Source organism: Pseudochaenichthys georgianus, chromosome 24, assembly GCF_902827115.2.
Source record: "Pseudochaenichthys georgianus chromosome 24, fPseGeo1.2, whole genome shotgun sequence".
Classification (NCBI taxonomy): Eukaryota; Metazoa; Chordata; class Actinopteri; order Perciformes; family Channichthyidae; genus Pseudochaenichthys; species Pseudochaenichthys georgianus.
The window spans coordinates 27,724,769-27,868,947 of record NC_047526.1 but is presented as its reverse complement, the minus strand read 5'-3'; the positions used below and the strand labels follow the sequence as shown (position 1 = coordinate 27,868,947).

The 144,179-nt window shown below is 42.6% G+C and overlaps 1 protein-coding gene across 2 annotated transcripts; it reads left to right on the top strand.

Moving 5' to 3' along the window:
• Nucleotides 1-28,279: 28,279 nt before the first annotated feature.
• fut8b (fucosyltransferase 8b (alpha (1,6) fucosyltransferase)) lies at nt 28,280-131,406 on the top strand. Of its 2 annotated transcripts, none has more exons than XM_034076273.2 (10): nt 28,280-28,505; nt 79,239-79,846; nt 99,411-99,532; nt 100,488-100,650; nt 109,453-109,567; nt 114,351-114,588; nt 121,478-121,724; nt 127,659-127,835; nt 128,732-128,882; nt 130,227-131,406. In XM_034076273.2, exons 2-10 carry the CDS (start codon nt 79,644-79,646, stop codon nt 130,563-130,565), a joined length of 1,755 nt encoding a protein of 584 aa, XP_033932164.1. In that variant the 5' UTR covers nt 28,280-28,505; nt 79,239-79,643; the 3' UTR covers nt 130,566-131,406. The 2 variants fall into 2 exon arrangements, with proteins under 2 accessions (XP_033932164.1, XP_033932165.1); XM_034076274.2 differs by lacking the exon at nt 28,280-28,505 and adding an exon at nt 28,541-28,630.
• Nucleotides 131,407-144,179: the final 12,773 nt, after the last annotated feature.

Genomic DNA, 144,179 nt, shown 5'->3' with positions numbered 1-144,179 from the left:
TCGGGCTCGAACAAATAAGGACGTAATGGTCCATCGTCTGGCTCAATATTCTCACCATCGTCGCTTACTGAACCGGATTCAGATTCAGTTCCTAAAACTACATTTTCGCAGGAAAGCCGAGAGGATGTTTCTGACTCGCTATCATCACTGGATACCTCGTACAATCCTTCTTCTTTGTCTGGTATATTTGCCCTTCCACGTTCATTCTGCATAGACGCCATGGTTTGTTATTGTTTCGTCTTCCTGAGTTTTCCTCACTTCCGGTTTGGCTGACTCGATCATTTCGTTTCTAAAAAAGTTCGGGGAAGCTGCAATAAAGTGCTTCTAACATGCGTAAGGCAATTATTATATTTTTTTAATCAGGTGTGATTGTTTTGGTACGTAATTATGCTTGTATATAAGTTAAAACGAAACTATTTGGGGTTCAATTTCCACTATCCCTTTAAGAGTAACCCTTGAAATGAAGCCGATTCGGTTTACAAGTGACATACAGCCAATGGTGGAGGAAATATTCAGATGTTTTACTAACTAATTCTACAGTGTCAAATTAGTAAAAGCACTTCCTTGAGAATGGTACAATTATTAAAGTATTATCAAAAAATGTAAGGTATTAGGAGTAAAATGTTCTCAACCCACTGATCGTTTGACGAAGACATACAGAAAATATAAGGTTGGATGGTCCGACCTATACAAAATTAATTCCTATTTTAAAACATTTTCAGTAGTTATGTGTGTTAAAATCTGAGAAACATAGTAACCAAAGCTGAAGTAAAAAGTACAGTGAGTAGTGGACTGTATAAGTATAAAGAGACACAGAAAGAAAATACTTAATTAAAAACCTGCATACCACTGTAATAATGTTGGCGGTCTCTGTCAGCCGATGCTTAACCAAGGGGTTTGCTTTTAATATGGCCCCATTTTGGTTCTGTACTGTTTTAAAACCGTTACCCCTTCTCCTCCTATAGTTTGGACAGAAGGGCGGGACAGTCTCATTTACAGATAAGTCCTCCATTTCAGCAGTCAGACAGCCCCATGGATTTATCACAGCCCAGCTGAGTTAATTTACTGATTTTAGAGCCCTAGTTGGGCCATAGATTCTATCTTGCACACTTCAGTCAGATACAGGATTAATGAGCCAGAAAGACTAACATATTCAATTTAACAAACCCCTCTGCTCCTGCACTGTGGAATAGTTTGGCCATTAAAATGCTTTTTTATTAGATTAGAAGTGTATATTGTACTTTTATAATCCACGTCCAGAGGATGTTTAGGATCTACAGTTTGATAGATATACGAAGATGATTTGAGGTCTCGCCAGGAGAATGTGGACTGTATATGGGGCAGCTTCCATGTAAAGTTAGCGTGGGTGAAAACATTATTTCCGGTATCGAAGTTTTCATAATAAAACCGGAAGTATTCCCCACACTGTCAAATGATTACACAGTGATATCTCCATTACTCAGCCACTAAAAATCAGTTTATCCTTGTTAATTACACAATATTGATTGGTTTAAATTGTGTACAATGCTTTTGTGTTTTTAACCTTCGATTTGGAGAAACAAATTGTTTTTTCGGAGTTTAGACACTACAGAGTTTCCGAAGACACTACACTACCCAGAATCCCCAGCTATCGTTTGGGACTACAACATCCGCCTTGCTTTACAAACCCCGTGATTATCCCTCAAGCTCTGTGATTGGATGTTGGAGTGGCAGTGCGACAAGGTTACGCCGAGTGGACTTGGACGGGTCCAGCCCAGCCCTCCCCCCCCCCCCCCCCCCCAGAATTACACATGCTGGCTATTGTGTGTTTTGCAACATGTTCTATGGCACGTCTCTACTGGGAATTGTAGTTTTAAAAGACGTTTTCGTATTTCCCACAATTAGAAGTTGCCAGTATTAAACTGTATACATCCCTGGAGGTTTAGGGGATACGAAACACATTGGTGTTATCAAATTTAAAACATATAATTAATACATGGGTGAAAATTGCTTGTGTCCATAATGGGCAGCATTAATATACCCACATGACAGCTAAGGTCAGAAGAGCTTTATTTAACAGCTGGTCTTATGTCTGTGACCCCTCCTGTTGTTAATTGATAAGCCTGAAACATGCACTTGTCAAGGTTCAGATGCACATTTAGCAAATATGGCAGTAGCCATCGATCATCTTAAGATAAGATACTTTATTGATCCCAAATTGGGAAATGTTTTTGTTACAGCAGCATGTACTACTTTGTTCTACTCCACTACAATTCAGAGGTTAACCTGGTATTTTTACTCTACTACATTTATTTTTGTTACTTTGCAGATTCTGATTAATGATGTGAAATATAAACAACCCTTAAATCAGACTTTAGTTACACCTGAGTAAAATTCAGCCTTATCAGTTTGTCTGTTTTGCACATCCTCCTGTTAATATCTTTGGACGTCCTGCACTAAACTGTTATTGTAGAGATCACTACAGTATCTTCTAGATATTTTCCATTCTATATTTCTATCATTGACCCCTAATTTGTATGTAGGCTACTCTTAACATTTAAATGTTTTCATCAAATATAACTTATTCAACAACTAAATTCAATAACGTGCTTTAACCACTAGGACCACTAGGTGCGGTTTAGACCAGTGGTCTAGTTAATAAAACATAATAATATCGTACATAATATGACTATTCACTTTATTGTGAGTTTAAAACAGAACGGTAAAGGAAAATACAGTTTCAGTCTCTCGATGTGAAGCTTATGCATTGTACCATGAATCTGTATAGACCTGTAACAGTCAACTGCATGAGGAGTTGGAAAGGTAGTTCAGAAAATCAGTAATATCTTTAAAAACTACACAAAAGTCCCTTTCTATCAGCTGTGCACCGTTATGGTGTAAATACAGACTATCTACTAATCAAAATATCAAATATAAAAGTCAGCTGAATTAGAGTTGATACTGCAAGGAGACGTATTGTGTGAAAAGAAATGGAAGATGTTGTTTAATTGTTGATATATTTATGGTCCACGTCACGTATTCAGTTTTGGCGGCATCTCTTCCAGTTTGTCAAAAGGTCTTCTGATCAGGGCTCTATAAATACATATCTAGGGCAGATATGTAATATATAATGCAGCCGAACCGTGTATTGCAATGCCGTTATGTGATGACTTCCAAAGAGAAAAGCAAGAACACTCGGAATAAAGTATTATTATTATTTTTTTTAAATGTTTTCCGATTTCATATCACATAAACACCATTTCCCGACGTGCATTGCGGCGTGATTTTAGCCTATCAAAACCTCTGAAAAAAGAAATGTGTCTCTCAGAATCGAAAGAGAAAAACCTATGGGAAAAACACAAAAGCATTGTACACAATTTAAACCAATTAATGTCGTATAATTAACTAGGATAAACTGATGTTTTTTAGTGGATGAGTAGTGCAGAAATCACTGTTAAATCATTTGATCATTGGTTTTTTCTTATGAAAACGTCGAGACCGGAAATACTGTTTTCAACCCGTAACTTTACATGGAAGTTTGCCGCATACACGTTCTCCTGACGAAACCTCAAATCGTCTTCGTAATATCTATCAAACTATAGATCCTACATATCGACTGGACGTGGATTCTAGAAGTACAATATATACTTCTCGCTAGAAATCTAATCATAAAGCGTTGTAATGGCCAAACTATCCTTAATTTAGGATTTTACAGAGAGGGTTATTTGTGAATAAACAACCCTCTGTAACGTTTGCATTCAACGGGAGCACTGGAGGCCGACCATTTTAAAACGTAATTATAGGACGTATTAAGCGCTTGAACAAACGACATATTTGGTCCAGGGTTTCCGCTAGGATTTTTTCTCGCCGGTCAGAATTTATTTTACCGGACTAATTTGAAACTTACCGGTCATATTTCAATAATAATAATAAGAGTTGTGTAGCAGAGTTTCCGTTAGCAGGTAATTACCGGACTATGAGCAGATATGCTTCAGTTTAAAACTCAGTTCACGGGGCTCATTTTTATATTGCTTCAGTTTATAATCGTAACAGATCGAAAAATTCTGATTCATTTTTCAATAAATGATTCCACAAACAACAAACAACATAATTATTACATTCAAACAAACTACTTGTAGTAGATAACGTACATTATTCAAAAGTTTACATTACATTTGAATAATAACACGGGAGAAACGGATCCTCTCTTTTCCCCTCTCTCTCTCTCTCTCTCTCTCTCTCTCTCTCTCTCTCTCTCCCTCTCTCTCTCTCTCTCTCTCTCTCCCTCCCTCTCTCTCCTGACAGCCCGTCAGTTTCTCAAGCAGCTCCTGCAGCTCGCTAAACAGAGGGCGGGGCTTCAGGTGATTCTGCAGAGCTGCGTGTCTCGGTCAGACTCAGCAGCTGATCTGATCTCTCTCTCTCGTCCGGTTACACTTCACTCGCGTTTATGTCCATATCGATCAGATCCAGCTCTCCTGATCGGCCTTTATAGAGAGCACCGATCAAACTATTAAGAGTGAATATCGGCCGATAATGATCGGCGGCCGATTGATCGGAGCCTCCTTAATTATTACCAGACATGTTGACCGTCAGGTTTCGAATTTACCGGTTTTTAATAAATTTTACCAGCTAAAAACCGGTAATTACCGGCTAACGGAAACCCTGATTTGGTCGTAATAAGGGCTTAAACAATCGACCCATTTGGTCGTATGAGTTGGAGGACTTGTTGATAAAAAAACACACTACTTAGAACTGTTTCTCAACATTTTCTATAAATATATCTTCTGAAATAACCCCATTACCTAATGAATTGGGTTATTTGGCCCAAAATATTGTGATGCTTGTTTGTGACATACTTTTCTGTATGATAATGAGGATGAATGCGTTTCTGCATACTGGCTGATGTAAAGGAGAATAAGATGATGATTAACTTGAAACCGACATAATGAATGAAACAATGAAGAGTACAAATACTGACACTAATTGTGTGTAAATCAAAGGAGACAGAGAAGCCAGTAACATGTTAGACTAATGGAGGCCATTTTGTGTCTAAGTAATCCTCACAAGACAGCAGCTCATTTCCATGTCAGAGCAACATAAAGCCTCACGAGGAAACAAACAATATGGAAAGCTGAAAAGCAACCATAGCAACCATTTATCTCAGTATATTATAACTGATGGTCCAAATTAGTTACAAAGCTTCAATTCATGCTTATGTTTAGCTAATTTCCCAGTTAATTATCATTCCAATTCACTCTACAAACGCATTCCAATTTGTCTCTCCTTTTAGGGGATTCATTTGGGATTTTTTTTGAAGCCCTGCTCATTGCGGATATGCATCTCGAAGAACACAGATGCCGCGTTGTTTGCCGAGAGCCTCAGACCCCCCCCAGATGAGCTCTTCTCCCTAGCAAGAGGAAATGCCATGCCTCTGTGCAGAATATGGACATTTCCCCCCACTAATGATATAGAAACACACCACTAAGCAATTCTGCTGGGGACGGATTGGGTCTCATTTGGCAAGAATTTGTTTATACTGTATGTATGCAGCTCTATGAGTCCAACAGTGTTCGTATGTGACTTTAAAGTGCCAGTGATAATGAGGCTGGAATCAGAAAAAAAAACCCAATGCTGTGTGATGTCTCAGGGGGGGGGTTAATGAATGTGCAAAATGTCTGCACATGGCCTCATAAAAAGCAGAAGTGAGTCAAATTTAAAGAATAACCGAGTCTAATGCACCTCATCTGCCTTTGATTGTGGTTTCTCTGTTTGTGCATTGTAATTATTTTTGTTGAAGCACCGTAGAGAGCCGGCTGACCACAACCTTGCCTTGGGGACACGCCGGCAGAATAATGATAAAGAACAGGAGGAAAATTGAGGCCAGCCTCTCCTGTCTCAGGGCTTTCATTCAACAAGAGGCAGACAGCAGAATGCATGTGTATCCTTCAGTGAAACCTACATTAAATGTAAGTAGATGAGAGCAGACCCCTGATACTCTAAGGACTTTGTTTCAGAGCGAAGGCAGGAAGGAGGAGAATTTAATATGGCTGAAAGTAGCGTTTGTGTTGGCACTGTTGCATGTCTCTATGAGGGAAGCTAGGCCAAACTGAAGCAGTGGAGTGAGCTCTGGGGATAAGATGAAGGATTAAGGGGAATGGAAGAGAAGTTTCAAAAAAGGGAGAGAGAGCCTACACCGCATAGAGAAGGAGGTGAGCGGGAAATGAAGATGAAGTGAGGCAGAGAGGAAAAGGGAAACTGTCTCGTTTGTGTTGAGATGGAGGATGAATGTTTGAGGCTATAGCTTTTAAAAACTCAAGTAAAGCCAGCTGGCTCGTGGCTGCAATGGAAAATGGAAAAGGGGGCTTTGAGTGGTGAGCCCAGTGGCCAGTGGAGCGAGGCGGGGTCCGCGAAGGCCAGGCAGCGGGGCAGCCTTCCTTTGTGAGCGAGAACTCATTTACAATGGTTAAGGCAGGGTGAGCTGCACTTAGCCAGGCCAATACTGGACTGCAGCTTTGAACTGCAGTCTTAAAGTGGACTCCAATCCATCATGTGCCTGTATTGAAACGCTGGGTATTCACAATGCACAATTATTCATAATTTTCCTATATAGTCACGATTTTTAGCAACCTTTACTTTTCACCAGCTCAATGCATGCCTTATATACAGAAGCACACTTTGCCTTAGCAGCAGGGGGTGGAGATGCAGAGGAGATGAGCCTGCTGGGCGGTGAGATGAGTAAGAAGATGCTGCACTCACAGTAAACAACAATCCTGTGTGCAATAATGACTGAAGAATCCTGCTGTGGCCTTCATGCCCACTCCTCTCCACCTTTAATGTTAACACCTTTTATCAAAGTCAGGCAGAGGCAGGAGATGCATCTGCTTGTGAGTCAAAGATTAACCTGTTGACTCTAAGCCAGTGCTCGACAACCTTTTTGGCATGTGATCCCTTGAATAATTAGATCAGCTTTTTTAGGAAAAACACTGATTGTCTTTTTCTGAGAGTGAAGTTAGCATAGCTTAGCATAAAGACTGGAGGTAGGGGGGGAACTGCTAGCTTGGTTCTGTCTAAAGTCTTGTCATTACAGTGACATTCCCATCTTTGGTGCCACTGTTCTTGTGCGCTGACATACATCTAATCATATCTGGAAACTTAATATTTAGCCTTAGATGATGGGCCGAATCATTGGGAAGACCAATGAAAAGTTTCCTCTTAGAAAATAGAGGACGTTTCGAACTGAATTGATTGTAAAGTGACCATGAAAAAAAGTTTGGACTTCCGTGTCTGATATCTCCACCGCACTAGGCAGATGATTCATAAGTGACCAAGCCGTATCATCAAACTTCGATTATATTCCTCACACTAAATGTGTTCGCTTATTTGTATTAACTTGAAATAAAGAGTGATGTGAACACAACATACTAATGTGCCGTCATGCAGAAGTCCTTTCACTCAATGTGAGCCGAAAGCTTGCAGTGGAAAAGGCATTACTATATATAGCTACCTGAAAAGGAAAAAACTAGGGATGCACGATAATTATCGGCCCGATAATTATCGGTCCGATATTAGGAATTATGATGTCATCCCGATAAACCCGATACCAGTATTAATAGCCCCGATAATATACAATATATTTTTTGGGTAAAAAAAAAGAAAAAAATACTGCGGTGTGGGTGGATTGGGATGAGGGGTGCTTGTTTTTCACTCGGCTCCTCCCGTTTTGCCAGTACTGTGGTATTAGTGGTTTAGGAAGAGGGGAGTTCTTCACAAATCCAGCGCTCCCTAATACTTCGAACCTGATCAGTCACCTGAAACATCGCCATCGCTACGATGGTGTGTTAATAGCGTACGAAGACAATAATACAATACAAAGTGTGTGTGTGTGTGTGTGTGTGTGTGTGTGTGTGTGTGTGTGTGTGTGTGTGTGTGTGTGTGTGTGTGTGTGTGTGTGTGTGTGTGTGTGTGTGTGTGTGCGTGCGTGCGTGTCTGCGCGCGCGTTGGAGCTATGTGCAACTCAAGGCATATGCTCGAACCGGAGCTGCCTGGACGCTGCAATCATGTTGCTGAGTGTGCTGACTTTTCGTACAATGTCCCACTGTCTGACTTCCTGCATCAAGTCAAGTGCTCGGCGCAGTTGTGGCGAAATGTCGCTCCTCTGTTTTCATTTAAACAGCTCCTTATATCCGTTAGCGCAGCTAGCTAGCACCAGATGCTAACAACAACAATGCACGTAAGGTCTCTCTCTCGCTCGCTCGGGCCACACATACACACACCCTCCCAGTCCTCCAGATGGCCAGTCGGTGCCTGCCGGTGAGCGTGGAAGTGTGGTCTGCCACAAGCGGGCGGCAGGAGCGGGGCTGCCAGCATCAGCTTGTAGATGGTATTTTAAACTCGATGCGCTCTGAAACTACGGGACGGCCAAGGTAAAAAAATACACATGCGTTAATCGCGTTAAAATAATTAGTGGCGTAATTATTTTTTTTATTATCGGTATCGGTCTTGAGAAGCAGGAAGTTATCGGTATCGGTATCGGTTTCAAAAAACCAATATCGTGCATCCCTAGAAAAAACATTTGAACCTACTTCACCTTTCTTACCATTGTCTTCACTCTGAACAATCTCTCCCAGCATCAGAAACTTGTAAGGGAGAACCCAAGCAGCATTTCACAGCTCTTAAAGCCTCCACATGGTACAATACAGTTTTTCAGGAGGCGAGAGTCGCTGTAGCCTACAGCTGTAACCACTTAGCGACAATCCATCACTTTAAGAACTCTAAAACTCAAAAGAACTGAGCACATTTTCGAAAAACTGGAACTATTCCCTTAAAATATAGCAATTTCTACTTGTGACCCAATGACAGACTATGAGTTATCCAAAATATGTTCCACTTTGTTTTTATCTTTTAGACACATGTGAAGGTAAAGTTATCCAGTGCTATAGACAAGAAAATAAGCAAAAGATGCACATGTAATTGTTTTTGTGTAGCTTAAATTTTTTTCAAGATTCCTGTGCTATTAATCATGTCGCTATCCCTCTCAGTTTTATACCGCGGTTCCTTGGGGCATCCCGACCACCTGGCAGGGAAACACTGCTTCACAGCATAAACCTGTCAGGTATCTGCTCTTAAAAAATTGTTTTGCCATAATGAGAAATCACTCCCTTAGGAGGAAAAACGGTTTATTCTTGGGGCAGGAACACAGCATAATCCACGCCAAAAACACCTCCTCGGGGTATATTCAATGTTTGAATATATTTGGCAAGTGTGTATTCCAACCATCCCACTTCCCTGATAGCTGAGAAGAAAAGTTAGCAAGTTGAAACAGAAGCGAGGCATTTCTCTGTCATAGCCGTCCAAATATTTCTTACACGTTTTTTTGTTGTCTTCTTGGCAGCAGGGACTCTTCTCACTGGGGTCTGCAAATATAGAGCAGGGCAGGCTTCATGGGATGAACGGGTGCTGAGCCAACCCGATATCACGGCAAGACGTGAACATGTGACGATTTACCATGCTGGGAGACGTAAAGATGTCACGATTTCATCCCTTCAAACGTGACAGTTACACGGTATTGTTAACCCATGTTAACCATTGGAGAAATAACCGCATATGCCAAGCAAATGCTACCCCGACGGTCGGTTGTTATTGTCAATATTAATATAATAATGATTTATTTTTTAATAGTCACACTCGATTACGCCAATGTTCTTGTTACCCCAGCTGGTCGACACCTCTTTTAGCAGAAACAAAGGCTACATTAATGTATTAAATCGATGTTAATCCATGCGTGTGGATGTGGAATTAACGGACGTGACGTTGTGCGATTGAGTTGCCAGGCAACAGCTTTGGTTCATGTTAATTTACAAACTCTTCAACTACAACCGTAGTTATATTTAAAAACATGTTGGAAGGTCTCACGAAATACTTTAATGCAAATTAAAATGTAAATGTGAAGGAATGTGTGTCTAACAAAATACATCCGTGATAAATGAAACCGGAAACTGACGTAGGCAAGATCCTCAGCTCGATGATTGGATGGTTTAGCCGCAATGCATGCTGGGATTTGGGGTTTATGTGATGTGAAATCTGAAAACGTTTTTTAAAAACAAAATAAAACTTTATTCCGAGTGTGCTTGCTTTTCTCTTTGAAAGTCATCACATAACAGCATTGTAATACATGGTTCGGCTGCATTAAGTATTACATATCTGCCGTAGTTCTCTATGTATAGAGCCCTGCTGAGAAGACTTCTAGACAAGCAGGAAGAACTGCCGCCAAAACTGAAAACGTGACGTGGATCATAAATATATAAGCAATTAAACAACATCTTACATTTCTTTTCACACAATACGTCTCCTTGCAGTATCAACACTAATTCGGCTGACTTTTATATTTGATCCAATTGGTAGATAGGCTGCATTTACACCATAACGGTGCAGAGCTGATAGAAAGGGACACCTGGTGGGTAAATCACGTTATTGCATTTTATTATTTATTATTAGATATTAATAGGAGGATGTGCAAAACAGACAAACTAATAAGTCTTAATTCAAACATTAAAGAGTACTTTAGGTTAAGGTCTTCTTTTGAATAAGAAAAAAGCTTTGGGGGTATAGAAGAAGAATATGGAGGGATGAAACCCTCTTCAATGGTCACACATGCAGAGCACACAGCACACACAGTGACATTTGTATCTACAGATACATACTGTATTAAGCCTGACAAAGTACTTAATATAATTGCTTTCCTGCAACGTTAACTATGTTCAAGCACTTATTTGTTTATTATTAAACTGATATTATACTGTATTATACTCTTATAACATGTATGTAGATGGTATAAGAAATGTGCAGAATGACAGTTTAATGGTGGAGGTATACACACAATATTGATAGATGTCTTGTAATGCACTGTTGAGGAACCTTCGACCCAAGTTTTTCATTCATTGCATAACTACACCGTGTGTATAATATGTCAATAAACCTTAGCTTAGAAAATCTTGAAAGGGGTGTGGAAACTAGTCATTATATACAGTCTGTTGTGACAACACAGTTTTTAATTAACTATTAGTAGAGAATAACGAGTAATGAATATAGGGATCCTATTAATCCTATTAATATCTAATAATAAATAATCAAATTCAATAACGTGCTTTAACCACCAGGTGTCCCTTTCTATCAGCTCTGCACCGTTATGGTGTAAATACAGCCTATCTACCAATTGGATCAAATATAAAAGTCAGCCGAATTAGTGTTGATACTGCAAGGAGACGTATTGTGTGAAAAGAAATGTAAGATGTTGTTTAATTGCTTATATATTTATGATCCACGTCACGTTTTCAGTTTTGGCGGCAGTTCTTCCTGCTTGTCTAGAAGTCTTCTCAGCAGGGCTCTATACATAGAGAACTACGGCAGATATGTAATATTTAATGCAGTCAAACCGTGTATTACAATGCTGTTATGTGATGACTTTCAAAGAGAAAAGCAAGCACACTCGGAATAAAGTTTTATTTTGTTTTTAAAAAACATTTTCAGATTTCACATCACATAAACCCCAAATCCCAGCATGCATTGCGGCTAAACCATCCAATCATCGAGCTGAGGATCTTGCCTAGTCAGTTTCCGGTTTCATTTATCACCGATGTATTTTGTTAGACACACATTCCTTCACATTTACATTTTAATTTGCATTAAAGTATTTCGTGAGGCCTTCTAACATGTTTTTAAATATAACTACGGTTGTAGTTGAAGAGTTTGTAAATTAACATGAACTGAAGCTGTTGCCTGGCAACTCAATCGCACAACGTCACATCCGTTAATTCCACATCCACACGCATGGATTAACATCGATTTAATACATTAATGTAGCCTTTGTTTCTGCTAAAAGAGGTGTCGACCAGCTGGGGCAACAAGAAAATTGGCGTAATCGAGTGTGAATATTAAAAAATAAATCATTATTATATTAATATTGACAATAACAACCGACCGTCGGGGTAGCATTTGCTTGGCATTTCCGGTTATTTCTCCAATGGTTAACATGGGTTAACAATACCGTGTAACTGTCACGTTTGAAGGGACGAAATCGTGACATCTTCACGTCTCCCAGCATGGTAAATCGTCACATGTTCACGTCTTGCCGTGATATCGGGTTGGCTGAGCAGAGTTACAGGAGCTGTGTATGAACGTGAACATCCACAGAGAGGGCGGGAATCAGTGGGTTTGGCTGGAATTAAGAGCCTGTTCAAGTTGAGAGATGGGGCTAACCTCACCGTTACCCATAAATCCCAAAAGCTCTCATTATTAAGTGAATTCATCTTGTCATAGACCGGGACGTGACTCAATTTACGCTCCAGATTTCCATCCAGTTTTATTGAGTGTTCTCCCTCCTCAGTCTGAGGGAGGAGACGCCCTTGCCAAAAAAGAGGCTGGCGCGATGACGGCCACCATTGACATCTTTACAGCTTAATCCTCCACTGACTTTGCATACGCTTACACCACACAAACTCTCACTTTGTGCTGAGTCACGGTAATCACCAGGGATACCTTTTGTTATGGGGGAGAGGATGTGTCAAATATGTGAGTTTATCATCTTAACTCATGGTTCCTTTACGTTTGGTATAAAAGAAAACACAACGAGATGACAGCAGCAAGTTGCTTTGATCATTTAAATGTCACGCTGTTGTTAGCTTTCCTTGCTTACACACTGAAATGAAAGTCCAGACACACAGTCACCCGTGTATCTCCGTGTTGCTGTGGGGGGGCTTGTCATTATTCTGCTTCGAGGCTGCTTTAACATAACAGTGGGAGAGGAGCCCTGTCTTCAATCTCGCTAGTTCGGAGACTGAAGCCAGCACGGCCACCGTTGCATCCATGCCTGTCACTCTGGGTGTGTTGTCATTAACGGAAGGCAGATAGCAGGGAGGAACCAAACAGGAAGTCACTCAGCCGCCCATTTGGCATCTGTCCCTCTCTTTCTCCCCTCCCTCTCCTCTGAAACCATTCGGCGTGTTTGTCTTTGATGGTGTGGACTTTGTGTGTGTTAAGGTTGCTGAATGGTCCGTGTGATAAGCTGGGGGAGGGTTTATTCATGAGTGGGTTTATCCTTGGGCCTGCCTGTGTACTGCGCTAGAAGAAAATCGAATGCAGTTTAGTTGATTTTCTATTCAGACCCAGCTGGCCATTGGGCTAACTCATTTGGTGTGATGAATTATGTGGCCAGGTTAAAGAAATGTTTTTTTTCTAGTGAAAATGTGAGTAAACGACATGGAGTTTTAACATCTCTTTTTCCAACCTCACCAACTACTGATTACTAGAAAAGTGTGAGAGCGAGGATGTTGATTTCTATTGTTTATTAATTGGCCATACACCAGTGGTGGAAGAAGTATTAGATGTTATACTTAATTTAAAGTAACAATATCACAGTATAGAAATATTCTGTTACAAGCAAACATCCTGTATTCAAAATTGTACTTAGTAACAAAAGTATTAACATCACAAAGTACTTAAGTACCAAATCTGGCTGTTTTTGGAATCATGTATATTATTATATCACTGGTTTATAATTATTGTTGCATTAACGTATCCATCTTTTTAATTTTGCTGCTGGTAAAGGATTAGATAACATCAATAACGTTTTATACTGCCAAGTATATCTACCCATAATAGACAATCATCATTTATAAGTTGATTCAATGTTTGTATTAATATATAAACCTGCAAAAGTAACTATTTACTAAGGTCAGATAAATGTAGGCAGTAAAAAGTACACACTATTTGCTGCCAAAACTTTAAGAGTTAAAGTATAAAGAAGCATGACACGGGAATACTGTAAGTAAGTACATGTACCTCAAACATTTACTAAAGTAGAATCCATTTGTACATTTATTTAGTTACTTTCCACCACTGCCATACACCAATCACTATCTTTTTTACAAAGAGAAAAAAATATATATTGTTGCCTTTTAATCCTGGTCCAATCATGTTCGCTCTGATGTTGTATAACCCTAACACATAAGTATGAAGTAATACAACCTGACAGGAAACTCAGCTGTGGTGACGTCATCCTGCGTCATGTGCTCATCAACAGGACCAACGTGGGAAACCAGTTTCTGGTGACTAACAGCTATCAGGTGATGTTCGGAGTATTGACTCACAGGTAGAGACAGGACCAGGCGTCTTGTATGTAGGTTTCGTTCTGAGTGCTTTGTCACACACTTTGTATTGGACTTTTTGAACACAGAGAAGGAAAACACTCACAACGGATTACGGCCTTGACCGTGTGATTGGTCAGGGAAAATCCCAACGCTCACTTCCAGATACACATACTCTCCTATGTTGTTTACCTAATGATTTACACAAATACACGACGTAGCTTATACAGAACAATAATTATTAGATTGCCTCTTTAACGGTTCGTGGTCAACGGATGGATTTCTTGCATTTCTGGCTTTTGAAATCATGCAAAACAATTACACAGACTAGCGTTTGATCTATTTTCTTTCACAGCACAAAAAAACACACCAAAGTCTCGGAAACGATCCGAAACCTTCCTTTTCAAGTGGTACCAGTCCAGTTCTTTTGTCGACATCAGGTTTACATCAACAGCTTTCGCACCATCCCAAACTAACCTCACTAACCTAGAGCTAGTTCAATTTTTAAGTGTCTTATTTTAATTCCTCTGGCTCTTCAGTTCCTCAAAGTAGTTGCTTGAAACATGCTACTGGCTTGTCTTTCTGCACTACAAACAGCTTTTGTGTTGTCAAAGTGATGAAGATATATCCTTCGGTTGCTAGTGCTTCTTGTTTATTTTTGTATCGTACATACTCCGCTCTGCATCAGCCAAACAGCTCGCTGCACCCTCGCTGCGAAGGGGACCCAAGTTCCCATCAGCAAAAACACGTGGGTTTGCTATCCTGGCTCCAAGATGGTGGAATGAGCTCCCCATTGACATCAGGACAGCAGATAGCTTACACACCTTCCGGCGCAGACTGAAAACTCATCTCTTTCGACTCCACCTCGAGCAATAGAACTATTAACAAAGCACTTATATACTAATAAAGGACTGGCTTACCTAAAGCCAGTTGAGTAGCACTTGAAATGTTTTTGCTCTATGAAACCTGATGTACTTATGTGATTCTGTTTTCTTCAAGTTTGTATTTTGTTGGTCGAACGCACTTACTGTAAGTCGCTTTGGATAAAAGCGTCAGCTAAATGCAATGTAATGTAATATGGGTGTGGAAAAATGCTTTGTGTGCTTCTCTTTATGTTTCCACTGCATTTTTAAATACTTTGCAGGAGATTAAAATTCCTATCCTTCCTCCACACCTTCTTTATTGAACACAGGGCATTTTAAAGTTATTGAAAACATAATCATACTTTGCTTTGTAATTTGCTCATACAGTGTCCTGGACAGGTATGCAGTCAAAGCTGATACCTGCCACACACACACACAGTGCACACAATATAAACGATATCTCTCCAAACATTCACTGTCGCTGCACCTCCCATTTACAGCAAGAGATTTCCCAGATAACCCACTATCTCACAAATTAGAATAGTCACTCAGCCGGCTCCTCTTCAGCACATTTTTTAACAGCTGCAGATTTGTGACAGTTGCAACCACCAGGATTCAATTTAAATCTCTACTTGACATGCTGAGAGTGAGATGGTGCTTTTTATAGAGGTGACGAGGATTTTTACACCACGGCAAGTGTTTAGTACAGTAGCTGAGTGCCCCTATATACACAGCTTGACCTTGTGTGCTTGTTTTATAAGGCAGTAAATGAGATGGCATTTTAAAACTGAGTGCAGCTACTGATGAGTTTCATAGTTTCACATCTTTAAATTCTTACTTAGTCTAAATGTCAGACACTGCCACAGATGGAAGAGTTTCTGACAGTAAACACAGGTACTGCCATCAACCATGAACTGGTACAGGTATATCGATTGTGACGCAGTTGCCTGTTTTACTGCCGGTGGAGAGCTCTTGGAATCCTTGGAATCATAAACCTTGAAATCTCTCGACTTAGTTCAAAATACTGAACATTGTTTACCTTGAGGTGTGATGCAGTGCGCAACACAATCATACACTATATGTACTCTGCAGTACAGAAACAGCCTTGTGACTCAGTGGCTTTTATGAGAAATAGAGGTGCGAATGACACACCAAATGAAATTGGAAAAGCTAGGAAGTGTGGATTGAAAATGAACAAATGGGAACTGGGCACCCGCCACAAGTCAGTAAATTAAATGAACCCTCATAAATGTTTGACTGACTTTTCACTTACTAAACTCTTGAAGGGGGGAGCCATTTGTGTGATTGAGACATTTTTAATGGAGCCCTATTATGATTTTTAAGTGTTCCCTTTCCTGTAGTGTGTTATAGGTTGGATAAGCTTGAAACGCCTCCATTGGACTCCTTTGTTTAATTCCGTTACATATTGACATCACTATAGCACTAGCGCTTCAATTGGCTAGCAACGCATTGTACATCATAAGCTAAGGGGCGGGACATCTTCTCAGCGGTTGACCAATCACAACAGAGCCAGCTAGCAAACCAATGATCGCAGACTGGATTCTGGTTTCAGACAGAGGGTGAAAACAGGTGCGGCAGAACAGGCAGTATGAGAAAAATAAAGTAGAGACAAAAAATACACTTATGAAGCATACTAGGGCCCCTTTAACTGACACGTGGTATATTGTTAATTATCCTTAATCAAACTGTCTGAAAACCTTTTAAAATGATCATCCAAATCTAGGACAAAATTGTCTCTCTTAAATGCTTGATTTGTCTCAACCAAACTGCCAAAAGCTTTTGCTAAAATGAATGTTTTATCTTCTCAATGTGAAAATGTGCTGCTTTTCTTTAATACATATGAGAATAAACCAAATGTGTTTTGCGTTGGAATGTGTTAGGCGAACAAATCAACAAATGTGAAGGTGTCATCTTGGCCTTTGGAAACAATAATGGGTATTTTTCAATATTAACCTTGCATTTGACATTGAATGTCAAAATAGTCGTTGGTTGAATAGTTTAGTCAGGTGTATTCATGGTGACATTTGGGACAAATTCCTACATGATTTGAAGGATGATGGTAAAGAGGATAATAATGAGAGTGGACTCAGATAAAGGCATGGACACAGAGAGACTGCAGGGAGATCTATGTTGATGGTTTAGTGACACCTGCTGGAGGAACAGGGCCTCCTGTCACTGGAACATAAATCTAATTTTGACCAAACTTAAGGTGTCAGACAGTCAATTTAAACCCAAGGCCATTTTCATATGCCAGCAGCAGTGATGGGAACATTACATACAAACAACGAAGTTAACAGGGGTCACATAGTGCACATAATAAAACAACAGAGTGTAATCCATGCACAAAGTATGGCAACACACGCAATATACATATAAAGACCTACACATTTAGATGGTGCCGTGGCCTGCTGGATTTTAGTGATACAGAGCCGTGAGACACGGCGTAACACTGCCATCTACTGTTGGAGTAATAAAATACTAAAGGTAAATGTAACGGAGTACTTAGGCCTACTTTTATAGAGTTTGCTTACACATATAAAAGTATTTGGTTGTACTTAAGGTGAACATGATTCTTATATATTTTGATGGTGATTTAACAGCTGTAATATCAATGGATGAATAATGTGTGATGTAATGTAATTTCGTTGATAATATCATTTAAGGAGGCTGTGGGCACCATTACGTGATTTAAAAAGACTGGCCGTTTCTCAATCTTGAGGATACTGCCTTCCAAGCCAATATTTCAAGGATGCCACGTCATCAAGTGACGCAGCAGGACCGTTCCAATGTCCAGTATACTTGGAATTCCACCGAGGCCGCGTCCTTGGTTTGGGGGAAATTTCGAGGCTGCACATGGATAGACTTCACGTCCTTAAAATCCCCACAATGCTTTGCGCACGGACCAATTTCAAAAACCCTTGCGGAGAATGGCTGATCCGACGCAGCACACACTTAAGTGTAAGTATGTAGTGGCGTAGAACATGTGTTGGTAAATATGTTACTTTATTACATTTGTTATCAACAAAAATGTGTTCCGTGAAAGTAAAGCAAGTTCATAATTAGATAGACATCGTGAGGTATTTATTTTTGGTACAGTTTATGTTGAAACCGTTAGAGAGAGTGGCAAACGTGATAAGCCTGTTCCATTCTTCTTCATTTTCCGAAGCCGTGGCTTGGAAGCATACTTGCTTCGTTTCTGAAGGAAGTGACTTGGAAGTACGCAACTACCAAGCCAGCATCCTCGAGATTGAGAAACGGCCACTGATTCAGACGGCCCTGCAACCCTTATGTTAGAAGTTCAGATTGTTGTTTTATAAAGGTAACCAAAGACCTGCCTTCACATGTTGTATCAACATTGTAACAACATCTGATTTCTTATACAAATAAACAATTGTATTACCAAGAAGTGTTTGTGAATACAAGTTTGTGATATAAAATACAGAGTAAAAGCCAAGATACGCACTTTAAAAAAAGGAAAAGTGTAGAGAGTGACAATGAAGATGTATACAAGTAATACACAGGGGCGCCGTAAGGGGGTGAAAAGTTAGGACGATTCTAAGGGCCCGTGACTGACAGGGGCGCCAAAATGTTTAGAACATTAAGACAACAAATGGAAGTAACTTTTCATCAATCCTCAATAATTGACATTAATAGATTATATTGATAAATTACTCACTAAACTTACGATTCATTTAACTTATTTTCTTCCCAAAGCCTCTGTACACCCCCTTCTATTTACATGTAATGATTTGGTCCTGCCTCCAAACGTGTTGTGGCACCGGCACTTGCAGAGAGTGAAAGCATGTGATGCTAGTACTTAGCCTACATACGTGTGTTGTATCATGTTTCAACGACCAACAAAGTCAGGCTCTAAGAAGAGAAAGGAGAGAAAGACAAGAGAGAGGGACTAAAGGGCGACAGTATGTCACCCAGTTTTTCACAAGAAAAGGTGTGTGTGGTCCATGAGTGGTGGAAATTAGTCTGTTAGCTAATGTTTATGTGTTTACTAAGCTGACATTAAGTACTGTTAATATCTTTACAGAAAATTCAGAGGTCTTTCATTTCACTGCTCTTTTAGCTGACATTTAAAAAGGTATGGTAGGTAATTCACTTCAGAAACACTTGTTATATTCCATGGAATGCTCTTAACATCCCGATAGCAATGAATATATTAAATGATTTTACAATAAATACATACAAACATGTCATCTGTGGAAGCCGTAGCGCTGTAAAAAGCACGACCAATCATCTGAGCTGGCCTGGCTAAAATAACTGGATGGCCTACCTGCCTGTCAGCCTTCCATCTGTGCACAAACTTATCTCGTGCCCTCATTGGTCATGTGCGCGTTCGTTGGAGGAGGGGCTCTCTAAGAAACTCTGAAGGAAGGGGCAGATTTTTTTAGGTTGTGTACTTTCAAATTTTAGCACACTCGAGCTGGTTTCTCCATTCTTACCTCCCTACCTTTAATAAATGCAGGCACATTTTTAGCGCCTATTCATACTAAATCAGTTGTCCCTCCCCCTGGTGCCAGGACCAACAGATCCATCTTTAGGCTCAGCAGCCCTGTCCCCCCATAAGGCTGAACCTGAACCAGCTTTTCTCCCAACTGAAGGAGGTGAGCAGCATTGTGTTGAATGACATGTCACTTAACATATCTGAAGGGAGACTGGAATGGAATACAAAATATATATATATATATGACAAAAAGCTAACATCTAATTTAAATTATACATTTCAAACAAAGTATTTTCCCACACAGCCAATGATCTATATAAAACAAAAAACTGCTTTTATTCTATTTAGGATGATGGACAGTTTGAAGCATTGAGTGATCAGTCAGTATTAGGTAAACAAAATGTTAATCACCGACATTTTGGTTATGATATTAATACTAATGTTATTATATTAAAGCAGGGCCGTATACGGACCGCTAGACCATTTGGTACGGCCCTCGAGGTAATTTATAAACAAAGTGGCCTGTGCCTGGTGGTGGGGCCCAATGTGATATATTTTCATGGGGCCCAAAATCCCTGGCGGCGCCCCTGGTAATACATAAGAAATTGGATTTTAGGTTGGGACTTAGAAAATGTCACAGTCAAACCATACTCATTGCAACAAGGAATATCTGATCCAGACAGGCTCCAGACCCAGATCAGAAGACAGATGACGGATAAATAGACTCATGACATCCTCAGGTTAGGATTTGGCAGCGTAAAGGCAGGAGATTCTCCTTTGAGACAAAAGGTTTCTGATTCAATCTCAACCAACCATCCCTGAACAGAATGACAAACTGTGACACCAATTACCAGCTACTTACAGGGCTATCATAACATAATCGACACGGGCAATTCACAGCTTAATGCATTGGACCCCAATGACTCTCAAATTACTTCCACCGAATGACTCTCATGTGACGGTAATGAGATGCTCACCGACCCCAGAGGGGGAAATCCCCGGGACTCCCATTGTGAAAAAAAGTATAAAGAAAAAAATTCTCACCTGCAGAAGCATTGAATTTAAATGTATTTAATACATATAATATTTCTATATGTGTCCTTTAATTCTACTTTATCTTATATATAATAATATAATATATAATAATACACTCACTGTGCTTCGTCCATTTATTAGTATTTTTAATATAATTTTTCAAACTTGTGTTTATCTTAGTCTCAAGTACTTACACTAAACAAGTGTCAAATTGGTGGGTGATGATTACATGTTTTCTTTCCATCATATTTAATCAGAGTTAGGATTTATTACATTTTATTTAGCAGATAATCATGTTGGTTATTTTTTTTTTTTAAACAGCGCTTTAAAGAAATGATTTAATACGCTCTAACAAGCAAGTTGTCCTATAAACGGTTTCCTCCCCAAGGATCACATGCTACAAATGACCATGAAATGTGGCATGCAATTCTTAACTTGCACAAAACGCAACTGAACCCAAATGCCATGGAAAAAGATAATTGCCATATCAATAATAGAGTAATCGTAATGCCTGGGGAAATGGCCTTTTTAGACACTAAAGGGAATATTTTGTGTATTATTGCAATCCCCAATTAATGGCACGACATCCTTGATGATAGTGTATGTAATTTACAGATGTGATACTGCTAGATCAATAGAAATAAATGCACATAAAAAACAATGTGGGGTACATGATGTGCAATGAACTGTGCTCCACTATTGTAGGCTTTGCATCAAACATATTAGACAAATAAAACAACAAATGTGTCATATACTTACATTTAAACCAACTCATCAATGATTGGACTGCAGAGTTGTGTAAGAAAAGCAATGTAATCATATCCTAATACAAAGTTAATGTAAAGTAACAGTGAGTTATTTGCCATGCCCTATATGGCTGATTTTACGCAGGCAAAGCGTTAAGCCTCTGAATGTCAATACAGGATTTAATCAGCCGCAATGAAACATCAAAGTGGAAACAGCCAATGCACACCAGTGAATCATTACCATACATCTGCCTCTGATAAATCATAACTAATGCTCAATTTTCCATCCAAATCCATCAGCTTCACTTATACAACCTGGTAGCTGCAATTATTCACACACTGAAACTAAATAAAAACCACTGCTTACAAACTGATCGGCAAAGCGTTGATGACACACAATCAACAGTGTTGCACTGCTCATTAAACCAGCAATAAACTTGAAATATGCAATTACAAAACAAGCAAGCTGTGTTACCTTGAAGCAGCTGTTCAGATGAATTGAGTACATTTATTATAGTATTAGTTCACCCTCGAGGCAACATGTCCCACCTTTCCCCTAAGCCTCTTTACAAATATCTGTTCCCCCATCTTCCTCAGTGTTTGTGTTCATTTGTTTTTCATGTTAACAAGTCAGTCGACATCGCTTTTGGTTATTCTGTAATTCAATTGCGCTGCTTGCCTTCCATCTAAAATGAAACAACCTCCATGCTCATTATCTGTCTCTGTGTGTGCAGCAGTGCTACCCTGTGGCACTAATAGGAAACGCACAGTGGTGTTCAAAAAGCAAGCATTCATCCCCTTCTAAATGCTGCTACTTTATAACATACAGCGATTTAGCCACTCTTGCTCACACTTCACATTCCTTATCGAGAACTCTTGTCCTCAAACCCAGAGTTAAACCATTAACAGCAGGCACTACTATTTCTATGCACATAATTAATCAAATCATATTATAAATCTTCTGCTATTGCTTAAACATATAATAGGTACTCCCCGACCCGTCAATATTGCATGTTGAATTGGTTTTATTTGTGCTAAGCTCATGCCAAAGTTCATTAAAACTTTTAATAACAAACCACCGCGAACAGATCCTTATTATATTTTCATATCAAGACTTTTGGATTGTGTATTCCAGTTGCTTTTCTTATTACATTTTCACAGCTCACTCACCAGTATTTGTATTCAAATAAACTCAGTTTGGCTGGCATCATTTATTTACGGTGTTGCTACTGAGGCCAGACCAGTCAGACTTCCACTGCTGAAATTGTTCTCTAAATAATGCAGGCAAGGCTGAATCAACTATCAGCAATATGGTGTGTATAGTATCCATCATGTCATACTGTAATTCTCTATTAAATAATGCAATGAGATAAGTCAATGACACCATCACTCTTTACTGTGTAATACTATACACAGAAAACAATAATACTGAAAATGTAAAAATAGATTGTGTCATATCTCAATAAAAATCTATCGAAGCCAGGAAGTGGTGCTAATTTTGATAAGCTTCAAAAGTAATGTAGACATTAAAAGTACATCATTGATGTTATAGTTCACCTCAGTGCAGGTGACCCAATAACAATCAATCTTACAATATTAACATTCTTAATATTATAATCTTCAACCTTGGAGTAATAACCCAACTCCATGAGCAGTTGTTTTTTCAAGAGTTGAAGCTAACAACAGCCTGGGTCGCTAACCATGTTACGTGAATTAATACGATTTTCCAATCCCCAAGATGCTCCACCACAAAGCTCCCATGCCAGAATTGAAATAGGGATGTTGCCGTCATGAATGTAAGATCTTATACTGCATTAAACAGTCTATTTCTTCATTAAAACGTTTTAAATGTCTCACATGTCATGATATTTGGGAGCACAGAATACATTGTAACAAGTGATACATTCCTTCTCAAGTGTTACAAATTAATATGGTAATGAGATTCTAATGATACTCTAATGAGATTTTAATTATCATGTTCCATTTTGTTTCTGTCATAGCATGAGATGCATTTCGTGAAGCATGAAAAGTGACTCTTACCCCTGAAATGCATTTGTGCGAGCCTGCTTACAGTCTCTGATTTTTTTTTTTTTTTGGTGCTGCATATCCTCCATGCTGCTTCTGTTTGTTCCCCTCCAGCTCTCCTTCAGGTGAATACAGTTCACAGGTTCTTCTTTTGGAAACTCTTCCTCAGTGTCTCAATCTGTAAAGGTCAGCAAAGAGAAGAAGGTCAGCAGAGATCGACCTGCCACACGGCGCTGATGAGACTATCACAGCTGAGTGATAACATTCTTTCTTGTGTGCTTGTGAGGGTTGTGAACTTGTGAGTGCACATGTTTCTCTGTAGCAGTGCACGTACAGTTGGTGTTCTGCATACATGTGTGCCAGCGACAAATATAAATGAACTCTTGAACCATGAGTCATTTATGTAAGGGGTTAAGCATGCTTGATGAAACCAAACTGAAAGGTCTTCTGAGTCATATTTCCTCTTTTAACTGACTCTTACAAAGAAAATGATTCAGGCTGATTCATCCCATCCTCTCCCCTCTCAGAGACACTGCACTGTGGCCCCTGCACCACATGAAGGCGCTACTGCATCAGCCGTAAGAGACTGCTACGTGAGACGGAAAATATGTGTGTACCAAATATAGGAGGTGGTTGTTATTGTGATTCAGCTCCTCGCCGCGGAGTGAGACCTCTCAGAGGCATGCTGGATATTTTTTTCAAAGATGGATGGGGGGAAACAACAACAACAACAAATGAAAAGCCTTTGGGTATTATGAATTTGATTTAGTGGTTCAATTCTCAAGTGAGTCTGAAAAAGGAGATGGAAAAACATCCACATGCAGTAGTTCACGGAGAGTGATTTGCATGTTCAAGGGCAACAAATTACTACCTGAAAGCCTGTTTACTGTTTCACAGCACACTCAAACACACCGTCCTTGGCTTCTCTTTTTGTTGTGCTTGAAAACATACTTGGCCCTAACTGGTCAATGTATGATGTTTAAAAAGGTGTTTAGTCACATTCAAAGAAAGCTACTGCAACACAATGTCTTAAACTAGAGTGAAAAGACACCAACAAGCAATTGGTGAACATCTTTGTTGAGTCGTTTTCAAGTTTAATGAACATTTCTGCTGTATCAAGTTGAGTACATCAAATGAATGCCATGCAGTCTGAACCATAACTGTGTATTACTGACTAAGCAGGGGCCTATACTGCGAACCTGGTTCAACCTAACCTGGATATGTTTGAGTTAGCCGGTTGGCCTAATCCAAAACATACGCACTCTCGCTAAACTGTCCTACGACGCTGGTTATCAAGTGGATCGCTCAAGCCAGCCGTGTCCTATCTAGTTAGGTGCGCGTTCACATGAAAGGGGTGGCATTTGGAGCATTCGACCAATCACAAACATGGAAGCGTACTGACAGCGCAGCGTCATACTTCCTGAATGAAAAGTGAACTTTAATACTAGTCAAAAATGAAGAAGTTAAACTTTAAACATCCATGACTTAAACACTTTATCCAGGATAAAAGCCACATAGCTGCACCTGCAAGGTGAATACAGCTGGTAAAAGAACAAGTGTTTGAATGCGTACATTAACAGGTTTATGATATCACTGCCCCGTCTAAAACACGATCTGACTTCAATTACATTTGTCTCGAGTGTTTCGTCAACTTATGTGTTGCTTAAAATAATACTTCTGCATACAGTATGTGACACTGTGAGTGTTGCACGGCCAGATACGGCTCAGCTGACTCAGATAAGGAGATATATGATACATTATGAAGTGATATGCCGCGGACTGTACTTAATGTACTCTGATCCGGTTACTTATGTTGTGGCCGATATTTAAGTAAGCTTTCTTAACGCTAATGTTATAATAGTCAGATTGCTCTGAAGATGGGAGGTGATATTCTATTAATGTTCACGTTCACACAGTCGGTGATTTTTGCCGGCCGTCTTTCCTGCGACGGCAGTTTTTCTGTATTTCCTTTCCCCTGTAATATGACTTGATCGCTTTAAACTCCGCACACTGAGCTCTGATTGGTCAGCAGGCGGTGCTTTCACTGAGTTGAGCTCTTAGCCTGCAACCTAACCTGGTCCCGACCAGGTTAGCTGCTTAGCATATATTACCATGGAGATCTAGCCTGCTAAAAAGAGAACCAGCTTCGGATGACCGGAAAGCCGGAGTTTTCCCTGAATTTAGCCGGCTAAGCGAAAATCCTGCTTCGCAGTATACCCCCCAGGTCTCCAGGGGAAAGCCGGAGTTTCCCCTGAATTTAGCCGGCTAAGCGAAAATCCTGCTTCGTAGTATACCCCCCTGGACCAGGGGGGTCCTACGAAGCTGGTTCTCTTTTTAGCAGGCTAGATCTCCATGGTAACTTATGCTAAGCAGCTAACCTGGTCGGGACCAGGTTAGGTTGCAGGCTAAGAGCTCAACTCAGTGAAAGCACCGCCTGCTGACCAATCAGAGCTCAGTGTGCGGAGTTTAAAGCGATCAAGTCATATTACAGGAGAAAGGAAATACAGAAAAACTGCCGTCGCACCGACTGTGTGAACGTGAACATTAATAGAATATCACCTCCCATCTTCAGAGCAATCTGACTATTATAACATTAGCGTTAAGAAAGCTTACTTAAATATCGGCCACAACATAAGTAACCGGATCAGAGTACATTAGCCTACAGTCCGCGGCATATCACTTCATAATGTATCATATATCTCCTTATCTGAGTCAGCTGAGCCGTATCTGGCCGTGCAACACTCACAGTGTCACATACTGTATGCAGAAGTATTATTTTAAGCAACACATTAAGTTGACGAAACACTCGAGACAAATGCAATTGAAGTCAGATCGTCTTTTAGACGGGGCAGTGATATCATAAACCTGTTCAAACACGCATTTTCTTTTGCCAGCTGTATTCACCTTGCAGGTGCAGCTCTGAGGCTTTTATCCTGGATAAAGTGTTTAAGTCATGGATGTTTAAAGTTTAACTTCTTCATTTTTGACTAGTATTAAAGTTCACTTTTCATTCAGGAAGTATGACGCTGCGCTGTCAGTGCGCTTCTCCATGTTTGTGATTGGTCGAATGCTCCAGATACCACCCCTTTCATGTGAACGCGCATCTAACTAGATAGGACACGGCTGGCTTGAGCGATCCACTTGATAACCAGCGTCGACGGTCGTAGTACCGTTTAGAGCGCGTATGTTTTGGATTAGGCCAACCGGCTAACTCAAACATATCCAGGTTAGGTTGAACCAGCTTCGTAGCATAGGCCCCAGGAAGACTGCTGAGCTTGATTACATCCGGCGTTTACCGCAGTGATTTATCGCTGTGTATCTGATGACTCCTCCAGAAGCCCTGTCCACTCAGGTAGTGTGTGATTTACAAACATAAATAGAATGAGCTTTGCAACAACATCTTTTACAGAATATTAATAAATAATACAAAAAGCTGACATTTGCAGAGCAGTAAATATAATTTTGTAAACATAAAAGAAAAACTGGTATTCATCCCATAAGTTATACTTTAATTCTGCTGGAAACAGAAATTCACTGCTGTAATTACAAACACAGTGTAGTTGACATCCGGTATGTTTCTGCCATATGTTTTTTCAAATCTTGTAATTGATCTTACAGCAAGTATATAATGTGGCAGGAACGTTTTATTTTTTACTTTTCAATATTCTGTGAATGGTGGTTCTGACTTTTCTTTTGTCTTTGACGCCCACAGTTCAATAAATGGCAGGCTTTGAAATGAGACACTCTCATTATGAAAGCACTTTCAGTTTCAGTCTGATTTTACCTCACACATATTTTCCACTTGAGACAACGTGGCAATGATGTGCGTTCCCTGGTCACTTGCTCTAACTGTTGTATCCCCAAGTCCACATAATGTGAATGTATGAGAACATTTTCGTCCAAACAATTAGATTACACCAAGATAGATGTTGAAACCTTTCTGACTGACAGCTCAATGTAAAATGTTGACATCATAATTTGGAAAATCTGTCTAATCTGAGCATCTGAGTGATGACACAGCCTATTGTAAATCCCCAGTCTCATCGACAGGGTAAAAAAATACTGCTTCATCCGTATCACTATATTCCCAACTGCCCGAGTTTACCAAAACACGATTAAAAAACATTGGATATCAAAGATATTTGGTTTCCCTTATCACTCAAGTGAGAAATATTCAATGTATGATTAATATATTGATAAAAAGTGGATTAACAGCCAGAAAACTTGAGTGTTGGAGCTGAGTGCTGCTCTTGGGAAATGAAAAGTAACATATTCGGTCTCGATATGAGTGAGGACTCAAGGCACTTTGGTACATAAGATCCAAGAGACTCAGCCATGCGATGCTGTGCCAGTGAAGGTCAAGCAGGGTGTCACCCTTCAGGGGGGGGGGGCTGTACCCACCATCACCCTGGTGGCACAGGGTTCGTCTGTCTTTCAGCCCGACTGCAGTACAGCAACCTGACACTGGTGTGCGCACTGCAGCTTCCACTCCATCCCACTCCCACCAGGAGTCAAGGCAGGCAGTAACAGACAGGAAATCAGAGCACCGTGCCTTCAAAATAAATTACCCAAAGGTTACATTTATTTGAAATATGGATGCAAGTTTATTTGTATATCCATATAACACAAAATGTTTCATATTATAGATGTTTAATGGGAATTCATTTGAATTTATGTAGAAATTTCAACAAAAAATTGGCAAAAAAGTTGCATAAATTACCTATTATTTATTATTTTGTAGCTATTAAATAACTCAAACACAAAGGTTGAAGTCGTCAAATATACCTCACAACCATTCATAAAAAAGCTCACTACTTAAATTAAGCTCAACCAAACAAAACAAAAACATTTCATATTAAGTTTAAATTCAGATGATTTGATAAAAAGACAATATGAAATCAAAAATATAATTATACCACAATCAACTGTGGCAAAAACACAAACCAAATTAGTTGTTGACAACAGAAACATTGTTGCGAGTTGCACACATCGTATTCATTTGAAAAGGTGTGACCGGATATTAAGTTTCCCCCCTCTCTGGTTTGCGTTGACACCGGCCGTCCAGCAGATCCCCACAGAGCAGCCTGCCGTATTCACAGATCCCAGCTCTCCCAGTTCCTGTTTCCGCCGCAGCCTTTTACCCAATTTTCTGGAGCAACACATCTGTGCTGCCGCTGCGTCAGACCCGGTGTCCGCAGCCCCGGTCGGATGCCGCTGGAAGCCGGTGTATCATGTCAAGGTAGGTGATGATAACCCTGCTGCATGGTGGAAATGTACGAGCTACGGAGGCTCAGATTCCCCCACTACATCCCGGCCTGTTGACTGCGTCGCTGCTGAGATGACGGTGACCAAATAGCGGTCACGGTAGGAAGGAATTTCTGGTCCCGTTATGTTAGCGCCGTTACTCGGATGTTATTGCTGTGCATCAGGGGGGTGTTCAGTTGCTTCTTCGATACAATATATCCACTCAAACCACCCCGCGTTTATCCTTTGTTGCTTTATTCGCGCTGTGAAAAAGCAAGTGTGTATGTTCAAAACAATTTACAATGTATCCGTGGAAAGACAACGGTAGTCAGTCGGAAACGTCTTCTAAGAACCGCAGCATTACCTGAACCTTGCAGTGTGAATGCATTTAGTGTTGGTTTAACTTGGCGGCCGTTATTTAAAGGCTAAATGCATCAACAGTGCTAGAGGCGTGTAGCCTATATGCTAACTGTCTGTTTGACGTGGGCACATATTAGTTTCTCGCCGTTAAATGAAAAGCTAATGCATTTGTCCTCCACTACTGCACACCACGTATAAATAAAGACACTTGACATAGGGAGGTGTCCATGACAAGTGTATGTGTCCTTTAATGTGTTTTATGTATGGCGAGTAGACAAAGCAGTTGCCTGTGTTTCAGCCTCGGTGCTCTGCTAGGATCAGAAATGCTTTGTAATAATCACCACAACCAGGCGTGTGTTTGTATTTAGTATCTGGAGGTGTGGTTAATGTGTAATAATAATAATAATAAAGGCCCTTGATGTGTGATTAAGTTGGTAAAACGGTGGTCCAAGCTTCACCTTCATCACATGAGGGCAGTTAGAGGGAGCAGGGAGTTGGGTCTCTGCTTTCCATCCCCTCTTTAGCACACACACTTTACAAAGCTTATGAGAAAATACATGGCAGCATAACAGGCGGTGTGTGTGCTCCTGTGTTCAGTGTAGCTCAACTGATGAAGTCTGGCGTCAGTGCTGGTAAGGCTCGTGGTTCAACTCCCAGCAGGAGTGCCATTAGATTAAAGATGTATGCCTTCGTGATGTACAAGTGCCTCCAAAACTCACATTGTGAACTCTCAGTATATGATGGGGGGGGGTGCAATGTTGTCATGAGCTCAGACTTGCAGCATGTATGTTGCTTATATGATGGATTAAAGGGAAATTAAATTGCTTTCACATGCCATCGATTTGTGATGACGAATGGCTTTTTGAGTCTTTTCGCTGTAGTATTTAATATCACTTAATGTCAGCAGGTGATATTACAGGTGATATTTCAACTTTTATTTTCTTGACAGCATATTGTCTGACGATAAATTATTAGCTCATAGGGTGGCAATTATCTTTTGAGTTTCGATCCATTTACAGCCAATATGCATTGTGTTCTCATTTGCATTGTAGTCGCTGACAAGGGAGAAACCCAGCACCCATGGACAACCGATGCATCATTAATGTTATCTAATACAGCCAGCCTGGGTTACTGGAAGCAGATTGATTGACTTAGTAGCCCTTTCCCATTCATGAATAAGTAAACAGCCATATATATTGCGGTGATATCGGTCCATGCCATGGGCGGGGGGATCTTGGATTTGAGAAGAATGTGCTGCTTTAGATACACCTCCGTTTGAATACGTACCGTTTCAAACGGTCAGAGACTAATTATTCTACATAAAGCAGAGTGACTCAAGCTTGGGCAACAATTTGCTTTCACCTGGGTGAATAGGCATAGCCACGGGTGGACCCATGTATATCGGCCAAGTGCAAAAAAAGACATTAGAGCAGTTCATTTCAGGCTGTGCAATTCTGATGAAGCACTTAAATTAAAGTGATAGCACTCAAACTCACCCCAGAAATGCACTTGGCAGGTTTGAGGTTTTTGTGTGCAGAAGGACCAGATTGTGTTGTTTCTGCTCGGTGAGTTGATTGCATTGGACACGTGTTGTGTTCGCTTCCATGTCGCTCCTGAAACACATGATACTGCATCTATAATAAAGGAGATGTGCTTTCTAGACCCCCACTTTCTCACTTGAGCTGCTTTCTCATTTCCCTCCCTCTGCCCTTTGTGCTCCCACCTTCCATGCCTCATGCCACTGTCTGTCTTCATTTTGGACTAATGAGTTCATTAAACATATTAGTGTTGCTCTGCCAAAGAGGTTAGATGCGGTGCAGTGAGCAAAAATGGGCGGTGACTCATTTCCTAGTTTTATCTGTATTTAACACCGTGCACATTTGTCACATGGCAAGCTCCATTTCTCTGTTTGGTTTAGCGCAGCAAGCCACTGCCAAGAGGAGTTTTATTTGAAATAGCTTGGATTTGTTTTTCATTTGAATTCTGTCTGAAATACCAGCCTGTCACCTGCACAGCAAGTGCCTCCGTTTGCATTCTAATTTCAAGGCTCAGTGTTTTGGCTCACTGTAAAGTGTGTGTGTATGCTTGATAGTGTCTTCACTGTGCTGTTCATACAGCCCCTTTTTGTCCCAGATATATCAATTGTTTTCAGAAAACGTCAAAGGAATAAGAAGAGGAGGCTGAACAGAGCTATGAAGGAAACAAACAACATATTTTGAAGACATGTTCTCAGACTGGGGGCCCCAAACACAAAGAGCATTGAAGTGAAGAGGCTATGCAAGACATGGCAATGCTTGTAGCGAGCGGCAGTAACAATGCTAAGAAAAAGAGCGGCTCATCTGGAAGCATTGTCTTGTTAGTATTGTTAATCTCTGTGCAGCGTATTTCTGCAGCCCTATTCAGGACATTGTAGTGTAAATAGAGCAGAATGTGTTGAATGGAAGCTTTAGCAATCTGCTTTGAGGAAGATTGAAATTATATATGGATAGACGCACGCCCAACCAAGACAAGAAATATAAACGGTGGATTGCATTTGTCATGTGAGAATGACATAACCTCTAGGCTTTGAAGCCACTATTAAAGAGAAGAGAACATAATCATTAACCTCTTAAGATGATAATGCCCTTTGGGAGAATCTTAGTGACTTTGTGCTTCAGAGTAGGTACTTTAGAGCTAACCTGCTGCGTGCAATGAGCCTGAACATACCTGTAGTCTATGGTCTCTCATAGGCTTGCAGCACGCTGTCTCTAAAGGGCACAGTCTGTAGGAAAAAGGCCTTTCTGCCATCACTCTTCTCCTGCTCTCATCCTTCCGCAGGGCCATTATTATCTGTATTGTAAGACAGAGTGTCTGTCTAGTGATCGTAGGAGCCAATCACAGGGCGAGTGTGGGGCAGGTTTCCATGGAGCTGGGCTGGGAGGCTGCTGAAGCTCAGCTTGAGCTGCATAGCCTGATCCAGGTTGATAGCATTCTCCGGCAGCAGAAACAGAAAGGCCCCCGAAGGCCTTCCCTGCTGTATGCCAGTCCACATGTCTCGCTGCTTGTCTACCTGCTCTGCATCTAGATACTCTGCTGAATGTTTAAAGGCAGTTTGGAAGAAGGGGAGCCATGTGACATCAGATTGGATTTGTGTAGAGACTGGATCTAGATCACATAATGCCTTAGTCTCAGCTTTCTGGGTGGTTGGAGGATTTGTGAGAATAAATTGGGTTTGGGTTACAGGGTAGTCAAAGATCCTGACCTGGACTCTCCCTCAAAGAGCTCTGTCTGGCCCTGCAGGGAGGCCGCCCAGCCGGCAATGCACTCCCAGAGAGGATGTGTAGCTGTGCGTGTGTGCGCTCGTTTGTGTGCTTGCTTTTGCTGTATCTCGGGGAGTTATTGCTGCTGCAGCCTGAGTTGGGAAGTGGGTCTTACGACATTTCTTTTCGGCTCATCGGAGCCGTCCAGAAATAGGCATGTACCCATCCACATGTAGCGCTTACATTTCCCTTCCCCTTTTTTTCTCATTTCAACTCAATAGCACTTCACTGTCCCTCGTTGCAAACCCGCCTGTGTTTCTTTGCATTAATTTGTGTCTATATATGTATGTATATCTTTGTGTCTTTATACTGCATATGCTACTTTGTTTCTGTATCTCTGGGAATGCTCAGCCCAAGAACAAGGAGAATGAAGCTTGTGGTGCCTCCTCTGTGTGAGGAACTTTATTCACATGGGTATGACACACACTGAGAATGTGTAGCTCATCAGAAGCTGTTGAGGGACTCACTGTGGGACACAAACAAACCCCCTCTTCCTGTTAACCACCCTTCCACAATCCCCTGATGCCGAGTGCCTATGGCCCATCAAACAGCCTTGTCAGCCCCTCTGAGTCCCCGGGCTCAGGCCAGGATCAGAGCGGGCTGGAGGGATTCAGGGATGCCGCTAAAAATGCTCAGCCACATGACAAGATCCCATACTGTCGAGGTCTTACACACCCCACAGCATCACACTTAAAACAGGATCTTAACCTACTTCGTCTCTTAAGGGCTCTTTCTAGCATTGGAGCCATGGTGGAAGTACACACTGTCATAGTGGCGACTATACGGATGGAAGGGACAGAGAGTCGGAGGGTAGAAGAGGCAGATGGGTATGGAAGGGGAAATTAGGAGAGAAGAGAGAGGTAGTAATTGGGACAGCTGCGCAGCTTGAGGCGTAAGCAGTCAGATCCCCCACCTCACTCCGAACCCCTCCAGCCCCCCCCACACACACACGCGCTAGACATTCCAAAAAGTGAGCCAAAGAACCATATGCTGGCCATTAAGTTCACAGTGACAATAGTCCAAATTAATTCTGCATCCAGAAAACAGAATGTGCACACACACACACACGCACGCACACGCACACAGAGAGGAATAGAAAAAGGACTATGAGCTCATCTGACAGAATGGGTGCATTTCCCACACTCGGGTAGAAAGGTTGTGTGACAGGTTTGACTCGGCATTGTGGATATTATTCCGTTTTCACTGGAAGCCCAAATTCCCACTCCACCTCTATCCACACACAAGGCCTCTTGAAAGGCCTCCATTTAGCCCGTGGTTTTCCCATCCATCAGTACCAGCCAGTATTGGGCGGCCTGTGTGTGACCTCCCCACAGGCCCAGCGAGGGTTCAGGCCCTTGGAAAGTGGGACCTGGACCACGATGAAAGGCGTGCATTATCTTTCTCACAGGCAGGGGGCTATTCATGTCACCAGTGCCAGGCCTGCTTCCTGGAGGGTTTGTTTATATAATGGAGGGGGGGGTTGATGATTTTGGCGGTACACCTTTGATACACATTTATCTCTGTGAACTCCATTGCGAGGTCAGCATGTGAGGTCGGCTGCGGATTTATTTAGCTTAGCACTAAGTTCCCCTATATCTCTGCCAAGTTCAGAGGAGGTGAGATGGTTTATGTGCATGTGTCCATCTCCGTAGCCATCAAAGAGTTCATTGTATGTGTATGTGTGGAATGTGCAGTGTGTGTTACCGATTGTTGGCGGTGTACTGAGGGGATTGTGAGGGATCGCGGAGGATTGGCCTGATTGGATTTCCGTTGCAGGAGTCCCGTCACCTGGCTCAGCATGGCCCGCTGCAACCCAGCAGGGTGGCAATCAGACACTGTGCATTTACAGAACAACCTGCATGTAAGCACTGCCGGCACACATGCGTCAAGTCAATTTTGTTCTTCTACGCCTAGCCCAACATCACCAATATATTCCCCAGTTTTCTAAGAGTTGTTGAAAAGCACTCTGGGAAATATCGGAAATCACTAACCAAAGTCAAATTTAGAGGAGGAAGGTTGAAAGGAAGCGGGTACAACAAAACCGTTATTATAACAATCACAGAATATCTCCTGGAGTGCATTGTTCATCCCGTATTGATGCTTTTCAAAAAGTATCTGAGGGTGGATTATTCTCTTGAGTGCGTTTCTCACAACTCATTGTCAGGCCGAGGTGGATTTAATTGAGCACATCAGCGAAGGATCAGGGTCGTATTATAGCCAGATAACTGTGAATGGCGTGTTCATTAGTAATCATGTAGCATTTGAGCTTCATATATCCGGTCATTACATAGACAGCATTGTTTCGGGGGGAAATCATGATGCGTTTTCTTTATTATCCTACGATGATGAGATGTAATACAATATGTCGGTTGTGCGAACTGATGGATGACCCGAGTGCTAAAGGCAGGTTCAACCGTGATCCTTGCACGATGACTTGACATTTTTCCATATCGCTGCAATTTGCTTACTCTACGGCGGAAGAGGCGACCACGGAACGCTAGATCTGCCAAATGTGGACAAAGCATCACATCGGCAATATTTTGGCAGTGCATTTGAAGTATAGATTTAAGGATGCATTAACTTAATAGATGTGACTTGAAACAATTCCAGGAGCCTCCCATTAAGATGATTGTGGGAATATCTCCCGTTGGACCACTCGGTGATGTTCACTCTCGTGTTGCTTCATGCCACGTCTCAGTATTGAGCAGTCCCCTGTGACAGAAGTCTCAATCCCAATGTTTCAGTTTTTGATTGAGTTGTAAAACAGATGTATGATTCTAACGCCGCAGGCTTTGCATTATAGATGTTGCATTCTTCTGTACCGCAGTATCAATACACATGTTCTTGTACGATGCAGACGGAAGTTGTTTGTAGGTACAATGCATTATATGCTTCTCATGTGATATATTTTTGCTTTCAAAACAAACCCACACCTCACCGGTTGCCGGGGGTTTCCATCACAAATGGGCTGATTGATTTTTCAGTTCCATATCACAACATGAGTAATAGCAGAAGTGGAAATGCCTGGTGCACTCTTGTGTAAACCGTAACGATAGAGTTGAGGGTGAATTGAACTGTACATGTTCCGTGGGTAACGGTGTGTTGCGGAAGAATTGTTTCCCAAATAATGTCTGAGGAGCTGACGTCTTCCTGTGTTTTATCTGCTTTTGGGGCACTGCACAACAACCTCAACCATCTGTCGAGCGGATTACAATCTCTCTCAGCACAGAGCTAGTGACTGATACAGGAGAGGGTTAAGAGTTATCTAGTGTCGCTGAAGCATCAGTCAGAAAGAGCCTATCTATGGTTTAGCTGGTTGCATGGGGGGGGGGGGGGGGGGGTGTGATTGTACCAGCATGAGCCTGAGCCTCAAGAGTTTGAAGAATCAGTCTGAGGGGAAGGAGGATAGTGTGGTCTTTTATCAGTTTGGGATGTGCGAGTTTGTTTTGGAGACGGCTTCCCTTTGATGCTTCTTGGTCCACAGAATGGGGATATAAACACAATGCTCTTTAATACCGATACAAGGCAAGACTGTGACGGGCCTTTTGTACGAGACCAAATCCTGCGCTTAGCTCTCAGAAGGGATGTAAGCGAAAATGAGACTTTTCAATAATGTTTTTTTAGTTTGACCCTTGGGATTTAAAACATGCATACAACGTTCCAAACCGTTTTGAAAAAATTTAATTAATTCCATCAAACAAACGGTAGAATAATGGAATCCATAAAAATGAACAACTTGTATTTAATAGGAGGACACATATTGCAGCACTATGCTGTTCATCTCAGCCAAGAACAGAGACATTTCTGGCTGAGTCCTTCTCACATCTTGTCATGGAGACAAGCCAGAGCCAGAGCCAGAGCCCAGCCATAGCTCCCAGTAAGAGTAATAAACGAGCTTCATCAGCACAATGGTTGGGATTCATTAGCATTTTATCGAATCGAGATTTAGTATCCAATCCACTTATCAAATCTGAACTCGTCCAAATCCCCCATCATGTAACTAAACGAATAAATAACGAGGGGCAATAAATGGTTCATTTGAGATCGTTTAGCATCGGAGTGAACTGGCAACCGGATCCAAAATGCAACCTATAGCTATAGGAGCACAAACCTAATCAACATGTTTTCTATTTTGCATCCTGCTGCCTCTACACGCACTCTGAAGTCCCTCAACCCCCCTATAGTATGTATCAGAGTGACAGCACTGGCATTCACCAATGGCAAAGCCTTTGGCAAACCAGCATGAGACCATTTGCATCTGACATGCCCGTCATGTAGCCCCAGGGGTGTTGCATCACACAGTGTCACCACCCCTCATTCCTCTCTTTTCACGTTGTCTTTGTAGTGTACCAGCCTCCACCACAAGCCCCATGCTCCTCATTGCCAGTGCCATCAATGCAGAGGGGACTTTAATGGGCCTGCTTGGCAGATGCATTCCTCAGTTTTAGCTGTGGTCTGGGAAAGCAATAACAACATGCCAGTCAGATATAAGAGCCCCTAATAGGACTCATTGAGATGACACAGCAGTCCAAGACCTATTATGCTGTTGGAGATGCGCACAGAAGGGAAGAGGAAGGGAGGAAGAGAGCAAGTGGCTGACCACATGCCAAAGAAAAATCATGAAACATTCCTTAAGGAAACAGCAGGGAAGTGTGCCGGAAAACTGGATTGACAGGATGTAGGTACTCTGAACCATGAAGGCATGTATACTTTCTGTCTGTCTGGGAGCTAGTTTTGAAGAAGATGAAGGAGACACTCGTGTGATGCCAGCCGCACTACCAGCTTTTCAAATATGCATCTGTAAAATAGCTGTGTGACATGCCGCTCCAGAAACGGAAAGCAGCCTCCCATAGCCTGGTTTGTTCTTTTCTTTGATCTTCTGACAACAGCAAGGAATTGAAGTTGGCACATCAACTCATCGAAGAGCTTTAAACACTCGTCGAGGGCTCTGGCTTCCTACTTTGATTTATGGAGTAAATGAAGGATTATTAATTATAGATGAATGTAATGTTATGGTTGTCCTTCAACTCTTGATGCTTGAACAAAACTAAAAGTGCAACCACCTGAACTGCCGTGCTGTCACATTAGAGGAGGAATGAGGCAAACACCAACCCGGCATACTTACTCATCATTGTATTCACAGCATGTTGATAGTCATAATTGTGCCCTATATGTTCTGTAGGAAACATAACAAAACTATTTGACAGTTTATTAAATGTTCTAGTACTTGTACTTTTGCCATAAAGTGGGGAAGTCTTTAGTGCGTGGAGTTGGACAAGCTAAGGTCAAGTTGTGATGGTCACGCTTCATCTCTACCCTTCTTTTTGAAAACTGACCCATCCACTTGGTTGAAATAACAAAAAGCCTTCTGCACTGTTTTTCTCCTTTTCCTTCACAGCAGCCTCACCGCCCTCTTTGCTCCCCTCTGGCAATTGGCGTCCTAATTGACACACTCTTTAGCCATGTTTATCACCGTGGCAACGTTGCCCTGCAGATAATCATTGTCTTGTGGATTAGCATAACAACAGAGGCTTTGCTTTAATTCCACTAACACTGGACCAAGCTCCTTTGTGGCGGCTGACCTGCCGGGCTTGTCTTAACTGGGATTAGAAGCCCTGGCTGGGATGTGCATCTCCATCACTGAGGCCGATACGATGCGCTTCTCGATATAGGGCTGCTCGATTATGGCAAAAATCATAATCTCGATTATTTGGGTCAATAATTGATATCACGATTATTAAAAACGATTATCCATTTACTTTGAAAACATCCATTTATTGAAAAAAGAAATGTTTTTAACAGTTGATTACCCTGAACTTTAAGTATAATTCAACTGAAAAACCAAAAAATAAATAAATAATAATAATCGTTTTATTTCGATTACGCTGTTTTTGTAATCGTTGCAAGCCAAAATCGTAATGGCGATTAAAATACAATTAATTGAGCAGCCCTATCTCGATACGCTGCCAACGATACGATACATTAACGATACCTTTGAAACACCAGGCGATGCGATACGATACACCCCTGTTGCGATACAGTTCGATATGATTTGATTCAACATTATGCGATACGATGCGATTCAACACGATGCAAAATAATGATAATTCAATATGGTACGACAGAGGATTTTTGTTTTATTCCTTATATGCAGCAAATCATACATTAACAACAAAGTGCTTTACATATTTGGTTCTCTCTACTAGCATGCTGTTTATTTTTTACCTTAAAAAAACAAAACACTTGGACCTTTCACAAACTGGCCTTTTGACAAGTGTAGTAGTGTTCTCTGTCTCCAGAGTACAGTACAATTTTATAAAACCTCACAGTTAAACAATGTAAGGATGCATTGCCCATGATTAACAATGTGCAAATAACAGCTACCATAGTGCAATGCCCAATCAGCTGCCAGCCTGATGTGCTTAACTCTCATTCAGAGGCTAACTCACCAGTGAACAGAAAGCAGTGGTTTCTATATGACCAATAAAGAAAATAACCTTTCACAAACAGGTTTAACTGCTTACAGTAAGGAAGACATGTAAACTATTATTGGCCGTCACAGGCTGCTGTATACTAAACACCACTCTCTGACAGAACACCTAACTGAGTGATTGAACTAATATGTCTAACTTTCAGGTTTCTCTTTTCAGCCGCAGACCCCATGTCGCCTCTTTATGTGCGTCGCTACGTTCCTCGTACTACTTGTGTACTTTAAAGCGGCACGGCATCGTTTACAATTTGCAATCGATTTTTCAAGTTGTCCGTCTTTCTTGAAAATCCGAAGTGTTGCCAAACGTTTGATTTGTAGGTATTTTTCGGTGCGCTGTGTTTCTCTTTCTCCTCGACTTCCGTGTGTGTTGATAACTGAGACTCTCGGCCTCCGTAGTGCGAAGCAAAGATCAAAGGTCGTCTCTGCTGAGTGCTGACAGGATGAGGGGATTTTATATGAATGAATCGTTTTTTTACCGATGCAAAGACGCTACAATCGATGCATCGCGAGTTCAACCCAAACTGTAGCCGATGTGCACTCTTTCAACCGGTACACTCGCATCTTCAACGTTTATGCCGATGCAAATCGGTGCATCTTAACATCCCTACTGGGGACCAGGCCCCCACCAGGCCCCCACCAGGCCCCCACCAGGCCCCCACCAGGCCCCACCAGGCCCCACCAGGCCCCCACCAGGCCCCCACCAGGCCCCCACCAGGCCCCCACCAGGCCCCACCAGGCCCCCACCAGGCCCCCACCAGGCCCCACCAGGCCCCCACACCGCACTCCTAGTGCCCCGCTCTGTGTACTTGACTGAACCCTCTTCATGTCATTGGATGTTTCTTACAAGCAAAGCAAGAAAATCACTATGTTTCACATCACCATTTCATTTTGAACCCCTTCCTTAATGTTAACCTTCAGCACTTAACTTTAAACCGTAGTTTATGAACTGCTTATGTCAGCCAGCACAAAATGATTCACCCTCTAGGTGCCATCTTGGCCTGCTGTCAAGGAAAGACAATAAGGCCTTTAATAGCTAAAACATCGGCCAACTTTGTCCAAGCAGCACGTATATCATTCTTGCACCAAATCGTTTTCTTATTCTACATTTTCAAGTTCATTATCCACCTGATTGCTTTCTTTACCAGAAAGTGACTTTCTCTTTGAATGTGTGCAGAAATCCTGGATACTTTCCCAGCTTCCCACACCTGACCAATCACAGCTTGAAGAGGGCATATTATTTGGATTGTCAGATTCAGTTGCATCTCATTCAGACTTTGGGAAGTTATAGGGGAGGGGATTTTGGAAGCTGTTTAATGATCCTGCAAGCTATTTATTCAAGCATGTTGACACCTTTGTCCTTATTAGAAATCATAAAGTATTCGAGCCACAACTGTTACCCTAAAACACAGTTGGTAGGAAGGGAACTTGGTTAGCGGCAAGGGCACGAGAGGCCTTTAGCAGGAGCCTGCCATGCGGTCCTGTCCTGATCTGGGGGTGCAGGAGGGGCTCCACAGGAGGCCGGATGCCACCACTTGTCTCTTTCTGCTGGAGAGGCAGAGTTGTGATGTGGGGGGGGAGCGATGGTGGAATGGGGGCGGCCGCTGAGCCTGTAAACATATGAGATTAAGAGGAACTAGAGAATGCAATTCCTGAAGAAATTGCTAGGGGGAATGCTTTATGCTGAAAAGCTGACACTAAACTGCTATGCTGAAATGTAATGTGTAAGAAGAAAGTGAAGAATTTAGATTAAAATGAAATGTGTAAGAAGTAAAGTGAAGAATTTAGATTAAAATGAAATGTGTAAGAAGAAAGTGAAGAATTTAGATTGAAATTATACATGAACACAGGGGGCTTGAATGTGTGATGAGAGAAGAAAAGAAAGTAAAAAGGCTTGGAAAAGCAGCAGAATATTTGAACTGCAAACTTCTGAACTAACTTGATGGCGAATGATCTGTCGCCATGGCAACGGCATTTGATGACACCCCATAATACGGTTAGATGCGTTGATGGCTGCATTGTTACCAAACCTGTGAAGTTTTGGGGCGTTTGGAGCAGTTTCACTGAAGTTATGAGAACACCGTGTTTCATGGCGAGCATTGTGTTGCCATGGCAAAGGCATTTGAAGAAATCTCAAAACTGTCCCATAGATGTCTTCACGGCTGGACTGTTAGCACAAATGTGAAGTTTGAGCTCTTTTGAAACATTTTCATAGGAGTTCTAGCGACATCATGTTTTATGGCGAGGGATGTGTTTCCATGGAAACGGCATATGGTGAGATCTCAGATTTGGCGTAGAGCTCTTGAGGCATGGACCGGTGATATACAAGTGAAGATTGGGGGACGATTGGACTGTGTCCATTGGACTTATAGCGACATCCTGTTTTATGGCGAGGGATGCGTTTCCATGGAAATGGCATATGGTGAGATCTCTGATTTGGCGTAGAGCTGTTGAGGCATGGATCGGTGATAAACAAGTGAAGATTGGGGGACGATTGGACCGTGTCGATTGGACTTACAGCCACATTGTGTTTCATGGCGAGTGGTCTGTCGCCATGGCAACAGCATTTGATGACACCCTATACTACGCTTAGATGCCTTGATGGTTGCATCGTTACCAAACCTGTGAAGTTCAGGGCTGTTTGGAGTATTTTCACTGAAGTTATGAGAAAACCGTGTTTCAAGGCGAGCATTGTGTTGCCATGACAACGGCATTTGAAGAAATCTCAAAACTGTCCCGTAGATGTCTTCACGGCTGGACTGTTAGCACACTGCTATCTGAAGTCTGCTACTCTGAGCATGTCAGTTGGAGCGATGACATCATCGTGTTGCACAGGTGTTTCTATTTGAGCTAACGAGCTCTGTGGAGTTCACAGGTTTCCATTGTTCTGAATGAGAGATACACCTCTTACATGTGAACGTTTTGTGGAAGAACCGTAACAGATATCTGTGAAATTTCAAAAAGTGAAGCATGTCAAGGAAGTTGAGTATCTGAAGTGTAATATTTCTGTAGTTTCGGGTTAATAATGTGGCCTTTTTGGCAGTTTAACTAAAGGTGTACGGCTGCTACCGTGTGGAAATATCTGCCTGAAATTACAATGGGCTTCAATGGAGGAATGTTGAACGTTTTTGTCACTTCATGTCCTCAAGAGTCATTTGGTTGAATTATTTTTGCTTAATTATTTGTCATTTTTCAAGCTAGGAGATGTTTTCCTACGTTTATCATGAAAAATTATGTCCCAGGAATGTAGGGTTTGGGAATTATGGCAGTTTAAAAAAAAATATCTGAAGGCACATTTCAAGATTTCTTACCCTCTAGCTGTGACATCACACACTCTAGTTAATGTTAAAATGTGAATAAAACCTCTAAAACAAGGTCTGAACAAATGGTAATATCTCTAAAAGTAAGAACCAGACTTAAAAGTATTTTAACACGAATAATGTCAGAAAGATTTGTAACATTTTAAAGTTGGAATGAGGTTTCTGAGTGACAGTATGAATGAACATTTAGCAGTTGAAGTCGCATGAAGATTTGTTGAAGTCTGAAGATTTCCTCCATTGACTTCAATGTTAAAAATGTGATGTATTATGGGATGTATCTCTGGAATTATGAAAGTTATGAATGAGAAAAGTAATAGCCATCGATTCCCGACCGAGCTGAACGTTTTGATGTTCGAACAGAGTTTCTGCGATGTTCAATGCGGGAGAAGAAGAGGGCCAAAATACCGGCGGAATAATAAAAATGTTGTCCGTAGAAGAACAGTTAGTTGGAATTCTGTAAACAGCATTCCCACTAAATAATAAAAAAGGGTCACGGCAGTGCTTCCATAATATGCGTGGTAATTTAAAGACGCTCCGAAAAAGAAACATCAGGTGTGTGTGTGTGTGTGTGTGTGTGTGTGTGTGTGTGTGTGTGTGTGTGTGTGTGTGTGTGTGTGTGTGTGTGTGTGTGTGTGTGTGTGTGTGTGTGTGTGTGTGTGTGTGTGTGTGTGTGTGTGTGTGTGTGTGTGTGTGTGTGTGTGTGTGTGTGTGTGTGTGTGTGTGTGTGTGTGTGTGTGTGTGTGTGTGTGTGTGTGTGTGTGTGTGTGTGTGTGTGTGTGTGTGTGTGTGTGTGTGTGTGTGTGTGTGTGGTAGGGAGAGAAAGATAGATACACACATCAGCAATCTCCATGGAGGATTCCTGCGGTAAAGCTTTCTCGGCTTCTCGAGCAAACAAGTGGTGAGGCATGCAAAAGGAATTTCAGGCCCTCTCCAAAAGATGACCACACAAATGAAAGGGTGCTCCTTTGAAAGATTAGCAGACGCTATGCTCCTGACACAGACACCAACAAGACACACGCACACACACACACACACACACACACACACACACACACACCCCCCTCTTTGTGTTGTAGTGGATTTATTTTGTGGGATGGTGGTTTCACACTTTTATTGTGGCTGACATTATCCGTATAAGTATGTTTTTTGTTGCCGGGCTTCTTTCCAGGCTAATGTGCCGTGTTTAAGGCCACCAAGCCAGCAGCCAGCAGTGTTTAATTCAGTTTAACTTTGCAGTGTCAGTTCTTGGCAAAGGTCATTTCTACGAAACATAGCCAGTAGCTGTGGATAACATTTCTCCTGTTTCATTGAGGACGCTTGTGATTATTCTTCGACCCACAGTTCAATCGGAAAACAATGTGATACGATCCAAACAGCTAACAACACGGTGGGCTGCTTGTATCCCCCTCCAGTGTAGTGTTGTTTACAAGTGGTGCGGGAGGACGAGGGGTGCAGGGCAGGCTGCTGGAGCAGGTGACATCTGTGACCCAACACAACAGCGGTGGATGCCGGACACATGCTCCTTTACTCAAAGGCTACTGGCACCCTTTCTGCCTCATTGGACACACGCCCTCAAACACACACACATGTTAAGTACTGCATCTAAATGAAAACACTGTACATAAGGTTATCTTGAAACTGCCATGACTCACCAGGATATAAAGGGTGTACAACAATGGTTTCCTTACTGTATCCCTCAGTCTATCACAGTGAATGGGGAGATTTTTTCTTTGATTTTATACACTTGACCTACACTCTACTTTCTAGCTGCTCCCTTGTGAACATGTCAGACTCCCACACATCATAATCCTTGTCTTACGGCCCGTCCACACTACAGCTTCAAAAAAAGCTTGGAGCTGGGCGTGTCTGGAGCTTGGGGATTTTATTCAAGCAACACGGCCAACAACCAATCACATGAATCTCCCGCCCCCGACATACAAAGCAAAAAACCCCGGGGATTTTATGCGAGCAATATATATATAAACTCCCCAAACAGGCGAAAACCTACCAGTTTCCCCCACTGTCTCTGCCACCTCCCTCAATGCCTGGTTCCTCCGGTTTGTATCCCGGTAGGTGAAGAGGGTCTGGTCATACAAAACCCGGGTGATTTGCTACGGCGATAGTTAGTTTCTCCTCCGACTTTTTTTGAAATATAGAAATGAACGGCGGGATATCTCTCCCAGCTTAGACGCAGTTTGATTGGCTACGGCTTCAGCTGTCAGATTTTGGGAAACGGGATTTGATTGGCTGGCGCTGGCTACTCCGGCGTCTCAGGCGTCTCCGGCGTCAGAAGTTGAACATTGTTCAACTTCTGTCGCCGGAGACGCCTGAGACGGACCGCTCTGCTACCCACAATTCAGTTCGGCGAAAAAGCGAGGCTACGTGACGTCACCCCATTGAAAGTGAATGGGCAGATTGGAGCTTTCGACGCTGTAGTGTAGACGGGCCGTTACAGAAAACAAAGCTCCAGATATTTACAGTTAAGAGCTGATAATAGGTCAGTTTTAAGCTTTACATAATACATGTCTAATACAAAAACTCATTTTGGTCTGGGCCTCTGCTCTGTATTTTTGCACAGACACACAATGTACTGTACATACACATGCTGTTGTTTCCAGTTCAGCCAAATGTCATTCAGATGATTGATCTCGCTTGCTTAGTTGTTCAGCAATATTATTTACCAATCCAGTAGCTGCCTTAATTGAACTGTTAACTCAAACAGAGGCCTCACCTTCCCCCATTCAATTCAGAATTCCACTCACCGAGCTGAAGACCATTAGATATAGTGAAAAGCAGAATTATACAGTGTGAATATTACCTCATCCATTTTTACACCATTTCCAAAGGATTATCCAATAACTGCATATTTCGATATTCAACATTTCATCGCATTAAAATATTGCAATAAGTCAAATGTTTTTATTGTTTTTATGTTTAGTGGATCTCTACATAATTCATACCACAGCTTTACATCAGCTCTCCCTCTCCATATTGCCCATCCCGTCTCCCTGGAGGGAGTGCGTTTCTGATCCTGGTTTCTCGTTGCATTCTGTTAAAGCAGACTCTCCATCCGATGTCTTTTATCTCGGCTCGTCTCCGGCAGTGAAAACGGCCGATGTTTTCCTTTTGCTTCCAGTCAGTTTTTCTTCTTTCCATTCTTTCTTAGGTGACGCCCAGTGCCTTGTCCCAGTACTGGGTGCAATGGATCAAAAATGTCAAAATAACTTAATGGTGTGCTGACCTACCTACTGACCCTCGCTGTTTATCAAATTCTATCATATATTGCAGCTAGATATACCACCTTGCACACTCTCCCATTGTGTGAGAGCTATAGATTTGTTGCTCCATATCTCTGGCAGTGCAGTAGTCGTGCTCGGTTACTGCCGTTGACAGAGTGTGTGTCCAGACAGGCTCCGCTTGGCTGCATCAGGGTAATGCTGTTGGTCTGCTCAGATCCAGCAAACAAACAACATATATTATATTGGAGGCAAAGAGAGTGGTTATATAGCCATGGGGCCTCATTGTGTATTTGTTTACGTATGCTTGTGTGTTTTTGTGTGATCGTGTTAGTGTGCGCATTGACCAATAGACAACACGGGAAGAAGCGATAGACCCAGTCTTAGAGGGACCTGCTCTAAACAGGCGTACGGCGGTGTAATCACGGCAAAGAGGAACTTGCCAGAAGTAGAAACGGTCAAGCACAGCACAAGGCATACATGTGGGTACACCCACCGCAGCATGGCATTGTGGGTTGTTGTGTACTCCATGGCAGTTCTGGTGCAGGAATAAAGCCGTAACCACAATACATTGACACCAGGGAATAAGCTGAATTATTTTTTGATTGGTTGATGAACCTAAATCAATTGTTTAATCTCTGTGAAGTTGCTTTTCTATGTTTCTATGTGACGGCACATTAACTGACTCAAAAAGCATCTGTTTTGAGCCATGGAAATAATTGCTAGTTGAAGCCCTGTCTTTAATTTCTTTGTGTTTTTAGAATGTGGCTGAGATGAGGATAAGCCATTTGATTATGTCACCTTGGGCTCTGAGATATGGTAGTTCATTATACTTTCTTGTGGCATTTCATAGACTAAACAATCAATTAGTAAATTGAAAGAACAGCTGATAAGTGTAATAATCTTCAGCTGTTGGAAAGAGCCGAACAATTACACAAATACGTTATTAAAAACACCGGCTTTGGTGAAATAGCACACGCGCAGTTGAGGGAATAAAGATGAGGGTATCATTTTAATAAGCTAAGCAAATAATGCTTCAAAATGACTATTATAAAAAAGCTGACTCCAGCATGTTGGCGAAGAAAAAGGGAAACGTAGTGAACCTGGCAAAGGAAAAACAAAGTGTCTCTGCAAAGCAAAGCAAAAACATTTTTTAAAAGAGGTGCATATTACAAACTACAAACAACTGAATTATTCCTGTGAATGGATAAACAAATTGAATCAAATAAATGAATACACGAGTAAGTTAAGTCAGCATTAGCTCTTATATTTAGATGATTATTTCACACCATGATAATATAATAAAACTGTGGGTTTTGGAGACATATCAAAGGACAAGAAATTAGGATTGTCAGTCATGATAGCCGAAACCCAATGATTAATTCTCTGATGTAGACCGTCAGTATAAGGAGCCTTCTCAGCAGCAGTACTGATGTTACTGATACTGTCTGTGATGTTTCACTCCATTTCCACTCTGGCATGCGGGGAGAAGCTGGCCTCTCTGCGTATCTCCAGTGTCGAGTCTAACGCCAACACAACGCTTAGTTTTCCTTCACTAGTCCTAAGCCTATGCCTCCTTCTGGCCAATGAAATGACAGCAAGTTTACCATTGGCTTACTCAACCCCGTCAGAGGAACCCATGCTCTAAAATAAAGATGCTAAAGCAGGGGTGTCAAACTCAAGGCCCGGGGGCCAAATCCGGCCCGTGACTTCATTTTATGTGGCCCCACAACAGCTCTGAAAGAATATAATATGTGTATTATACGGTTACATGCCGATTTACAGAAGCACGTTGCCCATAAACTACATGTCCCACAATGCATCTCAGAATTTGCCTTTTCCTCAGAATTTAAATGTCAAGTGTTTTCTCCAAAATGTCACTTTTTTTTAAACTTTTTTTCTTCAGAATTTGGCTTTGTGACATTCTCACTGAAGAGACTTGCAATTATTTGCCCGAGACTTCTGCATTCAGACTTAATTATGAAGTTTTTAACCTATCCGATAATAATCCAATGCAGAGGCAATAATGTAATACATTATTTTATATATATTAAATATTTATATATGTATTTTTTTTTATATAGTCTTAAAGTTACAACCGGCCCTTTGAGTGCAACCATAATGCTGATGTGGCCCGTGATGAAATGTGAGTTTGACACCCCTGTGCTGAAGGATTCTAGCTAGTTGGCCCTTTCCTGATAGGCTTTCTGTGCCATATGCACACACATGGCTCCTGGCCCTGTGAGCAATATCAAAGGAACAGCACTATTGTTTGGAGACACCCCTGTCAATATGATCTGACACACGTGCGATGTCTCATTTTCTCTCCATCTGTCACCGTTCCTCAGACGTTCTTTATTTCAACCCATTTTCCAGACGGCTGACAGATATGTGTTTTTAAATAGCCATACACACCCGTAATCCGTAATATGACTAGTACTCAATCCCTATTTGTTTCTCCGTGCACATACACCTGATCTCAGGCCTGTGTGTGTGTGTGTGTGTGTGTGTGTGTGTGTGTGTGTGTGTGTGTGTGTGTGTGTGTGTGTGTGTGTGTGTGTGTGTGTGTGTGTGTGTGTGTGTGTGTGTGTGTGTGTGTGTGTGTGTGTGTGTGTGTGTGTGTGTGTGTGTGTGTGTGTGTGTGTGTGTGTGTGTGTGTGTGTGTGTGTGTGTGTGTGTGTGTGTGTGTGTGTGTGTGTGTGTGTGTGTGTGTGTGTGTGTGTGTGTGTGTGTGTGTGTGTGTGTGTGTGTGTGTGTGTGGCAGTCTGCTCTCACCGTTAGGTCCTCGGCTCCACACAGGTCTTCCAGATGGCCATGGTGTCAGCGCCACACCTTCCCCACATGACGTTCCCTTCAGTACATCCTCCCGACCCCCGCCCACACTGCTCCACGTTAGAAAGAAATACAGATGGTCATTTGGAGGATTTCCTTATTTGAGTATTCGTATTGAATTATTAAAGAGTCTTAGCAAAATAAATACATGTAAGAACAGCGCGTTTCCACACACTAACTTTCTCTGACAGCGTTTTCAGATCCCTGTTCTGAGTGAAATGGGGTGTGACTGGGGTCGGACACTGGTCTTTAAAAAGGGAAATATCCTGTGAAACACACTTAATTGTATCACAAGAGAAGATGAAGGAGCTTCCACAAACTGCTTAAGGCTTGAAATGCCATCGCACAGAAAACCGAAAAAACAACTTTGATTTCTTAAAATACAGATCATTAAATTATTCAGAGAAAGTTTGCAGAGGATATGCGCTCTTGTTCAGCAATGCCCTGTTTCGCATTCATGCAGCAGCTCGCGATCGCTCGGGGAGTTCGGCAGGCAGGAGAACCTCACATTTGTTTTCTTCCTGGGCTACCGAGCAGCTGGAAAGTGTGTGCTTTGCTTGTGGCGACATGTGGGTGTTGTAGGAGGCATTTATATCCTCTTCTGGTCACAAAATGATCTCGTTGACTTGTTGTTGATTTCCATTTCACAACTTTGATTCAGTCAACCTGTTCCTCTTTTAATTCTGCTCCCGTCGTCATACCTTTTTAGTCATTATTTGCTGCAAGGTTCAGCACTTCAAAAGCTGTATTCCCATTCGCTCAGCAGCACCCCTTTTCATTAACGTGCTTCATTCACTCCATGCTGTTCTCCTTTCACCCCATCTTTAGTGTATTTTAGAGTCCCCATTTGTTGTCCCTATCACGACCCTCCCTCCCGCTGCCCTATCTCTTTCGATATCCTCTCCTTTTAGTCTTCTCTTCGCCATGTGCTCTCTGTATCCTTCCTCCCCCCTCTTGTCTCTCTCTCTCCCTCCCTGCCTGCCTCCCTCCTCGCGGGGTTGAATCATCGCCACGTTTGCCCCCTCTGCGCGTCTGTCCAGGCCTCATCACACGGCGATGGCCGAGCCGGGCTGACATCTCGCCACAGGCTTCCGATGTCCATGACGCTCGCACTGACCTGTCCCTCACTCCTCAAAGCACTGACATCATCAAAGTGGGACACATTCCCGCCTCAAGGCTATTCATTGCCATGTATGGTATGAGCCGCATTTCCATGCAAGCCATTTCCAGATTAGAAGTGGAAAGAGAAGAAGGAGATGTTCATCTTTTATCTTGTCTTTTGTCTGTCATCTACGATAGCTTCTCGCTGGCTGCAGGGTTTTTTTTTTTAGGCCTTTTCATTTAGTTGGTGTCCTGCTGTGGCATCACTTGGTGCTACCCGGCTGCTTTCACAGAGAGGGACCGCATCAGCACTATTCTCCTCACAGCTTTCCCTCACAGGGGAGCCCCTTCTTCCCCACGCACCCAGCTTCAAACGACACACCTCAGATCACACGGGTGCATATGCTCAACCGCGCGCATACAGTACACTTCCAAAAAGCAGAACCGCCGTTCCTCGATGAAAAAAGTGCACACAAATGGAAAGCCCCAGCATCCTCCTCGGTGGAAAATTGAGTCATGGTCCTTCTGCCCGCGTAAACTGACGGACAAGCGAAGCGAGAAATTGAATGAAAATGTCCCTATATTGGGGGGGGGGGGGGGGGCAATATGTGGTTCTCTAACAAGCACATGCAAATCAAGTCAAACCAGCCCCAGGCTCATTAAATAAAACATGGGCGTAAAGACAAAAGGCTGCTCCTACTGCAACCTTGCTTATTCATAATGAGCGTTCTCTCTGAATGTGGGGTGGAAGGATGTCACGCAGGCTGACATCATATGGCTGGGTGCTTCCTGTGTGTGTGTGTGCTGAGCAGACTCAGAGCAGGGCTGTATACAAAGGTGTGATTTATCTCCATTTCTGAGAAGGAAGGAAGACGTTTGTCTCTAATTGTTATCGTGAGTCGAGTTTGCAGAGTGCTGATCGTTTAATCTGAAACAACAAGGACCTTGACAATGCAGGATGACGTTTCCTTTAACTTCTCGTGTTTATAACATCTGGTAGGACCAACAAAGTTGTGAAACAAAAATGTTTTTACAGTTACTGATCAGTCAGAACAGATGAATGTAAATGGAATGAGGAAGTTGAATTACACTTTTTTAAATGCACTTATAGTAGAGGTCAGTTTGTGCTTGGGCAGATCAGTGTTAAACAAAACTGACAACTTCATTGTATTTGCATGCAACGGGCATCTCCATAGTACGTTTTAGAGAGGAATGATTTCATAAAGAAAACAATTTATTTATATAATTGTGTGTTTTATAATATGCCTTTCAAAATGTTAAGAAATAGATCACATAGCCTCTCCGAATGTGAGATCTGTATATTGTTGCCTACAGAAATGAACACATGACCAGTACTATCTTAACTTAACAGATTTCCCCCATCTATATTCGTTGGCTTGTGCATATCTCAAAAACAATGTGGGACCTTGACATCTTGAATAGGATGCCCACTGTAGCACAACGAAGGTAACCAATAGCCGACATATTACATGTTGTCCTGGAATTCACAAAGAAAGTGTGCTTGGATAAGTTACCCGCTAAATCAGGTCAGCATCCGTGCTGATAGCAATCTGGTTTATTGTACTCCTCGTTTCCTTTTATTAATATTGCCTAGAGAAATGTGTTAAAAAAAAAAACATCAGATCCATAAAATGCGAATTATGAAATGTTCTTTGTCCCTGTCCCAAACACCACTATTTGAACACACACTTCGGGGAGGTTTGCAGAAAGCGGGCCGGATTAGAGGCCTCCACTGATCTCTGCGATCTCCAGCCAGCAGAGCGGGCAGCGGGGAGGAGGGAAGAGCAAAAAGAGAGCCCATTTAGATCCGGCTGCGCTGATCCATCGCCCAGAATGATGGGTGAGAGATCAGCAGAGAGGACTGCGACTGTGACAGGCAGTGTTCATTAATGTCCCTGCTCTGCTGTAGAGTCCAATCAAGGGGCTCCACACACACGCACCCTCAAACGCAAAAGCTCTCACACACGTACACACACACACACACACACACACACACACACACACACACACACACACACACACACACACACACACACACACACACACACACACACACACACACACACACGCATGGCTATCCAAGCAATGAGACAGACGGGCTAAGCGTGGGCGCTGATGGCTTCACTGCCTCAATTGATGGGTGCTTAGAGGCGAGTGAGAGTGAGAAAAGAGAGCTGGAGATATGGGGCCAGAGAGCCGGAGAGAGATGGAGCGGCGGCGGGTCTGCTCCGTCGATGACTCTCTGATAGCTGAGCGCCACTTCTGCTCAACATGCAAAGCCATTACATTAACCCACATGCTGCCCAGCTGTTTCCATTAAACGCCGCTGTGTTGAAAATCTCTTCAGCTGTCACCAGACACACGACAACCCCAATAAAGCGTCCCCACTTCCAGGTGCGGAGTAAAAAACAGTGTCATATTTTACAGATATTAGGCTTTCATCCAATGCTTTTATTCCAGTAAGTCACAGGGAGGGCAACAATGGAATTAGTTTATAATCGTAAATTGCCAACATTAAAGGGAAGCAATACTGCATACATAGGAGTCTTTACAAGGAACTGGCGTGGCTGCGCGGCGGTTGTGAATGTGTGAATCTACAGATGCTGCTGTGTGACACTTGGCGAGGCACAGAGCGGTGTCTGTCACAGTACTCGGTCTGTTTGTACTGTCATTCAAATGTTTACCTCCCAAATACCCATCTGAAATGTAATCAGCAATGTGTGCATTGATTGTGAGCCTGTTTGGGGGTGCGATTGACTCAAACGCAGGACAAACAGGCCGAGTGCCTGCGAGCGGTTTCCTTAGATAAAAGGGACGAATGCTGACTGGGAGTGTGTCGCACCCTCATGTCCTTGACCCAGCCGGTAGAGAAGACACGTGAGAAAAACAAGACTAAAAAGCAGAATACAAATTGGTTGGGTGCTTTGAGAGCAGTTTACTTGATTCAAGGCTTCAGTGTCATGTGCACATTAGCTACAGTGTGTATGGCAAGGATTCAGGTAATAACTATGGGCTCAGAACAGTCTCATAATACACACATGCACACAGAAGGATCCACACTTGTGTTTTTCAATGCACACACAAATGTGTTCCGTTTCATATACAATCCAAATACAGAAAAAAGTTTTGCATATGTATTTTTGATCCACACATATTTGTTTTCCGTTAAATCCCCTGCACCTGCAAACACAAACCGCTTCCTGTGCACGGATCGCTGTGCATTCGTGTGTGGGTTTTTTGAGACTCCCCTGACGGTCAGCCGATTCGTACTTGTAATTTTTTCTATCTATAGCCAATCAGATGTCTCCTCAATTCTAAGCCAATCACATGAGTGCGCTCCCGCGAGGGTAGATTTCTTGCGTTCATGACGTAGCGCTTCATGTACTCATTTTGCGCAGTATGCGCAAAATATGTGGATCAAAAATACATATGTAAAACTTTTTTCTGTATTTGGATTTTATTTACATGTATATGAAACGGAACACATTTGTGTGTGCATTGAAAAACACAAGTGTGGATCCGGAAATACAATTTGAATCCTTCTGTGTGCATGTGTGTATTATGAGACTGTTCTGAGCCCATAATAACAAGCCAGTATACACTTTTTGTGAAGTTCAGTAGATGTGTTCACAAGTGAAATGTGTAAGATATGGCTCTGAGGTTCAAGTTTATATAATTACAAATAATGAACATTATCAACAGAATGTGAATAGTTAGTGTAAACATTATCTATTGATTATATTGCAAACATATCTACTGAAATTAGCATGCTAACTGACTAGCCTCAGCCCGTCATGTCTTCTAATAGAACTTGATCCCTGAGTCACTATAGCACCCATGTTAGCGTACTCTTGCCTTGATGTTATAACGATATTATTTCTTGTATAATTAATGACTTATTTTAGATTGGATGGAGCCAGTAGGTGAGCTCGAATGCTGCCTCCTGTTTCATTGGAGCAGGTTGCCGGGTATTACCAAGCCCCCAGGAAGTGCGCCGGACTCGGATGAAAATATTTGTTGTGTCCAAACGGCGGTACTACAATTTCCGTATCAGTCCGTGGCGTCACTGGGCCCAGAAAGACTTTTCCCCATTGACTAACATTGGGAAAGAGACGTCTGTAAATCAGTGGATAATTTTTTTTAAACTAAATAAACTACCCAGTATGAACTATTCTATAGACCTTATTAGAATCATTCGGTTCTTAACGTTGTAAAATGCACTAAAAGCCGAATCTACATTCATTCTACTGAGCCGAAAGTGGGAGCTCGGGGGGCGGGGCTTAAGGGGCGCATGCTCTGTGAGCGCAGATATGGGTTCTTCTGCTCTGACAGCTAGGCATGATGGGTAATCTGTGACGTTTCGCTCTCTCTAAAGTTGGGCCATTTTGTCCTCATGCACCAATGAGGAGCTCTCAGGAAAAGAACGAGACCCCGCCTCCGACGCTGTATCCAGTTCTTATTATACATCCATTACACATCACTCCATTTCTTGCATATTTTGTCATATGGAGTTGTTTGCTACTTATTTCTTAAAGATGTTTTTTTGTCAATAGGTATCATCAAATGCTGTATAAATATCCCCCCTATTGTAGAGCCACTGAGGCTGGCTATTTTTAAGTCTGAATTATGTAATTCAGTTTAAAAACTAGTGTGAAAGCACGACTCTTCTGTTTGTCTGTTGGCCTTGACAGGAAGTGGATTCATAATCGCAAGAACATCTGTTTATCTGTTTAGCAGAAAGAGGAAGAAAGACACTTCCTCCGGTCTCATATCAGCTCCTGTAGTCTCAAATGTGAGGCAGAAGGTGTGTAAGCTATCTGCTGTCCTGATGTCAATGGGGAGCTCATTCCACCATTTTGGAGCCAGGATAGCAAACTTATGTGATTTTACAATATGGATTACTGAAATTCAAAGTCTTTAGTGTCTTCAGTCTTTCTTTCTTTTTTGAGATTTGGTTGTATTGATTTGAAAATCCATCTATACCTGGAAGTTTTCTTTGGAGAGCTTTTAACCGTTTTGAAAATAGTTCCCCTACTAGTGACAATGCTATCTTCCCTCCATTTAAGAAAAAGAAAGGATTTGATGTCGTCTAATTAGTGACATGATATGTACAGTTGGTTTGAAACTGTCACACACTCGCATTCTTTCAAAGGGCTGAGTAAAAAGCACCAGTTATGATTTCCCTGCACCGCCTTCCTCCGATTTGCACGGATCATGCTTTTCTTCATGTGCGATCACATGAGACAGTAGGAAGCGGAGACAGGACCTATCAGCGTCATTAGATGAGCTTTTACATGCGTGTCTCCTGTACATGTGAGTACTTGCTGGACATGTCACAACCAACATGGCTGTTGGATTCAGAGTGTCCCAGTTGAGCAGTTGGGAATGAAGACGGATCAGGGTTTGCTCCATCATGAGAGCGGGGTAATGAATTCCAGGGGGCTGAGCATGCTAACGAGTTCATTATTCCAGCACGGTTTAGGAATAATTACCATTTTGCATCCAAAGCCGTTCAAGAATTCAAAACATTAAGCCAAGTGTGAATTCAGATAAATATTTGCATTAGTGCAAATGCTCAAGGTGTGACACTGTGACAGCCAGAGATTGGTGTGGCCATTTCGGATAGCTTTCACGCCCTCAGTGGTTGTGGTTTGCTGATATGCACATATAGTTGGGAGCTGAGGGGCGTTGAGATAATGTCTCTGATGGGACAATGACTTTAGGATCTGATGAGAAAATGTTTCACCAAGAGGCGCCACATGAACTTTTGACTCTCTTCGTTTGCGCTCTAGCTCCAAACCTGCTCTATAGTAAGTCATTTTCATATTTTTGCATGAGATTGATACGCCATGATCCTAGTAAGTGGCCTTGCAAAGAGCCTTCATCTGATAAGCAGACTAATTTAGATACAAAAGAACATCATTAATTATAAAAAAGAACCTCTAGTTAGTTCTCTGTGTAATGGCAATGTCCATGTTGCAATGTCCTATATATTTGCCATTATTTTCACAGGAGGTTTTCAGAGTGATCCTGACGTAGACACGAACGGATTGATTGCTGCAGTTTAGAATGATGATTTATGTTGCGTTTACATACCAAGGTTTTATTACACTGTCAAAGATTGTGGTATGAGCATAGCTGGGCCGGTGCCGTTCTGCCGTTCTGTTCTTGCTGATGGAATCGGTATGCTCTTCCTCGTCTGTCCACGTCATTTCCCGTCACCTGTAACTGCTTTTATACACCCGGTGCAGCTAAACCCCGCCACCAAGTGTTAAATAGTATTGTAGTATAAATAAAGTAAACTGACATAACAACAACACCCCTAACTGGCTCCTACACTCTGTGTTGGTACTCTTATTCCCTGACTTCCCAGAGTACAAAGTCAAAATATGTAAATGTAGCCGAGCTTCAGAACTCTATGCATCAATAACCTTTATACAGAAGTTGCTAAATTAGTTTTTACTGAAAAGAACATCAAATTCACACACATCTTTACCAGCATATCCATCTTCATTTTAGAAAGCCCGGCAGCTATTGCCAAACATAGAAATAGTTCTTCCTCGAAATATGCAATTCCTAACCTCAAGAAAAATGTGTATGTATTAACTACTTTATGTTTCCTGAATGTCAAATCTTTGTGTTTTTTGTCTCTTGTGTTACCTTGAACATGCGCATTATGTAAATGTGAACTGTCTTCACTTGCACTGGTACGGAGCCCCCTAGGGGACATGGAGAAGGGAAAAAAAAAAAAGATAAATGTTTTGCGAGATCTCGCAAAACCCCTTTGCGAGATCTCGCAATACTTTTCATTTAGTACTTCCTGGTCAGTTCGGCTGCTACGGCAACACAGAAACCACAACAATGGAGTGGTTCATCGATTTTACTTTGAGCTTGGCCTTAAATATAAAGATATACCATCAGTGCTTGGCAATAGGCACAGGTTTCACACATAGACTGTATATATAAAAGGGTTTCACATAAGTGAAGACACCTCAAGAAAACACTCAGAGCGAGGGGACATGCACGTTCCTCTGAGCTGAGTTATTGACAGATTCGAATTTCGCGGATCAATAACTCATGAACATAACGTTGTAAAAATACAAACAACATGACTTTACAATCATAGCAAGGAAGACAACGAGCTACAGAGTCGTTTTTATCAGAACAGTTCAATACGCGCCGTCATCCGAGCTAAACATCAAGAATTGGTCACAATCTGCAGCTGGAGGAAGGAGAGGAGTGCTTAGGGACCGTCTACAAACTGCAACAGGGTTTTGCGAGATCTCGCAAAAGTATTGCGAGATCTCGCAAAACTTTTTTTTTTTTTTTTTAAATAATTTTTTCTTCTTCTCCATGTCCCCTAGGGGGCTCCGTACACTGGTGACTGTATGAAGCTAAACATGGAAATATTATTATTAATCAATCAATCAATGTTTATTTATATAGCCCAATATCACAAATGTTACATTTGTCTCAGTGGACTTCACAGTTTGTACAGAATATCAGTATGACAATACGACACCCTCTGTCCTTAGACCCTCACATCGTACAAGGAAACACTTCCAGAGAAAACCCACAGTTTAAAGGGAACATGGGAGAAACCTCAGGGAGAGCAACAGAGGAGGGATCCCTCTCCCAGGACGGACAGACGTGCAATAGATGCCGTGTGTAAATCGAAGAGATAATACATTTTACAGCATAGGTAGACCAAATGTTTGGAAAGACCAAATGTTTGGAAATGCATGTGTCTATAATAAGAAGATGAATCCACGAGGATGTCAGCAATCCTGTGGGAGCCATCAGGGAAGTAGTATGATGAGTCAGGCAGGACCGCAGAGACAGGTTCAGCCACTACTCGAAGTCCAGGACTCAGATCCAGTGCTCAGGATAGAGGATCCAGGACACACGACCACAGCAACAGGATTAGCCTCGACTCAGGATCCCGGCGTATATATGGACACAAAAAAGAGATTTGGGGGAAACTGGGTTAATCGGAACATGAGAGTACACAGGTACAAACAGCCAGAAAGACGAAGTAAGGTGCCCCCATCAACAGTCCAAGCCTATAGCAGCTAAACTAACGTGTCTACATACATGCACTCCCTTAGGATAGGTTGAGGGAAAAGGGTAGCAAGTAAGAAGCAGAGGTGGAGAGGCACGCAGGGAAAAAGGTCCCCACTGGAACCTTAATTGGAATTGGTCAGAGGTGAGGAGTAGGTATGTGACTACGTTCCACACTCCCCGGCCGGGATAGGCCTCACTCTGCAACCTGTTACCCTCTAATAGAACCCTCTAATTATTCCATGTGTACAATAATAATAATAATTAATAATAATAATAATTCCTTACATTTATTATAGCGCTTTTCCAGATGCTCAAAGCGCTTAAAATAGTTTTTGCCTCACTTTTGCAGTATCAAGCCGCACTACTGTTGAAACCACCTTTAAAGTAAATGCCCCAGCAGAACAGATAAACACAGAAAAACAGCAAAGAAACATGTTGTTCAGTAGAGTGAACAAATATCAAGGATAAGCCTTTAAGCAAAACTGTTTTTTCCTCGAAAAGCTCAGTTACCAATTAGCATGACACTTTCATTACATGCCACTTGTTAGAAGCTTTTTCACAAATAAACTGATCACACTGCTGTCTGTGGCAGGAGATGCGTTCTGCGGTGCCAGATACACATTCAGACTGGAAATGAAACATTACTACAATGACTGTGTGCATTGAGAGTCTCCGCTCAATGGTATTTATCACAGAGGGCCTTTGTTGTCTTGAATAAATAGACATATTACTGGAAGTCCAGAGTTCAGCCCACACTGCCACAGACACACGTTCAGTCTTCAAGGGGAAAATAAGTTCAGTCCTGGAGCATTTGGACGGGAACACAGGAAGTTGAAATATGACTGCAACAGAAACACAACAGAAAGGCAGAGATCACTAAATGGGACTTCATTTATTTAAATACTGACACTTGGTTCGCCAAAAGTACAATATCAGATGAAATCAAGTGAGTCTCCTTTAGATGTATTACTTGTAAAGAGACATATCGCGAAAAATGTTGGAAATAATTGCCTCTGTACATTCTAGGGATGGGTATCGTCTGAAATGTATCAATTCTGCTTATCGATTCCGGTTCTTATCGATTACCCGTTTCGATTCCAAAATTATAAAAGAAAGAGGTCAAACGTTTAGATAACAAATATATCTTTATTCTTTTAAGCTTTAACTGACATTTTTACAAATACAAAAAATACATGCAATACAAATGTATTACACAATAGCTGTGCTTTATTTTAACTGAGCTATGCCTGTGGCAAGCTGTTAACTTGCCACAGGCATAGCACTGTGCCTTGTCTTTTTCTTTTTTGGTGTAGTGGAGCCTCACTTAAGAGCGTTCACTGCGACCCATCTTTGGTGTTTGGAGCTTGTGAACTGTCTACGGGAGGACGGGGGGAGCCTCGCTGCGGGGAAACTGTTGACATCTGTCGCCTGTCAGCGCAACCTACATGATGCCGCTTAAAAAAATTAAGGCCGGTGCCGGCCGTCAGCGAACCGAGCCGGCTGCCAACGGCCCGCTGACGACCGGCCGTTCTGTGATTCTCCAGAACACACATATGGCCAGTCCGCCCCTGTATTCCACCGGGTCGCCGTGGCGCAGACGGACCCGGTGGAATACAGGGTCTACCGCGGTTAGGAACCGTTAAGCAGAACTGGTGAGCAGAACCAAAATTATGTATTTTGTATGGGCACCCGGTACCCAGCATTTTCTTATCGGTTCTCATCTGGAACCGAGTTTCGGTTCCCAACCCTAGTACATTCTGGCTTGTTAATATCAACGGTCAATCAAACATTTGTATTCACATTCTCAGCAGATTATCAGTTATGGTTTTAACAACTGATAGGGTGGTTTCAGGGTGGTTATGAACACTGTCTAATTAGTACATCCGCCCTGAAATACTTAGATTAGATTAGAATCTTTGTCTCCGTTCCCCCTGTAGATGTGACGCAGGGTTGTGCATGTCATTCGAAGAGCATACCACTGCTTGTGCACTGCTGGGATTTGTAAACTTGAAATCACAAAAAGTTCTCTTTTTCTCTCTCTCAGAAATGTGAAACTTGGAGAGAAATAATAATCTAGCAGATTTCTGCAGGGTGAATATTTAGTTGCTAGGCAACAGTTGTTGGCATTCTACAGAAACCCTAAAGTAAAGGAAATGGTGCACGAGGCGGCGGGGTTGGGGTGCTTTGAGTGGATCAAAATAGGTTGTATGGACAAAATGGCAATTTCCCCAGGCCTGAAGACACAATGTTGTTTTGACAAATTGGCCCACATGCAGGACAGTTGTGTACTAAACCAATGCCATTTGAACAATGTAGCCCAGTATTATCGTTGCCATTTTGGAAGCACTTAATTAGGTTTATAACAATGAGTTTTAAAGTTATGTAAAGCTGGGGTGCATATAACTGCTTTGATTGCTTACTGTACATGTACTCTGCTAAACACAAAGTTGAATTAGTTTTTTCGTCTTTAAAATGATCGCCTTCCATGTAAACCCTCTCCCACCGAGGTTGTTTTTCTTTGTTTCTTCATATTCAGCTGGTTGTAGCCATTACCGCCTGGCTCTGCCTTCTGGCTACCAGTGAAGAAGTCCATGACATTGATGCAGGATTTTCTAAACACGGTTTCCCATCTTAGCCCATTTTCTTCGTCAGATTGAGAGTTCGGATATTTATAATCTTGGGGCACCAGCTAATGGTATTTGCAGAGCAAAATCAGTTTAGCACGTGTTTCCCGTAATGGCTTTGACTGCGTGGCATCGCCAGCGGCCCTGTCTTGAATGGTGGAAGGATGGCTCTAATTTGGGCTAATGGGTGACTCAGCCCTCATCATCATGTGTCCTTCAGTGTGCTGCAGATGGCTGGTGAGCCATGGGAGCAGCGGAGCCACTGTTAATACACACAGCACAACACAATGCATCAAGTCAGTGACACATGCAGGCAACACTGACATTTGGAGAGCCACATAGGGGGGGGGGGGGGCCACGTGGGTATGGAAATTAGACTTGCTCAGCTTTAGGTGCGCAGAACAAAGAGAAGGAGGTTAATCAGTGGCCAAGCTAATCGAATCATTTGTCATCAGATTAGATTAAAGCTCTGAACCTTCCCTCGGGCAATCACCTCTGGAGATAGCTGCGGCTGTGCAAGGTGCAGGTATCAAAGATAATGCACGGTAAGAGACGGCTCGATTTAGTTAAACTCTCCGCACATGCTGGAAAAGAGAGACAAGGAGAGCGGATCACCGTGGCAACTAGAATGCAAGGTGGGTGCTATGCGTGCGGTTTTAACAGCGACGGCGGCCCTATGTGCTGGATGCCTGTCAGCGAGGTGGAGGGGCACGGAAACACGCTGGATCCCCGGTGGGGGGGCGTCTGACTGAGGCCAGGCAGGACTGCTGCAGTGGCTAGTTTAAATTCACAAGTATGATAAGAATAAATAAAATATGGGGGTTGTGTGTGTGTGTGTGTGTGTGTGTGTGTGTGTGTGTGTGTGTGTGTGTGTGTGTGTGTGTGTGTGTGTGTGTGTGTGTGTGTGTGTGTGTGTGTGTGTGTGTGTGTGTGTGTGTGTGTGTGTGTGTGTGTGTGTGTGTGTGTGTGTGTGTGTGTGTGTGTGTGTGTGTGTGTGTGTGTGTGTGTGTGTGTGTGTGTGTGTGTGTGTGTGTGTGTGTGTGTGTGTGTGTGTGTGTGTGTGTGTGTGTGTGTGTGTGTGTGTGTGTGTGTGTGTGTGTGTGTGTGTTCTCAGAAATATACATATTTACTCCCACCATAACAACATTCCTATACCTCCATCAACCCATGCCACAATCACATTTCGTTTCACATCAACCATGCAGGCAGATAACAAACCACCTCATCTGTACAACCAAACGACCCCCCCCCCCACCCTTTTCAGACCCATGTAACCTTGGCAACAGCGTCACTTTGCTTCAATGCGGTGGAGGGAGGGAGGGAAGGTGAATGGAGATTGCAGCATGTAGGAGTCAGTCCCAGGAGGATGGTCCAGACTGTTTACAACTGTACACAGCAGAATAGGTTCCCCCCCCCCCCTCACCCCAGAGACCCATTACCAGGGGTCAGAGCTCTGGTCTTAGGGCGGCTCTTTGCAGGTCTCAGTTTGCAACCTGGCAAAGATCAACTGCGTGACTTGAGTACATATATGGGTGGTGGGGGGCGCCTGGATCGTGGCGAGGTTACTGGTGTCTGCTGTGTTTTACTGGTGTATGAGTTACTGAGGGAACGAGGAGAGCAGCTGTTCGCAGATTCTGCATTTCTCCACGAACTGATATGAACTGCGCAGCTGGTCGGAGTAAATTAATGGCCCCTCAAGTAAATTAGGGTTTTATATATTTAATGTTGCTGCTGTTATGCAGTAAACAGGTATTTATCCTTGGTACCTTCAATTACATTTTCAAGCTTTGTTTGGCAACGTTGCACATGGAAGTCTGTGGCTGAATATTGGGTAGTTAAAATGAACACAATGTGAAGTTAAATGCTTGCAAGCACCTGTCCTTGTCTATGATAATTTTTGTATTGATTTTATTAACATACTGTAGAGAAGGTCAATACTGTAGTCAATAAGACAGACAACATATACAAAATGAAATAAAAACTGTTCAAAATAAAAAAAAGCATATCATACAAAACAATAGATAAGAAATTAATCATATCAAGAAAGACTAAAAATCATCGTACATTTAAACCATTTAAACCAGTGGCTATAGTGATAAAGCACAGTATGTTCACAACGGCCCGTCCACACGACAGCGTCGACAACTCCAATCTGCCCATTCACTTTGAATGGGGTGACGTCACGTTGAACAATGTTCAACTTCTGACGCCGGAGTAGCCAGATTGGTACGGGTACCAATCAAATCCCGTTTCGGAAAATCTGACAGCTCAAGCCGTAGCCAATCAAACCGCGTCTAAGCTGGGAGAGATATCCCGCCGTTCATTTCTATATTTCAAAAAAAGTTGGAGGAGAAACTAACTATCGCCGTAGCGAATCACCCGGTTTTGTATGACCAGACCCTCTTCACCTACCGGGATACATACCGGAGGAACCAGGCATGGAGGGAGGTGGCAGAGACAGTGGGGGAAACTGGTAGGTTTTCGCCTGTTTGGAGAGTTTATATATATATTGCTCCCATACAATCCCCGGGGTTTTTTGCTTTGTATGTCAGGGGCGGGAGATTCATGTTGTTGGTCGTGTTGCTTGAATAAAATCCCCAAGCTACAGACACGCCCAGCTCCAAGCTTTTTTTGAAGCTGTAGTGTGGACGCTCTGTAACCCGACATTTGCTGATTTTGAGAGCAAGCATCAGCTGTCTGTAGATATCTTTATCATCAAGTTGAATTCTTTTTTTATTACGTGTAGAAGTTTTGAAAGTTCTTGAGTTCTAAAATAGTTTTGCTGCTGTGTAGCAGCAGTGGAGTGGTACATGTGTATGTTTTTAAATTGTCAATCATCACTTATTTTTTAACACAACCCCCACATTTTACTCTAGCAAAAATAGCTACATCGAAATACATCCCTTGTGGGGAATCGGATCTTTCTTTTTAAAGCTTTACTTTATCTTTGACATGAACATGTGTGCAGAATAAAAGTGGACACAATAACAATAAACCAACAATCATTTTGTGTTAATCTTCTTTTAGTATGTTCTGCTTTATCTGATAGTGATGGCTTGGAGAGGGAGTGGGGATGACATTCTGCAAAGGCCCTTGGTTGGAATCGAACACCAATGCCGTCAGTTTTGAGGGTGCAGTTGGTTAGAATAGATGGCGCCTCATTTATGTGGTCAAATGAAAAAAAGGCAAGGCAAGTTTATTTATATAGCACTTTTCAACACAAGGCAATTCAAAGTGCTTTACAAAAAACGAAAGACATTAAGAAAATGGCATTTAAAATCAGTCATTAAAAAGAAAAGCTAATCAAAAATACATGGATAAAAGTTAAAGTGCAGTCAAAGATATGAATAGTTCAATTAAAAGCAGCGACAAAAAGGAAAGTCTTCAGCCTGGATTTAAAAGTAGTCAGTTGCAGCGGACCTGCAGGTTGATATTTGGAGCATAATAACTGAACGCTGCTTCTCCATGTTTAGTTCTGACTCTGGGGACAGAAAGCTGACCAGTCCCTGAGGACCTGAGAGATCTGGATGGCTCATAATTTCAAAAAACAAACATAATTTAGCAAAACAATACCAAGGTCTGTTGTATCAGAAAGTAATGAAAACCCTGACAACATATTGTAATCCAGTACAGCCCCAGCACAAAATACAGCCTCAAAAATAACTACTGAGTTGAGGCGACAACACTCTGACACAATGTCCAATGAAAATATATGATATACAACAATAGTATAAATCGCAGGGCTATTGCATTAGGACTTACAGATGTTGTGAGGTTTTCTCCTGAATGTAGACGGACTATTCTTTGCCATTCGTTCAGTACAGTTACAACATTGGATTCATAGATGGTATTGAGATAATTGATGGTATATCTGTAAAAAAAAGTGTGATGATCCGTTGGACCGACTGTATAACATGGCGGTACATTTGCATGATAAAGTTGGGTAATCTATTGTCATAGCTTATAATAGAGTGAGCGTTTTGTGACTGAGCGAAGATGATACATTGAGCTGACTAGATTAAACGTCAACAGATCTGCTGCCAAAAATACAGCCCACTTCCATATGGATACACAACATAACATGTATTTTTAAAAAGCTGTCAAACAACTAGTAGACAAAGGATTTAGGAGTATTTTACAAGTCATTAATAAACATACAATATCATCGCCTCCCTCCCGCCGCCTTTACTGAAATGTACCACACACTTGTGGGTCTTGAAGTAAGCAGAATGTGTGTTTCTGTGTTTGGCCTGATGTATATTTTTTGTGAACATGTGCTTTGGTTTGAGCCATGCACGCTTGAGTACATACTGTATAGGCTGTGTAAGTCTTGCCTCCCTCCCATGTCGCTCGCAGCTCCAATGGAGCCACCGGAATCAAATCAAGTCAAACCTCATTTCATGTCCCCCTCCTCCCTCTGAGGAATCCCTCTGACGTCCCCGGCACCGACAAAAATATAACATGACATTTAAGGAAGCTTGTAAACATCCAGCTGAACACAGAACACACACACACACACACACACACACACACACACACACACACACACACACACACACACACACACACACACACACACACACACACACACACACACACACACACACACACACAGGCATCATTACATTAGAATAATTCAAAGCAGTGGCATGTGTCACGTCGTGCACATAGTGTTCCTTCCTCTCTACCCCTGTAGTCTCACAATGTCTAGTTGAAAGAACCTGTAGCCCAGTGTGGACATCTCCCCCCCCCCCCCCCCCCAGGAGACGGCATATAATGAGGAAGCACCATTATGGGTCCAGCAGGAGCCTGCGCCTCTGTGTTGCTGCTGCTGCTACCACAGTTACTCGTGCGGTGTTTTTCTTTGTTAGTTAAAGGGAAGAGCAGCCGCCGACGTCCCTCGCTCTCTGCTCGCTAGCCAGCAGTAATGACTAGGCTGTGGGGAGCCAGGCTACCAGGCCAAGACGATGGGAGCCAGTTCCCCTCTGCTGACCCTCAGCTCACAGACAGGAAGGGGAACAGAAGCAGACACACAGGGAGGATCAGATCTGACAGACTGAGGAGGCAGGAAGGGAGCGTAGGGGGGGGGAAGATTTCCACCCCAGGACAGGCAAAATCCAAACTAGACCATTACCGACTCGCACACGAGGACCCAGCTTGCAGCCCGTCTGTTCACAGACCTGGCATTAGATCAATGTTAGCTGAGCAGCACTAAGATCAATGTGTACTTTGTACAAAAAGTGCCTCGTAGTAGGTTTCTCCAGGATCATGTATTCTCAGAGATGTGATAAGAATTTCTAAAACAAGCAGCTCTTTGAATTGGATAACTAAAGGGGGAAGAAAAGACTTGCTTTTATCTCAAGATACATGATAAAAAAAAAAAACTTAACCACACAAATACATTCACAATAAATTTGTGAATTTAATTCATGGTTTATTTTATGTTTTTTTTTCTATGATCTTGCATGTCTAGTAGTTTCCATATGGTCTGTGTTTACATAAGGTTAGTGCTCTATTCGCATATCCTGTGTGCTTTGAGATGTCATGTTATTGTGTTTACATGAGCAGATCAATAATTCATTGGAAGTCACGCACTAGCCATTTGCATTACAAGGCAATACCGCAGCAATAACACAGAACGGCCCATTTGTCACCGTGCCCATTGAATGGTCACAAAACGAAGCATTGGAAATAACTCAATTGTATGTGAAGTCGTTATAAATCTGTGGATATGGCTGCTGTATGGATAGTACATTTTAATGCTCTTCCAGGCCGATAAACAATGATCCGCATGAGAGAGAGAATCCCGAAGACACAAATGCAGACTACTGCAATTTTGTCTGCCAGGGTTTTGGTTTTCAGGGTTGAAGATGAGACCGTTGATGTTGCCTGAGGGGTGGATTAGCCCTTAGGAAGTATTTCTTTGCTCGGATTGGTTTGTATTGATAAGATGCGGCAGGGAAGCTGGGAAAAGAGTGCAAAAAGGGGCACACGCAAGACTTATTTAAACACATCAAATGTAATATATCAAATGAAGTATTTACCATGCTGAGTGTACTCGGAAAGATGGTGTTTTTATCTTTTATTATCATCACTATTTGACTATCTCCTGCCTCTGCCCAGGGCCATAACCTTATCCTCTTTTGGTGGATTGCGGATGGAGTGCAACATTGTGTGAACATTCACAAACAACATCTGCAGCAGTGGCAACAAGGCACTCCCTCTGTGCCTCGTTCTCCTGCCAAGTCCGCCCACGTTCCCTCTCATCTGCTCGGGCCATCTTCCCATCTCCCCCTTCCTTGCTGTTTCCACTGTCGTCGAATTGGAGAAGGCCCATCTTTCATCATGACTGTTGACGTAGCACCGGCCGCTCCTGCCCCGTGGAACGGAACGGAGCCGGGCCGACTGCAGTGCTGAAACACAATAGGCAGTGCATTATTGATTATGCTTGTGTCATCTCGCCTTCATGCTCAGGACTGACCCCCCCTGTTCCCTCCCCCATCCCCGTGCCCATGCATACGTTCTGCAGAAATCAGTACACTTTGTTCACCCCTTGATTTAAATGTGGTTGGACTGGAAGAGATTTCCAATTCAGCATTCAATCTCCTCTCCCCTCTGGTTACCCGGTGTTAGATTTGAGCTCTGGTCCTGTCAAAGGTCAGCATGGCAGAATAAGACAAATGGAGACTGTACGAGAGCAAAGGGAGACAGAGAGAGATCTATTGTAAATAGTTGCCATCAATCAGGGGAGTGTCCTTCATTTGGCATGTGTCAGTCCTGGAGGGAGAAATGCATACTCAATCTTGAACAATGAATGTCAGTCACACCACTTCCACCAGACACATGACAGTTGTGCGCAGTGACTGGTTACACACATTTGGAGAATAGGAGCTGCGAGCAAGTGAGGGGGTAAAAGCCCAATCGCTGCACGGGGGAACTGAATAAGGAACAAACCGCTGCCCTCCCGGGGGGACGATTGATGCACTGCCGTGGGCGGTATAGTCTTGTGTCAGGACCGATGTGTAAAACAACTGACATCAAAAATAACACACATTGATATCATCGATGATGTGCGACATGACTCGTGTCCGGGATCAGGGTTTCCCAGCGGATCATCGCAGCCTGAAGGCGCCAGCGTGTTGTCGACGGGTTATTGAAACAAGGATACAGCTGCTCACAGTTGGATCCCTATGTCCTGCCAATAGTCCAAGGGTTTAGTGTCTTCCTTCACGTTCAGCTTTTACAAAGTTAAAGTGTGTAAACTCTTGCTCTCCCAAGGCTTAATAAGGTCTCGGGTGCCAACACTGGTTAGAAGGAAGGACTCGGGACACTTGCGGCAACTTGGTTTTTTATTTTCCTCTGTGAGAGACATGATAAAAGGAGGGATAGTGGGTGTGATTGCATCAGCTCAGCGTTGCTACAGCCTGGCATGCGGTGAATTGAGTCTTTTCATCTGCTGTTAGTTAATGTGATCTGAGCAACAGGTCCTGCTTAGTGGCAGGGTGTGTGAGGAGAGATCCCGTGGCTGTTTCTCAGGGACCGTTAATAGGGGTCAGGGAAGACAGTGTGCTAGTATGTTTCTTTAATCGCATTTAGGAGACTCCATCCCCTTGAGGTGAGACAGTTATGTCTTTTTGATGGTCCTCTGGAGGAATGCAGAGTCGAACCATTTAGGGCCAAGCCAGAGTGACGACACTAAAGAAGCCTCTGGTTGTGAAAAAGCCACAGAGGGAATGTTTGCAGTGTGGCCTGTGATTGTCAGTTTTCTTACACTAACAACCAATGGTGTGTCGGAGTCAAGCAAGTCAAGGCCGAATGGAGGGGATGTTATTAGAAACCCCTTAGATTGACGGCAGGATTGTTTTCCTACAACACTAGAATAACTCTTGTCAAATGAAATCACGCCATAGCTGCAAATGTACATCTCAGACATAAGAAAATATTATTCCACACAAGGGAACACGCATGGGACTGTAACACAATCTATACATTAACTACGAAAGGACTTGCAAACCGGTCCCATCAAGTGGAAGGAGCAACCAAGCAGAAGCTGAAGGGCTGAGCAGACGCAGAGGGCCAGACGTAGAGCCGGAGTGGAGGAGACACACGAAGGAGTACAGACCCCGAGCAACAAACACAACCTGACGGGGACGAGGACTTCTGTCAATATGCCTTGTTTTGTGACGCGTGCAGGCTTCTGCGGTGGAGGGACAGGGCAGAGACGAGGCTCTTTGAAGAGAGATGGAAGAAAGAGAGGCGTGTTAAGCCTATTTTAGGAAGTGCACAAATATTTTTCGAGGCTCGTAAACTCTGCCTTATCCACAACTAAATGTCAAGCCCTTGAATCCCAATTTTGCCGAGGAATGTCCCATCATTAAGGGATGGTTCCAGTATTTTAACAGTGTCAAACCATCCTGACCCAGAGCAAAGCAATTAAATAGAAACTTTGGAGCAAACTTGTCATGTCTCTTCTGAGCGGGTCACAGTGGGTTTGGGCTTTTATGTCAAGAATCGGCAAAGATGAGGATGTGGAGTCGAGAGATAGTCAGCATCCAGATTAAAGCAATCGGGAGGCAGAGGGTTGAGAGGAGGACGGCAGTGGCGGGGCGCGGCACCAAACAGCCATCTCGACTTGTCAATTATTAATTTCCTAGCCGCTTTAACATGTATTCATGCCCGTCGTCAGTCCATCACAGACAGTCCAATGCATGCAGCTGTGGGCAATTTCGAGCATGCACGTCTTTGGAGTGTGTGAGGAAGCTGGAGCACCTGGAGGACACTCAAAGGGAAGAGCAAACGTGGAGGGTGAAGTCGGCACATAAAAGCCTGGAAGGTGTGATTGGAGGTGATCCAAACTGCCACTGAACCACCAGGCAATGTTCAATATCTGCAGAGCTGTGCTAACATGAATTCATGTATTTAAAACATTTGAATGTGTCCCGAGCAATAATGTATTTAAATCGGGTTTTATTTCAAGAGGAAGGCATTTGTTTTGACACAACTGCTTCCTGCAGTTTTAAGGCAGAACGGAGTATAAATAGACGTGTCATTTGTCACCGCTGACGTGTTTTCACAGTGCAGGGATTTAAGGTCACGGAGCAAAGGCGCCAAGGGTTGAAGATAAGAGGAGCGAGGTAATGTAGCAGAGCGCAATGAATCGGTGGGAGCTGTGTGTGACTGCTGCTTATAGAACTCCTTCTCTGTATTAGTCAGGACTCTGGACCCTCAGGGAACACTTGTCATCTCCCTTTCTGTCATTGTGTCTACAGCCGCCATCTTTCTTCCCATTACCACCTCCCTGGCTCCCGCTGTTCCAACCGCACTGCTGTTTTTATGTGTCCCTTCTGTCGTCCTGTATTTTATTTTATTGGTGTTTTTGCTGCCTGTGCGGTTTAAGTGTTGCTCTTCTTGTTCCTAGTCTCCCTCCTTTACTGCTACTGTCTGAATGTCCTTTCCCACTTCACCGCTTCCCTTTTTTACTTTTTTATTTAAGTTGTAGCTTTATCTTTAACGCCTCAGCCGTACGGCCCGTCCACACAGCGGCACGCGTTGACGCTTCACCATTCACTTTGAATGGGGTGATGTCACTTTTTGCCGAACTGCATTGTGGGAAGCGACGCGGAGCTTTGCTGGCGTGGCTCGCGACAAAAGTTGAGCAATGTTCAACTTTTGAAGCCTCGGCAGAAGCGCCAGCCAATCGAATCATATGCCAGTACAAGCTCTAGCCAATCAAACCGCTGCTTGTGTGTCAGGGGCGGGAGATTCATGTTGTTGGTCGAGTCTCAGACACGCAAGGCAAGCTTCAACGCACGCCGCTGTGTGGACGGGCCGTTAGAGAGTGCACTGACTTGTGGTGAGGGGGAGGGTGGGGGGACTTTTTGCCCAGAGCCAGGATATAATGAGTTCACCGCTGACGGTAAATTGTGTTGCAGAAGATGCGTGAGGAAGTTCAGGACTGTGGCGCAGCAGGCGCACTGCTTATAGTGTTTGAAATGTAACTTATTGCTTAAGAGACCACCAAGCCCCCTACACTAAAGGGGGCTTCCCTACACTAAAGGGGGCTTCCCTACACTAGTCAATCTTGGCTTTTATTGTCAGATAGAGAAATTAGTTTAGGACCCTTTTTTGCTGACTTTCCCTGCGACACATTGCTTCTCTGTAAACCCAAAAACACAATATATTAAATATGATTTAATGTATTGGTGTGGTAGATACAGTCTGTTTACATGCATACAACATGTCATACTTTTTAGAAAATCTTTTTTTCAATAAAACTGTAGCATTACATTATCACTAATAAAACCAGAGGACACGCATTGCAGCATTATACCGTCAATCGCAGCTGAGAAAGAGTCTTGTCTGAGTCTTGTCATAAAGCAAAAAGCCAGGGCCTTGCTGTCGTTATTTGTGACAGACCACCCCACCCCCCACCCCCCGCTGTCTGTTCTCGATGCTGTGCCATTTCTGATTTCCGCCCTTTACTTTCCTGCCACCTCTCTCAGTCCGACGGTGGTTACACTGAAGGCCGTTTGAAGTGTGATTTTTGTATAGTTGACCACATAAAAGTATTTAAGTGGTTCACATAGCTGCTAAGGCACACCTGCAAATATATGTTTCAGAGGTGTTAACTGAAAGATGTTTCGAACCCCCTTTATCTTCATCTTTGCATCGTGTTGCTCTCATTGTGGATTGCAGCCAAATAACAAAGAATTGTAATCACTGTGAGACTGGCCACTTCCAAGTCCTGTTTCAAAGGTCTGATTGTAATCTGAGCAGGATTCATATTCAGTGGGTCCTGGCGTATCACATTATGCGTCAACACATATTCAGATGATAAAATCACAGAATTTGGCACAGTGTAACAGAAGCCGTGTTCTCTGCCACTCCTATTTATTCCTCCTGCTACCCCTCCCTCTCCGGCCCCTGCTTTTCTTCTATTATCCCTTCTTTTTGCTCCCTATTCTCTTGTGTATTTAGTCTCTCATTAGGCCACTTTCAAGTAACTGGATAAAGGTTGGCACCCTCTGTATGGAGTCATCAGATGCCCATCCGCTTTCCCTCCCTGCCCCCACCTCTCTAGCTCATCCCTTGGACCCCAGGCCGTAAAAGGTCAGCCGTCATTGGGACTCATTACGAGGAACAGAAACCGGAACAGACAGGAAGTGTGTGTCTGTGTGGATTCAAGCAGAAATACAGCTTAAGGTAGATGATAACGCACACATTGGACTTCCCCCTTTCTGTTTCTCGCAAATAATAGTGGTCAGGGTTCTTTGTAGCCCTTCCTGGTTTTCACAGAGCATTGGGTTTCTCAACACTGCTGTACTGTTCGAAGATCACTATGTAATGACGCTTAGTTCCACAATGTCTCTGCAACCATTTCAAATAAACAGCCGAGCACACACTTTTCAATGTCCTCTTTGCTCCAGGCCTGATGCATGACGCTGCTTGAGCGGCATTGACTTTAGCCTTTTTTCCTACTATCTCAAACACACACACACACACACACACACACACACACACACACACACACCATTGCAGAGCCGGTTCATCACCCTCACTGACACTGAATTTACAATGGTGTCCTTGACCACGTCTGAGCTCCCAGATCCACCTTCACTCGTCAGGAGACAGATTGGGTTGGCAGGTGTGTGTCCCGCCCATTTCCGCGTTTTTATTTGAGCATATAAACTAATAAAACGGAGGAATGACTCCCCACTTTTTTTTTACTGCTAATCACATGTCTCTCCATCCCAATTAAAAACTTGTTTGCATAAACCGTCAGCACAAACACACCTCCCCCCCAGCGGCGCATTGAGGTGTGTGTGTGTGTGTGTGTGTGTGTGTGTGTGTGTGTGTGTGTGTGTGTGTGTGTGTGTGTGTGTGTGTGTGTGTGTGTGTGTGTGTGTGTGTGTGTGTGTGTGTGTGTGTGTGTGTGTGTGTGTGTGTGTGTGTGTGTGTGTGTGTGTGTGTGTGTGTGTGTGTGTGTGTGTGTGTGTGTGTGTGTGTGTGTGTGTGTGTGTGTGTGTGTGTGTGGTGTGTGTGTGTGTGTGTGTGTGTGTGTGTGTGTGTGTGAATGGCTACCTATCTTTATGTCACCATGTGAGTGCACGTGCATGTGTAAATGTGTGTGCACGTGTATCCTGCTGTCAGCGAATTCTCCACAGAGATAACCTTGAAGGAGTGGCTGTGTGCTCAGCTCTGATACCGAATGCCAAGCTGCAGCGGGCTCGGCGGTGGCGTGGTGAGAACTTCTCTGAGACCTTTGGACACTTAATCCCAAAGTTGTGATGAGGCGTTCAAAGCCCAAAAGTGGAGGCCCTGCTCAGATAGTCAGCGCAAGAGCAGGCATTTAGAAATAAGGAGTACAAATAGTGAATAGTAAAACCACCTCAAATGGTTGTTCGAACACTAACATCTTACCAAGAAGATATTTCCCTTTTTGGATTCATCACTTTTTCTTGCTTCTTTCTATGTTCGTTTACAACATAATTGTCTAAGGTCGCACTCACACCTAATAGTCCGTTTTCAGGTGCCCACCAGACGACAGTTAAAACTCAAACGGACTATAAACTTTAAACACAAGTCATGTGCACGGAAATGCTGTTCAACCATTGGTCAGACATTAAGGGGGTAAAAACGCAAATCCCGACAATTTCTACCGGAGCCTCCGCCATGGAGCATCGGCAGTTTCGGCAGGTTATTCTCATGCTGCTGTTAATCCGGAGATCAACAGACATAGCGGCCCGCGCATATGATTATATAATCAGACAACGTCCGTTAAAAAACATTATAACACATAATAAGAGACGTTCTGCAGTAAGGAGGAGGTTTCACAGACGACAGGTGGCTCTGACTTTTATGTATAGTTGACGGAGCATTTTTACTCTTACGACACTGTTCAACACTTCATTCTGCTTCACTCTTTAATGGTACGTCCACACAGCAGCTTCAGACGAATCTTCCACCGCTTCCAACGCTTCTCTGCCCATTGACTTTGAATGGGGATGACGTCACTTTGCCTCGCTTTTCGCCGAACTGCATTGTGGGGGAGCAAAGCGAAGATTTCCAGGATTTCCAGGATTCAAAAGTTGAGCAATGTTCAACTTTTGAAGCTGAGCTGGAAGCGCCAGCCAATCAAACACGTTTATGCAAATCTGACAGTAAAAGCGCTAGCCAATCAAACCGCGTGTAAGCAGGGAGAACCAGACCGCAGTTCATTTCCTCATATTCCAAACGAGAAATTACGGTAGCAAATCACCCGGTTCTTTACGACCAGAACTATTAACGGGATACAAACCGGAGGAACCAGGCATGGAGGGAGGTGGCAGAGACAGTGGGGGAAACTGGTAGGTTTTCGCCTGTTTGGGGAGTTTATATATATATATATATATTGCTCGCATTAAATCCCCGGGGTTTTTTGCTTTGTATGTCGGGGGCGGGAGATTCATGTGATTGGTTGTTGGTCGCGTTGCTCGCAAAAAATCCCCAAGCTTGCCCAGCTCCAAGATTTTCAAGATTTTTGAAAAGCTGCTGTGTGGACGTACCGTAACTAAACAAAATCTTTAGCGAAAAACTCTTTCGCTAACGATTTTGAAGACATCTGCGTTCTTGTGACGCGTAAATACTACACTTCCTATGTTTTGGTGCGGACTGCGTTCACACCAGGGTTTAACCGCTCCAGAGTTCACTAGCAAGCGCTCCGAGACCATAGTCTCGGTTGTTTAGTTCACTTCAGAGGTCTCGGACTGCGTTCACACCGACCCAAACGAATCACATCAATCAATCAATCAATGTTTATTTATATAGCCCAATATCACAAATGTTACATTTGTCTCAGTGATCTTCACAGTTTGTACAGAATATCAGTATCATTTCATTTAATTTCAAACCTTTATTTAGACAGATTGGTCCCTTGAGATCATGGATCTCTTTTACAAGGGAGACCTGCATCAACCTGTGATACGCATCATCCAATTTGCTCAGGTAATTGGCAGGTACATACATATACAACAAATCACCATAGTCCAGCACAGGTAAAAAGGTCACAGTGACTAGCCTTTTCCTGGCCTCAAGCGAGAAACAGGACTTGTTTCTGAAAAAGAACCCTAGCCTAACCCTCAGTTTTTTAAGCAGGTTATTGACATGAAGTTTAAAAGAGAGACAATCATCAAGCCAGATACCAAGGTATTTGTAACAGGCAAGAACTTCAAGTTTTGTTCCTTGCGTAGTTACAATATCTAAAACAGGCTCTGGTGTCTTTTTAGCTTTTGAAAAGAGCATTACCTTGGTTTTATCCACATTTAAAAGAAGCTTTAATTCAGAGAGCGGAGTCTGAATAGTGTTAAAAACAGCCTGTAATTTAACAACAGCCTCTTTAATGGAGGGACCTGCACAATACATTACAGTATCATCCGCATACAAATGTAAAGTAGCTTCATCCACATTATCACCTAAACTGTTGATATATAGAATAAAAGTGGTCCTAAAACAGAACCTTGTGGTACACCATTAGAAATGTTTAACCACTCGAAGACAGTCCATCAAAATGAACACATTGGGACCTTTCAGAGAGGTAGTTCACAAACCACCCACTGCACATTTAAAGATATCTTTTAACTCACTATATGTAATTTGTCTGAATTGTTAGGGCTATCTTCCTTAGCAAGTTGTTAAAAGCCTCATACTCCCATAAACAATTCGGAGTACATGGCTTCCGTGTTAGCTTTGGGCCTCTCCTTGTGCATTAAAACCCAGTGCATTTACTCTGGGCGTCTTTACTCTATCTGTGTTTGTCCTTTTCCCCACGCCATTTGGTCTAAGTTAATGGACTCCTCCACATTCAGCTTAGAAATGCTGTGAAGTAAACAGCAGCTCATGAAATATTCACCACTCTCCTGTAGTTGTGTGCGAGTCTATATATATGTGTGTGCAGTCAGGCATACCCGACCTGGCTGGGTGACTCCAGCACACCCACTCATGCACACATGCATATGAAATGCCCCAAAAAAGCTAAAGGGTGTCTCCGCAGCCCGGCTCCAACCCAGCCGAGGAGAGAAAAGGAGTGCCGGGAGAGAGAGAGCACTCTGCTGCTGAATGCGTCACACGGTTGCTGATATTCATATTGATGAAGGAAAAAAAAAAATCGCACTCAAAAGTGAATAGGAGTGTTTTTGTTGGAAATGGCAGAAAACAAGAGAGCAAACATGTCAGGTTACAACCCTCAAGGAAACGTTTGTGTTTGTTTGTTTGTTGTTGCAGCATTTTTGGAATAAATAGATTCTGATCCATTTTGATGTGCCATAGCCTGATTCAATTATCTGCAGTTTGTGATTGTGGTACTTCTATTTGAACGGTGTCAGCCCCTGCTTTCCTGACACTAATGCTATCCCTTACTTTGTAACTGGGTAAAAGGTTGCCGGATTGACCCTCCGGACCAGCTGAGAAAATAGCAGGAGAAGCTGCTCAGTGGCCATTTAAAGGAAACTGTGACCGCACCAAGCAGCTATCCGAGTGAAGCTTTATGGCTATCAGGAAGGTTGTTGGTAGTACAGCCTGCTCAGCAAACCATCCCTGGATAAATAATAGTTAGGAATTTGCTGCCAGAATCTAGGTCGATTCTGTTGTCCAAAACACCTGCAAGCTGCATCCTCGGTTGTGCTCATTAGCTAATGTTAGCAGTCAGGCATTTCAACTCAAACTGGTCATATGCTGGGATAGAAAATGTTTTTCAACACGTGTTTCTATGGCTATGGCAAAAAAAAAAATAGCTGCTGTCCAATCGTTAAGATATGGATGTATAACTCACTTTTGATGCTACTTTGCATTTATTCCTGATCTTCTCCTACCCGTCTGTTTTCCCGACAAACACATCCTATTTTGTCCAGCGCACTACATGCCTTTACATGTCATACATTTTGCTGCATATTCCCCTTAGGGTTGCCCTAAGCAACACACGCAAACACACTCACCTGCACCAATATGGATGAGTAGCGAACATGAGCACACAAGCTTGAGTAGTGTTGGTGTAATATAATCCGTCCTCAACCAAGCTACATGTATTATTCAACGGTGGACCTCATGCCGGTGCTCATTGCCCCGGAGAGAGCGGAGCCTTGATGGATGACCTCTGCTGCGGCCTGAGTCCCGTTGAAGATTAACCAGCAGGACTGGAAACAGGTCATCTCTGCCGACCCCTCGGGCTCCTGCATGGTGGCGACAGGGTGGCAGTCCCCCCCTCCGCTGAGCCACATGCACCACGCCAGCCTTTACCCTGAGCAGCCCCCTCTGTTGCCGTGGCAGCAAGGTGAAGGGCATTGTGGGGAAAGAATGATTTTTGATATACAAGTTCGAGAAGAAGATTTGGGGATTGAGAGTGTAAGTAGAGCAGAACATTTATGATCAAAGTAGGCCAATTTATAAAGTTGGACTTGAGCTCATTCGAAAGAAAGCGGTATTGAATATCATCCAGAGTAGCTTAGAACTCAAAATCATGTATACTTGGAAGAGGAGGTTGGAGGGACTTGGAGGAAGAAAGTTGGATTTAAAAAAGTTGAGGCACTATATGGGCAATTTCTCTAAAATCCCGCCGTCAGCATATCTGTCACACAGTCCAACTTAGAAAGGATTGTGCCCCTGTAGGGATCTTTTACTTATTTATTTAACTGACATTATTATAATTTTCATTATTGATGCCCCCTGTTCGTGGCGACTCGAGGGCAAATGTGAGAGGTTTGATAAAATGCAAAAATCTGCAGCGCAAGATCTTCATCAGTAGAATAAATTGCAGAATAGTATCATTGTCTCTTTAACAAGGCGTTCTATCAAAAGAGAGATCACCAATGTGCTTCTTCCATCCTTTGCCATTTAGTCACAGCCAAGACTGAGCTAAAGGGCTCGTTGAAAAGCAACTGTAAAACCTTCGCTCGTTTTCTCCAGCTATTCACTGTCATAATATGCAGTTAGTTAATTTCTGTTTGATTTTAATGCATAATTAACCTATACTCTTGCAAGTCCTGTGAGGTAAAGCACATATCTTTAATTATGATTATTGCTGCCTCAAGTATTTAATAGCAAGCAGTTGATCTCAGGATCTGTTAGCTAACCTCTACACACTGAGCTAATCTCACATTACTCAGAGCTCACATCCTGCTCTACAATCTACATTTATCATTAGGGGAAATGTGGCCTGGCCGTGTGTGCGGGAAGCAGCTTGAACCAATTTTCAACTATCAAAAAACAATATCTATGACCTTTAGTGTGACGCATGTGTTTTTGAAAATGCTCTCTTAATCTTTGTCTTTTAACTTTGTAAAAGGATGTGCACTTGTGGGGATATTAAAGGGGCGCTCAAGCACTATAACCTTACACTTACATAATGTTAGGGGTTTTGCATAGAACACAATAAAACAGAATAGTTCAAAGTTAAAGCATCAGAGGGTGAGATATCCTGAGTGTAAGACCCCAGTATGAATGGAACATATAGAATGTCCCATTAGACCACTATTGCCTGTTTAATGCCTTCTTATTCCATGCCTTTGTTTGGTTCTCAAAAATGCACTAAAATAATGTATCCACATTGACACCATCAAAATAACACTGACTGCATTGTTATATTTGTTAGTCGGGTGTGTACAGAACATTTAAGCTTTTACTTCTCTGTTATCTGCTTTGATATCATGTCCTTAGTATCCCATGAATGCCATTAACTGCAAGAAGATAATTTTCAGTTCCCCAACTCTCTGTTCGTATGCCAGAAAGTCATTACTAGCTAAGCTTGACTTTCCAGTATAAGCTGAACACAACTAGCTGGAAGTGTTATCTCAACAAATGTCCCATATCTCATTTGGCAGCAGTTGCCTGCCACATCCAACAGTTTTATATTTATCAGTTTTAGTCTACTGAGCACAAACCTCATTATGGCTCCTCAAACAGTGACGAGGGTTTTTGCGGGCTGCCTTTTAGTAAAGTCCCAGTCGTGCTGGTGGAGTGCTACCCTCTCGCAGCTCTTGTTTTCCATAATAAAACACAGCTCAGCACATCTTTTGCTGCATACATAAAGAGGGGCCACCCTTGTGTCAGCCTAGGTACAGTAAGTCACACCAGGAGCACCAGCAAGGAAGGAACGTCTGCCCACATTTCAATAATCCGCATCAATCAAAAAGAAATGAAGAATAGATTGCACCTCGTTGTTTCACTGATCTCAGCCTAACAGTCTCTATGGTATTACAGCATGGCATGGCACCATTTATGTCCTATATTCCCACTATGCTGCCATGGTAAGCATAAAGTGCTACTGTTAACCTACTTCTGTGCTGCCAGGCGAACCCCAGCAGGAGCGCTTTCCTCTGTCTTGAGCGTCACTAGCGGAGGCACCAGAGATACTGCGACATGTCAATCATCTGCACCCCGCCGCCAATCGCATGAAGCCTAAGATGCTTGGCGTTATTCCAGCGTTCCTGTGGTACACACTCGGATGATAGCACACATACACACAGACTTAGATTTAAAAGACACACCTGCCAGTCTTCATCCTGTCACACGACTAGTCTCAGTTGCGTGGCAGGGCTTTGTTGGGGAGTTGACAGCGAAGGTTGCTTCATAAACCTGCCACGCGTCCATCTCATCTCCCCCGCTGCTTTGGGATGAAGGGAAGTGATGATCCGGGGAATTTTCCGTTCCCTCTGCTCCATTAAGCTCACTGTATCACCTTGACAATGTTGCAGTCTGTCACGGAGGCTACAGGCATGGCAGCGGCTTTTGGGAAGGAGGAAAATGCTCGGGGAGAACTTTGTGGGATTTATCCGTCTCCAAACAAATCCATTAACCGCTGGGCTTAGTCGTGCTTTAACTCACAGTGAGGGACAAAGTGTTGGATGTGGGTTGTGGTAGGCTGTTGTTGACGATGCAGTATATAGGGTGTTAAGAAAAGAAAGAGATGTCATCTTGGATGTGTGATAGCTTGTCTCGGCGTGCATGTAAGTGAGACTTTTGAAAGACTACATGAATTTGTTTGTAATGTGCAGGGCGTGGAACATCCCTGTCCTGCCTCCTCAGCAATGCAGCACAGCTCAGGGACTGCACATCACGATGTAGATGCGAATTGCAGTGTCATGCTGATCAATCCTGTAGGCTGCTGAGACAGGGTTATGCCGGGTCTGCAGCATCTTGGCTCCAACTGTCGCTCTGTCTGCCCTGTGCGCTGCTCTCTGGGTCTGAATGGCGTTATATGAGGCATGTCTAATACTTTGCTCTTCAGGAGGATATCTGTCAAGCTGGATTGCTGCCCTGGCTTTTTCGATGAATAACAAACACATAAAGTATTTGCAAGACAAAACTCTTTGCAATAAACTCAACTAACCCCCATGTCTTTATTTATTCTTTACAGGACACAACCCCAATAGGATAAACCTGTGGGACTGGAGAGAAACAGCAAAGCGGCGTGGGACTAGCTGGTCAACACGGAGCTGGGTGGAGGGGAGGAGACATCACCGTCAAAACAGAGACTTCGGAGCATGCTAGCCATGCTTTAGCACATGCCAGAAAAGCTGGTTGATTACTGGACAAACACCTACTGCCTTTTCTAACACACTCCTGAGGCACAAAACGACTATCTCCCTCACATCTGTCATTTACTGTACACCACCCCTGCAACCATGCAGATGCCAAGGTTGGCGCTGTGGCACTTGTGGTGACGGGGCGCAGAGTGTGTGTGCACATCCGGCAGGCAGGCCAGTGGGTCGTGGGTGTACAGGCACACCAAGACGCATTTTTTGGTGGGCGAGGTTGCACCATGCGGCCCTGGGCGGGTTCATGGCGTTGGATTACCCTGGTGCTGTTGGCCTGGGGCACGCTCCTCTTCTACATTGGTGGTCACTTGGTGAGGGACAGCGAGCACCCGGAGCGCTCCAGCAGGGAACTCTCCAAGATCCTGGCCAAGCTGGAGCGGCTCAAGCAGCAGAATGAAGACCTGCGGCGCATGGCCGAATCGCTCAGGTAACAACCATCTCCATGTTGTTAGAACTAAGCTGATTGACTGTAACGGCACTAAACTTTTTTCTTAAGTTTGCTTACATGTAAACTAGTATCCTCCCTATTTGGTTGTACCAAATACCACCCATAGCTGGCTGAGAGAAACCTGAATATGCTGTCTGACTCAGTGCGTTTGAAACCAGTAGTTTGACATTAGTCGATTGTTAGCAGTTTCCAAAAAAACATGGACTAAAGTTAAGTCATGTTTTATCTTTAGTGAAGTTATTGAATATTGCGTTTCACCCACATCCTCTAAAGCAGGGGTGTCAAACTCAATTTCATCGCGGGCCACATTAACATTATGGTTGCATTCAAAGGGCCGGTTGTAACTTTAAGACTATATAAAAATACATATATAATTATTTAATATATATAAAATAACGTATTACATTATTGCCTCTGCATTGGATTATTTTCGGATAGGGTAATAACTTCATAATTAACTAGGTCTGAAAGCAGAATTCTATGGCAAATATTTGCAAGTGTTTTCAGTGAGAATGTCACAAAATGATTTCAAAAGAAAAGCCAAATTCTGGAGGAAAAAAAAAGAAAGTAAAATTTGGAAAAAAAGTAAAATTCTGAAAAAAGCAAATGCTAAGAAAAAAGGCATATTTTGAAGTAACAAAATAAAATTTGAGATGCATTGTGGGACATGTAGTTTATGGGCAACGTGCTTCTGTAAATCGGCATGTAACCGTATAATAAACATATTACATTCTTTGTACGCTCTTGTGGGGCCTCAGCAAATGAAGTCACGGACCGGATTTGGTCCCCGGGCCTTGAGTTTGACACCCCTGCTCTAAAGCCACCCAACTGAACTCCTGTTTTCAGGATAATTTAAATGCCCGAAAATTATTTTTTGGATTACTTTTTATGATCCGGTGAATGAGTTAATAGATTTACTTGACCGACATAAAATTGTACTGGGCAAGTAGTGTGGGTAGTATAACAATATAATAGGGCTGTGCGATTATGGCAAAAATCATAATCACGATTATTTGGGTTAGAGATGTCCCGATCCGATCACGTGATCGGGGATCGGAGCCGATCACGTGATTTTCAAAAAATCGGGGATCGGGATTTTTTTTTTTTTTTTTATAATTTTTTTTTTTTAATTTAAGGTTACAAAACAAAAATGACCATGTTCACGTCTTAAAGTCATCCTGAGGACTTAGTTTTGGTTTAAAATTACACAACATCATGTATGTGTTGCTTTCTTTGGGCTTGTTTTCATAGACCTGGTTGCTTATTTCTCTGAAATCTGGCAACAGAGTGGGCGCAGTGTCTAATAGTAGCAGTAAGCTAACGAGAGGCTACGTTCAGCTGGTGACTCGGGAGTCGGGACAGAGAAAATGTCAGCAGTTTGGAAGTATTATAAAATTGAAAGCGAAGGCAGTGTAACAGCCAGATGCAATGTTTGCAAGGCAGAGGTTCCGCGTGGTGGAAAGAACAGAGCTACGTTCAACACGACCAATCTAATACGCCACCCGAGAAACAAACACCAACAACAACACGGCGAGTACACAGCGGCCACTCAGGTAACGGCACTAAAACAACCGACACTTTTAAAAGGAAAGAGAAACTGCCCCAGAACAGTGAAAAGGCCAACACAATAACAGCCAAGATAGCTGAATTCATCGCGTTGGATGACCAGCCGTTATCTGTTACCTTTTTTTTCTCTTAATGCATTGCATAAAGATCGGATCGGGAAAAATCGGTATCGGCAGATTGTCAAAATCAAATGATCGGAATCGGATCGGGAGCAAAAAACGGTGATCGGGACATCCCTAATTTGGGTCAATAATTGATATCACGATTATTTTGACGATTATTCATCGACCATTTATTGAACTTTAAAACAAATAATATTTTATTTTATTTTACCAACAGCGCACTTCCAAAACCATACTAAACATATATTATTAATATGATAAATAAAAATAAATTAGACCAAAATAAATGAAATCAAATATGTTGCAGTGCACTGTCACAACCTGCTGAAGACTCAACATACAGCCAACATGTTGGTGAAACATATTCATTATTCCACTCAGGTAAACGTTGAAGGCTGGCCAACCGTCATGGTCCAGAAGTAACAGGAAATAAATGTTGAACTACAATTTAAGACCAAATAAAAATTTTTAGGCGACCATGGCAAATGCTGGTAGGGCTGCTCATGTCATCTCTTAAAGATGTTTAGCCAGATACACCAGCCTGTTTACATGGTCTGGTTTCAGAGATGAGCGCAGGCAGGTGACAAGCCACCTGTACTGAGGACCCTCAGCCACGCCCGACCTTTATATATACAGTAGAGGCTTCTCAATTCTTAAATTTCCCCTCCTCGACTCCCCTCCTCGAGACTTAGTCCCGCCCACAGGAGATGCGAGCGGAGGACCGAGGAGGGGAACCGAGGAGAGAGGAGGGGAAGCAGCAGACGTTTAAAGAAATGAGAACTCCTCTCCTCTGAGCGGTCATATTAAAGCGACGTCCGTTCATTATTACGTGGCAACAGCTGCATCAACTGTCGAGTGTTTTGTCATATTTTATAATCTCTGTTAGATCAGCTGAACATTGTTCCCCCACATATTTACTTTGAATTAATTGTGCGGTATAATGAGACAATAACAGGCTACAGATGCGGACACACACACACACAAATATATTTATATAAATATATGCAATTTAAAGTATGAGAGCACTTTCATAATAACGTAACACAATCAGAGACTGGATATATCCCCCCCCCCCCCTCTCTCTGGTCGCTGAAATAGGGAATTGAAATTACGGACCAAAAGTTGTATTTGCAAGTATTAAAAGTAAGCAGAGGACACCAAACCAACTGAGACCTGTCTGTCCACCGCATTTGCGCACTGTACAACACGCACCTATGTACAACACGCACCTACGCACTGTACAACACACACTTATACACTGTACCACACACACACCTACACACTGTACCACACACACACCTACACTGTACCACACACACCTACACACTGTACCACACACACCTACAGCTCCTAAAGCATAATCAGGCTACAGCCGTTGTGTATTTTATTATGTGAAGCACTAAATGGTCTTAGAAAAATATCGACTCTTTGTTTGTAGATATCTACTAAACTAAAGCAAATAAAGAGAGTAGGTCTGTTATACTGAGTGATACATATTCTACACACTGCTCTGCTTTCTGCACCTCACAGCTGTTATCACTGTAAACATCGCGTTGCGATGAGAGCAGGTTCTAAAATAATATCCAGGGGATGCATGCAGAGCTGTCATTGGCTGAGATAAGTCCGGCCGTGCGTCACGCCTCCACCGTTCCCGGAAATGCATCCGCGGAGGAGCCGTGGAGGAACCATCAGTGTATCCTCGGTTATAGCTCCTCCTGAGAGCCTCCTCGACGCTCGATCCTCGGTCCTCGGTGTGCATTTAGAGAAATGAGACGTCCTTCAAAATGGCGCGCTGAAATTCATTTCCGGGTCACTACCGGAGGACCGAGGAGTCGAGGAGGGGAAATTTTAGTATTGAGAAGCCTCTAGTCTATGGTCCCGACACATGGGGTGACGCCGGCCAATCACAAAGCTTTGATGCGTTCAAGTGCATTATTCTGGCACAGGAAGATTATGTTACAGGACATTAACGATAAAACAGAATATTGTTGTTCTATTTTTAGACACATCTCGCGATCGACTGGTTGGGCACCCCTGGGCTAGACCATAGGTCTGTTGTGGTGGCAAAGTAGTCAGCTGAAGCCACATCTCTCTCAACTTCCCCACGGCATTTGTCATATAGTGCAGGCAGCGCAGACCTGCTGAAATAATACCGAGACGGCATCGCGTAACGCTTTTCCAACGTGTTGACACGTTGCTTGAAGCCCTGGTTGCTAACAGTGCTAACTGGGCACATATCTTTAGCGATGTGAATGTAATGGCAAAGTACTTGCAAATAGTGGAAATAGTTTTACCCTTCTTTTTAACGAGTTGCTGCTCTTGTTCTGACATCTTCACTCGCGCTGAACACTCACAACACATGTCACTCCCACGTGGCCGAGTGGGCTTTTAGGGAGGGGCGAAAGCGCACCCAGCTAAATAATCGTATTTTGTCAATTATGCTGTTTTCATAATCGTCGCAAGCCATAATCGTAATCGCGATTAAAATACGATTAATTGCACAGCCCTACAATATAATATTAAACACTGATAATGCAGAGGATAAATTGTTAAAAAGAAAAAGCCCGGAGTCAAGGCTGGCCTAGTTGTTAGTGAGTGAATTACACAAACATATAAGGATATTAATTGCCATGATTTTACTATAAACATCATATTAAGACTCAGATAAGACAAAAAACCAAGTATACTATTTTTTAAGTTTCCTTACTCAATAAAAGTTAAGTGAGATCTTTTCAGAAACAAAAATAATCACCATCTTTCTTGCGTATCAAACAAGAGCTTTTCTGAACATCGTTATGAGTGGCAGAGTAGAATAGTTTTGATCTGTATTTGCAGTTCCAGCTTTGGCTAGTCAGTGCAACATCACTTTTTGAGAGCTTTGGTAAAAAATTGCCAGAGTTCAATCAATCAATCAATGTTTATTTATATAGCCCAATATCACAAATGTTACATTTCTCTCAGTGGTCTTCACAGTGTGTACAGAATATCAGTATGACAATACGACACCCTCTGTCCTTAGACCCTCACATCGTACAAGGAAAAACTTCCGGAGAAAACCCACAGTTTAAAGGGAAAAATGGGAGAAACCTCGGGGAGAGCAACAGAGGAGGGATCCCTCTCCCAGGACGGACAGACGTGCAATAGATGCCGTGTGTAAATTGAAAAGATAATACATTTGCAACATAGGTAGTCCAAATGTTTGGAAATGCATGTGTGTATAATAGGAAGATGAATCCACGAGGATATCCATCCAGGACTTATGATCCAGGACCACAGCCACGACTCAAGATCCAGGGCTCGTGATCCAGGGCACTGGACTGCAGGATCATCCATGTCTCCGGCTCCCGGCGTATATAGACACCAAAAAGAAAGAAATGTGGGGAAGCTGGGTTAACCGGAACATGAGAGTACACAGGTATAGACAGAGAGAAGGAAGAAGTAAGATGTCCCCGACAAACTAAGCCTATATCAGCAAAACTAGGGGCTGAATCTAATCAGCCCTAACTATAAGCTTTATCAAAAAGGAAGGTCTTTTTTTTTTTTTTCCTTTTATTTATACAGATAAAATCCCATTGAGATCATTGATCTCTTTTCCAAGGGAGACCTGTTCAAGTAGGTTCCACATGAAACATAAAAGCATAAACAGAACAATAAAAGGACATCATACAGCATCATTTACATAATTATCCACATAAACAGGTACCAATAGCTTCTGATTGACTAGCATCCAACCGAGCTTTAAAAACATTTAGTGGCACCAGATTGTTCAGTTACCATTTAATTTGCAGACTATTCCAAGACAGAGGAGCTGCACATCTAAAAGCTGTCTTCCCTAAGACAGTCTTAAGCGCACTCTTAAAAACGGATAGGGTGTCTGCCGCCGAACACAAACTGGAAGCTGATTCCACAAATGTGGAGCTTGATAAGAAAAGGCTCTGGCTCCCATTGTACTTTTAGAGACTCTACAGTAGGAACAACTAACAACCCTGCATTCTTGGAACACAATGCCCTAGTAGGACAGTAGGGTATAATGAGTTATTTAAGGTAAGATGGCGCCTGCCCATTAAGGGCTTTGTAGGCGAGAAGAAGAATTTTAAATTATATCCTGTGTTCTCTAGGGAGCCAGTGTAAGGCAGCCAGAAAAGGAGTAATGTGGTCCCTTTTCCTAACTCTGGTTAGTACACGAGCTGCAGCATTTTTTAATCGGCTGAAGCGACTTGACTGACTTCTTGGTACACCCTGATAATAAGGAGTTACAATAATCCAGCCTTGAAGTAACAAATGCATGGACTAGTTTCTCTGCATCGTTTTGAGGCAAGATATGCCTGATTTTTACAATGTTACATAGATGGAAGTAGGCGGTCCTTGAAATAGATTTTATGTGGGCGTTAAAGGATAAATCCTGATCAAATATAACACCAAGATTCCTTACAGTCTCACTGGAGGCCAAATTAATGCCATCCATAGTTAGTATATCTTTAGATAATTTGTTTCGTAGATTCTTCGGGCCAAGTACAATAACTTCAGTTTTGGTCGTGTTTAACATCAAAAAGTTTAAGGTCATCCACGTTTTTAAGTCCTTGAGGCAGTCTTGAATTTTATTTAGATGATTAATTTCATCAGGCTTGATTGATAAATATAGTTGAGTATCATCCGCATAACAATGAAAGTTTACAGAATGATTCCTTATAATATTGCCTAACGGAAGCATATATAATGTGAACAAAATAGGTCCGAGCACTGAGCCCTGTGGCACTCCATGGCTAACTTTGGTTTGCGTGGAAGATTCATCGTTGACACGTGCAAACTGAGAGCGTTCAGATAGATAGGACCTAAACCAGCCTAAAGCAGTTCCCTTTATGCCAACTAAGTGCTCTAGTCTTTGCAATAGGATATCATGGTCGATAGTATCAAATGCAGCACTGAGATCGAGCAAGACAAGAATAGAGACAAGTCCATTGTCTGAGGCTATTAAATGTCATTTGTGACTTTAACCAGAGCTGTCTCTGTACTATGATGTGTTCTAAAGCCAGACTGAACATATTCAAATAAATCATTGTTTTTTAAGTAATCACACAGCTGTTTTGCGACCGCTTTCTCAAGAATCTTTGAGAGGAACGGAAAATTAGAAATAGGTCTATCGTTGGCTAAAACCTCTGGATCGAGGTTGTGCTTTTTAAGAAGCGATTTTATCACTGCTACTTTGAATGATTGTGGAACATAGCCTGATAATAAAGACATATTCATAATATTTAATTAAGAAGTGCTAATTAATGGAAAAACTTCCTTCAACAGCTTAGTTGGAATTGGGTCTAACATGCACGTTGATGGTTTAGAAGAGAGAATCATTGAATTTAATTGTTCAAGGTTTATGGCTGAAAAGCATTCTAGTTTACTATCTAGTGTAATATTAGAACTTACGTTTCCGGGAGCTGTTGATAACACTATACTGGTCAAAGGCAAGAGGTCATTGATTTTGTTTCTAAGAGTAACAATTTATCGTTAAAAAGCACATAAAATCATTACTACTGAGTGCTATGGGAATAGAAGGCTCAATCGAGCTGTGGCTGTCTGTCAGCCTGGCTATAGTGCTGAAAATAAATCTTGCATTATTCTTATTCTCATCTATTAATGAAGAGTAGTAGGCTGCTCTCGCTTTACGCAGTGCTTTCTTATATTCATTGAGAGTAATATGCCAAATTAAACGAGATTCTTCAAGTTTAGTGGAACGCCATATCCTTTCAAGTTGTCTCGACTTTTGCTTTATTTTGCGGGTTTCGGCATTATGCCATGGAGCTAATCTATGTTTTGTTTTCTTCTTTTTCAAAGAAGCAACAGAGTCTAATTTTATTCGCAGCGCATCTGTAGCACTATCAACAACATGATCAATTTGGGGTGGTGTACATTTTGTATAAGTTTCCTCCCTTACATGCAAACATGCTATCGAGTTAAGTATTGGTGGAATCTCTTCCTTAAATGTGGCTATAGCACTAACAGATAGGTTTCTGCTGCAAGAGCTTTTGACTAATGCTTTGTAGTCTCGTAATAGTACTTCAAAAGTTACTAAGAAATGGTCGGATAAAGCAGGATTATGCGGTTCGACTAATAGTTGCTCAATTTCAATACCATAAGTCAGAACAAGGTCGAGAGTGTGATTATAGCAGTGGGTTGGTTTATTTACACTCTGACAGAAACCAACAGAATCTAATATAGAGTTAAATGCAACAGTAAGGCTATTTTTATCATCGTCAACATGAATATTAAAGTCACCTACGATGATTACTTTATCTGTTTTAAGTACCAAAGTAGATAAAAACTCAGAGAATTCTGATAAGAATTCTGAATAAGGACCTGGTGCACGGTACACTGTAACAAATAAGATTGGCTGCAAAGTTTTCCAGGTTGGATGCGTAAGACTAAAAATGAAGCTTTCAAAGGAGGTATAATTTAATTTTGGTTTAGTATTGATAAGTAAACTTGAGTCAAAGATGGCTGCAACTCCACCTCCTCGGCCCGTGCCTCGAGCAATATGAGTATTGATATGGCTGGGTGGAGTGGCCTCATTTATGCTGACATATTCTTCATGTCTCAACCAAGTTTCAGTGAGACAGCATATATCAATATTATAATCTGATATTAAATCATTTACCAATATTGCTTTAGATGCTAGAGATCTTATGTTTAAGAGACCACATTTAATCTTCCTGTTTTGTTGCACTGTAGTAGTTGTTACATTTACTTTTATTAGGTTATTATGTATGACACCTCTATTAGGTTTTACCTTAAATTGTCCTTGGGCAGACACACACACCGCTAATATTGGGTATTTTAATGGGTTCGGGATTCCTATGGATGACTGCCTAGGAGAGAGCGCAGAGAAGCGTGTAAGACTGCGACTCCGCCTCCTGGTCTCAACTCCAGTTTGTCATGGATTAAGTCCACAAAGCCCTGAAATGTTTGCCGAAATGAGATCGGCACCATCCAAAGTAGGATGAATGCCGTCTCTCTTAATCAGACCAGGTTTTCCCCAGAAGGCTGTCCAATTATTTACGAAGCCCACATTGTTTGCTGGGCACCACCAAGACAACCAGCGCTGAAATGATGACATGCGGCTATACATGTCGTCATTGATCAGATTGGGGAGGTTGAGCTATAACTGGACCTGTGGATCTGAGGTTCTGCAGAAAAGCACAGTTGAGCAAACAAATGTTGTGCAGCCCTTTTTGCTTGCCTGGTCAATGTACTTTTGTTTGTGAAGTAACAAAACAACAACTATGGTGCAATGCATCATCCTCCTAAGTTTCTGCAAAGTCCAGCAATTAAGTTCAGCCTCTAGCTCACTAGTAATCCAATCAGACTAATTTCACAAATCCCACCAAGTGGAAATGGGATGATGTTTCTGTTTTTGCTAACGTCTAATCAGCATATCATTAGATCAACATCTTGTGGCGCGTACAGACCAAATGTTGCTGCAAAGTTTCATCAAAAGCTGATCAGTGGTGCCGGAGATGCTGTGTTTGACAGACAGATGGATGGACTGTCACACACCTCACCAGATTTCTCATTGTGTTATTTTGGCAGAAAATAGCACATTGTACGAGCCCATTAACCACACAGCATCCGTCACACATTCGGGCTATGTGTTGGAAAGAGACAGATGGTTCTGCTCTTATCTCTGCATGCTGAAAATGTTCCTCTTAGCGCATAAATACTGTCTGTACATCTGCGTTTGCTGCTGAGCACATGCATGTGCAGGGAATGCAGCAGTGCTACCTCTAGCTTCAGATGTTGCCTCTTCTGTGATATTCTGATTCACTTTGATGCTGGGCCCTCATCTGTGCACACAAACAGAAAAACACTCGCTCTGGTTGCTTCAAACAGCTGGTCCCTGATTAAATCCCTTGCTTTTGTAATTATTTAAAATTGGCTCAAAAACAAAGGTAGAATTCATGGCACAAAAACAAGTGCAGCTTTCAGTCGACCAGTGTCCAGATGGGTCCCCGACACACTGCGCGCTTGTTGCTTGTTATTGAGTTGGGTTGTTGATCTGGGACCGAGGCCTCCACAGTTGTTTACTGGGGCAGCACTACAGTGCCTTCTCAAGTCCCTCTGAGCTTCATCCTCAGCTAAGTATCTGGCACAGCAAGCTAAAAGAAGGCAACTGGCTGGCTGAGGTTAAGCTTCATGAGATATCGACTGCTTGGCTTGTGCTCCGTTTCATTTTGTCTCTTTCTTCAGCATGTGTGTGTCCACTGGATAGATACAGGCCTAGAGGAGAACTGCAGCGTCCCTTATCCTTATATTAGAGCCCTAATAGACGCAAAGAGACTGTTAGCAAGATGCCCATCAGATCTGCCCATCATCCCTGTCACAGCCCCTCCCTTCTCATCTCATTGCCCCGTCCTGTTTCTCGTTTGTCTTCTTCACCTTCCTCCTTCTCCTCATTCCACTACCAAACTGCTGACAGAGGCATGGCGCCAAGCCAGACTCCAGCTCGCAGGTTGTCACAGACTGACTGACTAACTATGTAACAACTCACTAGCTCGCTGATAGACTAACTGAACACATGCCTAACCCAATTCACTGACTTGTACATTCAGCAGATTTGTACTGCGAACATGAATCTCTGAATGTCACACAAGTACGCAAGTTCTCTGCAAGCACTAGCTGACATCAGACAATAAAGAAAGTTTCACCCAAAGCACCTAACCTTCACAATACTTCATTCATTCTTTATGAGAGGCCTCGGAGAGATTCAAACCCATAAAACTGACATTATATCACCTTCGTGTTGAGTTGTAGCACAGGAGAAGCCCACTGCCAGGGCTCTCGACTAACTCTTTTCACCATCCTCCCGGAACCGTTCCGAAATACAATCTAAGCCGTCCCGAAATTAATGTGGACCGGCCCGAATTTAAAATGTTAGTTTTTCTACATTATCATTAGTTAAAATCATTCAAAGTGACCTTTAACATAAATAAAACATCATACAAATCATTAGATGATAATTCATCAACCTTTTTATTTGAGTAAATCATTCAATCACATAAACAAAGGCAAAATATATTTAAACAAACACACAAACGAGAAAATTACTCTAATATTGTCAAGTCCCATCCAATTAACAAACAAATCCAACACTGTCCTGAAGACAGAACCCAGAGTAACCACTAACCAGGATGACAGTCTGTGTAACACAGTCAGGAGACCTTTACAAACTGCCCCGCCCCCTCGCACACAGACGGGAGAGAGAGATCTCGTCTGGATTGGAAAGCTCGAAAATACATCATAGACACATGTTGTAGTCTTATTGCATATTAGAAACGGAGTTGGTGAAACTAAAACTGCGATATAATGTGTATGTAGCAATAATACATATGACATATTTTTTAAATGTCTCCAGTAATGATAAAAAGTCCGATAACGTCGGGGCTTAACGTTACCACTGTCTTTAATAATTCCGGCCCGTTTAATACCGGGGCTCGGTACCCATCCCTACATGGGGAGAGGCGCAGCATATTGCTAGGGACTAAATACGATGGAGAGTTCTCATCTCAGCCTTATTTACCATAGGGAATGAAGAGGAGTAAGTAAATAAAGAGGCCGGCGCTCCAGGGTCTGGTTCTGCTGTGCGTTTTTGTGATGTAACGGTAGAACATTTCAGAATTCCTCCACGGGATGCCATTGTACATCACTCAACCCGCGAAATACACACACTCAGTACAGCTAGACCCGCGAATTTGCGGGCCAGCAATTCGCGGGCACAGCCAGCTGGGCGGCTGGCTGACAGCCAGCGGCACAGCTGTAGCTACATGTGTGTGTATTTCGCGGGTTTCTAAATGTTTTGTGCGTGTGTGTTCATGTTGACAAGGAGGTTTAATGTGCTACACAAAACGTGCAGTCGGTTTCATTTTCATCGCCGTTTGTAGTAGAGTTAGCAGGGTATTTTTATTTTAACTCTCGTCCCAAATTCGTCATAAAATTATTTTTTATCCTCCCCGACACTATTTTTTCCGGCCCCGGCACGACGGGACGTCCCTAAGCTCGAGCCCTGCCCACTGCATTGAGATTGATGTATAGCTATGAGTAGGATCAGTGGCGGTTCTAGACCAATTTGACTGGGGGGGGCCAGTTATTTTCTGAGGGGGGCACAATAAATGCAGGACGAAAAAGAGAACTAGACAGTATGAAGTAATTGCGCATAAGAAAACAATGCAATACAGTTATTGGTATTTGTTTCAGTACGCTTATTTATTTCAGATATATCTTATAGTTATTACTGTTAGCTTCAGCTTAAGTTATAGTGCAATGTTTGCACTAACACCATATGTATATAAAAGTAAAGGCAATGAACGGTTACATCGCTACTTTACATAAGGGTGTCTGCTAGGGATGACAGTGATTATTCGTTACAGTCTCCATAATCGAATATTATTTTTAAAAATCAATTTTATTTATATATTTTTTTATTATTAGTTATGTATTTTCGATTAATCGATTATTATTCGCCAGGGCTCCCGAATAATCGATTTTGATCATGGTCAGTTTCTGGCAACCCTAGTGTCTGCACAATCTCACATTACAGCAACAAAATCCTGCGGTTTTTGGCAAACCGAGTACCAGAAAATATACATTAAAAAAAAAAGAAGAAAAAAAAAGACTTTTCATTGTTAGGGGGGCCACAGGGGGGTCAGAGGTCAGTGTTAGGGGGCACTGGCCCCCCCTGGCCCCCCTAGAACCGCCCCTGAGTAGGATTAAACTTGGTTAGTGTCATCGCAGCGCAGCAGTACTAGATGGATGTGTAATACATTATTGGGCAGTGTTGTGCATTCATCATACACCTGAAGGCATCTTGTCTACATTGTCTCATTTGCTTTACGATAGAGAGGGATAGTTTGCTGAAGCAGTTAGCATGGGATATTGATTTTGTTTTATCGTAAACTGCATATTTGTGAAGCATCCAAAAGAGGATACTTATTCAACCTGCTAAATGGATTCTTCGCACACCACTATCATGGTTTACCTGCTTTTTGCTGAACCATCTATATTTTTTAGAATGGGATTGTCATGTGAAATGAATCAATCTATCAATCACAGCTCAGATTATAATTGGCATCACCTGGCTGGGCTACAGATCCAATCCGGTGAGTCTGTAATTCGGGCTATTCCTGAGCGACAGGCAGTTTGCCAACCTCCCAATCACCCGGCAGCATTAATGAGAGGGGAGCACGGGGTCGAGTTGCTCAGTCTGTTTGGCTCCGCCCTCTCTGCAGCTGTCAATCACCTCGGGCAAGAAGCCACGGCTCCTGCAGAGACAATGACACGCGCCGGCCTGATGGTGGGACATCGGAGGGAACGAGCGGTGAGAGTGACAGCTGGGCTGAGCGATGAGGACCTGATCGATCCTCCAGGCATGCCAACAGAGGGATGAAGGGAGGGCGGGGGCGATGCAGAGGAGGGAAGCATGATGGATGGCATGAGGACCGCACTAAGTAAAGAGCAGCAGGGAGGAAATGAGGACTAAGGGGATGGGAGTCCACACTGAACTGAAATCTTGTGGTACGGTTTGCATATGTCGGCTTAATTTGGGTCCCTATCTTTCAAGTAAAATGCAAATTCAAACTGTATAAACAGACACGCGTTAGTTTAGGGAGGTGAGACCACTGTCCACCCATATACAAGGAGACTGTAAGAGAACTTTTTAAAGGTCCCCTATAATACTGTCTTTCATCAATATATTATAGGTCTCAGATATATATATATACAAAACATGTCTCTGAAGTGTTCGGCACCAAACACATCATTGCAGCATTACCCATAATCCCCTCTGTTTCAGCCCTGTTTCAAAAGTGCTGATTCTCTGTCTGTTACTTTAGATGAAAATAAGGAGCCCCTCCCCACGCCCCTCTGAGAGATTTAGTTAAAAAGAACTCAATGGTGCTATAAGATAAGATAGGATAAGATAAGATAAGATAAGATGAACCTTTATTAATCCCCGAGGGGAAATTCAGTTGTACAAAGCAGCAACAGGGTAAGCGTGAAAAACAAACGGTACAGCAAAGATTCACACAGATCAATAAAATCTAAAATCTAAAATAAATAACATAAAATCAAGGAAATAATGATAATAATAATAATAAAAGACTATAAAAATAGGAGATAAATAAAAATAAGAGTAAAATAACTGTCAGCATATATACATATTTGGTCATCATCTAAGTTATAAAGTGCATAATAAGTTAAAGTGACAAGTTAACATGGGTTGTGAAAACAGTGTATATTTACGACGAGTGATTTAATTTGATTTCTTTTTCATCATTAACCCCTTGTTGTGCAGCCTGATGGCTACAGGCACAAAGGACTGTCCGAGGCGCTTGGTGCGTTGTTGTGGAGGGATAAGTCTGTGGCTGAACGTACTCCTCATCTTCACTAGGAGGAGATTCAGGCGATAAGGTGTGGGGGGGGGGGGGGGGGGGTTACCTTGGTTGGTGATTGGCTAATAGTGACACAAGCTAATAAATCGTTATGACATCATAAAGTGGCCAAAATCTGATCAGCTGATTTTCAGGCAGGTTTTTATATAAATGAATCGGAACGAAAATAAAGATAATCTTTTTTACTGAAACTTTCAGAATCTCTTAACACAGAGGGGACACATTTTTATGTAGAAAATACATACATTTTGCATAATAGGTGACCTTTAATTCTGTACTGGTTTGAACCCAGCGGCCACACCACAACAGATGCTGCTGCCGCTTCCAGGCCTGAACTGCGGCGCTCGGGCCCGGTGAGGGAAGGGCTCCTGCCACACACACTGGCCCCATTGTGGGAGCTGTCTGTGGTCAGGACATCTCTGTCAAGTAGGGCTCGGAGCGGAGCCGGCTCGCTCCGGGTGTACTGAGGCGATGAAGCATGCAAAGCAAGAATGCACCGTTCAGAATCAGTTTACTTGGGAGCAATATATATTGAGTCAGTTGGAAATAACATGGGAACAGCAGAGGAAGGAGATGTCGAGGCAAGATGAACTGATTCGACACAATGCAGAAATATTCACACAAAGCCTCCCATGTACTGTAGTGAATACACAATGAGGTATTATGCAGTCATACAATATATATGTCAAAAGCACTATTGCTATTATTATCTATACAAGCAGGTCTTTCAAACCGATTCTGAGCAGTGGTAGTGGGTTTCTCATGGTAATGACAAGACTTTTCCGCCTATTTATAGTGTTTACTTGCCTTTTCCCACTGGAACATTCCTGTGGTTTATTAAGATGGACTTTTATTAATCCCCGTGGGGAAATTGTTTCTCTGCATTTGACCCATCCTAGTGTTAGGAGCAGTGTGCTGTCATTTTGAACAGTGCCTTGCTCAGGGACACCTCGGTAGCACTTGGTCTTTCCGGGACTTGAACTGGTGACCTTCCAGTTGCCAAGCCAAGACCTCGACTTCGACACCACCGCCCCATTATTAACTTGACTTAATTGACTTAAGCGTTTTTGTTTTTTTAACACAAAGTGAGTTTGCAGGAAAGGCTGGAACAAGGTACTGTAGGGCTGCTCGATTATGGCAAAAATCATAATCTTGATTATTTGGGTCAATAATTGATATCACGATTATTAAAAACGATTATCCATTTAATTTGAAAACATCCATTTATTGAAAAAAAAAAAAATGAACAGTATGTTTTTAACAGTTGATTACCCTGAACTGTAAGTATAATTCAACTGAAAAACCAATACATAAAATAGTTTAAAAAATAAAATAATCGTTTTATTTCAATTATGTTAAAATATGATTAATTGAGCAGCCCTAGAACAAGGTAGTCCAGTCTTTGAAGCATCACAGTGTGGTGATTCCCACATAAGCGTATACAAATGCAGAGTTTGGGAACATCAAATGTTCTTTATAATGTTAGGGCAAATTGCCTGCTTTCATCTCCACCTTCCAACACTTTACATCTCCATTCCTAGGTATGGCTTCCCAGGTCAGCGCATAGGTTTCCTTTTGAAGTCAAGCAGATTATATTAAATCTAGCCACAGAAATATGTATGCGCAGCAGTGCCACCCGGGCCTCCACCGTTCAAACCGCTCCGCCCCGCTCGCCCCGTGAACTCCACGGTTACCGGGTGGGGGGGGGCAGGAGCCACTGGAGCGGCAGCTGGGGCGCATTTCAGAGGAAACTGGGCTGCATGCTGAACCTCACCTGCTTTCCGCCTCGGTGCTTAGTGCCAGTGGGTCTCATCACCCCCTGCTTTCATTGCTTGTCTTTTGCTCCACAGTATCCCCCCCCCCCCCCTTGCCCCCCCTCGCCTCCCCTAGTCAGAGTTTGTCTCATCTGTTACCTCTCCTGTAACATTTGATTAAGACGCTGTTGAATCCGGCTGCCTTGTCTAGTCTCCGCTTCGGGTCCTTAGAGATACCGTCAGGAATCATTTGCGTGTTTGTGCACGGTGTTTGCCTCCTTTCCTGTCTGTGTGTGGGTTCTGATACCACGGAGTGTATATCTTAGTTGGGTGTGCTTGTGGTGGCCCTGCACCAGCGTTGTTGTCTCAGCAGTTTATGTCACTTTGGAGCATGTTGGAGAACCTCTGTGTCACGTCTCTACTCATTAGCTTCTGCTGGTGCGACCTATTTCTTCTGCCTTGTTCAAGGAGATACGTTGCTTTATGTTACAGTTGTATCATAGTGTAAAGCCTCGAGGACATGATGTCACTTAGGAAATTGTCCTACTTCCTGTACAAGGGTGTTATCAGCAGGTTAGGGTGTGGCCGTTGGGAGATCCTGTTGAATAGTGTTTGAACAGAGTTAGCTATTAGAAAACAGTCGGGTCAGGGAATTGGAAGGACATGCACCTGGGTCTTATTTCAAGAGATCTGTGTCAGGCAGCTGGCTCGGGCTTCCACGGATTGTACAGAGAAAAGAAAGCTTGACGTTAAGATATAAATACCCATGATGCAAAGGTATTGAAAGGTTGATCCTTGCATAACGTAGGAGTTAACATATCCTCTCTTTTTTCCTCCGTTATTTCCACGGCTTTGAAGCACAATGCTTAGTTAGTGCTCAGTGAAGTGGGAGGCGAGGATGGGTAGAGCAGCGAGAAGGGCTGTGCAACTCTAAAAGTATCATCTTTATGCCTGCCAGCGATTGATGTTCCTCACTCGGGGAGCACATTGAGATTGCATGGCTTGATAACTCATTAACATGCAGCACTTCGCCAATGCCCCTGTGCATTCGAACATATTCAATTTTTAATAGTTTTATGTAGGGGAAGTGATTTGGTATAATTTCAGCGGCAACTCTTTTTTCTCCTTGACTGATTTGATCTTTTTGTTCCGAGCATGTCGAGGTACTCGTTTGCGTTTTCATTACATGCCGTAGTTATTCATAGTTCATCGGCGCGGGACTGCAAACATTTTTATTTATATCTTTGTATTTATTGGTGAGCCATAATTTGCACTGAGAACATACAGCTTTAACACAGACAAGTAAACATATATGCACTTAAAGATGACATATCGCATTAATTCCAAAGGCGTTAAATGAACTGAAAGGATTCCCAAACATCATTTAAACGATAATGAGCCACTTTGGCGGTTCGGTTGCTAAATCCTTTAATTATGATGCTCTTTAGCGTATCGCAGCTCCAGCCTTACACGGCTACAGAGGCCATAAAGCTGAGTTGTGCCAAGGGAATAATTGTTTTGTTTTGCGACATATGTACATCATATTTTTTTATTTAGTGCAAGCAAGAAATCATTTACCCACATTATAAATGAAATGACATAAAAACAAGCTCACTAAAATATTCTTAGTCCCACTTACACATATAGGAAACACGAGGCCATCATAGCAACACTAATCAGAAAACTGGTTTCCTGTTTTGGCTGCCGATCATTTCGCCAAGTAAAACAACACATTATGTTTCATCTTTTTACTGCCCTGATTAAATAGCTTTGATTCGTTGTGTTTTTTATTTGCTAAAATGTGTTTTGGATCTCCTTCTCTTTTGACTAATGTTACTTATTACCCAACTCATTTCAATAGCCATTACAGAGTAACAATGTTGGCGTTGTCGTTTTTAGAGCCATCAACCAAAGTCAAGAGAAAATACTAGCAATCTCCGTCTCTTTGTATAGTTGTTCAATCAAAGTCACAAAGAAACGGCGTTTTAGCCACTTGTCTCCCTAATGTGACATTTGCTAAATAGACTAGTCATTGCATAATGATCAGGATATAATTCTTGAATGTATTGTTCATGAAGTACAGAGGCTGGATCTAACACAGAGGGGAAATGATTCAGTACTTTGTACATAATGTTGAGCTTAAAATAAATAAAGTGGGACAGGGCTCCAGGAGGCTCAGCGTGGCATCTAAGAAAATCAAGAAGATGCTGCACTGTTGCACATTAAAGACGTCAGCTCTCCCAGCTCAACTAAAACTGCACTTTTTATGCACAGAAACATCTAAATGGGAATATTCAATACACTAAGTAGTTTAGGTCGGGATTCTTGGAATTTTGCACCTGACAATTAAAACTAGGTGTTGAATAACATTTAAAAAGTAGCAAGAGCACATGGGGTGTTTCTCATTCTCGAGTAAAGCTGCTCCAGAGCCACTATTTCGAGCATACTACGTCATCGAGTGCCGCCGAAGTACTGTTCCAATGTCCAGCATACTTGGAATTCTACCGGCGTACTTCATTTGGAGAAATTTCGAGGCTGGACATGTGTAGAGTCCGCGGTCTTAAAATTCCCACAATGCTTTGCGCATGGACCAATTTCCCCAAATCTGTGGCGGAAAATGGAAGGCGGGGCCTCTCGTATGACGCACACCTGCACACTTGCTTGCCTGTTCCATTCTTCGTTTTCCGAGGCTAGGAAGTATTCTTGCCTCGCTTCTGAAGCAAGACGCTCAGAGGACATGTGCTACCAAGCAAGCGTACTCGAGATTGAGAAACACCCCCGGTTATGTTTTAACACTGGGGAACAAAAGACATAATTGATCAGCGGTGTTGGCTCCCTCCCCGGGAAAACAAAATCCTACATTTCTACACCTCTACACTAATTTCGATTTGTTAGATAAGGGGCCTTTATAAACCAATAAGCATCCAAGGTAGTACATCAGCAGGACTAATGCAAAATATTGATTGCCAACTTACAGTTAAAAGAGCTGACTGGGATTTGGTTCCTTCATAAGTTAACGTTAGCCGGGCTGTTTGGAAGATTGGTTAATGTTGACTCAAACAAGGACAATACTTCTACTTTTAGCTATCTTAGAGTTTGACTGTAGTCCATGGGACAAACAGGTTTATTCAACTTGCACAAGCCTATGTTTTCCTGCTTATTATATCAGATTGCTTTTATAGCTAAATGGCATTTTTCTAACACTTTTTCTGTAAACTGTGCTGTTCTTGCAACACTATAATTTTTATTACAATTTGTATGAATTATTTTGTTTGCATTGGAATCTTGATTTACCGGGATGTAGTTTTACATTTTCAGCAGATTATTTCTGCCGTGTCAAACTTTTTTGCAGTTTTTTCGTTCTCTAAAATTCTTTATTTGGAGAAAATATCAAACAAAATGACGAACAATAAGTAAAAAATAATAATAATATAAATAAATGAATAAAAAAGTGTTTTCCTTCTCTAAAATTCTTTATTTGGAAAAAAATTCAAAGTTCTAACGATAAGTAAAAAATACAAAATAATAATAATAGAAATATATATATATATATATATATATATATATATATATATATAGAAATAAATGAATTAATACAAAAAAGTGTTTCCATCTATCTGTACACATGCTCACCCGTCCCCTCCCCCCTTGTGTCCCCCTCCTCCAGGATACCAGAAGGTCAGGCAGACATGGGGTCCCTGGCTGCTGTAGGGAGGCTGCGCTCCCTGGAGGACCAGCTGACCAGAGCCAAACAGAAGATCCACAGCTTTCAGAAACTCACTGGAGATGGTAAGCATGACAGGGCTATGTATAAAGGTTGCAGAGAAGGATTTGGCACAGAGCTTGGAAATATGAAAGGATTGATTTTGAAGGTCCGGGGGTTGATGGTGTAAACCAGTCCACGGCTCTTGTGAGCTTTCGCCTGAATCTGGAGTCTCAGTCTAGTCCGGCTTTAAACCTGCTGCAGCTGAGCACCGATGAAGGCAGAGATATGGGTGTGTATTTACCTCTCTAAGCGCTGGTCAGGGGGGTCTGAAGACTGTCTGGTGAGCGGGGAGATGTGTGAATGAAGTAGAAGCTGTGTGAATGCCCCGGTGGCGGCTCAGGGGAGAGAAAAGAGACGGACAGAGAGAAAATAAAGGACATGAATGCGTGAAGGGCAGCACAGGGTCATCCTTTCCATCTCGCCGCAGGGGGAGAAAAAGCTAAAAATACCCTCCAGCTTTTTTCCACTCGGAGAGGAGAGAAGAAAGAGTGTAAGATAGGGACGTTTCCCTCTCCACCACCTCCTTCTCCTGCTCGAGGTTGTCCTTCCCTTCCCCTCCATTTTTTTTTGTTTCTTGCCGCAGAAACCAGAGCAGTCAGCTGTGTTGTCCTTGTGGGGATCTCCACATTGTTTGTCGGGTGGGGTGTAGAGTTCCTTCCTGTTGTTAGAAGTGTGTGAGAAAAGACATGAGTGCCACGAGGCAGGGGAAACAGTGAACCGTATTGAGGTCAAAGCAACACCCAGGGACAACGAATAAAAGACAACATTTTCATGGTTCTAATCAAAAACGTTGCTTTGTTACGTTAACTTTAACGCTCAAAGACGTCATGGCATCATTTGTACATTTTGTACATTGAGCTGCTTTGAAGTTAACGTCATCGATTCATTGTTTTAGATCATACCGGTGCCAGCGGAGGATCTTTGTTACGCTTTGATGTGAGCACTTCTCACGCATCTCTTCTCTCCCACCCCCAACAGGCCCTGGGCCCACTCAGGAGGAGCTGCGGAGGACGGTGGAGAACGGCGTTAAAGAGTTCTGGTACTTTGTTCGCAGCGAGGTGAAGAAATTGGCCAACGCCGAGCTCAGCGAGAGACAGAAGTATACCGACATGCTCCTGCAGGACCTGGGACACCAGGAGAGGTGAGCGTGGGGATTATTGAAAGTGGAAATGTCAAAAATGTTCACAGGGATTTTGACGAAGCCAGTGGCGGCTGGTGGAAAATATTTTTGGCGGGATCCTCCCCCGGAATGCATTTTTGAGAAATGACCCCTTATATTATCTGGTGATGTTAGAGGGTGGGTGTGTGGGTGGGGGGACAAATTGAGGCTTAAAAATATGAGATAATCCATAATCTTCAGTGTGGTTAGCTATGAATCTTCCAAACAGTACAGTAGGCCCACACAAACTGCAGAACACGGGTGCTTTGGGAACACTCAAATTAGGGTGACCAAACGTCCTCTTTTGCCCGGACATGTCCTCTTTTCACGCCCTGTCCGGGTCGTCCGGGGGGGGGGGTTTATAAATTCATGAAAATGTCCGGGTTCCGCGGACCGTTTGCATGTACTTAAATTGACTGGCGCATTGCACAGAACACTACGGTACTCTGTTGCGTGTGTGACGTAATCCCTGAGTCCGAAGCTTTGTGGGCGGCTCTACATCCACGCTGACACACACACAGAGGAAGGGGACTGAGCGGACCGCAGCTCACATTCACAATGCCAAGCGCAAATGTACTTTTACAGATGAATTGCAGAAGAAATTCCAAATGTACCGACCCGGTCGGAACAAATGGGAGGCGGAGTGCACCGTGTGCAAAGCTTGCACATACGTGTGTGTGTCCGATCTTAAAGCGCACATGGACACAGACAAACATAGGAAAGCTGTGCAAGGTGAGAGTTTGTCGGCAAAGTTGACAGACTTCTTTGTTCGACCAGGCAAAACAGAGGATGCTGTAAATGCAGCGGAGGGTGCGTAACTTGCATTTCACACTGAAACATCACAGCAGCTACAGATCTATGGATTGCACAAGTGCCTTGCTAAAAAAAGCATTTCCAGACTCTGACACTGCCAACAAATTCAGTAGTGCGCGCACTAAAACCGAAGCCATTGTCAATGGTGTTATCGCGCCCCACTCGATCGATGAAGCACTCAAAGAAATCCAGTACTGTGGTGTTTCTACAGACGGGAGTAACCACGGATCATAATCCAGCTCTTTGACTGGAAGAGGGGTGGCATGCAAACACAATTAATCGAGGTTCAAGACACACCAAATGAGACGGCAGAAACCATTGCACTCATTGAAACATTGGCAAAAAACAATTTGTCTGAAAAATGCATTGCACTTACGGGCGACAATTGCAACACAAACTTTGGAGGAATCCGACGTGATGAAGGAGGAAAGAATGTGTTTGCAGATTTGAAGAGGTTGCTGCAGAAGAACACTCTGATCGGTGTGGGTTGCCCAGCACACAATAGATGTTGACCTTGAGAATATCATGTTCAAAATCTACCCGTACTTCCACATTTACACTGTGCGCACTGAGAGCCTGAAGGAGACTGTGATTTTGTTGAATACAGAAGGATGCTGTCATTGTTCCCAGGCATTGAGAGGACGATACAGATGTTTCCAGCCTTAAAGGCATTTCTTCTCAGCAAAAACCACCCATAGTGATCAAGAAGTTTTTGAAAACGAATTCAGTTTTTTGCCTATACAAATGAGCTTGTTTTTTGAGGGTTGTTTCTTCAACTTGAAACACTCCCAGCAGGGACACAAATCCATTAAGGATGTATTATATTACTTTTTATAAACCCTTATGCTGTAGTTGTCCTAAAGACTGGTGTTGATAGTGATGTTCTCAAATCACCTATTTCCAGGTCTTTGACTCCTCTAGCCTGACTGATATTAAAGAGCTTCTTCCCTGCCCACTTATATGCTGTACTCGGGCCTGGTTATTTAACCTCAATACCGACTGTTGACCACCTAAAAGTGGAGTATCAAACTGTCAACGTGTCAAGTACCACACATTGGCGTTGAATGCTACAAATGTAACATTTATAAGCAGTGTTTGTAGTCCTGAGTACGGTATTAGAATGGAAATTAAAGTATTTCATCTGCAGGAGTAATGAAACATTTAGAACATTTAAATATCCATTGCTTTTGAAATGTTAGTTGGTCTCACCTCTGTGTGATAATGAAATATATTGAAATAATCAATCATTTTGACAAATCGCTAATTATCAAAAGTGACTTTCAAACATTCTCTGTTTCTACCGTCTCAAATTCATAAATGTTTTCTCATCTTTAAAGGTGGGGTAGGTAAGTTTGAGAAACCGGCTCGAGATCGCTAGAATTTGAAAATACACAACCGGAGAAAATCTGCCACTTCCTTACAGAGCCCCTCCTCCTACACACACGAACGCACACATGACCAATGAGGGCACGAGATAAGTTTGTGCCCCGATGGGAGGCTGACAGGCAGGTAGGCCATCCAATCCGTTTAGCCGGGCGGATTGGTTGTACTTTTTACAGTATTACTGCTTCTCCAGATGACATTTTTTTATGGATTTGTTGTCAAAGCACTTAAGATATTCATTGCTATCGGGATATTAAGAGCATTCCATGGATATAACAAAAAGTGTATCTCGAGCCGGTTTCTCAAACGTACCTACCCCACCTTTAAGTCTACACAACTAATCAGTCAGCCGAAGCCCTTAGATAGGTGTTGGTAGTGATAATCTATTAGAAATAACTCAGAATCTTGATAAAAATCTGTCCTCATTTGGTATTGTGGAAGCATTCATTGTCCTCACAGTCTACTGTTTACCAGCTCTGCCTACTGATGGTAAAAGATGGCACATTTGACAGGGGGACTTGAAAGCAGCACTGGTGTGGGTTGCTAAGAAACAAAGGGCAAAGTTCATGGATGCACTCTCTTTGTCTGTTGGCCAGCTTCCACACGGCTGAATGAAGAAAGGCCTGATGTCACAGAGCCAAGTGGTTCATTGTAATCCTGCTGAAGTGGCTTACAGGCCCCATTGTCTTACTCATTGCTGCCTAAGCAGCTTTCCAGCGACTGATTCCTCAACCCGTACACTCGCGTACAGTCACAGACCTTCACTCGCATCCACTCTCCATCTAAGCCCCCCAGCCTCTGTCTATGTGCTGCAGGCGGGGGCTGGGGGTACAGCACAGGAAGGGGCAGAGGTGGGAAGAGCAGTAAAATGTTTGACTGGAATAAATGCCCCGCTCTCTCATTTAAATTCTGCTCGGGAAAGGTCCTTGTCACGAACATTCCCCAAGTAATGTACAAAATGAAGCACACTTACCCTCTCCCTTATTAACATGATCACTGCGCTATAACGAGCTCTCAGTTCCACATACAGCTGATATGAAATCCTGTGGTTCACTGAGGAGGAAAAGCACACATTACATTACATTGCATTTAGCTGACGCTTTTGTCCAAAGCGACTTACAATAAGTGCGTGAAGAAAACCGACACACAAAGTTCAAATGTCTGCAACAGGAAGTGAACATCTCAATCGGCAAGAGAGTGTACCTCAATGTGTCTGTAATACAGTATATTGTAATACACCACATCACAATGTATGTTGATACCAAGTCCAAGCAAAATCTCTTAAATTAACAAAAGGTTTTACATTTAGAAGGTACTTAAAGCACTCAGGGAACCATGTAAGTGTTGACATCTATATTTCCATGACAACTGGGCAGACTGCTGGTGGACATTTTATGATATGATTATCAAAGCTCCAGAAAATCTTATTAATGGATTTTTTTTTAGCTTGAATTTATATTCATATGTCTTTACAATATTAGAGTCTCACTAAAAACCCACAAGTGAAACAGATCCATAAAACTGACGAGAGAAACTACAAACCAATGTGTAGTAAACCTTATGCTTAGCACAGAGAAAGTGGTTGGCTGTAGCTCAGGGCGATATTGCACTGATCTGCCAATCAGGGGATCACCTGTTTAATCCCACCCTCTGCAGTCAACATGTGGAAGTGTCTCTTTTGGTAAGGTACCTCGCCCCATTGCTCCTGTTTGTAGTGCATATTTCCTTTGGATTCAAGTGTCAGCTAAATAACAAATAAGAAAGATGGAGACAACTGGTATTAAAGACCCACATTTAGAGTACTTCCATAAATCAAGAATACTGTATAATCTGCGACATCATGTATAAAACAGGGGTTCAGTTTCAAAGTGGGCACACTTTTATTTTTCAACCAATTGGCTCACAACATGTCATCAGACAGTCTATATGCCTCCTTTCTAGCCATCCTCTGCTTTACATTGCCTGGTGAAATTCTCGCTGTAATGTAAACAAAAATAGTACTTATCTAACTATCTATCTTAACCTGAAACCCTGTAATCAATCAATAAATCATAATGTTTATGGTTTATTTATATAGCCCAATATCACAAATGTTACATTTGTCTCAGTGGACTTCACAGTGTGTACAGAATATCAGTATGACAACACGACACCCTCTGTCCTTAGACCCTCTGTCCTTAGACCCTCTGTCCTTAGACCCTCACATCGTACAAGGAAACACTTCCAGAGAAACCCCCACAGTTTAAAGGGAACATGGGAGAAACCTCAGGGAGAGCAGCAGAGGAGGGATCCCTCTCCCAGGACGGACAGACGGGCAATAGATGCCGTGTGCAAATCGAAGAGATAATACATTTTACAGCATATAGACCGAATGTTAGGAAATGCATGTGTGTGTAATAAGAAGATGAATCCACGAGGATTTCAACAATCCTGTGGGAACCTTCAGGGAAGTAGTATGGTGAGTCAGGCAGGACTGTAAAAGCGTTCCCATCAGAAACACCAGGTAAGCCCACCATCTTCACGTATGCCCATACACATTCTAAATACCCAACATATCCTACACACCCCCAAAACATGTCTGTTGATTCCTTCTTTTTGGATTTAGTCAGGTTAACGTTACTTCCCACATGTGCTTCTGGTAGAGAGTTTGACACCCATGCACACAATGCGGTTCCAGCTTTGAAATTGAACAATGAGTAATGAGTCTGTCTTATTTGCAGAGCAAGGCGCCGCTCTGTGGAAATGGGCCGTTTATCTGCTTTGTGTGGGTTTGTTATCTTTGCATGCACTACTGAATATATGTATAAGAACTCTGTCACACAGGATGTGACTGATTTGGGTCAAGAAGTGAGTGATAAATTAAGCTTGCATAAGTGTGTGTGTGTGTGTGTGTGTGTGGGTGCGAAGTGTTTGCATCTGCCCTTAGCTGCAAGTATCAGAGCTCTTGGAGTGGATGGTCACGATATCTGGCAGCGTGTGACTAGACACAAATCCGCTGTCAAACTTAATCCAAAACAGAGCTAAACAACCAGGAAGACGCAGTCGTCAGTCAGCTTGACAAAAACAACTTTTTCAATAAACATGGTGAAAGCGGAATGAGCCCTGGTAATGTTAACTCAACATATGCTGGAGGATGCTTTCTATCTAAAGCCCTACAGTATGTAATGTCGTGGGAACCTTTATTTTGGCAGGGTGTGGCTTTCACAATCTACCTGCTGGAGTGTTGTTAAATCACAGAAGCTAAAGTTCATTCATTCTATGGGAGGATAATAAATGTCTGTGTGTACCCCGATTCAAAATAAAGAACAGAAGCTCATCTGAACAAAAAATAAGATCATAGACCGGATAGATGTGTAAGTATGTTATGCAAGATTCATAAAATATGTAAGTTCGCTTAGTCAAGATCATGCCGGAATAACTCGTATGCATATTAAAGTAGGGGCGGTGATATGGTGGTATATCCTTTCATATTTTGATAATGTTACACCATAATATAACCACGTGTGTTGTCTGATTTTGGTGGATCTAATGAAATTATGATTATGCATCATCATGTTGATTTAATTATCCGGTTAGTTCTAAATTACCTGTCCTGCTGATGGATTTGCGGAAATATAAGACTTGGGTAGACAATCTGAAATGGACCTCTGAAATCTGAAGAAAACAACATGAACCTGTACAACATGTACAATTTACAAAGAGAGAGCATGTTGTGTTAAGTCACTCATGTCCTTGATCTGTACTCATCACACTTTGACACTTACATAAAACACGTTTTTTCTACTGTTACGGTTATGACACATCACGTGATCAGAGCTGATGTGTGTGCTCTCTGCTGTGCACAACATATTGACACACAGACCTAATTAGTTTTGTATTGAGTCCCAGCGCAGCCTTCGGAAGGTGTTTGTATACATTGCTGTGTGTAAGCTGAAAACGTGTCGATCGATCGGTGCGGCGCGTTGAATACAAACTGTGTTGAGAAGTTTTCTCTCTGCTTTTCTTTCTAACTGCCTCATGACCGTGAACTTGTTACTGAATTCTTGCCGCAAGACTTAAGTGGCTGCGATGCAAATGAAGCACTTTACAAAGCGACGGCTGAGTTATTGATGTGTTCCCTAAGGACAGAAGGTTGTATGTTTTACCATCTTTGAGAACGTAAACATAGCAAATATGTTTTTACTTGGTGCAATGCCATTGTTCTGGGAAGTGTCCAGATACTGTCAATGTTGAAGAGAGAAAAATATGTTTATCCTGAAAATGGGCTCTTATCTTAGAGCAGGGGTGTCAAACTCGAGGCCCGGGGGCCAAATCCGGCCCGTGACTTCATTTTATGAGGCCCCACAACAGCTCTGAAAGAATATAATATGTTTATTATACGGTTACATGCCGATTTACAGAAGCACGTTGCCCATAAACTACATGTCCCACAATGCATCTCAGAATTTGCCTTTTCCTCAGAATTTAAATGTCAAGTGTTTTCTCCAAAGTGTCACTTTTTTTTAAACTTTTTTTCTTCAGAATTTGGCTTTTCTTTTTACATCATTTTGTGACATTCTTACTGAAGAGACTTGCAATTATTTGCCCTAGACTTCTGCTTTCAGACATAGTTAATTATGAAGTTTTTAACCTATCCGATAATAATCCAATGCAGAGGCAATAATGTAATACATTATTTTATATATATTAAATATTTATATATGTGTGGAGGAAACTTCTGTGTAGCAATGCAGTGGGAGTCACCGACTCATGAAGGAGACACAGGACGAGCAGGAGTTCTGATGTCAAACACTGGTAGTTTAAAGGGATAGTGGAAATCCGCAAATTTTGGATTTAACTTATGTATTTTTATTAAAAATAAGCATAATAAACCTTTTTTTTTTTATTTCATGCGCCTAGTTTCATTTTATTTTCAATTTTACTGCTCCCGACCACGCCCTCTCAATGAAACGAAATACTTCGGGAATCTTCGGGTGATGACGAAAACAAAGGAAGACGGGCACAAACATTGGACGAGGCACGAGTATTTTATTATGTTTTCTGGCTGATGCATCATTAGCCTGTACCATTGTGTACAACGCCATTTATTGCCTGTCGATTAGGCGACCGGAGGCCTCGTCATCCGATAATCCGGTACACAGTGTCGAATGTGTACACTACAGTCATCATATAGACATGATAGACGAACAGTACTGTGAGTACAGCCTACACTTGACAGGCAGCCTGGCTAGCCTAGGATTAGGACCATACTACGTCAAAAGACCGATTGGCTCTAGCTGTATATCATGCTAGTATACAATTCATTTAAATGTATTCATGTAATTAATGCCCATAAGGCTGTTACATATACAATAATAAATGTGACAAGATAATTTATGTGAACCTGACCCTGGTATGTTATGAAATGTACCCTACATGCAGTCATCCTCGCGCATAGCCATAGGCCTACAGTGCATGCATGCCAACTTTTGCAATATATAATATAGCGCCTAGCGTGAGCTATGCTTAGGGACCTACCAGTCAAGATTAGTTGTGCGTAGGGGTGCATCATCTGGCGCCTGGTCCTGGTCATCCTCGCCATTGCCCATGCCGTGAACTAACTCCATCACCTCGGGCTCGAACAAATAAGGACGTAATGGTCCATCGTCTGGCTCAATATTCTCACCATCGTCGCTTACTGAACCGGATTCAGATTCAGTTCCTAAAACTAAATTTTCGCAGGAAAGCCGAGAGGATGTTTCTGACTCGCTATCATCACTGGATACCTCGTACAATCCTTCTTCTTTGTCTGGTATATTTGCCCTTCCACGTTCATTCTGCATAGACGCCATGGTTTGTTATTGTTTCGTCTTCCTGAGTTTTCCTCACTTCCGGTTTGGCTGACTCGATCATTTCGTTTCTAAAAAAGTTCGGGGAAGCTGCAATAAAGTGCTTCTAACATGCGTAAGGAAATTATTATATTTTTTTAATCAGGTGTGATTGTTTTGGTACGTAATTATGCTTGTATATAAGTTAAAACGAAACTATTTGGTGTTCAATTTCCACTATCCCTTTAATACAAGCATCGGCCGGAGAAATTCACATCACAAGTCACACAGTCAAAAGTTCTGACTGCTCAGGTGGGTTGCCATGTCAATTCTGAATCACCCTCTCATCAATGTTGACCTTTTAACCAGTTTACAGGGAGTCCACCCACATATTGGGAGAGGCGTCTGTGAGCTGGAGGCACTGAATTACTTTATCTGACTCTGGCTCTTGTGACCGAGAGTTGACCGGTCACAAAACTCATAATGTCAGCAATAGCTGACAGTTCCCATTCCCTAAGACAGATAACAGACTTTGACTTCGTCGTAAAACGTCAACAGGCCGAAAGGTCAAATATCTTAGGAGTAAGGAGAATTATTCTTTGACACTTAGGAGTTGTTAGTCAGGGCAATGATCATAGTTTTAATGAGGATTGGATTGCAGATAACACTGACTTATTATTACAAAAAAATACTCCCAATAGATGTAGCCATCAGGGTCTCCTTTCAGCTTATTATAATAAATAAATAAATAATAAGTTTTGAAATGTTTCTGTGTCTGCAGGTCCATCATGACAGACTTGTACTACCTCAGCCAGGCGGACGGAGTGGGCGAGTGGAGAGTAAAGGAGGCTAAAGACCTGTCGGATCTGGTCCAGAACAGAATCACCTACCTACAGGTATGTACCAACACACCTCTCTCTCTCTCTCTCTCTCTCTCTCTCTCTCTCTCACACACACACACAAACCCACATGTCGACGTGTGAACATTTACGCCAATGTTTCCCTCACAGGTACAACCGTGCATATTCATTTCAACGTTCACACTCCCTAGTCTCATTTACACCATCCATAACTGTCAGCCTGGGTTTCTAGCGGAGCAGGTGAGGGGTGTGATAGTCGACTGTCTGTCTCAGCAGTCGGATTTGACAAGTAGGATTCTTGTTTGCCTGTCAGCGGTTCAGTGACACACACACACACACACACACACACACACACACACACACACACACACACACACACACAGACTCGTGAAATGACAAATCGGCAGACGAGCATAAGCAGAAATGCAAAAAAGCGTCTACGCTGCACAAAGACTTTATTTACTCTGATGCACATTATGCTTAAAGCTCCACACACACCCAGAGAGAGATGACTCCGGTGCGGCCGGGGTCTCGGGTGGGTCCCCGCAGCATTAATGAGCCGGTATGTTTGATGAAGAGGACCCAGTCAGTCTGGCTGGGCGGAGACAGCACCACTAACAGCTGCTGTCACCACCGCTGAGGGATCACACCGCTCCACCAGCTGCCGCCACTAATTCATCACACACACACCGAGTCGCGCGCGCAGATGGATTCACACACACACACACACACCTACGCAAGCAATCAGCACACACACATATGCGCAGCCACAAGATTGATGCACATGCCGGTACACAACGAGATGCCCTGTGTGTGTGTCTGCTATCTCTGTCACACACACTCACACATCTATATGTACACACACTGAGACAGACTCCACCCTCCTCCCCTGCTCTCTCTCTCTCTCTCTCTGCCTTATGCACCAGCCTCTCCCTTCATTCCTGGTTTACCCAACTCCATCTCTGCGTATTCTCCATCTGCCTCTCATTCCCCGAACGTAGCATGCTTCCCCGGACTTCTGTTTCTGCACAGTGAGCCTTTACAGTACTTTGTGGAATTAATTGGGAGTGAGAAAGATCATCTCGTTGATCTTTGGCATTTTGTCACCGCGTATCCCAAAGATCACTTGTCACTCAACAAACGTGCCCAGTTGTAATCCTTGAAGCAGCAGGTGATTGGGTTAGGAAACCAAAGAGAATTCACACCTGACTCTGCAGTTCCTCTCATCTCTACAGAGCGTCTTCTGGCCTAAACTTTACGGGTGTTCTGTTGCAGCAGCAGCTCTCATAAATAATATGCTTAAAACCCAGCTGCTAACTAGCGGCAAGGATCCAAAAAGTAACAGGCAATGTTCAGACACCAAACAAGAGGGTGCAGATGGATGGACACAAACACAACTTGTATTTTCTAGCAATGTTCCTTCACTTTTTAAGTTGCTGTGTCAGCGTTGACTCTAAAGCTTTAACACAAATGCATGTATTGCAGCTTTACCACTAAGGTATTCTGTGTGCAAACGCATCCTTGTCTTTAAATCCCCTGTGTGTAGATTAACGATGTGTATCCAGTCACGGAAAAGGTAAACTCAGCAAGCATTAATAACATGAAATCTGTTCTACAAAGAGACCTTACAGAATAACGTGTTATGGCCATTGCTGAGAATCATTGCTGGTACTAAAAAATACAAAAACTGAGTTACCGTACTTTTCGGACTATAAGCCGCGACTTTTTTCCCCATTTTTTTTGTACAGCTAACGGCCACTAGGGAACCTCCTAAATCTATGGATTTTACAGGTAGAATTAACCACCTTTAACACTACGGGCTCTATGACCGGTCCGCGCCCGCCACCTTTAAGGGGCGGGCTCCAGCAGGAAAAGCTGGAGGCCGGAAAAGAGTGAGACAGGTAGCGCGCCAAAGTAAAAGTGGAACCGCGAGACAGAACGAGAGCAAGACAGACGGACAATTTAGCTGCTGCGGCTTATATGCAGGTGCGCTTTATAGTCCGAAAAGTACGGTACATATGTTGACGAAATAATACAAATAATGACGTGTTTTTCATTGGATTATCTGATCAAATGTGTGTCTTTTCTCTTGCTGGAGCTCTTTCACAGTCCAGCTATTGTGCGTGATAATGTTCACCCGAACCACTTCAGCCCCCCTTGAAAACACCTGGTTGCTTTTCAGTGCAACAAATGTGTCACAAATTGTACTCTCCAGGTGTCGCTCCTCTCAAGGGGTCCAAGATTGTAATGAGCTCGATAGTGGTGGAAACAGAGAGCAGCCAAACAGACATTCTCTATACAAAATGTAAGAGTTTTCATCAGACATCTTCAAGTGTGGGCCGCGTCATTTCATCTTCCACTCTGTTTTTGAATGTGGGCATCACAGGAGATAATTGCCTGAGCTTGACTCTCTATTCCTCTTATCTATTCCTATTCTTCTTCGCCATATTTCCTACATAAACAATATCACTGTGGTCTCTCTGAACGGAATCACTCCGCCACTGCCTATAGGTTTCACTCTCAAATAGCACGGCATTTAAACAGGCACTTAACCTACAGCGCAGAGTACTCCGAGGCTGCCTTTGAGCACGCATCGCCCTCATTATCCTTGAACCTGAATCAGAGTCATTCCAGCCTCATCAGTACCAGCCAGGGATCCTGTGATGGCCTCTACGCCACAAGGCTCATACCCAGAGATGGCAAAAAGTGCACACATCCTTTACTCAAGTAGAAGTGCAGACTAAACTTCTTTACTCAAGTCAAAGTAAAGAGGGCTTTGAAATGTACTTAAGTAAAAAGTACCCATAACTAGCAGCTGTTTTAAACAGTACCTGACCTCCCTTTATATTAATGGAACAATAATGTCATTGTTAGCTCATGAATGTTTCCATGCTGAACAACGGCAACATGACAACGTTTCCATTGGTCCCTCTTCTTTAGAGAAGACCAGGAAGTGATGGATACACGGATCGTGTTCAAATCAATAGGCACGCAATGACTCTAAATAATAATGACCACGCAGATTAAAAGTAAAGTAGCAAACCTGTTTTGAAAATGTAAGAAGTAGAAAGTACAGGTGTTTGTGTTAAAAATGTAAGAAGTCAAAGTAAAAAGTCGAAAAAATGTACTTAAGAACAGTAACAAAGTATGTGTACTCCACTACTTCCCACCTCTGCTCACACCACACATTGATATCATGCAGACATTGCAGCTCAGGTGCCGAGTTCTGTCAAAAGAAAAGCTGAACACGAGTTCTCCTGTCGGGACGCCGCTGTAGATTATTAGGGCAGTGAGTTAGCTTCCACCTTTGGGGCTAGTCGTGAACCGGCAGCCTGTAACTCGGGGGAAATACCTGTGTGGCTTGTTCTATCAGCTCCATGGCTGCTGTACTCTGCTCAGTATATTGAACAGCAGTTGAGGTAATCAGTTTTCAGCTCTCAGGTGCAGCGCCCCTCTTTTCCTTTATTCTTTTTCTCATTTCATATCCAGTTTTTTTTTCTATCCTCTCATCTCTTTTCCTCATCCCTGTCCTCCTCCCTCTCTTCCTCTCCCTCTCCTGCGAGTGTGTGATAGGCAGCGTTAGCCGGTGGGTGCTGCGCGGCCTGATTACTGTGAACCATCCACAGCTGCAGCCGCCTAATGAGGAAACACTCCTATCAGCCCGTAATTGCTGTTTAAGAAGCTGGGTGGCACGAGCGTTGCAGAGTCGCTCAGACCGGCTGCGGAGCGAATCACAAACCGCCCGGCAACCCATTGACAACACAGCATGTGTCACTCTGTGGGCTTCCATTTTTTTATTTATAAGAAATCCTTGTTTTTTTCCCCCCCCAGTGCCTCTCATTTAGTATTCTTCCCGTCAAGACTTTGTATGATATCGAAGCTAATTTACGAGATGAGGAATGAGAGTGGGATGGGGATTTGGAGACGTAAACAGAAAAGGGGAAGCAGTGAGAATATGAGAGAGAAGAGATCGGAGAACATTGAAGGGGAGAAAGAAAACAATTAAATAATAAGAGGAATGAAAAGACAGAGACAGGATAAGGCAGAGGAAGAAAAGGGACTCAAATGAGATTAAGAAGGAAGACATATTAAAGGATAAGGCTGGGGATTTCTTTCGTCTTCTAATTGTCAACAAACCCCAGGAAACCTCAAGTTGTCCATCCATCAATAACCTTTAACTTCCCCCAGCAATGGCACTCAAGCCGATTAGTTTCCACTGATAACATCCTAAAAAAGGTTGCCGCAAATACATATTTATATATATTTTATTATGTTGCTGCGTCTCAGTTTTGCAAATGTAACTCAAACAGCAGTACATATTGCATTTTCCGTGGCCACCTATTTACATGCGCTTGTGAATATTTACAGCACCAGCACAATTAAATAAACCACGGTGCCCATATTCATCGCATTGAAGATTAATGCAATGGTGTGGCTCATAAATGTGTTTTTAATAGTGGACATAAATATCTATATCAGAGTTTGACTACATAAACAGTGCTTTCTACCATGATGAATAGAAAATCACCAGCTTTTAACTTTACAGTATGGAAAAATAAGCAGAAGAAGAGGGAAGAGAGAAGTTTCAATACCGACACACTGAGAGAGAAATGAAAAATTGGCAGGTAAAGTGAAACCAAACTGAAAAAGATTGAACGGGTATGAAATTAGAGGCAAGTGGAGACAGACAGGCAAAGGGAACAAAGAAAACAATATCAGCCATGTGTTATTACAAGTCAGAGAGCAGGGCTTTGAGAGATACAAGATGAAGGTCAAGCAATAAAAAATGTTGAAACATTCCTCCCTCTTTTCCTCCCAGAACCCTCCGGACTGCAGTAAGGCGAGAAAGCTGGTGTGTAACATCAATAAGGGCTGTGGTTATGGCTGCCAGCTGCACCACGTGGTGTACTGCTTCATGATCGCGTACGGCACGCAGCGCACGCTCATCCTGGAGTCCCACAACTGGCGCTACGCCCCCGGGGGCTGGGAGACCGTGTTCCTGCCCGTCAGCAACACCTGCACCGACCGCGCCGGGGCCTCCACCGGACACTGGTCAGGTACGTACCACACACACACACACACACACACACACACACACACACACACAACCAACCATATCTATGGATCTAATTTCCTGCCATAACTCCACAAACTAAAGTGTGGTTTGCAAATACAGAACGCCATCTACAAACATGCATTACGCTTTGTCACCTGATTTTTATTTTTCTACTCTTAGAAAAAAACGTTTTGGACTTGTCAAACCGAAGATGAATTTGTCTCTGAAACATGATTTATTAGAAAAATGTAATGTTTTTGTTTGATGGATACGTTTTATATTTGCAAAAACTAAACGCATTAGTTTGTAGATGGTGTTTTGTATTTGCAAACCACACTGTGTTTGTTAGTGAATCCTAAGGCATTTGTAAAACTTTAGTTTGTGGAGTTATGGCAGGAAATGAGCTCCATAGCCTCAGTGCCCTCATTGGTTGCTTATCAATCAAGTGACCCTTGTGTGTCTCCGTCCATCTCGGCTCAAAGACGGGGTCTGCCAGGCCCCTCTTTTGTGCAGCTACAGCGGAAAAACAAAGTGTGAATTCCCTGGCTAAGCACGACTGAGCAATTTCTGTTGAAGCACTTTGGCAGCCAAAGTAGCAGCAGCCGGTTACTGTATAAAGGTCTCATTGCCAAGAAAGCCCGTGACTTGAGTTCAGTGAACAGCCTGCTCCTCTGACCTGCGTACGTTTAATACAAACAAAGAATGGATTAACCAACTCTTGCAGAAATGTTGTGTATGTGTTAGAACGGAAGATCCTAGCAATGTTTGCATTTCTATCTGTATTCCGAGTATCTATCATCATGGCGTATCTATAATTAATCACAGTGATTATGGCAAATGTAAAAAGTGTATCTGTTGGTTTCTACATAAACTTACTTAGGGGTCTTATATTATCACATTAAAACTTGCCTAGTGCAATGTAAACATTAGCATACCGAAGATTCACTTGGACATCAATATTTAATCTAGTGTTGAATGGGGAAATTGTGTTTGCTCTAACACATGCACAAAAGTACTTGAACCCCCGGAGCATAGGTCCACTGCTCTACTCTTTAAGCAAAGCGTATGCGTATGAATCGATAAAAAACATCTCGTATTCAGCCATAAATATCGCTCATTTATTTGTATTTTTTTCAGAAGAAAGTAAACATTTCTGCCAGTGAAAGGCATAAAGGATCATAGACATATATTCAAGGTCTTGGCATTCAATGTGCCTCTAAACTGGACTAGCTTGAGAGCTATTGTTGGTCTAAAGCAGTGCTTCTCAAAGTGTGGTCCGCGGACCACTGGTGGTCCGTGAGCGCCCCCTAGTGGTCCGTGGGTATATTGGTAACATTTCACATTTTAAATAAATAAGTTAATTTAAGTTTTCCGCACTCTCGCGGGAATATCTCCGCAATGGAGCGAGGTTAAGTTTCACTTTTGATTGCATGATATAGCCCAGTGCAACACCTTCATCACACATGTTGCCACCTGTTTGTACCATTTTCAGGCGATTTGTAATCTGTTCTGGAAAAACGAAGTGTTTTTGGATATTTGTGGAGTTAGGTGGTCCGCGGTTTTTTTATTGGTTAAGTGGTCCTTGGTAAGAAAAAGTTTGAGAAACACTAAAGGTACCTTTTTTAATGATTTTTTTTAAGGTGAGCCCTGAGATGGGACCTGAAGTTGAGCGAGGCTAAAAAGGGGATTTTGAATTTTGTCTGGTTTTAGTGACTCCCTAACACCAGCAGGTCAATGTTTTCAGCAATACTATGAAATATCTCAACATGTACTGAATTGATTGGTACAGACATTCATCGTTCCCAGACAATGTGTCCATTTAACTTTGATCGCAATCAATGGTGGTTACACATTTACCACCACGAGGTTCAAATGTGTGCTTTTGGGTGACTTGTCTCAACAGCTATGAGGGGGATTGACTTTAAATGTGGTAAATCCCCCTCAGGATGAATTGTTTTATTTGGGTGATCCCTAAAAATCTTAAGATGGGGAACATGGTAGACTTTCATAATGATAGCATTTAGCTCGTAGCACCGCTGTTCCCATGTACAGCCAAACAGAGCAGCCAGCCTCGCTCTAATCTTGTTATTAAGGTGAGTATTAGAATTGATCCACCACATATTGACTGTCCATAATAAACACCATGTTCAGCTTAATGTACTTTGAATGTAAAGTAGCTTACACCTTGGATCGATGTGCTTGTTTGGGGGAAAGCACCTCCTCTCCAACGCTCGGGTTGCAGAATAGTTTATGGAAGAGATTACATACAGGTGTGTTTGCCTCTGCTTGCTGACAAAACCAAAAAATGATGATGATTTGGAGGTTTTAATATAAGACTATGCCTGCATCCTTCTCTCCCTCTCGATCACTTTTTCTCATTGCTTTCTTGTTCTCATCACCGCATCCTTTCAGCTGTATATTTTTCTCCTATCGCTTCGTTTGACTTGAGCTCTCCTGGGTTCTCCTTTCTTATCTCCTGCTCTCATAGCGTCTTCCCTTTTCTTATTCTCCTGCCTTTCATGTGTCCTTTGCTGCTATCTAATGTCTTTCTCCAGTGCCTGTCTTACAAACAGCCTCCTATAGATCCATATATGCCATCTGGCTTCTCACAGCCAACTCACTTCAAACGCCACTCCCCAGGCCATTCAACATTCTGAATTCATGTCATTATTAAGTCATGTAATTGGCAGAGGCAGTATTTTCTGTTGACCAGGCCAGGTAACTAGCTAGGCATAGCTAATGTAAACCTTTTGTATACTTCGCTACACATGTGCTCATCTTTTATTTAGCCAACAAGGCCCCATTGAGATACAAGATATCTAACGGTGCAGGCCAGAACATTCCTCGGGGCAATGGACCACACAGGGATAGTAAAACCTTGGATTCATACGTAGATAATATGCATTAATATCTCACTAATTTAGTGTTTACCCTTGCCAGTGCTATTACAGCGTTTGAATGTCATGAATACTGATCTCTTTAAAAAAGGCCAATAGCCACATGCATTTGCAAGTGCGGTTCTACAGTACAGAGTACACTGGCCTTGTATTCTAAGGTTAACCAGTGTGTGTGTTAGCTACCATGCAAATGACTCGATAATAAAAAGGCTTTGCACAGTGCCTGGAGCTTTGCACCTTGAGGACAGCGTCTTTTTCTAATTTTGTTTCTCATAAATCCTAATCATCTGTCGTATTATTTGGCGGTAAATGCCACCACTCCTTTGTAGTCACCTTCTATTAAAAATGTAATGCGCATACTGCTTTGGGTGTTCTATGCTTAGCGAGTCTTTCTGTTCTTTGCCTGAAATTGACATTGTTGGTCTTTTATGTAGGAGCCCTATTTAATTCCTTCCCTCTTCATTTACCTTTACATGGTTTACCCACTTTCTTTTAAGTGTTTCCCCTAGGATGAGTCATCTACTGTATAGACGGAGAGTGGATGTGCAGTATATTCATGTGGGACACAAATCAAAGGTAATGATGGCGTCATTAGGGGGCCTGCTGGTTTTGTTCCCTCAGATGGAACAAATAAAAACAAAAATAAATCATCATAACATGCAGTGAACCCCTGTATGAGCTGCTTGTTGAAAATAGAACAATTGCCAGGAGCTTTATTATATTGATGCTACATTATGTCCAACAGGCTAATGGCTGGTCAATGTTTTGTTTTACCCAAATTAAATGTTTCCTTTGACTCGCGACTTAAGCAAATGTACTAACCACTTGCATATTTTACCAGCTAATAGATGGTGGTGGTTTGTATAACCATGATTATTTAATGGGAATATTAATACAAGTTGATCCACCTTGTTTATCTTGTGTGGCTAATTCAACAAATTACAGAAAATTGGCTTTTAGTTTGGATCTGTGATAACAAATATATATTTTTGTTTAACCTTATTTATACAGATGAATCCCATTGAGATAATTGATCTCTTTTTCAAGGGAGACCTGCTCAAGTAGTTCCACATGAAACATAAAAACATAAACAGAACAACAAAAGGACATCATACAGCATCATTTACATAATTATCCACATAAACAGGTACCAATAGCTTCCGATTGAGTAGCATCCAACCGAGCTTTAAAAACATTTAGTGGCACCAGATTGTTAAATTTCCATTTCAATTGCAGACTGTTCCAAGACAGAGGAGCTGCGCATCTAAAAGCTGTCTTCCCTAAGACAGTCCTAGCAGTTGGCACATTCAATAAAACCAACATCATGCGATCTCAGCAGTAGCCACTTACAATTCTCCGTGAGATCAGGGGCAGATATAAGATGGGAAGTTTCCCTAGCATGGCTTTGTATATAAAAATGTACCAGTGACTGAGCCTCCGTACAGTTAGTGAAAGCAAACCAGCCCTTGCATACAGGGTACAGTGATGGGTTAATGCTTTACAGTTTGTCACAAAGCTCAGTGCGCTGTGATACGCAGCATCTAACTTGACCAGGCAATTGGCAGGTGCATTCATATACATCAAATCACCAAAGTCCAAATGTGTCCAAATTCCAGTTTTTAGTACTTGACCACTTTAGGTTCTCATTGTTACTTATCATGCATATTTCTGTCGGTACTAAAAGAAGGAATTTAGTTTGAATCCCATCCCTCCGGTCTATTAATCCACTGGTGCGTGTGGCTGTTTTACTTCAACTTTTAAAATTCAGTGGACAGCATGAGCGGTCTTTGCACTACTTTACAGACCTGGTATATCAAACTAAATTCTGAGCACACAAAAGGGAAACCGGGCTTCTTATGGAACAATGGTTCGTTGATCAAAGAGCTAATTTGCCAAAGAGACTGTATTCCTTTGAGGTTCTCTGTGGAGATATCACTGCCTTACGAGGGGTCTGCGGAGCGGCAGCCGAAACATAATGTTCCCTGCCATGTTAGGACTGGAACAAGAGTTCTCAAGTTCATAAACGTTCATAATCTTAAATGTATTATGATGAGAGGCTCCGTATTTTGTGTCTGGATGACTGGCCTCTCCAGTTTCATCGCTGTGTTAATCTCATGCAATATGTATTAGGCTCGGTATACACCATAGGCTTAAAATACAGTGTTTTGATTCTGCTTAGTGCTGACTGTCATGCTTTAGTCATGACGCATACAGGACATGTATGCAGATGCTCTGGAGTTGAGATGAAATGTGAAAGAGCTATGTGATCTAATTAAGTATCTGTGGGAGGCAGACAGACTGCATCTCTGTACATGTGTGCCAAGAAGTGCAGGCCTCAAAACATGCCATTCCCCTGTATATGGATCATGCCACTGCTGTTCTATACGTAAGCAAAGACAGGCCTCGCAATATGTTTCTGTTCAATATTTAATGCTTCTACCAATTTATATTCAGTTCCTGCTCAGACATACAGACGCATAAATCGAAGCCTCTGTCCTTGTGTTTCTTATTCTGTGAAAGGCCATTTTTAATGACTCATTATGCCGTTTACTTGGAAGTGTGTTGTGGCTGTGTTTGCATCTGTGTTAGGTTCTGTCGGTGGCAGTTAGAGAAGACGCTCGAGCCTGACAGAACACAGGCCTCAAACTTGTTTTTATTTAAAACTGGGGGTTTACACAAACGCATACATACACACACACACACACACACACACGGACAAAAAAAGCTCTCCTTGGGTTTTAAGACTGAAAGAGAGTGAAGGTTTTGTCTGCCAGGCATATCCCTTCTGGTGCGATGAGATTAGCTCGGGCTCTTTGTGTGTACGCGTGTGTTTGTGCGTAAATGCACATTTATTTCTTATTGTTGCTTTTTTTTGGATCCCCTTTAGTTGTCTGCGTTGGATCGCCTTTATTCCATCTGATCACAAAACCCCTATAAGCCCGTTCTGTGTGCGTCTTATCATGTCCATGTGTGTGGGTGGGGTACATGAGCGTTGGCATGTTTCTCCACCTTTATTCGCGCATGCAGGTGTGCGGCATGCAGCTGTACGGGTCTGTGTGTACGGACAGTTGGCCTTGATGTGCATGGAGGTCTGGCCGTGCACGGGGGCTTTCTTCTGCCCAGAAGGGCGACCTTTAATCAGCCCTGCTCAAGCCTCTGCCCAGGGCCTCTGCCAAGCAGGACTCAGCCTGAAGGGGCCGAGTGCCAGACCACCGGCCCCCCTAACCCCACCACACAGGTCCTTGCACCGGCCCTGGCCCTACACAGCCCTGATGGAAGGGAGCTTACCTTGGTAGCTGCTGGAAGTGGAATGGATATAATAGTGCTTTACCAATAAAATTAAATATATCACTGCGTCACAGCGCCAATCATTTATTCGGACAGAAAAAAAAACTGTTGATTTATTTGAACTTGTTGAACTAGTCGTCTAACCTGAACAGTGTACAAGTCATGTTTTTTGGCATCAGAAATGAAAATGATTGGAGTTTGTGGTTTTCTAAATCCTACAGACAACCTGTTACTGATACAAGCTCTGAAGCAAAGTCAGTCAAGTCCATTTTATTTTTGTTGCCAAAATTGACAAATGACTATTTTTGAGGAAGGCCACTAAATAGGTTTTAAACATGCAGTGCTCAACGGTTCATCCATTCTGTAGAAAATAAATCACTAACCATTTTGATAATCCATGAATTGATTACTTTGTTTATCTACCATAAACACCACACATGTGCTGGTTTAGCTTCTCAAATAACTGCCTTTTTGCTTTGCTGTTTATTGTGTATTATTTGGTCTGCTCGAAAAGCAACCAGCAATTTGAGGACATTACCTTGGGCTCTGCGAAGCTGCACGGATTGTTTTTCTCTGTAGTTACTGATATTTTATAGGTTAAACAATTGATGAATGAACATAATCATTGTTTACAGCCCTAAACGTAAGCCCTGTTCTCATAAAGGTTGAATCAGTATTGAATATTGAGTGTGTTATACTCAACAGGAGAGGCCCACGATAAAGACGTCCAGGTTGTGGAGTTGCCCATCGTGGACAGCCTCCACCCTCGGCCCTCCTACCTTCCCCTGGCCATCCCCGAGGACCTGGCCCCGCGCCTACACCGTCTCCACGGCGACCCCTCCGTCTGGTGGGTGTCCCAGTTCGTCAAGTACCTGGTGCGACCTCAGACGTGGCTGGAGAAGGAGATCCAGCAGACCACCGCCAAGCTGGGCTTCAAACACCCCATCATCGGGTAAGGACACTCAGTTCTCACAGCTCAGTGTGTGTGGCTCTGTGTTTCCTCTCTCTGTGGTTATAATCGCTTTGGAAATAAAAGCGTTGTCGCTATAGCATACCTGTACACTTACGTTTACAAAGTGCTGCACAATCAAAGCGAACAGAGATATGGCCGTGGGGCTGTGGTGGAGCAAACACTGCTTTGGGTGAGGTTAATATGAGGTTAATGAAATAGTAGCAATACAAGTAACTTAATTTGGCGCTTGTGTTTTGTCTAGTTAGTTTTACACCTCTATCTTTCCTTTACAGTCTTTCGCTTTTCATAGTCGCAGCTCACAGTTACGCAAATCAACTTGAAATGTCATCGCTCTGATTCTGACTTTTTTTATTGCATTAATTTCCCCATGAGGGTTCTTATTCTCTCGTCTAATCCAAGTCAATTCATACGGAAGACCTTCTGATCTGATATTGTTGCTAAATCAATGAAATAGCCGTCAAGTAAAAGTATCTCCGACAGATTTAAAAGTCAGTAAATCCGAACAAGAGATGGAGCTTGTGATGCAATTAATGGCTGCGTTTAAGATGAAAAGCCGGAAGCCTTTCTTTTATCTTCAATAGTCTTTGTTGATTAAATCATAAACCAGGCTATATTAAAAAAAAATATTATTGTCAACAAATCCCATAAAAATACCATAAACAACTCTAAATAAATCCCACAAACAATTATTATCGTTGTTGCCCAAGCCTGATTCACTGAGTGTCGTTCCTCTCTGCCGTGCCATTATAGTAACACTATTAAAAACACATAACTGAGCCTCACTGCATTAATCCTCAGCTGAAAACTGTCCCGAAGAATGCACAATGTACTCATGTTGTATAATTGTTCTTAAAATTAAATACCATCAAAATATGTGCAATATATACATTATAATATACATATGCCATTAATAACTGTAACTGTGTAAAAAAAGTAAAAAGCAGGGGCTGCTTTCTTTTTTTACATTTCTTTTTTATTATATCATAACTTAGTACTTTTTACATTATGTAACATGAAGCTGTCTGTGGCTCTTTCCCGCCGTAACGATGTCTTCTCTGTGAGCCTAATAAAGGTATTCTGATTCTGAAAAACATAAGCGATTTAAGATTTAATAACAATTTAGAGACCTGTTTTTAAAGATTTAAAATCATTTTGACCCACTTGGTGCAGCAGGTTTTTAATTTGTTTTAATGTATTCATTTATTTAACGGGGACAGAGCACATTAATGAACATCTCTGTAAACGTGCCAGAGTTAGCCAAGAGGCTATTTTTCATCCGTAGTCCCTGGACAGATTTGAAAAGTCAACCTAAAACACATTTCATTTTAAACAAGTAAATACAATACATTTAAAACATGCAACAGACATTACTGGGATACTTAAATAAAACGTTTTAAAATACAGAACATTAAAACAAAAGAAATAAAACGAAACAAAAGAACATGTTAAAACACAGGCGGTGGGTTGTGAGGAGCAGAAGATTGGGTCAGTGTTGGCAGGGCTGATTCCTCACTAACCAGGTTTTGATTTAAATAAAGTGAATGTCTCTGATTGGAGGTGGGATTGAGTTCCATCGCTGAGCAGCTTTAACAGAAAATGAAGACTGACTGAAAGAACTTTTTCTGAGTGGAATAATGCAATCTCCTCTTGTTACCCTAGTTGCAGTTGTGCGTATGTTAATAAACTGTCTAAGAGGAGGTGAGGTAAGGCCGTTGACAATCAAAAAAGGCAAGCATTTGCATGTTTCATGAGGTTTTCCCAGCTTAGCAAGTTGTATCTTTGGAGGTTGAAGGGATTGACCATTGTAGGGCATTTGACATAATGTCTGGTGAGCAGTCAGTCATAGAAATGTATCTTGGCAGATTCCCTAACGTTCCTGCACCGTCACATGAGACGGATTCCCCTCAGCTAGGAAAGCAAGTAGTTTAAAACTAATTCTTATAGTTATATCCAGATTGTTATTGAAGTAAGCTTCAAGTTAAGTTTACTTCTGTCACCCTCTTCGTAGGATTCTCACTTTTCGTAGCCTTTTTTCTTTTCATTTTTTTGCTGCAAATACTCCTCACTGTTCTTCAGTGTTTTTGTCATGCTCTTCTCATATCTCCCACCCTCTTGTTACACGCTCTCGTTTTTCCCCGTCTCTTTTCTCAGATGCTTTCCTCTTTGGGTTTTAGTTCTTCACCTCCCTGGCATCTTATGTCTCCCACCCCCCTTTCTGTGACTCATCCCAAACTTTTCCAATCTCCACATCCTCTCATTTGCTGTCTTCATTTGTTCACCCTGTTTCAAGACATTTCACACTCACCTCTCACTCACATTCCCCCGGTGCTTATCCCTAGTACCCACAAGTCTCTTGCTCTCATAGTTTTACACACATCTCTATCTGTGTTCTTTGTGTTCCCCCCACCACCAACCCCTGATATATCCCACCCTTTTTCTCCGTCATACCACTGGGGAGAGGCTTTTTGAAATGATGTGCTGGGAAAAACAAAGTTTTCATCCCTTTTTTCCCTGGTCCCTTCTCAGCTCCACTCTTCTCTTCACTGATGTTGCAACAAAGTGCCTGTGCGCCTCAGTCAGCAGTCAGCACTATGGGGGAAGGCGATATGTGTGTGTAGGGAAAAGTGGGGGGGGGTTAATGTGAGATGCAGCAGTGGGGCTGAAAGAGAGCTATAGTTTCAGAGCAAGAAAAAGGCGAGAGGGTGGCAGCAGTGGGGGGTGTAAGGGTTGATGGAGAGGGTACCGAGAGGGATAGAAAGGCAGCTTGTCCCCAGAGTACCCAGCAACCTCCAGCCGACCCCCACCCGCTCATTCAGCACCTCCAGCCGACCCCCCCTGCTCCCTCAGGACGCTGCAGGAAGGCTGCGAGCCGCCGACTAAAGGCTGCTATCGGCTCCATGCTGCTATCGGCTCCATGCTGCCACCATTTAATGCTTCCTAATGGCAGTCAGGCTGGTGGTCGGAGAGAAGGAGGGAAAGTTGGGTGACTGCTGCTATTGCACATTCTAGAATAGCCTTATCGCCATGGCAATAGGGTTACCAGGAGATGGAATTATGTATTTCATAATATCTTGTTTCAGCCGTATATGAATAAGGCGTCGATAAATTGTGTATATGTGGGGTTATGTTTCAAACACAGTATCTCTTAGATTAAAACACAGACACACTTCCTTTTGAATGATCAATATTACAAGTAAAAAACATGTTGTTATTATAATAACGCTGGCTCATTTTCTGGTTTGATATTTGTATTTCGTGTTCACATGCTTTAACGTAAAAAGGAAAAATGCTTTAAACTGTATTTTTTCACCAACTTATTTAAAACAATTCTTATTGCATTTAATCACTTTCTGTTATTTGTATATTGATATCCCAGTTTACATTAAACTGAGGGTTCTTATTAATATGGTGCATGGGGAGAAAACGTTTACGAGCAAAACATTATTTTTAATCGGCTGTGTTAAAAATCCAATTATTAGTTTATTTAAATTAAATAAATTATGATTGTTAAAAAGTTCTACCTCATTTAAAGCTAAAGTTGTATTATTATGAAAATTAAATAAATGCAGAAACAACAAGCTGGTAACACAACATTGAGTTGCTATGTTGATACGATGCAGTAAAGGCAAAGGGTTGGGCTTTGTTGGTGAAAACACCTGCCTGTCGCGTGTTGAGAGAAAGACCAAACAAATATATGACATTTAAAAAAGATAAGCGAACCGCTGCTGAGGTTAACTGCAGAGTCGATGATCATTTCTTTCATTATTAGGAGGGATCTCTTTCACATACAATGTAAACAACCAGCCAGCTACCGCAACATTTAAACCACAGTTTAACAACATGTTCACAACTGCCCTACGCGGCAAATTAAAGGCGAGTTATACACCCAACACCTAAATAACACACTTTAAATTGACCTTTCCCTTTCAGGGTATAATCATGAACGTGCAGTACATCTCAAGAACACATCTGATTTGATGCCAAAGTGAATGTGTGTTATTCTACAGCAAGTAGTAATATGGTAATATCTGTTCAACACATGCTGCTGATAGGCATCCAGAGGTCATTGTCAAACATATCATTTATTCGCTCGACATGTTGTTGTCAGTTTCCAGCAGAATCAGCTGTGTGTGTGTGTGTGTGTGTGTGTGTGTGTGTGTGTGTGTGTGTGTGTGTGTGTGTGTGTGTGTGTGTGTGTGTGTGTGTGTGTGTGTGTGTGTGTGTGTGTGTGTGTGTGTGTGTGTGTGTGTGTGTGTGTGTGTGTGTGTGTGTGTGTGTGTGTGTGTGTGTGTGTGTGTGTGTGTGTGTGTGTGTGTGTGTGTGTGTGTGTGTGTGTGTGTGTGTGTGTGTGTGTGTGTGTGTGTGTGTGTGTGTGTGTGTGTGTGTGTGTGTGTGTGTGTGTGTGTGTGTGTGTGTGTGTGTGTGTGTGTGTGTGTGTTCTATTATGCTTTTACGCCCACCTTGAGGATTGCCCTGCCTCGCCAGTGCTGTGTGAGTAGAGAGTAAATGGATTGAATTATTGTGGCAGCAGTGTGGGAGAGTCTCGGGGAGGGGGAGATGGCTAAGAGCTGAGCTGTGCCTGTGCTGCTCTGACACAGAGAGAAAGGACCGCGACAAAAAGAGAGTTCACAGGAACAAAAACCACAAGACATGAAAGAGGGAGCGGGAGAGAAAGACCCCGATGAAGGAGGGGAAAGCCTGGAGTCAAGACCTCTGTCCGAGGAGAGACAGCGAATGAAAGGATCGGACGCCCCCGCTGACACCTCACTCACCTTTTCCTACTCCGTTCTCCCACGTAAAAAGAAAAGGGTCTATTCCTGATGCGACCATTTCCCAGTCACTGTTTGATCACCGCCGGCCAGCGGTGTTTATTTCTCTGGACCTCTGACTCTTTTCTCTTTTCCTTCCCCTACCTCATTCTCACAAACACGCTAGAGGCAGCCTTGAGGTTAGAGACGCTTTTTGAATCCCTAAAGCAACCGGGGAAAGGAAGTGAAAGACTGATCCACCAAATTACCCTGGTCAGCAGTAGATGGTTGAACCAGGTGGATCTGTGTTTCTGTTCGTGGAATATTCCGTTGTCCCTTAATAGGTGAAGGTTGAACCATTTATTTTTTGTTTGTTGAAATGTCATTTGCTCCTCAGGCCAGAAGTCACCATGCAGATGCGGCTGGGTAGTTTTGTAATTGAATTTTGGATGGAATGAAATTGTGTTTTTCGTCTATCAGTTTGCAGGATGCTTCTGCGTTTCCATTCTCGCCGGTCTTTTGTTCCGTTTACAAGCTTTGCTCTTCCCTTCATGTGCAGCCGGTGACAGCAGTCTCTCTTTGTCCTTGCTTATTGCAAGCGGTGACAAAAACACTGAAAAAGTACAGTTGTGTTTATTTCCCAGTCTGTCCATGTTTCTGTTTCTTAAACGTCCTCTCTTTTTGTCGCCGCATGCCTTTTCTTTTTCCTTTCTTTCTTTGTGGTTTGCTCCATCAAAGATTTCAAAGGGATACGGTTGAAGGGATGTTTTTATTTATGATTTTACGACACGTGAAAACAAATAAGAAACAGACTGTTCAGTCAGAACTAGGATCTTTCACTAAGGATAAAAACACTTTCTTCACTACAAGGGCATTCAGAGAGTGAAAAGCCCTGCCAAGGCCAAATGCCATATCTTCCAATGATAACACAAATCTACAGTTCACTGTTTGATGTCTAGCTATCTCTTCTGCTAAATGAAATTGGTTTCCCTTGAAATTGGGTTTACATTTTTAAGAGAAAGTGCCCTGTTGCTTTCTGCATCTGTACTAGGACGACTCTATTCATACTCCCTACTTCTTTAGAGTGCAGTTGAACAAAACTCAACACAATATGAAAACCATATCATGTGTGTGTGACCCTGTCTGTGTGTCTGTGTGTCTGCAGAGTCCATGTGAGGAGGACGGATAAAGTGGGGACAGAGGCGGCCTTCCACCCCATCGAGGAGTACATGCTGCATGTGGAGGAGCAGTTCCAACATCTGGCCAGACGTGTCCACATCGACAAGAAACGAGTTTACCTGGCAACCGATGACCCCTCCCTGCTGCAGGAAGCAAAGACTAAGTCAGTGTGTGTGTGTGTGTGTGTGTGTGTGTGTGTGTGTGTGTGTGTGTGTGTGTGTGTGTGTGTGTGGTGTGTGTGTGTGTGTGTGTGTGTGTGTGTGTGTGTGTGTGTGTGTGTGTGTGTGTGTGTGTGTGTGTGTGTGTGTGTGTGTGTGTGTGTGTGTGTGTGTGTGTGTGTGTGTGTGTGTGTGTGTGTGTGTGTGTGTGTGTGTGTGTGTGTGTGTGTGTGTGTGTGTGTCCGTGTGTGTGTGTCCGTGTGTGTGTGTCCGTGTGTCCGTCTAATGCAGGGGTGTCCAAGCTACGGCCCGGGGTCCAAATGCAGCCCTTGGACCATTTTGAATCGGCCCTCAGCAAATTCAAAAAAGTATAATGAAATATGGCCCACAAATTAAACATCTGCTATTGTACTTCTTGAATATATGTTCAAATATATAACACAGTATCCATGTGTTAATAAGCCCAATTTTCAAACCTAACAACCCTTAGTTGATAAGAAAAAAGCCCAATAACACATGTTCATAACAACCTTGAAACATACCCTTCATATTTCCTTTTATTATAAGCAATCTGAGCCATCCTGGAATGAGCTGCCAACACCATACATGAAACCCTAAGGCGAGCTGTGTGGTTTTGTTCATCAATATCAACCATCATTTACCGACATGTGATTGATTTCTCAAACTTGTAACTTATGAGGCAATATACCTCTCGTGAGCAGCCCAGCCCTTCGTATATGTTTCTGTGTGTGGCCCTCGGTGAAAAAGGCTTGGACACCCCTGATCTAATGGGTGTGTGAGAGTGTGACTTTCTGCCCAAGTGTTCCTCTGAGATTCTGACCACATTTAATATCATCGTTTCTTGAGACTTGACATTTCTCCGTCTCTCCGACCCTCCCAGGTATCCAGAGTATGAGTTCATCAGTGATAACTCCATCTCCTGGTCGGCAGGCCTTCACAACCGCTACACTGAGAACTCGCTGAGAGGAGTCATCCTGGACATCTACTTCCTGTCTCAGACCGACTTCCTGGTCTGCACCTTCTCCTCACAGGTCAGCCCACAGGCAGCATGTACAGCTTGATATGGGGGCATTCTTGCTGTGTGTTTTGGTATTTGGCTAAATTGACATTTGTGATGGATTTGTTGGGATGCGCTCGCAGACAAAGAAGTATGGAGGTGGAATCAAATAATAATGGTGGCATATTTAGTTAAAAACATGCATTTGATGTTGTTGTTTTGAGTCATGTAATTGGAGAGAGTGGGAGAGAAACTCCCTCTAGATGGAACTTTAGGATTTTAGCCTTTGCGGACCACTTACATGCACTGAAGCCTAAATAACAAACATGTGACTGAACATATGTAAATGATAGTGAAAAGCGAAAAAAGAGGTTGACATTCTGGAAATTGTCTCGACCTTTCAGGCACATCTCATGACCTTCATCAGCGGAAAGAGCCGAGTTGTCATGGAGATGATTCATGTGACCTCAGTTGTCACATAGCTGAACTTCCAGGCTGAGCCTTCTGTAGATCCCGTGATATCAATTTAACAGTTTCAATGAAATCAGAGGAAGGTCACCAGGTGTGACTGAAAGCTCATGAATATTTCAGAGAGAAGACTTCTTTTTTTTTAAGCTGCTATTTTGGAAATAAATGATCGACTTTGAAGCTGATTTCATTGCTTTGTGTCGTAAATAACAAGTACAAGCACAGAATTGCAGATATAAAAAAAAGGAACGAGAATAACCTTGAAACGGAGATGACCCTTTAATAAAAGCACACTTGAGAACAAAAATACCTTGATTATATTTTTAATTACGAACACAGCTTTGGAAAAAAGAATCGGGTCAGACAAAAGGTTTTGTGCTAAAATAGCGTGTTCGAGCCGTCGAAAAGACAATAGTCACTTGATGTTTCCAGTTTGTCCCGAGGCACACCAGAACCTTTTTCATAATCACGAGCATGTAATTGTCAACAACCTCATTGACCCATTTGTCTCTCGCATGATTCACATTTATTACGCATCTGACTTTACAAAAGGCATTTGTCATCTATTATTCTGATCATCTCAGCTGCTAAAGTGCTGTTTCATAGAGAGTTATAACCCGGACTGGACGGGCTTCCTGCCAAGCCTAAAAATAATATTTGAGCCGCATATTTTCCTATTCACACACTGGCTTTAATAGTCCACTTCAAGGATCTGAATGGAATGAGTCGCTTAGCACATGTTATCCCTCTTTTACCAGCCTGAGATGCAAAGTATGTCTTACAGAGAGAAATCCTTTTATACCTGGAGCAGCGTGTTCTCTTGCCTTCGCAGCCTTGTTGTCGAGACGAATACATGCATGTGAATTTATAGATGTAAGACAACTAATTCCTGTTTCTGTTTGTGTCTCAGGTCTGCCGTGTGGCCTATGAGATCATGCAGACGCTGCATCCAGACGCTTCCTCCTACTTCTATTCCCTGGACGACATCTACTACTTTGGCGGTCAAAACGCCCACAACCAGATCGCCATCTACCCCCACCAGCCGCGCAGCAGCGAGGACATTCCCCTGGAGCCCGGAGACGTGATCGGCGTGGCGGGGAACCACTGGGACGGATACTCCAAAGGCATCAACCGCAAAATGGGCCGCACTGGCCTCTACCCTTCCTACAAGGTCAAAGAGAAAATTGAGACGGTGAAGTACCCGACGTACCCCGAGGCTGACAAACTGCTCAACGCTCAAAATAAGTAAAAGAAGAAATGAAAAAAATAAAAGAAGCAAAGGTGCGAGGGGAAACACGCAGACTCCGATTCCAGGGAAGGAGGCTGCTTTTGTACAGAATAGAGAGGCGTACTTAGTGCGCTAAGCTGCGAAGAAAAGAAGAAGCCTGTACCCAGGGGTGATGGGGATGAGAATGCACTCCTATGTGAGAGCGTGTGTTTGTGTGTATGCGTGCGCGAACATGTGTGTGCACTTGTGTAAATGCCTGTGCATATGTCAGGTCATGGAAGACTTGCACCCTACCACTGCTCCCCCTGCCCGATGCTCCGACGTCGGCTCCGTAGAGATGTAGACGTGAACATTGATTTTAAATAAAGCAAGAAAACAATTCAAATCTTCACAACTGACCGAGCTCGCTCACCTGAGACAGGACAGGGACTACTGTAAGACTCGCACGCTGGAGTGAGCTTCGAATCAATGACTGGAAAAAAAAAATGATGACAAACTGGACAAAAAGAGTTTTGATTTTTATTTAATTGCTTTCAGTGGTTCTGACTCTAATCTTGCCTTTTTTCTTTCCCTCCTGTTTTTATTTTGTTTACTGAATGTACTGTATCCTCTTCTTGCCATGCTCACCGCTGCCCCCCCATCACCCCCCCCCCATTCCCCTTTTCCACTCACTGTGCTTCCTCCATCTCGTCTTTTCATGTGCAATTAATTTAAAAAAAATACCATATTGTGCTTTTATCAAGTGTTTTTAAACGGTCTTAATTTTGTGCGTATGGGGCTTGTGCATTGTATACTGTGTGTGTGTGTGTGTGTGTGTGTGTGTGTGTGTGTGTGTGTGTGTGTGTGTGTGTGTGTGTGTGTGTGTGTGTGTGTGTGTGTGTGTGTGTGTGTGTGTGTGTGTGTGTGTGTGTGTGTGTGTGTGTGTGTGTGTGTGTGTGTGTGTGTGTGTGTGTGTGTGTGTGTGTGTGTGTGTGTGTGTGTGTGTGTGTGTGTGTGTGTGTGTGTGTGTGTGTGTGTGTGTGTGTGTGAGATCAAGTGTGCCTGTGTGTGATGTTTTAAGGGGCCATGTGACGACCTGGTGCCTGATTGATGGTGAGCAGTGTGTTTTTATCTATTCTGGCTTTCCTCCTGACTGAATAGTGTGTGTATGGCCAGCAGGGGACAGGCAGTGACAGTGGGGACTGTCCTCAGCCCCCCCCCACCCCACCCCACCCCACCCCACCACAGCACTTGGAACAATGGTGAACGACAGTCACTCCGCGGGTGAATGCTCTAGTGAACGATGGTAAGATTACGTGGAGATTGGTGAACTCATGGTGCACGCACACACACAGACCCAGGAGCCGTCCCGAGGCTCACCAAAAGAAGCACTCCACTGAGATAATGTCCTTTTTTCAGCATCTCTGCTCTCTTCTGTCCATTTGTTTGTTTGTTTGTTTGTTTTTTTACTTCTCACATTGCTGTTTTAAAATAAATGAGGATGAATATGCCTATGTTTAAAAATGATAATGCTATGTCATACTCAGTCCCCCATCATGAAGGCTTTTTTATCATAACTTATGTTCTTGGGCATTGTCTTTGATAACCACGGATCGAATAAACTTGAGAAACCAACACAACAGTTTGATAAATTGTTATGATTCTGTCCGCCATCTGCTCCGCCATCTCCGCAGCGACACCTGCTCGTTCAATCAGCCTGAACATGCCTCTGCATTACACACATTCCAAACCGGGAATCAAGGCTTCGTCTATTTTTGAAGAGTTCATTTCCTGAAGGGTACCCATCTATTTTTGAAGAGTGACAGTCATTACCTGAAGTTCTTCTTTTGATATCCCCATCAAAAAGAGGACCCTGCTTCTCAAATTGATATAATGTTGGCATCCCAGGATTAGAGCTTACACTCCTACCTTCAAAAGTACCAGTAGTTTGTTTTATAAATCATTCAGCAAATGTGTGAATCCATTTCAAGTCATTACGGAGCCCCACATCTTAAATCTGTCTTTGATCTACGTTTCAAACTAAAGACGGAGATCAGTACCTTCAACAGAGACATTAGCGTCCTTCGTTTAAATATTCCTTGTGACAGATGACGTTCTTCCCTGTGGAGCCCGTAGACTTCCTTCTCCAGTCGAGAGTCCTGATCGTTTATGATCTCGTTCTGTGTCTTATTTATGTGCTGTCTTGTTACTTTCTTACAGAGAGTGCTTTGGGAGTTTCATTACAAATCCCTCTTTAATTTCCACGCTGATCTGCATGCTTCATTGGACCCCCATAAGGATAGCCGCAGCAGCAGTAGCGGAGATTGAGGTTCCTCGTGAATAGTAGTTTTATTGGGTTTTTTTTCCCCGCCTGACAACGATCCGCAACCAATTTAGCCGTCGTTGACAAAGCTTTCACAATGCACATGCAGCGTGTTGCAGTTCATTGAACATCTTTCTTCACTGGGAAAGAGTCCCTCGTGGGCTTTATAAACACACACGCTTCCTGGAGGGCACTTTAATTAAAATGCAATCGTTGCTGTCACAGTGGCCTGTAACAGTCGTTTAAGAGAGACGTTGGTACAGTTAATTATTCTGTTAATTGGACTCGGCTTCTGATAGAGAGCATTCAAGTTTTGAGCAGGCGGTTTTCCTTCTCTGTATTTGTGGTGTAATTGTCGCAGAGCTCGTTGATATTTAAAGGCCTCCCCCATAACGTTGTGTGGTTTTGTGAGCTGAAAGGAAATCTGTCACATCCCAGTGCCTTATTCCTTTACAAACACATGGTTCAACAGGTTGTTTATCCATACTCTTTGGTCACTTCATTCTTTGGAAAGATTCCCTCCAAAGGTGATTACAGGGGAAAGAAGTGGAAAACAATCCATACCATAGTCATTGTTTAGGATTTTTGTTAAATAAAGTGTTTCCTTGCTCAGCTGCAGAGGAAAGACTTTTGTATCACCTATTATGCAAAATCCACTTGTTCATGTCTCTTATACATCAACATGTGTCCCCTCTGTGTAAAGAGATTCTGAAAGTTTCAGGAAAAAAGATTCGCTCACTTTTTGTCCTGATCCATTTATATAAAAACCTGTCTGAAAATGAGCTGATCAGATTTTGGCCACTTTGTGATGTCATAACGATTATTTTTTTGGCTTGTTTAACCATTAGCCAATAATGCCACCCCCCCCCCCCCCCCACCTTATCACCTGAATCTCCTCCTAGAGCACCCTTAGGCCCGTTCACACTGGAGTACTTTTCCCCGTACTTTTTCCGTTTAGTTCCGTTAGTGCCCCTTACTGTATGTTGCGTTCACACCAAAAAGAGCACTTAGTCCCGGGAACTTTTACCCCCATTTTTAGTGCCTGCTACAGAGGAGGTACTATCCTGGGGGGAAAAAGTGCCCCAGTTCTGATTGGCAGGGCGAATTGCAAACCACGGCCCGTAAAACTCTGAAAAGTTTTGTGAAGCCGCCATTGTATTTGTGGCATTAGCATTATTAGCATTAGCCCCGCGCACCAACGGAGAGAGAATAACTTATGGCAACTCAAAATAAAACATGGGAGCGGTGGAGATGAGGAGGTGTCGGCATTCTGGCGATTTAATCGGAAGGCTTCAGTAGAAGCTGCTGGGAGTCCCAGCAGCTTCTACTGAAGCCAGTCCCCAACTCCGGACGGGGACTTCGGGTGGCAGTATACGCCGTGAAGTTGTTTGCGGCCTGCCAGTAAACCAAAAGCAGAAGAAGATGAAGTGACGTCAGCGGCTCATTTGCATAATCTTCCCTCAGGGAACTTATTCCGGTGTGAACGCGATCTGTATTTAGTGCCCTGGGGTACTAAGTGCCGGGGCACTAAGTGCGGCAAAGTACTTGGTGTGAAAGCAGCTATTGTGTTCTTCTTAACCAAATATCTCCCAGAGGGGCGTGGGGAGGGGCTCCTTATTTTCATCTAAAGTAACAGACAGAGAATCAGCACTTTTGAAACAGGGCTGAAACAGAGGGGATTATGGGATGCTGCAATGATCTGTTTGGTGTTTGGAGCCAAACACTTCAGAGACATGTTCTGTATATATCTGAGAAAAACAGTATAATAGGGGACCTTAACAAGGCCTAACTTCCAATCCGGCCTTTCCTACCTCAACCAATCCTTTTTTTCCATCCAAAACCTATTGGCAGGAAGTGGGTTATAAAACCCTGCAGCAGGGAGTATACACTGAGTTGATTACATCTGCTGCCCCTGCTCATTTGGTGGAACGCCATTTGTGTCCATCATGGAACAGGCCTTGTACAAATTGATGTTTAACATTTTCATACAAATATAAAAAGTTAAAGTTAATAACACAAGTAACATCTCATGTGAGATCAAACAATGCCTTGTCTTGTTCAATAATAATGTAAAGTGTTTATGTTTACAGGTTCAATTCATCTTTAGGGATTTATCATCTGTACAAATCAGGCAATCCGTGCGAAATTGAGGGAGTGTCTGAAGAAACCGTTCCATAAAGCCTTGCAGGTAGTGTAGCTAAAAAGACTAACTTTGAAAGATACAAACTTCATTTGATAACTCAAACTGCTGAGTCCTGATACTCAAATAAGCTTTGGGTGATATTGAACATTTGGAATAGATTGAAGGCTTTGGGTTCATTTCCTTATCTTGTAAACTGGAATTACCTGAGAATAAATAGGCATGTGAGTGTTGCTTATAGTGACAAGTTAGAAAAAAAGTTGAACCTGTTCTTTAATGCTTCAATAACATGGACCAAGTGTTCAATGTGGCCATGTACCTGATGGAAATCACATTATATAGAGATTAGTGGGTACGCCATCGCCCTGTGGAATTCTAATCTTATAAAGGGCAGCTGTTTTAATTCCGACTGACTCATGAAAAAGGGAGAGGAAATGGTTATTGTAGTCCTGGCCGTCTCCAATCGGTAACAAGTGAAGTCTGCCCTGCGGTACCTTGCCCACATCAAAGCTGAAAGAGGAACCAGAACAAGACACTGTAGGGTTTTCCCAAGGCAAAGAAGATGGCAGGTTGTGAATCTTTGCCTTAAATCAACTCCACAATCGGCCACTTTCTGGCTTTATTAGCTCAGTAATCCCACCTGTTCTCTCCACTCACTATAAATTTGATTCTATAAACCTGATTCTTGGCACAAGGCAGGGAAAGCTCAATGCGCTGACAAGTTCATCATCACTCAGAGGAACAAGGGCATTTTGCTTGGCACACGTACTTTAACTGCTGATCCCTGCTGTGAATCCAATAAATCAGAGTTTCTTTATTGTAATTTGGAGAAAAACAGATGCCTCTTTATACTATACACACAAAACAGTTGCTACTGTATACCACATCACGTTATGATTGAAATAAGGAATGTGCATTTCTTATTTGATTGTAACAGCAGGTATAACATTTCCAATTTGATATTCTCCTTTTGGAGATGGAGGTCTCTACGTTGAAAACTATTTGATTATTTTTCATTTGTTCGACTCATGCAGTGAATGTACATAAACAATGATTGATTCCGTTTTCAAAATGCCAGATTATTTTCATTGTACACAATATATCTAGCTTTTAGCTGTGCCTACATTATAATTGTATTTATCTACACATTGTTATCATCCAGGAAGCTATAAGTGGTTGGTGTTTTGGTATCACCATCAATCTCATTTGGGTTGAGAGTGTAGTCGGTAGCAGGTATGTCAGAAATATCAGCCGAACAACCGGTTCATGATTTTAATGTACCAGCAGTGGAGTTTTTGACAGTTTTATGAAGAGCACGTTGCTGATCTGATCTGTGAGGTTACACAAATAATGGAGCCGCAGCCAATCGACTCTCTGCAGCTTCCTTTGTTGTAAGACAGACAAAACGCTTTGGATAACCAGCCTGATGAAGTGATATTAGCACTGTGACTATAGTGTAACAGTAAGGCATATTAATACATGGTAATGATAGCAGTGAATGTAATAGATGGTGTTTAAAAAATGCATTGTGGTTTATTATAAAGCCTTTTTCTCATAGTATTGGACGTCATTCCTAACAATAAGTGTTGAGATCAAGGAATGTGCTTTGAGCTCTAAATCGAGTGTTTCTCTGAAATATTTAACACTAGAATGATATGAAAGGAAATGGCTTGGATGGATTGTGATTTGTAACATAACATTTAAAATGATGTTGCTGGTTGGCAGCAGGTGAAAGCTGACCCCAGATTCACTGTTGTTCTGGAACAATCATTCAATATAAAGAGAGTATGCCATGACGTCACTCTCCCGCCTGAACACGCCCCTTCAGTTGGACTGAGTGGCATGACTACATCCTGCAACACGGCTGCCCTTAAACCAAACCGACAGAAAGTCCACCATGCTCTTCTGACGGTAACTGCAGTGAGTAAGAAACGCAAAGTGTTTTCTAAGCTACAAGTAGAGGATAAGTTAGCTAGCTGCTAGGCTATGTAGAAGGACATAGGCTTATGCTAATTTTGCTAGCATGTTCTTCATGTGGTGAACACAAACAACACAAGTGTTGTCTCTGACACTTGTGAGTTATAATTGTACTTTTGTTAAATGTTGTTGCTATTAAGCCACATGTATTGTGTGTAAGTTTAACAAAACATGAATTGCATTCATTTGTTTATCTTGTCTTTAGCTTTTGTCAGTCTGTGAAAAGATAGGTCTGAGCTCTTGTTTAATATATTTGTGCAGCTTTGTTTAACATTTTTCAATTTCTAGCAAAAGAGTTTATTTAGGAAAATACAGTCAATTGTCTATCCGTGCAAACAAACCCAAAGCTCCAACCAATTTTAGAGACAACATGAAGGTGAACTATGAAATGATTCCCCAAACCTTACATAGTAAACATCCATTAAGGTTTACGAACCATCTGTAATTACCACTGTAGCTTGCACACATGGTTTGCCTGTGCCATGAGGGATAATTACAGTTCATGTTTGATTTAACCATTAACTTAAGTGGTTTAGATTAGAGGGGTTATCAGTCCCCAGGCCATACACCAGTACCTGACCATAGATCATACAGTATGCTACTGGGCTGCAAGGAAACACAATTATTTGGGAATACAAGATGAATACTAGTTGTAAGATGGTGATGCTATTAGAGAGTAAGACATGTTTTAGTGGTGAATAACTGTGTGCAGTATGTTGGTGCAGAATTGTACTTGTCACTCTCTATAACACCGCCAACAGTGATGGATGTTTAACTGCAGGGTGAAATATGTGTGAGGAGATCTACGTCATTTATTATCAAATCCACTCTACAACCATGCGCATTTGTTTTTGTCTCTTCTCTCATTTTCTAACTTGATATTGAGGTTTGTGTGCTGGGAGGAAGAAAAAAGGAACCAACACCTGATCTTCAACTGAAAAGATTGGTTATAGTAATCCCTAAAAAACAAACTAATTAGACATTCGGTCCGATGTTATAACATTATGTGAACAAGTGTCAAATGGCTAGTGTTGTTTAACACCAGTTGCTGTCTTCCTTTATCTCATCAATTAGTCTAATGAGTAAACGTCATCATAGCAAATACAAATGATGGCAGAAACTCAGACCTCTAAGACCTAAGTTTGGAAAAAACTGAATTCCTTCAAAGTGCAGCCTTTGACACGATACGTTTATCTAAATAGTGATGTCACACAGTACAGTAACGGGCTTTGTGTCGATGGGACGTCGTCTCTACTGTACGGCCCAAAGAATAATGTTGCTACTGACACATCCACCGTCCCTCTGTGTGACGCCTGCTGCAGCAGCTGTAGGGAGCGAGTGCACAGCTCCAACCCCCCCCCCTCCCTCTGCTGCCTGCGGGGTTCCGCCCGCTGTGATGACCATTAGCGTCTGGCTGAGGCTGCAGGAGATAACAGGTGATTTAAGGCCCTGTACCCCAACACAGCCAGAGAGAAATGGCCGGCTGCTTCTTATCTCTCCCTCCGCCATACTCCACACACTTTTACATTAGGCCCCCCTATTCAAAGCCATCTGTCTTCCCAGCCAGGGTTTGATAAAACCGCCTGCGTACATCACGAAGGGGGAGGAGCGGGAGACTGAGGAGACACACCGCCACTCCGCCTGCATATTTATACAGCAATTCAGAGGATCGTGGTGGAAGTCGACAACAGCAGCACACCAGCTGAATACTTATCCACGCTGACTTATCGCCCGGGGCTACACAGTGGGACTCGGCAACAATAGCTGAGCGCAGCACACAACAGATACTGTACCAGGTTGTAAAAGAGAGACAGGAGTTTGTATCATCACCCCTGGACTAATTGCAAATCAAGGGTCTCGGTGAGATGAATGCGGTGGGGATAATAATTGCTGAGGGCTGCAGTACATCAACCATTCATGCACAGTGCCAAACACTAATCACAGAAGGTAGACCATTAAAAGATCTGGAAATTATATCATGGAAAAAATAACCTTATATGGCTTTAAAGACTTTCTACATCTGAGTAGGGCTATGACATATCAATTCAAGTGATTGCTCAGAGGTCTTTGGCTTGTCTATAGACTATTGCTATAACATATTTAGCAGCTTCGAGCAGGAAAAGGGATTACTTCTCCCGGTTTGGATGTGCAGTCAGGGAATAGCTTCTATCTTTAGGGCATGAGAGAAACATTTTCTCTTATCTTAAGGGAAACACACTGAGGATTCAGAGGAGATTGTATGTAAAGGCTGTTAAATGCAGACGTGGAGCATGAGTGGTATAATTGCCCCTGCTTGCTGATTTTCCCACTATGGAGGCTAAGTGGTCAGTGGCTGTCTTTCTTTAGTCCCTGCTCTGTAATTACGGTGTCATTGTGTGACAGCAGAATAGCCTCGGCAGCAGCTAAAGGACAATAAGTTCTCTTGTGTCTGTCTGGACATATGCCGAGAGAAAAGTGGGCTCTCGTTCGTTCTGTCCATCTGGCTTTACGTCTTCATCTCTCCTGTCTTCCACCTCTCAGTCCTCCATCTCCCTTTGTACCTCCAGACACTAGTTAATAGCGACTGTATGCAATTAACTCTTATAGCACAGGTTAATCCATTCCTCCTGATGGCAGACTGTACATTATTATTGGCAGATCTGGCCTGAGGAATAGCTGATCACCTCTGTGGCCGCATTCAAGTCTAATTGACCCCTGTACTCTGGTCTATGTCTGGATTGATGCCCAAGTGGGTGTGTAGTGAGCTAAGTGAGCTAAGTAAGCTAAGTGACTGTCAATGATAGTCTACAGACATACTGTACTAGCAGTTCTCTGAGACTATACAGTCATGTGATGCTGTCGATACTATTTCAGTATATCATCATGCTAATATTTGCTACCCAACACTGACAAAGTACAGCTGAGGCTGATGGTTTTGCAGGCTTTTGGTCATACACTGTTTTAGGCACGTTCTAATGTTGACCTGATGATGCGGCTCATTGACAAGGGATTACGGAAGCTACACATCATCATGAGTACGACATTATGTCTGTACCAAATTCCATGTCCATCTATCCTATATTTTAAGACTTTCAAGCCACAAATGTCAACCTCATAGTGGAGCTACAATAAAAGTCACTAATCACTGAAGTTGGAGATGTCCCGATCCGATCACGTGATCGGGGATCGGAGCCGATCACGTGATTTTCAAAAGATCGGAATCGGGAGAAAAAAATCGGGGGTCAGGATTTTTTTTCTTTTCTTTTTTTATAATTTTTTTTAATTTAATTTAATGTTACAAAACAAAAATGACCATTTTCACGTCTTAAAGTCATCCTGAGGACTTAGTTTTGGTTTAAAATTACACAACATCATGTATGTGTTGCTTTCTCTGGGCTTGTTTTCAGACCTGGTTGCTTATTTCTCTCAAATCTGGCAACAGAGTGGGCGCAGTGTCTAATAGTAGCAGTAAGCTAACGAGAGGCTACGTTCAGCTGGTGACTCGGGACAGAGAAAATGTCAGGAGTTTGGAAGTATTATAAAATTGAAAGCGAAGGCAGTGTAACAGCCAGATGCAATGTTTGCAAGGCAGAGGTTCCACGTGGTGGAAAGAACAGAGCTACGTTCAACACGACCAATCTAACACGCCACCTGAGAAACAAACACCAACAACAACACGACGAGTACACAGCGGCCACTCAGGTAACGACACTGAAACAACCGACACTTTCAGAGACTTTTAAAAGGAAAGAGAAACTGCCCCAGAACAGAGAAAAGGCCAAAAAAATAACAGCCAAGATAGCTGAATTCATCGCGTTGGATGACCAGCCGTTATCTGTTACCTTTGTTTTCTCTTAATGCATTGCATAAAGAGCGGAACGGGAAAAATCGGTATCGGCAGATTGTCAAAATCAAATGATCGGAATCGGATCGGGAGCAAAAAAAGGTGATCGGGACATCCCTAACTGAAGTCATTAGGATTCATCACCTCCGAAAGTATACAGGTGCAAATGTTGCTTCACTCCATCCAGTAGATGTCTATATAATTCATAAGTGAACATTGTGTCTGTGAAGATTCTCGTCAAGGTCATTATATATCTGGAAATTCAAATGTTGATCTGCTGGTGGCGCTAGCTTGAAAGTCAGAGGCTCAAAGAAAGTCATTCTTCCTTTGCAGACAATCAATATTTGCATCAAATTTCATGTAAATCCATGCAATAGTTTTATACCTCATTGGAGCACGTAAGGATCACCTGAGGGCATCGTCATAGACAGTCATCCAGTGAATTGCATTGAAATCCTTTGAATAGTTATTGTATTCTTTCAGTCTGCAGCAGCCAGGCTACCTCGCCCAGCTCTGCCTGCTCTCATGTTGGCTGCCTCTCTTTATGTTTACTGTACATGTTTCCCCGTCTCAAAGAATAATGCAGAAAAGCAACATTCTAATTGCACAGCATTGAATATGATAATTGAAGTGCTCGGGAAAAACGCCTTGCATTACCTCTGGGGAAATGATGGACTGTGCATGTGGCATTTCAATGTAAAGTAGCCGCTTTTGCCAGTAGGCATCTAACCAGCTAAACACCTATTCAATCGTTTCTCCCGCTATAATAAATTCACTGCCAGGCTTTTTTAATAGGCCCACTAAAAAATTCTTAACTGGCCAGAGTTCCAAAAAAAAAAAGGTTTCAATGTCAGTTTGATTATGCTTAGTCCAATCGTATGTTCATTTAGGCAGATGTTTCCGACATCGAAATACAATGATCCAGTTAATGTTAGAGGAAGCAGGTGTATAAAGGAGCCTTGGATGAAAGGTATTACCCCTAAGCCTTATTATGAATAAGCCCTAATGTTGCCCTCCATGTTAGTCATCAGAGTAATTCTACTGAGGATATTTTCACCATCATTTAGTTTTGTTTATCTTTTTTGAGGGGGATTAAAAAGAGTGCTTTTAGCTATTTACAGGATTTAACTCTTTGATACCGGCCGATAACTAAAACGCTGATATCTGAGTGTGTTTTGTCATCTTTTTTTGTCTCGAGCCTCTCCATCGCTGTCGAGTCGCTGAGTGATGTTCTCTTCTAAGACACAAGCATGTCGTCTTTGCTTTTTAAGCTTGGCCCTGTGAAGGTTTTTTAATCCAAGGGGAGTTTTTGTTTCTGTCCCCCAAGCAGATAGGTGAAGTCATGGGGTCTGAAGTTGCGATGAGACACGCTATGAGATTACTGCCTGGAGCTGCAGTCTCCCTGTGATGACAGTCCGCCCTTGACCCAACACTTACCTGCTTCTCATCCTGGCCACTGTCACAGTGCAGGCTGCCGGGTGCGAGTGTGTTTGTGCACACATGCGTAAGGATGGCCATGTCTGCTGGGCACAATTCATCTACACATGTTAACACATGAATGAGCGCTCAAACTATTTTCAGCTCCTTTTTTCTTTTTTGATGACCTGGAAAACTGTCATATCATGGCTGTCTTTCAACCTCACCGACTGAGCCCTCCAAGTTGTTTATTGTTAGCCCTGCGGATAGTGCACAGGCTCGTATTTCACTGCGGCCTTGGTGACAGTACTTTCAAGATCGATGGGTACTTTTGCTGCCTTTGTGGAACGCTGCTGAAAGGACATATAGCACATCACTTTCAGTTGTATTCTCAACGTGGTGTAATTCCCCTTTTGACACGCATTATAGTCTGGGTCATACCACATTTTTTCACGCATTTCCTCGTGAATCGAAAATGCAATAAGAAAAGTTCAATCCAATAATTAAACATAAAGCAATATTGCTCTGTTAACTGCGGATTAAGTCTGCTTTTAGAATCGAGAGCATAGACGTTAAATTAACCCACCACTCACACATGGCGTCCATGGTGTTTTTATTCATACGCCCCCATTCAAAGCAGGAAGACCTCGGCATCCGCCCCCGTCGGCCTCTCGGCATGAGAGCGGGTTGAAATTACGAGCAAGTATTTATTAGGATGCCTGAGCACGCTGTTCATCAGCTGCACTGTGGGGGCTATTTCATTTCCCAAGTTCAGTGGACATTTCCGGTTATTCAAATCATCCCAGATGTTTGCCAATTTACTTAACAACCATAACATATGCAGTACTCCATAGCAAACAAGCTCCCGGCTAATAACAGGTTACTCACCGAGAGGATGATTCTAACGCTGCTCCCATGCAATATGACATGACTCTCATGTCACCCGGCCGAAGCGGCACACGGTGGAGGTTGGGTAATGACTTTGAGTGTAACAAACTGCATGCTGCCAACACGTTTTACTCAAAGCTCTTCAAAGGGTTGGTTCAACCAAAATAATAAATACAAAAGGCTTATTTTCTCACTCGCCTCCAGCAGTGTCTAGCTTCATGAAAAGCTTTGGTTTTCTTTGTCCTGCTTTCACTGCAATGTCTTCATTCAACCTGACACAATGGGGGTCAATACACGTTAGATTGGAGTGCTCAGAGCAGTGCGAACATCAATGCAAACGTCTTTCTTGAATCAAAGGGCCGCATTCAATAACCACTAATATGAAGGGATTTGTTCTTACAGTACATATGAAATGCTCTGCTTCTTAGAATGTGTATTTCATTATTGAAAAGTTAACTTTGTGAGGCAGTAAAGTGATGGCAGAGAAGGGTTCTTCCTTTTAAGGTTGAATTGGCGTTAGAGCTTCAACCGTTATACAACAGCTATACGAGAAGTGTCACCCTCCAATATCTGCCTCCAGGTGTTCAGACAAGAGAACTGTCAGGTCCTCTTGACCATCTCCCATCTCAGTTACAAACCACTTTGCCGTGGCGAGACATGTTATGTTATCTGTCTTGATGTCAAACCATCTCTTCTTTATTTCTGTCACCTTACAGCTCTGCGGTGACACATTGTTGACAGCTTTTGTTATATTTTCTTCTCAAATATTAGGACTGTCAGTCTTGCATTTCTTAAGTCCTAGCACTGCGTTGCGAAGCGCTTCAAGCTTCTCTGTGTAATGTTCTTCTTTTTACACTCGGGATACATTTCTAGTGATTGGAGTTGGCCCCACACGGAGCAGAACGTTTAGCCTTATATTAGCCACTTGGGGGGGGCGATTAGGCTAATGTCACCAACGCTCCCACATGGGCACCGCCTCATGAACAGGTGGCATTCATCAGGTTGAAAGTGGCAATTTACAAGTTTACTCTTTTGTGAATTCAACTTGAAACACTTCCGGAAGCAAACGTGACAGATAGAAAGAAGTAA

Bases quoted from the DNA above. Each gene is read 5' to 3' on its own strand.
- fut8b (XM_034076273.2), top strand. From the start codon at position 79,644: ATGCGGCCCTGGGCGGGTTCATGGCGTTGGATTACCCTGGTGCTGTTG. The intron at 109,568-114,350 runs GTATGTACCAAC...TTTTCCTCCCAG, and splicing joins ACAGAATCACCTACCTACAG to AACCCTCCGGACTGCAGTAA. The intron at 127,836-128,731 runs GTCAGTGTGTGT...CGACCCTCCCAG, and splicing joins CTGCAGGAAGCAAAGACTAA to GTATCCAGAGTATGAGTTCA.